Source organism: Symphalangus syndactylus, chromosome 13 (genome assembly GCF_028878055.3).
Source record: "Symphalangus syndactylus isolate Jambi chromosome 13, NHGRI_mSymSyn1-v2.1_pri, whole genome shotgun sequence".
Classification (NCBI taxonomy): domain Eukaryota; kingdom Metazoa; phylum Chordata; class Mammalia; order Primates; family Hylobatidae; genus Symphalangus; species Symphalangus syndactylus.
Genome location: NC_072435.2, coordinates 31685319 through 31827041, shown reverse-complemented (window position 1 = coordinate 31827041; position 141723 = coordinate 31685319). Strand labels below are relative to the sequence as shown.

The 141723-nt window shown below is 49.5% G+C and overlaps 5 protein-coding genes and 2 pseudogenes across 11 annotated transcripts in view; 3 read left to right on the top strand and 4 right to left on the bottom strand.

Annotated features, from left to right (window-relative positions):
• Window positions 1-11095: 11095 nt before the first annotated feature.
• Window positions 11096-15144, bottom strand: LOC129459504 (paraneoplastic antigen-like protein 8B). The gene has a single exon (XM_055236295.2). It carries the CDS (start codon window positions 14713-14715, stop codon window positions 12808-12810), a length of 1908 nt encoding a protein of 635 aa, XP_055092270.1. The 5' UTR covers window positions 14716-15144; the 3' UTR covers window positions 11096-12807.
• A 22881-nt stretch (window positions 15145-38025) lies between these two features.
• Window positions 38026-107327, bottom strand: LOC129460173 (uncharacterized). The gene is made up of 4 exons (XM_063614906.1): window positions 107107-107327; window positions 106771-107062; window positions 39450-39597; window positions 38026-38335 (listed from the first exon to the last, which is right to left on the bottom strand). The coding sequence occupies exons 1-4, from the start codon at window positions 107325-107327 to the stop codon at window positions 38139-38141; spliced, it is 858 nt and encodes a 285-aa protein (XP_063470976.1). The 3' UTR covers window positions 38026-38138.
• On the top strand, window positions 46132-46632 carry LOC134732082 (paraneoplastic antigen-like protein 8B; annotated as a pseudogene).
• Window positions 66584-67686, top strand: LOC134732273 (glyceraldehyde-3-phosphate dehydrogenase-like; annotated as a pseudogene).
• Window positions 107132-116690, top strand: CALM3 (calmodulin 3). The gene is made up of 6 exons (XM_055236300.2): window positions 107132-107328; window positions 111716-111746; window positions 114077-114220; window positions 114382-114488; window positions 114746-114881; window positions 115025-116690. The coding sequence occupies exons 1-6, from the start codon at window positions 107326-107328 to the stop codon at window positions 115051-115053; spliced, it is 450 nt and encodes a 149-aa protein (XP_055092275.1). The 5' UTR covers window positions 107132-107325; the 3' UTR covers window positions 115054-116690.
• Window positions 116691-127052: 10362 nt separating this feature from the next.
• PTGIR (prostaglandin I2 receptor) lies at window positions 127053-131712 on the bottom strand. Of its 2 annotated transcripts, XM_055236299.2 has the most exons (3): window positions 131567-131712; window positions 130038-130817; window positions 127053-128251 (listed from the first exon to the last, which is right to left on the bottom strand). In XM_055236299.2, exons 2-3 carry the CDS (start codon window positions 130803-130805, stop codon window positions 127859-127861), a joined length of 1161 nt encoding a protein of 386 aa, XP_055092274.1. In that variant the 5' UTR covers window positions 130806-130817; window positions 131567-131712; the 3' UTR covers window positions 127053-127858. The 2 variants fall into 2 exon arrangements, with proteins under 2 accessions (XP_055092274.1, XP_063471992.1); XM_063615922.1 differs by having other exon boundaries at window positions 130038-131668.
• An 8344-nt stretch (window positions 131713-140056) lies between these two features.
• The window catches only part of GNG8 (G protein subunit gamma 8), a 5008-nt gene continuing 3341 nt past the window's right edge, over window positions 140057-141723 (bottom strand). For 4 of the 6 annotated variants that reach the window (XM_063615971.1, XM_063615970.1, XM_055236311.2 and 1 more), the window contains exons 2-3: window positions 140567-140693; window positions 140057-140246 (exon numbers count right to left, since the gene is read on the bottom strand). In XM_063615971.1, coding sequence (XP_063472041.1) covers window positions 140118-140246; window positions 140567-140650 — 213 coding nt within the window. In that variant the 5' untranslated portion in view covers window positions 140651-140693 and the 3' untranslated portion in view covers window positions 140057-140117. Of the gene's footprint in view, window positions 140247-140566; window positions 140694-140991 lie in introns of all 6 variants that reach the window. The other 2 variants (XM_055236312.2, XM_055236310.2) reach the window with 2 other exon arrangements.

The following is a 141723-nucleotide window of genomic DNA, read 5'->3' as shown; positions in this document are numbered from 1 at the left end:
CAAATTATATGTTTGTGTTTAGGGCACGTTTCTGGAGGCATGTTACATATTCTACAATTGTAAAAAAAATTTTTTAAAAAAAAACACAGCTACACATTCAGGGTTATAGTGGTGAAATAAATGTTATCACTATTTTTTCTAGAATATTCTATGGCTGAAAACCTGAACGCAGTACAAGTACACGTTTTTAAAATGACTCATAAACCAAATGCACAAAACACAGTCAGGTGAAGTTTCTCTCATTTGTTATGGAGGTTGGTCGTATTTCTTCTGGTGCCTGGAAGATGTCAAATGGTCCGAACACAGTCTTGGCTGGTGATGATTCCTGATTTTTGTCTGAAATCTTTGGCCAAAGAAAAGAAAGAGAACAAATGTGTCTCTTATTTTTTTAAAGAAGGTTTGTATCATATTTCTCGAATTCTAAATGTATATTTATGTTTGACAAAAGTTATAAATATCTACTTAAAGAGGTAACACAGGACAAAAACAACTGGCAAGCCAAATTTAATAAACGTAATGAAGAGTTTACGTTGTGTTATGTGGGGAGAGATCATAGTCTCTTGTTACGGGAGGAATCATATTGTCTTGTGGGCTTGGAAGATGTCACACAAAGGAAATAAGAATCACATACATTTACAGACAGGCCTGGCCAACATGATGAAACCCCATCTCTACTGAAAATACAAAATTAGCCAGGCATGGTGGCGGGCGCTTGTAATCCCAGCTACTCGGGAGGCTGAGGCAGGAGAAACACTTGGACCCAGAAGGCGGAGCTTGCAGTGAGCCGAGATTGCACCACTGCACTCCAGCCTGAGTGACAGAGTGAGACTCTGTCTCAAAAAAAAACAAAAACAAAACAAAACAAAACAAAACAAAGATGACATAAATTTAAGCCCTAAATGCAAGGAAATAGGTTAGGTAGGACATTAGGACCGAGGGGTCACCCTAATTAGGAACAGAAATGTATGATCCAAGAGTAGAGAGATTTTTTTCCAACTGAAACAAGATTTCTGCAGGAATGAGGCCATCTTTCAGGGCCACCCACTCAGCCTGGGGAGAAGTTTTTATATTAGAGGTTGAAGAGAAAAATGAATCATTTGGACATCTTTCCTCTTTTTCCCTCCCCTTGGCTACAGCCAGTATTTCCATTAAAATGCTCCACGTCCATCCCACCCTACTTAGTCTACTTGCTTTTGTTTTGTTTTTTTTCCCCAGCACCATTTATATAGACTTTTTTTTTTTTTTTTTTTTGAGACAGAGCCTCGCTTTCTTGCCCAGGCTACAGTGCAATGGCATGATCTCGGGTCACTGCAACCTCCACCTCCCGGGTTCAAATGATTCTCCTGCCTCAGCCTCCTGAGTAGCTGGGATTACAGGCACATGCCACCACACCTGGCTAATTTTTGTATTTTTAATAGAGACTTGGTTTCATCATGTCAGCCAGGCTGGTCTCGAACTCCTGACCTCAGGTGATCCACCCTGCCTCAGCCTCCCAGAGTGTTGGGATTACAGGCGTGAGCCACCGAGCCCAGCCATAGACATTCTTTATCTGACCACAAAAGTGATGTATGATTACCGTAGAAAAACTTGATAAATGGGGGGGGAAATCACCCCTCATTTTGCTGCACATACATCATTACCATTTCACTGTAGAACGTTTTGCTTATTAAAGTTAGAATATTGGTTTTAAGGAGTTCGAGGCTGCAGTGAGCTGTGATTGCACCACTGCACTCCAGCCTACATGACAGAGCAAGACCCTGACTCACACACACACACACAAAAAGGAATGTCATATCAGCAGTCAGACTCCCTGGGTGTCAACACTTCCTGGTGGTGTGGCTTTGGACAAGTAATTAACTAACTTCTCTGTGCCTCAGTTTCCTCATCTATAAAATGGTAATTATTAGACTAGCACCAAACTCATAAAGAGGTGAGGATTAAAGGAGTTAATTCAAGTAAAGGTCTTAGAACGGTGCATCACAAGTATCCAATAAATGTGAGCTATAATTGTCATCCATGTGAGGATGCTGTTAAGGATGAAATGAGTTCATTCATACAAAGTGTTTGGAACAGCCCCCTATAAAATGGGACACCTTGTTGGCTCTATGTAAAGATTCACTATTAAAATTAAGGAAAATGTTTTAATTGGGGGATGCAAGAGTTTCATATCTTTATTTCACATAGTTACAAACTTAAACTAAGGCTAGATTCTAAAAATATGTCTGTTCATTCAAAGCACATAAAAAGATGCTCAATATCGTTCATCATCAGAGATATTATTAAAACCGTGATGAGCTGCCAGCCTCCTTGCTTTCTTTTATACACAGCAACTCAGGCCGGACGCAGTGGCTCATGCCTGTAATCCCAGCACTTTGGGAGGCTGAGGCAGGAGGATCACTTGAGGTCAGGAGTTCAAGACCAGCCTGGCCAACATGATGAAACACCATCTCTACTAAAAATACAAAACTTAGCTGGGCATGGTGGCACGCGCCTGTTAATTCCAGCTATTCAGGAGGCTGAGGCAGGAGAATTGCTAGAACCTAGGAGGCAGAGGTTGCAGTGAGATCACACCACTGCACTGTAACCTGGCAACACAGCAAGACTCCGTCTCAAAACAAAACAAAACAAAACAAAACAAAACAAAAAAAAAGAGAAAAGATGGAGAATAACCTGAATGTCCAATAATGGGACTGATTCCAAATATGGTTCATTCACACAGTGTAATACTACACAATTGTTAAAAAAAAAAAAAAAAAAGGCTGGGCGCGGTGGCTCACGCTTGTAATATCAGCACTTTGGGAGGCCGAGGCGGGCGGATCACGAGGTCAGGAGATCGAGACCATGGTGAAACCCCGTCTCTACTAAAAATACAAAAAAAATTAGCCGGGCGTGGTGGTGGGCGCCTGTAGTCCCAGCTACTCGGAGAGGCTGAGGCAGGAGAATGGCGTGAACCTGGGAGGCGGAGCTTGCAGTGAGCCGAGATCGCGCCACTGCACTCCAGCCTGGGCGACAGAGCGAGACTCTGTCTCAAAAAAAAAAAAAAAAAAAAAAAAAAAGCATGAGGAAGATCTCAATGTGCTGATAAAGATGTCCAAGCTACAACGTTAAATGAAAAAAGCAAAGTAAGGATCATTATGCATAGGGTGCTACTATATGTGTAGAAAGTAAGTAAAAAAGGCATCTATTCGTATATACTTTATATGCATTAAAAATACCTGGAAGTGGCTGGGTGCAGTGGCTCATGCCTGCAATCCCAGCACTCTGCAAAGGAGGTCGAGGCAGGCAGATCACTTGAGGTCAGGAGTTCAAGACCAGCCTGGCCAACATGGCGAAACCCCGTCTCTACTAAAAATACACACAAAAGGACCAGGCGCAGTGGCTCACGCCTATAATCCCAGCACTTTGGGAGGCTGAGGTGGGTGGATCACCTTAGGTCAGGCATTCAAGACCAGCCTGACCAACATGGTGAAACACTGTCTCTATTAAAAACACAAAAATTAGCCAGGCATGGTGGCGTGTGCCTGTAATCCCAGCTACGTGGGAGGCTGAGGCAGGAGAATCGTTAGAACCCAGGAGGCGGAGATTTCAGTGAGCCGAGATTACACCATTGCATTCCAGCCTGGGGGACAGGGCGAGACTCCATCTCAACAAAACAAAACAAAAACAAAAAAAATACACAAAAATCAGCCGGGTGTGGTGGTGGGTGATGGTAATCCTAGCTCTTTGGGAGGATGAGGCAGGAAAATCGCTTGGACCTGGGAGGCGGAGGTTGCAGTGAGCCAAGATCGCACCACTGCACTCCAGCCTGGATGACAGAGTGAGACTCCATCTCAAAAAAAAAAGAGAAAAGAAAGAACACCTACCTGGTAACAGCATCTCCACCAATCACGCCAACTCTGGTTTTGAGCCTCTAGAATCAATAAACTCTGCTTTCAAGCAGCTTATGTGAGCTTCTCTTTTTGGCCAAGAAAAGCCTCCCTTTGTCCCCCCTCCTCAGACACATCTGTGGCCTGCCATAGCCCTGCATCCTGGATTACAATCCTTTGTGCTTACTCCTGAATACATTCCTGCTATCAGAAGATATTTTTCTCTGATGTCTTTTTTTCAGGTTGACACAATAGATAGCTTGTTTCTTTACCCCGTTTATTGTCCGTGTCTTCTCAATAGACCATCAGCTCTGTGGGTGGGGACTTTCTATCTGTTCTGCTCCCTGGTGTGCCCCCAGCTTCTAGAACAGGGCTGTGCTGTGTTGAATTGTGTCTCTCCAAGTTCATGTCCACTCAGAACCTCAATGAAGATGAGATCATGCTGAATTGGGTTGGGCTGTTGATCCAATGACTGGGTCCTAGGAAAAGGAAAGGTACAACCAGGTGCGGTGGCTCACACTTGTGATCCCAGCACTTTGGGAGGCCAAGATGGGCGAATACCTGAGGTCAGGAGTTTGAGGCCAGCCTGGCCAACACGGTGAAACTCCATCTCTACTAAAAATACAAAAATTAGCTGGGTGTGGTGGTGGGAACACCTGTAATCCTAGCTACTTGTGGGGCAGAGGCAGGAGAATCGCTTGAACCCAGGAGGCGGAGGTTGCAGTGAGCCGAGATCGTGCCACTGCACTGCAGCCTGGGCAACAGAGTGAGACTCTGTCTCAAAATAATAATAATAATAATAAATCCTAATACAGACACCTCTGCAGATACTTACAGAGGTTGTTGGGGGTATTTTATTTTTTATCAGATAAAAAGGGGAAAGGGTCATAGTGTATGAACTTTTCTTGCATCTCACTGTGTTCACTCAAAAGGTCCCAGTGGAAACTCTCCAGTCCGTCCTTTCAAGACCACAGAAGAACCCATGTGCGGTTGGACCATGGTTCACTTGGCCATTCTCCTATCTGTGGGCATTTGCAGGGCCTGGGCTGCTTCACCAACACAGTGAAGCCACCCTGATGCTTAAAACTTGAGCCCGTGCCAGCCTGTGGTTGTGCTAGAAATCCTCACTCTTTATGAACCAAGTCATCTCGTGCACCGCGGTGGTTTGGTTGCTTTAAAGCCATCATTTGCTAAATGTCACTGATTAAATTATACCACCATTCAGTGGTATGACTGAAATGCTTTGACACACCTTCACTTTCTAATGAACCAGGAGACTTCTCTAAAAAGCAGACTGGGCCGGGCGCGGTGGCTCACGCCTGTAATCCCAGCACTTTGGGAGGCTAAGGCTGTCGGATGACGAGGTCAGGAGATCGAGACCATCCTGGCTAACACGGTGAAACCCCGTCTCTACTAAAAACACAAAAAATTAGCCGGGCGTGGTGGCGGGCGCCTGTAGTCCTAGATACTCGGGAGGCTGAGGCAGAAGAATGGTAAGAAACAGGGAGGCGGAGCTTGCAGTGAGCCGAGATTGTGCCACTGCACTCCAGCCTCGGCCACAGAGCGAGACTCCGTCTCAAAAATAAATAAATAAACAAACAAACAAAATTAAAAATAAACAATTAGCCAGGCGTGGTGGTGGGTACTTGTAATCCCAGCTACTCAGGAGGCTGAGGCAGGGGAATTGCTTGAACCTGGGAGGCGGAGTTTGCAGTGAGCTGAGATTGCACCATTGCACTCCAACCTGGGCGACAAGAGCAAAATTCTTTCTCACAAAAAAAGTGTTCACAAACTCCCAAACCCACAATTTTAAACACCACGCTCCAAGACTCATCAGTCTAGATACACACATGCATACAAGCCTATATACAAACACAGATCAATACAGACACCCACACTATGTGCAGACACATACACCTACTCATGCACACATTCGCACATTCACTCACATAGACACCGACACCCATACACACCCTAATGGCCGAGGGGTGAGCACACACCTGTATGCACCCTGGGACACTCAGACATTGATTCACATACACATCCCTAACTGTACACACACATACACTCAGAGACACACATGTCAATCACACACAAGGTTTTGATCCTCCCACCCCCTCTGAGTATCCCTGACACTTTGGGCAAATCTGTCTCCCACTAGTCTCTGTTTCCCCCTTGAGTGGACATAATATTTTCTGCACTCCATCCCCAGCATCTTCAGTGTGACATCCAGTGAGGCCCCAGGGGTGCAAGGAGCCCTTGGGTAACTTGAGATGAGATGCTAACACAGGCGTCAATATTTTCAAATCAAGGGGGTTTCAAATGGAGACTGCAGAGCCAGTTCCCTTGAGGTAGCCGGTTGATGCCTCTGGGGTATGGTTTCAAACGCCCCAGAAAACCAGATTTGACTCCAAATCAACCTTCATCTGGACCAGTCCAGCCACCCCTCACTGTCACTAAAGAGAAAAATGAGAGGCCACAGGTGATTCCACAACACAGACATGAAGGGGAGAGATGCTACCCTGAGATAGGGGTGGGGGAAGGGGGGCTTTCTGGGTCCCCCTCCCAGGCTCACTGGGTGTGACAAGAGAAGAGGAAATGGTTAGAGATGGGAGGAGGGGTTTGGAGCCCCGCTGCCTGACTCCCCCAGCACTGCCCCTTGCAAGCTGTGTGACCTTGGGCTGATTACTTGACCTCTCAGTGCCTCCACATCCTCATGGGAAATGGGGATCTTAGCGGAGCTTTCCTCCCAGCACTGCCCAGGGGACTGAAGAGGGTGTGATGTGTTTGTGAGGTCATCTCGTCTTATTTCTGCTACGTATCAGCGGCGGCCAGCTCTTCACTGCACACCTCAGCCCTGACAGGGACCCTAGGGCAGCGGTGCCCACCCTGGCTGCACCTGGCATGACCCAGAGCCCATGTCCAGCCTGCACATCTCGGGAGCTGCTCTCAGAATCTCTGAATGGTTCAGGGCACGGCTGGGGCAGCAACAGTCCCTAAAGCTCCCCGGTGATTCCAAGCAATGGGCAGCCGGGGCTCACAATCGCCACCCTAGGGGTCCTAGAGACCATCAGACCCCACAGCTGTGGTTCTCAAACTAGTCCCGCATCGCAGGCACCTGGGGGTCCTTTGAAAATGCAGCTTGCTGGGCCTCATCCCCAAAGGGGTTCTGTAGGTCTAGGGTGGGCCCGAGAATGTGTATCTAGTTCCCAGGAGACGTTGACACAGGTCCAGGACCTGACTTTGAGAACCGCTGTCCTGCAGGAAAGTCCGCTTTCCCCAGCCTGGCGTTCAAAGACCAGGGAGGGTTGTCCCTTTAAGGCGCTGGGGAAGCGCCTTGGCACACGATTTTAAACGGCGGAACTGGGGTGCCTCCTGGTGGAATCAGCGGGCACCGCAACTCGCGCGGATTCTTCCCCTGCTCTGGAGTCGTAGGTTGCTGGGGCAACGGGAAGGGTCGTCTGCGGCCCCTCTTTCCTCCTTGCAGTTCTAGGACGTGGCCACATTCCCAGAGTTTGGGGATCGCTCATCTCCCGCTTAAGCAGGCCGAGGGGCCAAGACAAGTTCAGCCTCTAGGGGAAAAGGTCTGGACCCCAAGATTCTTCGCGGTGGGGAGGTGGCGGGGGGAGGGGGGAGAGGGAAGAGGTGAGGGAGGGTCTGGGGTCTGGACCCCAGGATACCTTGGCCTCGTCCTCGGGGGAGGATCATTCCTTCCCTCCCCTGGGGCCGAGTGGGCCGATTATTCCAGGGAGCCGTAGAGTAAGACAAATGTGGGTTCTAGCTCCCTTCCTTTGCCTCTCTGAGCCTGGGTTTCTCTATCTGGGAAATGAGGGTGAACATCTGCCTTCATCCTCTTCCCTCCTTCATCCTGCCCTCCTCTCTACAGAGCCAAATAAAGACGCACAGACATATACATTCGAATGTGTCCACCCCCAGATCCACACAGAGACACAAACACACACACACACAACCTCAGCCCTCCAGTCACCTGGTCAGCTGAAATCAGGCTCCTGAAAACTCTTCACCCTCTTCCTGCCATCCCCACCACCTTGCGCCAGTCCAGCCTTAGGCCTGTCCCCTAGGTTCCCGCCCCAGCCTCCTCCTGCTCCAGCCTTGCACCCTGCACACGGCAGACCTAAAGCACAAGCCTCTCCCTCTCCTGCTCAAATCCCCCCCATGGCTCCCCAACTCTTAACGAGGCCCTAAGGCCCTGCCAGTCTGCACGCCCTACTCCAGCGACCTCTTCATGCTCATTTGCTGCCTCAGGTGAAAATCCAGCCAGACAGCGACCACCATGGAGGCAGGTGGCCTTCTTTGGCGTCACTGCCTTCACTCCACCAGCACTTAGCCTGGCATGGAAGGGACAGTAATTACACGCTAATAACCCCCTATAGTCATACCCTTGGCTTGGGGCTTTTGCCCTGGCTCTTCCTACACCCCGGTCATGGACTTCTCCCAGGCATCCGCCGGCCGCACCTCCTTCGGGTCTTTGCAACATTCAGAGACCCCGTCTCTATAAAAAATACAAAAAGTAGCTAGGCTTGGTGGCGCGTGCCTGTGGTCCCAGCTACTCTAGAGGGAGGCTGAAGTGGGAGGATCGCTTGAGCCCAGGAATTCGAGGCTGCAGTGAGCCGTGATCGCGCCACTACACTTGTCACCTTCTCAGTGAGGGCTTCCCAGGCCACCCCGTTTATGACGACTGCAAACCCTCTCCTGCCCCGGCCCTCCTCAGGCCCCTGCTTGCCAAACTTTTGTCCCCCAGCAGGTCTCACCCACTAATGCGTGGATTTCGTCCTTATCTAGGGATCGTAACCCCAGCCTCCCCACCGCATGCTCCCTGCGGGAGGGTCCTGTTTCCTGCACCTAGAACAAGGCCTGGGACGCGCCTGCCCCGGATAAATCTCATGGACTGCGCAGACGGCGCTGAGGGCTCCTCCCAGACCGTCGCCTTCTCTCCCAGGAGGGTGCAGCCGCGCTCCGCTCCACCCGTCGCCAGAGGCTCCACGCGCGGGACAGACCCGGCTGCTGCAGCCTGTGCTGGTCTCTGCACCGGGACCCTTCCCTGCAGGACCTCAAGGCCTTTACGCGGCTGCTCCTTCGACCCCAAACGCTCTTCCCCATCCCCTCGGGAGCACTCCCTCCAGGAATGAGGGAATGAAAACAATGTTTCTTTCCAGCACATTCCCCACCAGGCGTATCTGGGATCTGACTCACCCAGTCCGCGTGGTTCATTCCGACCGTCAGTCATTCAACAAATAACAGCAGCCGCCGCGTGCCAGGCACGGTGCTGGGGCTGGGGACACGAAGGGGAAAGGCCAAGCCACAATTTTCCCTACGGAGCTGGCCCTGAGCCGCCCTGCGGCGCCTCTCCCCGCCACGCCCACCTGCCCCCATGCCGCGTAGGTCCCCACAGCCATCTCTCAGGGTCCTCTGCAGGGGCTGCTGCTACTGCGAGCCCACGGGGCTCTGGGGGGAGTTTGAAAGCAGGAGGAAAGGGACGCCATTTGGGGGAATGCTCAGGCCGTGGTGGCAGCGGCAGCTGGCGGTCACTGAGGTGAACCAGGGGCTCCCGGGTCCCTCCTCAAGCAAGCCGGCCCCGTGCGTGGAACTTGGCGGTCCTACACCCGGGCTGTATCACCAGCATTTCCCAAGTGGCTCCTCCAGCCCTCGGGAGGGAGCAGCTCCCTGCACTGCTAATATTGGGACAAAAGGACCTCCTTGTTTTTGCACTTCCTGATTGCAATACCCCAGTCACCAATTTCCTCTATTAACCTCCCTGACAAGTACAGTTGGTGCGCTACTGAGAAACAAATGAGTGTGCCAGGGGGCAGTCATAGCTCTGAAAAATAAAGGGAGGAAGTGCAGAAAGGGTTACTTTTTTTTTTTTTTTTTTTTTGAGACTGAGTCTTGCTCTGTCACCCAGGCTGGAGTGCAGCGGCGCAATCTCAGCTCACTGCAACCTCTGCCTCCCAGGTTCAAGCGATTCTTCTGCCTCAGCCTCCAGAGTAGCTGGGATTACAGGTGTGCACCACCACACCAGACTAATTTTTATATTTTTAGTAGAGACGGGGTTTCACCATCTTGGCCAGGCTGGTCTTGAACTCCTGCCCTCGTGATCCACCTTCCTTGGCCTCCCAAAGTGCTGGGATTACAGGCATGAGCCACCGTGCCTGGCTGGCCACAAAGGGTTACATTTTTATAGGTGGTCAGGGAAGCCCTCCCTAGGAACGTGGCATTTGAAGAAAGGTCTGAATGACGTGAAGGTTGGAGCCACGTCTATAGCCCAAGGAAGGGCACTCCAGGCTGCAGGAAGAGCAGTGCAAAGGCCCTGAGGCAGGAATATGCCTGGTGTGCCTTGGAGACCTGGGTGGCTGAAGCCACAGGAGACAGAGAGAGGGCAGTGGGAAGCAAGGCGGAGGGTGAGATGGGGGTAGTGTGTGTAGACCTGAGCTGTGCGGGAGAGCTGCGTGCAATGGTGGCCACGTCCTGCACCAGCACTGTGCAATGCGGTAGCCACTGGCCACGTGTGGCTCTTGAGCACTTGTGACGTGGCTGGGAAGACTGAGGACATGGATGTGTATTTTTATTTAATCTTAATTACATTTAAATCCAATTTATCCGTGTGATTACCTAGTTGAACAAAGCGTGTCTAGACAGTCATAAGAACTGCAGATGTGACGGCACAGGAAGGAGCCCTTGGGGGATTTGGGGAGGCGAGGGATGCAATCAGACCCCAGGTGTGACTTCTGAGAGGACATCTCTGGCAGCCATGTATAGTGGGGGGACACAGGATGGAGGGAGGCAGAAAACTCAGGTAGGATGGAAGGCTGAGTCTGAGGTCCAGGCACAGGCGAGGGGTGGAGGCTGGGGGGAGGGTGCCTGCAGCTGTGGCCTGGCAGAGTGTATCTGGGTGGAAGCTAGGGTGGGGATTGGCTGGGCAGGGTCTCCATGGGTGTCCAGGGGCTTCGGAGCTGAGGCTGAGGACTGAAGCTGGAAGTGGGGAGGGCATCAAGGGTGGGAGTGGAAGCTGGCTCAGATCTGCAAGGGGCGAGATGATGCTGGGGGGTAGGGCTAGCCAGGCAGGGATCCCGAAGCAGCAAAGGACAGTGTATGTAAACCAGTGACAGGACAGTTCCCAGGTATTCTGGGCAAACCACAGTCAAGACCGTGGACATCTGTGGCCCACGCTCCCACACCCCCCTGCCCCATTGCCCAGAGCACAGAGAGAGCACAGTGCCGAATTTCACTTTACTGGAGGACCCAGGTGACACAGTGCACAGGGAGAGAAGCCTAGGACTGCTACGAGAGAAGCACACCTGGGGCCCTCCCCACCCACAGGCAACACCGCAGGCTACTGTGCCCAGTTCAAGGTGCACCCGGCCTGGTCCTCAGTGGGTGGGTCACTGTCCAGGGACAGCCTCCAAGCAGAGAGGAGCACGCACGCCCTGCAGCAGGTCTCAGTCAGCTTCTGCATCTGGGTGTCCCTGACATGGGACTGGGACAGTCTGGTCGAGCTGTGAGGTCACACCCAAGCCCCCCTATTCCTTCCCAGAGACAAGTGGGGCAGGGCCCCCTGGCACGATGGGCTCCTCACTGCCAGGGAATGGAAATTGGGATGAGGAAGCACACACATTGCCCCAGGGACAAGAAGGCATGAACGAAGGTGGGGTCCTGTGGAGACTGATATTTAGGGAAAAATCAAGCTCAGCAGGGGTTGCAGGAGCTGAAGCATACGGCACGGCACAGCACAGACTCACACACAACTCAAGCGTGCTTGGGACAGCAGGTGGTGAAGCCTCACAGCACCGGCCCGCCTACTCTGGAACCTCCAGGGCAGGGCTGGGGTTTCCTCCCCAGGTCATTTCATCTCCTGTAAGGAGGGACACGCGGCCAGCTTCTGCACTGCCCAGGCGAGCCTCTGTCCCTCACAGTGCCCTTCAGGGGCCCCTCTGGCCTTTAATTCACTCAGGGGGTGAACCCAGGGACTTTCAAGGCTTCTAGTAAGGGCTGCAAGGCCAGCGCTGAGCGGTGGGTCAGCTCCACTGGAGAGGGGGGACCCAGGGGAGCCACAACCTACGGGAGGGACCAGGGCCCACTCAACCCAGAAGAACCAAAACTGGATTTTACGTGAATTGCCCCAAATTGAACACCTCTGCAAATAATTAGAATGTTGGGAAGCACTGCAGTCTGAGTGACAAATTCAACTTGTGGTCAGGGGCAGGTGGCCTTGGCCTGGGGCTGGTTCCTCTGTATCAGGGGCGCCCCAGTGGGCAGGGCTGGCATGTGTCTTCCCTCTGCTCCCCCTCTCCCCCTCCTCCTCCTCTTGCCCCTCTCCCACCGTTCCTCTCCCCTTTCCTCTTCCTCCCCTTCCGAACCGCCTTCTATCTCTCAGACTTTCCTTTCTGGAATCATCTCTTCCCCTGGTTGGGAGCTGGGGTGTCCCCTGGCTGAGAGCTGCGCCCTGACACGCGCTGCACGGCTGGTGACTGAGCCTCCACCACAGACCCAGGGCCCAGTCAGACTGGGGTAGGGGCGACAGCGGCCGACAGCACCTGCCAGGCGCAGGCCCCGAGAGCGCCACGAAGAGCCCTGCTCGCCTCTGCAGGTGCCCGGCGTCCACACACACCCCCTCCGGGGGCGACCCGGCCCCCAATCCTGGTCCACTCGGCGCGTCCCCATCTCGGTCCTGAGCGGCTGCCTCGGGCGCCCACTTCTCTTTCCTCCTCCCATCCCGGCTTCCTCCGTCGGGATCGCTGGCGCCCCCGGCCTGCGAGGGCCAGAGGGGGGAACGTGACGCTGGCAAAACGCGGCCCGGGCGCGCTGTGAAGCGAGGAGATTGCGTCTGCGGAGGACAGAAAGAGGGGAGGGGAGGGCGGGGGCCACACGCGGGGGGGCTCCCTGCGGGGCCTGCTCGCAGCCTGGGCGGCTTCCTGGGGGGCCACTAGCGGCATTTAGGGGGCAGCCTCCGGCCCCGACGGGCCTTCTTCCCGCGCGCGGCCTTGGATCCAGTGGGCGCCTGGCCCTTGGCCTCGCCTGCCCTGGCATGGGCCGCGGCGCCCGCGCTCCCCTTCTTCTTCCTGCTTCCCGTGGCGTCGTCCTGGGCCGAGGCCCGGCTCCCAGCTTTCTTCTCGGGAGTGACGCCCCGGCCTCGGCCTCGGCCGCCCGCGCGGGTTTTGCGGGCCCCGGACGCGGTGGGGGGCGCGCCGGCTGGAGTCAGGCCCCGGGGGGCCGTGCGTGCCCTCTTGGCCCGGGGCTTCCTGGATGCCCTGTCCTCCGGCTCCGAAGCCTCGCTCTCGGTGTCCTCCGACTCCTCCTCTGACTGTTCGTCCGAAGCCTCCTCCGACCCCTCGTTGGACCCCATGTTCTCCCGGGCGGCCAGGAGCGCCAATACCTCCCCCAGTTTGCCTTTGGGGTATTTGTACTTCCCGCCTTCCCAGGCGTTTTCTTTTTCCTCCTTCATCACCTCCGCCATGTCCTGGGCAGCCAGGAGCGCCACCAGCTCCAGAAGGCCCCCTTCGTCCTCACCGTGCTCGCTCCAGCCCCGGAAGAGGCCACGCCCAGCCTTCTTCGCCTGGGGAGGGAGATCTGGCTGCGCCAAGGTGGAAATGCACTCCCGGAGGTCCCCGTCGTCCCCGGCCTTGCGCAGGACCACGGCGTCCACCTCGCGGCCCGCCTCCTCCACCTTCACGCGGGTCCCATTAGTGTCCTTGGACATGACGGACAAGACCTGTCGGAGGGCGTCTCGCTTGTCTTTCTCGTCGCTCCAGCCCAGCGACTCGATAACAGAAGCGATTTTCAACATCTCCTCCCGGGCCCAGGGGTCCGACGGGTCGGTATAGGCCACAATGGCCACGAACTCAGGATTATCCAACCCCTCTGTTTCTTGGTCCCCACTTTCTTGCGAGTCGCTCTCCGAAGCGTCGCTGTCCACCGGCTCCTCGTCCGGGGTGTCTCTCACAGCCAGCAGGGCCACTAAGTCGGGGATGCTGTTTTTGTCTTCTTTGGTGTTCAAGCGGATGGATTCGGCCCCAGCTGGCTCCTTCTCTGCCTCTTCTTTCTTCGCTTTGTCGGTGACAGTGACCAGAGCCAAGAACTCGCGGGGACCGTCTTCTTCCCCCTCGGAGTTGCAGGGCGCCCACTGCCTAACCAGCTCCCTGGCAGCCGCCTGGAGCGTGGCGTACAGCGCGCTCTGGTCCTCTTCTCCGCTCAGGTCGCCCTGGTCTATCTCCTCGATCACGATGCCCAGGCTGTCGTCGGAAGAGTCCTCGGCCTCACTCCTCGCGGGAGCAGACGGCCGCCCTCCTCGGCTTCTCTTCTTGCCCTTCTGGGTCAACCTGTTGCGTCTGGTTCTGTTTCTGCGACCCCGACGGCCCCTCCTTGTGTTCCTGGCTGCCCCAAGAAGCGAGCCAGCCTGCCCTGTCACCTCCCCAGAATCCTGGGCCTGGGTCTCCGAAGTGGGAGGGGTGGGCGCCTCCCCGGGGGTCCCAGACTCCACGGCCTGCGTGGGCCCATCATCCAGCAGCAGGCGTCTCATTTGCCTCAGGACCCTCGTGTCCTGCGCACGGTCCTTCCACAGAACCCTCCAGACCCCATCCTTGCCTGGGATCTCCCTGGGAATGGCAGCGTGATTGACGTCCTCCACAAACTCCACCAGGGCGGCCTGGGCCTTCTCGTTCATCAAGCCCTTCATGTGTCGCAACCTGAACGTGCCCAGGGGCAGGAGGGTCGGCTGCAGGACGGCTTCGACGTCCGCCTGCTCCAGGCCCTCCGGGATGCCGGTGACCAGCAGGGCCCTGTGCGCGTCCACGTCCAGGCTCCGGCACCAGTCCTGCAAAATGCTCATGGCCATGGTGCCGCCCCCTCGGCGCTGATCTTGGGGCAGCAGGGAGCCCGAGATAGGGGTGGGCTGCAGCGCACGGTGTCAGTGCAACCCTGGAAAGCCACCTGCAGGCTTAGAGTCCCGGTTCCGGTGAATGTGGCAAGGCTGGAGTGGGGCTCCGGAATCGGGGGCTGTAGCTGCCTGCTGGCCGGCTGGACGCAGTGACCTTCCCCCGGGACCCCTCTCCAGAGCTGTCTGAGGATCCGCAGGGGGCTTACGTGTCTGCTTTCCAGGGCAGCTCCCTCCCTCTCTCCCTGACACAGGCCTGAGTGACTCGGCACCGCGGCCAGGTGCAGGGGGGCGGCGCCGAGTGCACCTGGAGGGGCGTGGGAGGTAGCAGCCGCCGCTTGCCTGGCGCTCGCGCAGCTTCTGAGCGCGCACCCTGGGCCTGAATCTCAGCAGTTCCGCTGCGACGCGGCTGCTCGGGCGTGCGCCTGCGCAGACGGAGCCGCACACCCTCCCCTGCCCCCCGCCCAACCGTCTCCATGGCAACGGTGCAGCCTTGAGCTGGGGTCTGCGTCGCTGTGGCCTGAGACGCTTTTCTTAAAGGTCTAGATGAGAAGGACTTGGGGCCTGGAAGCACCACTTTCATTAACCAGCAAAAAACAATGCCGAAACCACAGAGAGCCAGAAATCACTTAAAGAGACCCGACCTCATTCAGGGGATAGAGGCCTCCTTCCAGACGGTACGGGCATCACTGGGGATTACAATTCCCCCTTCCAGTGGCCAGGTGGAATTCAGGAATATATAGGCCTAAATCAAAGGGCACTGGCCTTGCAGCGTAGGACCAGGACTTACTCGGGATACTGGCCTCGTTCACAGTAAACAGGTCTCAGTATCAAATAGGGGGGCCCAGGCCCCACCTGCAACCAAGACACCATTCAGGGTATATGGGCCTCACTTGCAGGGTACAGGCCCCACTCAATGGGACCGGCCCTCACTCCCATACACGTTCCTGTATTCTGAACTATGCATGCACAATAAATGCTGTGGTTTTGCACACGCTTTGAGCATATGTATGATTGTGAGACCAGGCATGAATTTTGCAAGAAAGCATTTGCCTTGACTGGGACAGCAGACTGGGGCGTGTGAACATCAGTCATAGCTACTGTAAACATGCATTTGCCTCTCTGTCCCTTGTTGGCCATGAGGCTGTCCCCTACTCTATATGAATCTGGCTCTGTAGCCCAGGTGGTAGGTTTATATCTCAATCATCATCCCTACCTCAAAGGGTTTTGTTTTTTTGTTGTTGTTTTGGAGATGGAGTCTTGCTCTATCAATGGCACAATCTTGGTTCACTGCGACTTCCGCCTCCCATGTTCAAGCGATTCTCCTGCCTCAGCCTCCTGAGTAGCAAGGATGACAGGCCTCCCAAGTAGCTGGGATTACAGGCATACACAATCATGTCTGGCAAGTTTTCGTATCTTTTGTAGAGAGAGGTTTTCACCATCTTACCCAGGCTGGTCTCGAACTCCTAACCTCAAGTGATCTGCCCACCTCAGCCTCTGAAAGTGCTGGGATTACAGGATTATATGGTGAGCCATCATGCCTGGCCTCAAACGGTTCTCATGAGGATTAAAGGGAATAATCCGGGAAAACATTTAGAAGAGCGGCTGGCTCACAGCTGGTGCTCCATGAAAGATGGCTAAGAGAAGTATTTATTGAGAACTTACCATTATAAAAGCATCTGTTTTGTTGGTTTGTTTTTGAGATGGAGTCTTGCTCTGTCACCCAGGCTGGAGTGCAATGGAGCAATCTCGGCTCACTGCAACCTCCACCACCTGGGTTAAAGCCATTCTCCTGCCTCAGCCTCCCGAGTAGCTGGGACTACAGGCAGGCACCACCATGCCCGGCTAGTTTTTTGTTTGTTTGTTTGTTTGTTTTTTTGAGACAGAGTCTCGCACTGTCACCCAGGCTGGAGTGCAGTGGCATGATCTTGGTTCACTGCAACCTCCGCCTCCCGGCTTCAAGCCATTCTCCAGCCTCAGCCTCCCAAGTAGCTGGGATTACAGATGCCCGCCACCACGTCCAGCTAATTTTTTGTATTTTTAGTAGAGACGGGGTTTCACTATGTTGGGCAAGCTGATCTCAAACTCCCGACCTCGTGATCCACTCGCCTCGGCCTGCCAAAGTGCTGGGATTACAGGTGTGAGCCACCGCACCTGGCCTAGTTTTATATTTTTAGTAGACGGGTTTTCACTATGTTGGCCAGGCTGGTCTGGAACTCCTGACCTCGGGTGATCTGCGGCGTCAGCCTCCCAAAGTGCTGGGATTACAGGCATGAGCCACGGTGCTCAGCCCAAAGCATCTGTTAATAAACAAATAAATAGGAAACCAAGCACCTCGAGTTTTTTGTTTTTGCCACCAGGCCCAACCCCCTACTTTTGTGTTTGGATTTTTTTATGTTTAAGGAGAGTTTAATTGCAAGGTTACCATGGCAACTGGGCAAACCACTTACTCACTCCTATTTTCCCCCACTTTTTCCTCCTCTGATCTTCCTGATCCACAGATGGATGTGATATGACTCTTTTCTCCAGAGCAGCGTTGTCCGGCAGGAATAGAATGCCAGCCCCAAATTCGAATCGCATGTGTAATGTTAAAATTTCTAGTTGCAGCCAGCCAACACTGACCTCAGATGATCCACCCACCTCAGCCTCCCAAAGTGCTGGGATTACAAAGTGTCATTTTTGACATTCGAATCTCCAATCTAGGCTGGGCATGGTAGCGCACGCCTGTAATCCCAGCTACTTGGAGGCTGAGGCAGGAGAATCGCATGAACCCGGGAGGCAGAGGTTGCATCAAGCCGAGATTGCGCCACTGCACTCCAGCCTGGGAGACAGAGCAAGACGCTGTCTCAAAAAGAAAGAAAGAAAAAAAAAAAAAACCGAGCTGCTTTTTCTGCACCTATTGATTTAAAAAAAGAAGAAGAAATATGGCGGCTCACCATGTAATCCTGTAATCCCAGCACTTTCAGAGGCTGAAGCGGGTGGATCACTTGAGGTTAGAAGTTCGAGACCAGCCTGGGCAACATGGTGAAAACCTATCTCTACAAAAAATGCAAAATTTTCTAGGGGGCCACCTTCAATAAATAAAAAAGAAGTAATAAAAGTGAATTTTAAGAATAGATTTTGGCAGGCGCAGCGGCTCACGCCTGTAATCCCAGCACTTTGGGAGGCCGAGGCTGGCGGATCACTTGAGCCCAGGAGTTTGAGACCAGCCTGGCCAACATGGCAAAACCTCGCCTCTACAAAAAATACAAAACTTAGCCAGGCTTAGTGACACACATCTGTAGTCCCCGACACTCAGGAAGCTGAGGTAAGAGGATCGCTTCAGCCCAGGAGATCAAGGCTGAAGTGAGAGATGATCATGCTACACTGCACTCCAGCTTGGGCCAGAGGGTGACCTTGCCTCAAAAAAAAAAAAAAAAAAGGAAAAAGAAAAAAAGAAAATAAAGAATATATATTATTTATCCTGAAACATACAAAGTGTTGTCATTTGCACATGTTGTCAATGTAAAACAATTATTAATGGGCTACCAGACACTCTCTTTTCATAATGAGTCCCTTTGGAGTAGCCGTATTTCAAGGGCTCGGCAGCCACACAGGGTCACTGGGAATTTGTTTGCAAGAATTAATTAGGGAGAGAGAGAGTGTGTCTGTGTGTGACTACACTCAGCACAACTGTTATTTATAACTGCAAGGTTGGAAAACACAACAAAAAGAGAAACAGGAAGCTTGCACTTTTCATGCGGGTGTGTGTGTCTCTGTGTGTGTGTATTTTAGAGTCAGTCTTGCTCTGTCTCCCAGGCTAGAGTGCAGTGGCATGGCGATGGCTCACTGCAGTCTTGAACTCCTGGCTCAAGCACCTCTCCCACCTCAGCCTCCAGAGTAGCTGGAACTACAGCACACCACCACGCCTGGCTAATTTTATTTTTTGTAGAGATCAGGTCTTGCTATGTTGCTCAGGCTGGTCTCAAACTCCTGGGTTCAAGTGGTCCTCCTTCCTTGGCCTCCCAAAGTGCAGGGATTGCAGGCGTGAGCCATCATGCACGACGAAGCTGACACTTTTCTAAGTTGTTGTGGATAACCACGGATGAAATTCTTGTAAAAATGAAGACTCATATACCATATAACCCACCCATTTAAAGCGCACAACTCAATGGCTGTTAGTTTATTCAGAGTTGCGTGACCAACAGCACGATTGATTTTAAAACATTTTCATCACCTCAAAAAGAAATCCCACACTGCTTAGCCATCACCCTCCAACCCTCTAATTTCCCCCAAGCCCCTGGCAACCACTCATCTGCTTTCTGTCTCTGTGGACTTCCCCGTTCTGGACATTTCGCGTCAATGGAGTCATACAATACGTTGTTCCTTTGTGTCTGGCTTCTTTCACTCAGCATCGTTTGTTCAGTGTTGTGTGGTAAGTGTCATCCAATGCTCTGTTCCATTTATTTAGAGTCAGAGTCTCGCTCTGTCACCCAGGCTGGAGTGCAGTGGCGCAATCTCAGCTCACTGCAACCTCCGCCTCCCGAGTTCAACAAGTTCTCCGAGTTCTCCTGCCTCAGCCTCCCGAGTAGCTGGGATTACAGGCACCCACAGCCACGCCCAGTTAATTTTGTATTTTTAGTAGAGACAGGGTTTCACCATGTTGGCCAGGCTGGTCTCAAACTCCTGACCTCAGATGATCTGCCCATCTCGGTCTCCTAAAGTGCTGGGATTTCAGGTGTGAGCCACCGCACCCAGCCTCCATTCTTTTTATGGCTGAGCAATGTTCCATGGAATGGATAAATCAATTTTTCTTTATCCATTCATCAGTTGATGGACATTTGGGTCGTTTGCACTTTTTGGCTATCATGAATATGCTATGAACATAGGAACGTGATGAATATGCTGTGTGCAAATTTCTATGTAGACATATGTTTTCATTTCTCTTGGGTAGACACTTTCAGGAGAGGAATCCCGGGGCATATGGTAACTCTATGTTGAGTCATTTGAGGGGCTGAAGGGATGCTTTTAGCAATGGTCAACTCAGAGCAAGAGTCTTTCCTACTTCCCACAAAGGCACTGTAAGTGCTAACATGGAGTTAGGTTCTGGACCCAGATCATTGTAGACTGATTTTTCAACAGTGTCACACAGGCTGGGTGGCTTAGATAACAGAAATCTATTTTCTCCCAGTTCCAGAGTCTGGAAGTCCAAGATCAAAGTGCCATCCAGGTTAGTTTTTTACACTTGCCCAATAACCAAGCAAGTCACTTTTTTTCTCCTCATGGCTCTGTGTCCCCAGTTTATCGTGAGGTTGTGAGCATTTAAGAGGTGTGTGTGTGTGTGTCGTGTGTGTGTGTGTGTGTGTGTTGGAACAGTGCCTGGCCCTGAGTGTTACTAGGACGAAGATTTCATTCTCACTGTGGGACAGGATGGGGTGGCACGCTGGAATGCAGAGGGGACTCCCCAGGAGAGCATCTGGTTTATAAGAGGACCCAAAGGTACAGAGGCTGAATTATGTCTCTTTAAAATTCATATGTTGGAGCCTGGGTGTGGTGGCTCACGTGTGTAATCCCATCATTCCGGGAGGCGGAGGCAGGTGGGTTGCTTGAGGTCAGGAGTTCGAGACCAGCCTGGTCAACATGGTGAAACCCCGTCTCTACTAAAAATACAAAAATTAGCCAGTTGTGATGGTGAGTGGCTGGAATCCCAGCTATTCAAGAGGCTGAGGCAGGAGAATCGCTTGAACCCGGAAGACAGAGGTTGCAGTGAGCTGAGATTGTGCCACTGAACTCCAGCCTGGGTGACAGAGCATGACTCTGTCTCTAAATAAAATAAAATAAAATAAATAAATAAAATAAAATATAAAATAAAAAAATAAAATTCATATGTTGGGCTGTGTGTGGTGGCTCACACCTGTAATCCCAGCACTTTGGGAGGCTAAGACAGGCAGATCACTTGAGGCCAGGAGTTCAAGACCAGCCTGCTCAACATGGTGAAACCCTATCTCTACCAAAAATACCAAAATTAGCTGGTCATGGCCAGGCGTGGTGGCTCACGCCTGTAATCCCAGCACTTTGGGAGGCTGAAGCAGGCGGATCACGAGGTCAGGAGATCGAGACCATCCGGGCTAACACAGTGAAATCCCGTCTCTACTAAAAATACAAAAAATTAGCTGGGCGTGGTGGCGGGCACCTGTAGTCTCAGCTACTTGGGAGGCTAAGGCAGGACAATGGCGTGAACCTGGGAGATGGAGCTTGCAGTGAGCCGAGATGGCACCACTGCACTCCAGCCTGAGTGACAGAGCGAGACTCTGTCTCAAAAAAAAAAAAAAAAAAAAAATTAGCTGGTCATGTTGGCGGGTGCCTGTAATCCCAGCTACTCAGGAGGCCGAGGTAGGAGGATTGATTGAGCCTGCCAGGTCGAGGCTGCAGTGAGCCATGACTGAGCCATGACTGAGCCACTGCACTCCAGCCTGGATGACAGAGTAAGACCCTGTCTCAAAAAAAAAAAAAAAGATAGACTATGAACCCCAAGCCCTGTGCACAGAAGATCTTACAGGGACCAGCCAGGCAGGGACATCAGGAGCCCCAACATGTCCTGCCCAGTCCCGCCCTGGGCATTTCCCCTGGAATCATGATCTCTTCTTAGGCAGAGATGAGCCTATGACTCACCAAGCCACTGCCTCTAAGGTTCCAATGGAAACAGCTGGAAGAAAGGGTGTAAAATGTTCAAGGCTGGGTGTGGTGGATCACGCCTGTAATCCCAGCACTTTGGGAGACCGAGGTGGGTGGATCACATGAGGTCAGGAGTTCAAGACCAGCCTGGACAACACGGTGAAACCCTGTCTCTACTAAAAATACAAAAATTAGCTGGGCCTGATGGCATGCACTTGGAGTCCCAGCAACTCGGGAGACTGAGGTGGGAAGATATCTTGAACCCAGGAGGCGGAGGTTGCAACGAACCGAGATCGCGCCACTGCACTCCAGCCTGGGTGACAGAGTGAGAGACTCTGTCTCAAAAAAAAAAAAAAAAAAAAAAAAAAGTTGTTCGAAATTCTTCTCCCCCTCATTTTGTGTTTGAGAAAAATACAAGTGAATCTGCTTAACTGGAATTGGCACTACTGGAGCAAGGGTTCTCTCTCTCTCTTTTTTTTTTGTTTTTGAGATGGAGTCTCGCTCTGTCGCCCAGGCTGGAGTGCAGTGGTGCAATCTCGGCTCACTGCAAGTTCTGCCTCCTGGGTTCACGCCATTCTCCCGCCTCAGCCTCTCAAGTAGCTGGGACTACAGGCGCCTGCCAACCACTCCCAGCTAATTTTTTGTATTTTTTTTTTTAGTAGAGATGGGGTTTCACTGTGTTAGCCAGGATGGTCTCCATCTCCTGACCTCGTGATCCGCCCGCCTCAGCCTCCCAAAGTGCTGGGATTACAGGCGTGAGCCACCGCGCCCGGCCAGAGCAAGGGTTCTCAAAGTGTGGTCTGGGGACCTCTAAGGGTTGCAAGGGCATTCCAGGGCATCCATGAGATAAAAACCATTTTCATACTACTAAACCATTATTTGTCTTTTCACTCTTACTCTCTTACCAGTGTTCAGTGGAATTTTCCAGAGGCCACATGCCGTGTCATATTGCAGCTGACTGAACCAGGAAGTAGGTCAAGGATTGTTGAGCCAGATATGAAAGTGAGTTGAAACACACCAAAATGCCACAGTGCCACTCTTCTCACTAACTTTGTTTTGTTTTGGGAAATATATCTATTTTTAGGGCCAGGCAAGGTGGCTCACACCTCTAATGCCAGTACTTTGGGAGGCCAAGGCAGGAGGATTGCCTGAGCCCAGGAGTTCGAGACCAGCCTGGACAACATAAGGAGACCCCATCTCTACAAAAAATACAAAAAATTAGTCAGTTGTGGTGGCCCATGCCTGTAATACCAGCTACTGGGGAGGCTGAGGTAGGGGGATTGCTTGAACCTGGGAGGTTCGAGGCTGCATCGAACCATGATTGTGCCACTGCACTCCAGCCTTGGAGACAGAGTGAGACCCTGTCTCAAAAAAAAAATCCTATTTAAATAATATATGTTATCTACATGAGTGTGTAACATGTTTGTCACTAGGCAGGACATTTTCGGGATCCAGATGTCCCTACTTGGCTGGTCACCATTAGATCTCATGTGCACAGGGCCTGGGGCTCAGGGTCTGTTCTTTTTGCTCTTTTTTTTGAGACAGGGTCTTACTCTGTCACCCAGGTGGAGTGCAGTGGCTCAATCATGGCTCACTATTTTTGAAAGGGTTAATAAATACCATATTCTTTTAATTTATCAGGAGAGATTCCTAATAGAGTAAATATCGACACATATAACCCACATAAACAAATGCTCTTTAGGGTCCTTGATAATTCTTAATAATTTGAGAGGTCCTGAGACCAAATGGTTGAAGAATATACATACTAGAGAATATAACACAATGTTCCCTAGGGCCCAAAATAGAAAAAAAATGTTTTTCAGCCAGGCGTGTGTGTGTGCGTGTGTGTGTGCGTGTGTGTGCGTGTGTGTGCGTGTGTGTGTTTCTCCAGCAAGTTACAATTGAATCATGGGAGTTAAGTGCACTGCAGACTCATCTCCCATCTCCCCTCCATTGTCTTTCTGCTCCTCTCTTTTCAGCCTCACCAGCAGTGTTGCCAGGGAAACCAGATCAGCACATCCTCAACGCAAAATCAATTTATCTCCTGTGTGTCTGGAGAGTGATGGCAGGTGTGCCTTTCAACACGTTTACATCCAAGGAGCTGTCAACTCCGCCTGCCTCCACGTCTTAAAAATGCCGTTTTATCTTCATCCCCCCTCTCCCATTCCTTTTCACTTTTCATTTTGTGATGGCTGTCCTTTTATTTTCATGTGTTCTTGCAAAATGTGCACTGCTGTTTGGAGGCATCTAGGCTAAATTTGCGTAACTTGTTTTCTATGATCTATCTCTTTTTGTTTCTCATGGTTTTTGTGTGTGTGGTTTTCGTTTTTTTTTTTTTTTTTAGCACTCAGCAGTAACGTGCCTAAGATTGATCCCAGTTCCCTATCTTGCTGGTAATTTCACCTGCTGAGTGGGGCTGCACCGTTGTTAAACATTGTTGCAAGTTCTTTAACTCCACTGAGAGGTGGGATCTACATCCTCTTTCCTTGAAGCTGAATCTGGGTGAGTTTGTGACTAACTCAACTGCTAGCATACATCCACTTGCTCTGTGTCTTTCAAGGGTAGCTGGATGCTAGGTGACTTCCAAGATTAGTTATAAAAGGCTTTTGCCTGGTTCTTTTGGAATAATTACTGCTTGGAACTTAGCTGCCATGCTGTGAGGAAGCCCAAATCACATGGAGAACTCTGCTCCTTGTGATTTGGGCTTTGTGATTTGCACATGTGGGTGCTCAAGTCAACAGCTCCAACTAAGCCCAGTCTTCAAATAATCTCAAACCAGGCACCAGACATATGAGTGATGAAGCTTCCAGATGATTCCAGACCCTAGCCATCGGGGTCATCCCAGCTGTGGCCCTACACATTATGGGGCCAAAAGAAGCCAGCCCCTTTCATAACTACCAACCCATGGAATCTATGGGCATAATGAGATGTTGCTGCTTTATGACACTAAGGGTTGGTTTGTTACACAGCAAAAGTAACCAGTGCACACCCAGATCCATCTCCTGCTCCCACATACACACAGCACAAAGACTCTACCATAAATGTTCTTGTACACGTTTTCTTACAACGTTGAATGAGAACGAGACACTGAGACTGCCCTTGGCATAGGTCCCAGGAGCATAATTGCTTGGGTCTGCATATTCCTCTTTTTTTTGTCACTCAGTGACAGTAGCCATCATGGCTCACAACAGCCTCAACTTCCTGCACTCAGGTGATCCTCTTGCCTTAGCCTCCTGGGTAGCTGAGACTACAGGTGTGCACCACCACATCTTGCTTATTTTTAAAAATTTTTTGTAGAGATAGGGCCTCACTATGTTGCCTGGGCTGGTCTCAAGCTCCTGGGCTCAAGCAATTCTCCTTCCTAAGCCTCTCAAAGTGCTGGGTTACAGCATGGGCCACTATGCCTGACTAGGGTCTGCATATTCCTAACTCTACCAAGTCCTTCAAGTCACTCGGTGCAATGAATGTCCCTAGTTACTCACATATGAGGATTCCTGTGCCCCCAGTGCCCACTGCCACCTCTGGAGATTGTCCAGGCTTCTAGGATTTGCCCATCTCATGGGCGTAACGTGGTGGCTCATTGTTCTCCAACTACAAATGAGTTTGCACATCTCTTTTTTAGTTTATTTGGAAATCCCCTTCTTTAAATAGCCTGTTCATAGTGTTTTGCCCATTTTCTCATTGCTGTTTGTGCTTTTACCACCACAACTGCTGACTTTTTTTTTTTTTTTGAGACAGAGTCTTGCTCTGTCCCCCAGGCTGGAGTGCAGTGGTGCGATCTCGGCTCACTACAAGCTCCACCTCCCAGGTTTATGATTCTCCTGCCTCAGCCTCCCCAGTAGCTGGGACCACAGGTGCACGCTGCCATGCCCGGCTAATTTTTTGTATTTTTAGTAGAGATGGAGTTTCACTGTGTTAGCCAGGATGGTCTCAATCTCCTGACCTCGTGATCCGCCCGCCTCGGCCTCCCAAAGTGCTGCGATTACAGGCATGAGCCACCGCTCCCGGCCAATTCTTGACTTTTTTAACAGAGCCCAGTGCAATTCCTAAAGGTATTTTAGCTCTCTGTTGCTCCAATAATACATTGTTAAATGTGAATAAAACTTCTATACTATAAAGAGGATAGTATAGCATGGTGCTCAGTAAATCCTGTATTGAACAGATGGAGGAAGAAAGGAAAGGAGGAATTACAACATCACACACACCATGTCAAGGGATCATCTTATGCCAGACATTGCCTAGAACAGCCTTTAATATATTGCTTCATTTAATCTTCACCACAGTCATGTAAAGCCAGCCCCATTATTGTCTCTATTTGCCAGATGAGAAATCTGAGGCTGTGTGTGTGCACACACATGCAGGATGGAAGGTCTTTTACAACTGGGAAGTGGTGAGACATCAATTTGACCTCAGGTATCTGTGCTTCCAAACCTCTGATTCTTTTTTTTTTTTTTTTTTTGAGATGGAGTCTTGCTCTGTCGCCAGGCTGCAGCGCAGTCACGCAATCTCAGCTTACTGCAACCTCCGCCTCCTGGATTCAAGTGATTCTCCTGCCTCAGCCTCCCAAGTAGCTGGGATTACAGGCACCTGCCACGTCCGGCTAACTTTTGTATTTTTAGTAGAGACGGGGTTTCACCGTGTCGGCCAGGATGGTCTCGATCTCTTGACCTCATAATCTGCCCGCTTTAGCTTCCCAAAGTGCTGGGATTACAGGCGTGAACCATCGTGCCTGGCTCCAAACCTCTGATTCTAACAGTGATACTAGGCAGACTTTCAGCAGCACCATCCCTCCTCAGCACTCATTCATTCATTTGTTCATTTAATCATTTAGCAAACACAAAGAACCTACATGTGTGGGGTATGACTGTGACCACATCAGACCAGGGCCTGGCTGACATCATAGGGAGATCAGATATGAACCACTAATAACTACTGTCTAATTCATAATGATGAAAAGAGTGAATAAATTACTTCACAGCCTTTCTGTGGATTTTCATGTGATGATGAAAAACAGTGAGCTGGGTCCCAATGTATTTCCTGGCAAGTGGCCACATTCTATTGTTGCAGAGAAGAAAGCAAGATACAGGATGAAGTGTATCAGTGATTCCATTCACACTAGAGCAGACCATGAAATATTGAATTCAACCTTAGTCAAGCCTCATCATGAAACTCTGTCTCAAAACACACACACACACACACACACACACACACACACACACACACATAAATGAAAAACAGTAAAAACAGGCATTCAGTAAGATGTGACATGCACCAAGGAGGAGCCATATGAGGTGCCGTAGGAGGAGTAATGGCTCTGGGGGGCCGGAGGGGTCGTGAGAAACAAAAGTCAGTGTCCCAAGAGATAAAACCCGCTCCTGGGGCGGGGCACGGCAGCTCACGCCTGTAATCCCGCACTTTGGGAGGCTGAAGAGGGTGGATCACTTGAGGTCATGAGTTTGAGACCAGCCTGGCAAACATGGTAAAACCCCGTTTCTAGTAAAAATACAAAAATTAGCTGGGCATGGCGTGGGCACCTGTAATCCCAGCTACTCAGGAGGCTGAGGCAGGAGAATCACTCGAACCCAGAAGGCGGAGATTGTAGTGAGCCAAGATCGTGCCACTGCTGTACTCCAGCCTGGATGACAAGAGGGAAGCTCCATCAAAAAAAAAAGAAAAAAAAGAACCCACTCCTGGGAGGAAACAGCTAGTGACCCAAGTTGACCAGGGTCTGCTTTAAGACAAGGAATGAAGAGGTCTCCAAAGACCAGAGTATCCCAGGGGACCACATAAAAATGTCTTTAGTTTTTAAAATAGTTTGTGTAACTGGACCCTTGGGACACTGGCCTGAGAAGGAAGGAATTAATCAAGAGATGGCCGATGCCAGAAAAAGCTTTTCCTTGGAAAAAGACCCTGGTTTAAGTTCAAGTTGGCTTCACGAGTGAAGAAGCAAGACACAAAAGCGTGTATCTTTTTTTTTTTTTTTTTTTTTTGAGATGGAGTTTCGCTCTTGTTGGCCCAGGCGGGAGTGCAATGGCACAATCTCAGCTCACCGTGACCTCTGCCTCCTGGGTTCAAGTAATTCTCCTGCCTCAGCCTCCCGAGTAGCTGGGATTACAAGCATGCACCTCCACGCCTGGCTGATTTTGTATTTTTAGTAGAGGCGGGGTTTGTCCATGTTGGTCAGGCTGGTCTTGAACTCCCAACCTCAGGTGATCCACCCGCCTTGGCCTCCCAAAGCACTGAGATTACAGGTGTGAGCCACCACGCTCAGCTAAAAGCGTACATCTTTTTATGATTCCATTTATATGACGTTCTAGGACAGGCAAAACTATAACCTATGGTGGAAAAAAATCAGAGCAGTGCTTGCCTCTGGAGTTCAGGGACTGGCTGGAAAGGAACATGCAGGAACTTTTTGGGATGATGGGGTGTTCTGCATTTTTTTTTTTTTTTTTTGAGATGGAGTCTCACTCTGTCGCCCAGGCTGGAGTGCAGTGGTGCGATCTCAGCTCACTGCAAGCTCTGCCTCCCGGGTTCACGCCATTCTCCTGCCTCAGCCTCCCGAGTAGCTGGGACTACAGGCGCCCGCCACCACGCCTGGCTAACTTTTTTTTTTTTGTAGAGATGGGGTTTCACCGTGTTAACCAGGATGGTCTCGAGCTCCTGACCTCGTGATCCGCCCGCCTTGGCTTCCCAAAGTGCTGGGATTACAGGCGTGAGCCACCGTGCCGGCCTGTTTGTTTGTTTTTTCTTTTCTGGGACAGAGTCTCACTCTGTCGCCCAGGCTGGAGTGCAGTGGCGCGATCTCAGCTCACATTGCAACCTCAGCCTCCCGGGCTCAAGCAATTCTCCCACCTCAGCCTCCCCAGTAGCTGGGATGACAGGCACACCATCACGCCCAGCTAATTGTTGTATGTTTTTGTAGAGACAGGCTTCTGCCATGTTGCCCAAGCTAGTCTCAAACTTGTGGACTCAAGCAGTCCTCCCGCCTCGGCCTCCCAAAGTACTGGGATTACAGGCATGCGCCCCTGCGCCCGGCCTGAGTTCTGTATTTTAACAGGCATTTGGTTTTTCAGGGGTATGTATTTGTTAAAACTCAGTGAAATTATACCTGAGATCTGTGCATTTTATTGTGTGTATTTTACATTCTTCTATCAAAAGAACAAACAAATATTAAACCTTAGTTAATGATATGAAGCATTAAGAGGGCAGTGGACAGATAATCTATAATTTATTTTGAAATGCATAAGAAAAGATGGTTTGATGGATATGGGATACAGCCACACCTGTGATACAGCAGGCATGATAAAATGTCAATGGTAGAATCTAGGAGGTGGGGATAGGGGTGCTTGTTGTGAAATCTTTCAACTTTGCTCTGTTTGAAAGTTTTTGTAATAAAGTGTTGGAAGGACTCTAGTAAAATTGTTTTTTGTTTGTTTGTTTGTTTGTTTTGAGATGGAGTCTTGCTCTGTCACCCAGGCTGGAGTGCAGTGGCATGATCTCTGCTCACTGCAAGCTCCGCCTCCCGGGTTCACGCCATTCTCCTGCCTCAGCCTCCCAAGTAGCTGGGACTACAGGCACCCACCACCACGCCCAGCTAATTTTTTGTATTTTTAGTAGAGACGGGGTTTCACCGTGTTAGCCAGGATGGTCTTGATCTCCTGACCTCGTGATCCGTCCGCCTCAGCCTCCCAAAGTGCTGGGATTACAGGCATGAGCCACCATGCCCAGCCTGTACTAAAAATGTTTAAAAAGATGATACTGGGCCGGGTGTGGTGGCTCACGCCTGTAATCCCAGCACTTTGGGAGGCCAAGGCAGTTGGATCATCTGAGGTCAGGAGTTCGAGACCAACTTGGCCAACATAGTGAAACCCCATCTCTACTAAAAATACGAAAATTAGCTGGGCGTGGTGGTGGGAGCCTGTAATCCCAGCAACTCGGGAGGCTGAGGCAGGAGAATTGCTTGAACCTGGGAGGCAGAGGTTGCAGTGAACTGAGATCGTGCCACTGCACTCCACCCTGGCCATGGAGCAAGACTCCATCTCAAAAAAAAAAAAAAAAATGATACTGTGTACCGAGAGGGTGGGGGCTGGCACCATGGGGGTCTGAGTATTAGGGAGAGGAGACCAAGTTTAGTTACTGCAGGGACAAACGCTTATTGAGCACCTACTGTGTGCCAAACCATGTTCTAGGTACTGGGGACACAGCATCAAACAAAACACAAAAATCCCTGCCCTCACGGAAGTGATGTCACAGGTGACACGGATAAGTGATAAAATATATATACATATATATACACACACACACACACACACATATATACATATATATACACATATATATACATATATACATATATATGTGTATATATATATACGTATATATATATATACGTATATATATATATAGTGGCTGGGCACAGTGACTCATGCCTGTAATCACAGCACTTTGCGAGCCCAAGGTGGGCAGATCACTTTAGCCCAGGAGTTCGAAACAGCCTAGGTGACATGGTGAAACCCCATCTCTACTAAAAAATACAAAAATTAGCTGGGCCTGGTGGCACACACCTGTAGCCCCATCTACTCAGGAGGCTGAGGTGGGAGAATAGCTTGAGCCGAGGAGGTCAAGGCTGCAGTGAGCCAAGATTGCACCACTGCACTCCAGCCCTGGGGACAGAGCGGGGCTCTGTCTCTCTCTCTCTCTCTCTCTCTCTATATATATATATATATATATATATATATATATATATAAAATTTAAAGACATAAAATACATAGCATGTCAAGTGTAAGTACCAAGGTAATATTAAAACAGTGTAAGTGGGGAGTGGGTGCAGGGGTGCTCAAAGAGGATCTCAGTGAGAAGGTGACACAGGAGCAGAGAGCAGAAGGAACTGAGGGGCAAGACATGGGGAGACAAGGTACAGTGTGCAATAAGTACCAAGGCCCTTAGGGGAGCTTGGCCCATTGGAGAGTCAAAAGAACAATGCAGGAATGGGAGGCATTCAGGGCCCTACTGCTCTGATAAAAACGTTGGGTTTTGCTGTGGGTGAGATGGGAGCCACGGGAGGGTTTTGAGTTTTCGAGTGGATGTTATCTATTGCAATAAAACATGCCATCCCCAAAACTTTGTGGGTTAAAGCAGTGGCAGTATATATTTTCTCTTGATTTTGCAATCAGGACTGGGTTCAGCTGGCTGATTCTTCTGCTTTACGGACTTCCATTAGGGTAGGGATGTCCAAGATGGTTCCTTCACTTAGATGTCTGGCACCTCAGATGGGATGATTCTAATGGCTGGGGACTGTCTGGCATCTCTTTCTTCACACAGCCTGTCCACATGGCTGGCTTGGGCTTCCTCATACCATGGCAGGATCACAGGGGTCAGGCTTCTTACATGGTGTTAAAGCAAACTAAATATGGCCTGAGAAGGATTCTATACTCCTATTTTTGAGTCCTTGTGGACAAGCTATAACCTAGCTTAATAGGCAGACAAGATCGAAACCCTAATTCATACTGTGTTCAAATAAGGCAAACACCAACATGTAACCAGTCCTGCTGTTTCTGTACCTCACTGCTGATTTTTGTATGCCATTTCCCGTTTTTCGTGTGTGTGTGTGGTTTTTTTTTTTTGGCAATGGAGTCTCGCGCTGTCACCAGGCTGTAGAGCAGTGGCGCGATCTCACCTCACTGCAACAACCTCCGCCTCCTGGGTTCAAGGATTCTCCTGCCTCAGCCTCCTGAGTAGCTGGGTCTACAGGCATGCACCACCAGGCCCAGCTAATTTTTGTATTTTTAGTAGAGATGGAGTTTCACCACGTTGGCCAGGAAGGTCTCCATCTCTTGACCTCGTGATTCGCCCGCCTCGGCCTTCCAAAATGCTGTGATTACAGGCGCGAGCCACTGAGCCCAGCCACTTCCCTTTTTTATCTATTTGTTCTGACCAGGAGGCATCACTGGAGTCTCTCTGAATCTGCTGTGACTCTGGGGGCTGCCCGATTCACAAATTGTTCATTGTTCAATTAAACTTTAAATTTAATTCAGCTGAAGTTTTTAACAATGGTGGCTGGCTTCTAAGAGGGAGGCAGTGAATCCTGCCATGTCTCTTAAGGGCTACACCTGGAACTTGTATCACATCATTTGTGCTGAATTCTATTGGTCCAACCAAGTCGGTAAGGCTAGCCCAGATTCAAGCTGAGGAGAAACAGACCCCATCTCTTGATGGGAAAGGTAGTGGGCTCATAGGGGAGGAGAACTGATAGCAATCGTCTTGGATACCATGCCCCACAGTGTGCCCTGTGGCAACAGCTGGCAGAGAAAAGACCCGAAGAGTCTAAATCTGTGTTTCTCTGGAATGGACACAACCATCTCTGCCCCCGGGACGCCACGAGAGCATCAGCCAAGGGCTCAGCTATGAGATGGGCACTTTTGTAATCCAGAGATGGCAGCAACAATGTTCATTATTTTTAACTCAAGGAGGATTAAATTCAGTTCCCAAATTCATGGTTATGGCTTCAGAAAATAGGATTTTCTTTTCTTTTATTTATTTATTTATTTTGAGGTGGAGTCTCACTCTGTCACCCAGGCTGGAGGGCAGTGGTGTGATCTTGGCTTACTGCAACCTCCGCCTCTCGGGTTCAAGCAATTCTCCTGACTCGGCCTCCTAAGTAGCTGGGATTACAGGCGTGCACCACCACGCCTGAACTTGCTCAATGCACCAGCCATCATTTTTCCATAGCACCCCCAAATAAATACCGAACTGTTCAACTCCTCATCGGGTGAGATCTAAACAACCCAAGTATTTCTGTCCTAAGAACATAGTAGCCGTGGCCAGGTGCAGTGGCTTGGCCTGTAATCCCAGCTCTTTGGGAGGCAAGGCAGGCAGATCACTTTAGGTCAGGAGTTTGAGACCAGCCTGGCCAACATGGTGAAACCCGGGTGTGGTGGCAGGCGCCTGTAATCCCAGCTACTCAGAAGGCTGAGGCAGGAGAATTGTTTGAACCTGGGAGGCGGAGGTTGCAGTGAGCCAAGACTGCGCCACTGCACTCTAGCCTGAGTGACAGAGCAAGACTCTATCTCAAAAATAATAATAATAATAAACTTTTTTCAATTTATGTGATGAAAATATTTGATATGAGGAGGAGACAGTTTTCAAAAACACTTTCGGTGGCACCAAAACAAAGTTTGAAGTCCTCTATCCTGGGGCCTTGTATTTTCTTTTCTTTTTTTTTTGAGATGGAGTCTCGCCCTGTTGCCCAGGCTGGAGTGCAATGGCACAATCTCGGCTCACTGCAACCTCTGCCTCCCGGGTTCAAGCAATTCTCCTGCCCCAGCCTCCCCAGTAGCTGGGATTACAGGCGCACACGACCACGCCCAGCTAATTTTTTGTGTGTCTTTAGTAGAGATGGGGTTTCATCATGTTGGCCAGGCTGGTCTTGAACTCCTGACCTCGTCATCTGCCCGCCTCGGCCTCCCAAAGTGCTGGGATTACAGGCGTGAGCCACCGCGCCTGGCCGGGCCTTGCATTTTCTATAAATGTTCTTACTTAGTTTAAAGCGAGACGGGAGCACAGGACCCAGTCCTGGGAGGAAATGAAGTCTCAGAGGGAACTGGCAGGCAAAGCTTATAAAGACCACAGTGATTAAGCCAAGGTCAAGAAAAGAGTTGGGGAGGGCGGGGCAGGCTCCACCTTTTGAGCAGGGCAGCAGGGAACTCCCCCAGCCATCTCTGCGCCCCACAGGGATAGTCACACATGAACATGCATGTGTACAATGAGACCGTCTGCCATACAAACGGCATCGTATTCTACGTGCTGAGGACTGCTGTAACAAACTATCACAGAATGGGTGGCTTCAATGACAGAAATTAACTTTTTCACAATTCTGGGGGCCAGAAGTCCAAAATCAAGGTGTTGGCTAGGTTGGTGTCTGCTGAGGCCTCTCTCCTTGGCTGTGCAGATGGGTCTTCTCCCTGTGTCCTCACATGGTCTTCCCTCTGCATGGGGCTGTGTCCTGGTCTCCTTTTCTCATAAGGACACCAGTCAGGTTGGATTAAGGGCCCACCCACGGGACCTCATTTTACTTTTTTTTTTTTTTTTTTTTTTGAGCCGAAGTTTCGCTCTTGTTGCCCAGGCTGGAGTGCAATGGCATGATCTCGGCTCACTGCAACCTCCGCCTCCCAAGTTCAAGCAATTCTCCTGCCTCAGCCTCCCGAGGAGCTGGGATCACAGGCATGCGCCGCCATGCCAGGCAAATTTTGTATTTTTAGTAGAGATAGGGTTTCACCATGTTGGGCAGGCTGGTCTCGAACTCCTGACCTCAGGTATCTGCCCGCCTCGGCTTCCCAAAGTGCTGGGATTACAGCTGTGAGTCACCAATGCACCCGGCCTCATTTTACCTTAATTACTCTTTAAAGACCCCCATCTCCAAATACAGTCACATTCAGAGGTGCTGGGGGTTAAGACTTCAACATACAAATTTGGGGATGGCGATAGCATAGTATATCGTAACTCTATGTTAAACTTCCAGAGGAACTGTGGCCACAGGTAACTCTTTAACAGAAACTTGCCTATGTTTTCTTTGCACTCATTCTGCCTTCTAGAGAATTCCTAGGAACCAGGACAAAGGTAGCTGGGCACAGTGGCACATGGCTGTAGTCAAAGCTACTCAAGAGGCTGAGATGAAGAATGCCTTGAGCCCTGTAGCTTGAGTCCAGCCTGGGCTACACAGCAAGACCCCCACCTCTAAAAAAACAAAGACAAAGCTAACCTACAAATTGTTCTCAAATGTAAAGACATGGAGGCTGGGCATGGTGGCTCACGCCTGTAATCCCCAGGCCAAGGTGGGAGGATTGCTTGAGGCCAAGAGTTTGAAATCAGCCTGGGCAACATTGGGAGACCCATCTCTATAAAAATAAAAAAATTAACCGGGTGTGGTGGTGCATGCCTTCGGTCACAGCTATTTGGGATGCTGAGGTGGGAGGATCACCTGGGCCCAGGAGGTTGAGGCTGCAGTGAGCTGTGATTGCACCACTGCACTCCAGCATGGGTGATAGAGCAAGACCTTGACTCAAAAAAAAAAAAAAAAAAAAAAAAGACATGACAGAAATATTCAACAATTACTTGACTTGATTTACTATGAAATACTTAATGATGCATTAGTTAACTGTGATTTTGCCAGTTTCTTCTGTATTTTGAAACCGATACTTTTTTCTGGCTCAAAAAAGTTTGGAAGGTGCTTAAGAAATAACTGTTCCTCCCCACTGGGCCTGTGGAGACTTGTAGACAAAGTACTAAAGTAACTCAGCACAAATGTGCAAAGTTTGTAAATTTGGGTCTTTGATTTTCATAGCTATGAAGAGCTCAGCACGACTCTTGATAGTTAAGAGGCAAATTTTGCTATTATTTCCTCTTCCTGCTGCAGCTGTACTATTAATAAAATCATTCTGAACAGCTTTCCTGAAATGTAAAAATAAGCCAAGATGTCTATTTTGTGGATTTTTTTTTATTATATGTATAAGCACAGGAAAAAACAAATCTGGTAGGACCTGCATCAAAAGGTTAGCAGGGTTCCTCTCTGGGCTGGGGGCTTAAGGGAGGGGTGTCTGCTTCAGCCATATATTGCTGTTCACAACCCGCTAAAGTTTAGTGGCTTCAAACAATCACTTACTAGGATTCAGAGGGTTGACTGCATGGTTCTGCTGCTGGTCTCTCCCTCGGTCACTTGTGTGGCTAATGTCAGCTGGTAATGGGCTGATTCTCCCCCACATGGCCTCTCTGCATTCACCTGGGCTTTCACTATTTCGTAACCTAGCTTTAGCTTCCTTGCAAGATGGCGGCTGGCATGCAAGTGAGCAAGTATGGGTGTCGCCCGGCCTCTTAAGGCCTAGGCTTGAAATTGACACATCACTCTCCTACATTCTATTGGTCAAAACAAGTCACGAGGCCTGCCCAGAATGAAGGGGAGGGGAAATAGACCCCCCTGGTGATGGGAGGAGTGATGCCTGTATACAGGGAAGGGAGGAATTGTTGGAAGCCATCTTTGAAGGCTGCTGACCTCCGTGTCTTTCTTTCTGTGTTTAATAGTATGCCTAGAATAATAATACCACCTAGAATATTATATAATAGCGCCTAGAATATTATAGAAAAATAATACCAGACATGTATTATTTTTATGATGATAAAGATTTTTTTTTAATAATGTAATAAATTGTGGGAAACTTGTTGGTTAGACCAAGAATCTACAGAAGTGAAACCCGGCTGGGCACGGTGGCTCATGTCTGTAATCCCAACACTTTGGGAGGCTGAGGTGGGCAGATCACTTGAGATCAGGGGTTCAGGACCAGCCTTGGCCAACATGGTGAAAACCGTCTCTACCAAAAATACAAAAATTAGCCAGGCATGGTGGCAGGTACTTGTAATTCCAGCTACTTGGGACGCAGAGGTGGGAGAATCGCTTAAACCCGGGAGGCGGAGGTTGCAGTGAGCCGAGATCGTGCCAGCCACTGCACTCCAGCCTGGACGATGGAGCGAGACTCTGTCCCTGTCCCACCCCCTCCAAAAAAAGACATAGCAAAAGAAAAGACACAGAGAAGAAGAGAAGGCCAGAGACTGGAGCCAAGAGACATCAAGAGCCCCTAGAAGCTGGAGGAGGCAAGAAAGGATTCTCCCCTAGAACCTTCAGAGCCAACAAGGCCATGCTGGCATCTTTGTTTTGAACATCTGGCCTCCAGAACTGTGAGAAAATAAGCGTGTGTTATTTTTAGCCACCAAGTTTGTGAGAATTTATGACAGCAGCTCTAGAAAATGAACACAGACATAGACAGAGAGAGGGAGACTGATCTGAATGTAGATGGAGATGTGGATATAGCTGCAGATAGAGGATAAGCTACCAATAAAGATATAGCTGACCCTATGGTGTAGGTATAGATTAGGATAGAGCTGTGGGTGTAGACATGGATATAGACATTAACATCAATGTAGACATAGATATTACTGTGGATATAGACATAGAAGAGATAAAATAGACTTTGAAGGGCCGGGCACGGTGGCTCACGCAAGTAATCCCAGCACTTTGGGAGGCTGAGGTGGGCGGATCACCTGAAGTTAGGAGTTCGAGACCACCCTGGCCAACATGGTGAAACCCCATCTCTACTAAAAATACAAAAATTAGCCAGACGTGGTGGCCCACATCTGTACTCCCAGCTACTTGGGAGGCTGAGGCAAGAGAATTGCTTGAACCCATGTGCAGCTTCAATCTCCTGTGCTCAGGTGATCCTGTTGCCTCAGCCTCCCAAGTAGCTGGGACCACAGGCATGCACCACTTTGTGCAGCTAATTTTTTTTTTTACTTTTGTAGAGATGGAGTCTTGCCATGTTGCCCAGGCTGGTCTCAAACTCCTGGGCTCAAGGATCCTCCCAATTTGGCCTCCCAAAGTGTTGAGATTACAGGTGTGAGCCACTGTGCCTGGCACCCCCGATTTTATTCTAACAACTTTCCCCTTTTGATATAGCAAGCTGAGGGGGTAATGAAATCGTATAGCATTACTTTCGGGGAGCACTATTGGCTGGGACAGATGGGTATATAGTCATTTTTGATAGTTGCATAGTCATCTTAGACATGTGTGATAGAGTCCTTAGGTTCTCCAAGTTGTCTAATGCAGATGGGCATCATTGGTTGCATGAGTGGCTGTTGAGAGGCATTGGAAACCCTTGAGAGGATGCAACTCCCCGGGAGGTTAATATCATGACTAGGAGGAGAATCATATAGCCAAGGATTGGAAAATTCGTGAGAGGAGAGATTCCCAGGAGCTAAGATGTAACCAACTAAATAAATAAATGGAAAAAGTATCACCTATCTGATAAGATTTACATCTGTTCTTTAAAATCCTCTGAAGTGTGGGCAAAAATTCTTGATATATTAACACAGAAACGACAGCTTCATTCATTACACCTCCTTGTTGGGCATTTAGAGTAGCTCAGACTCATTCATTTTGTGAAATTATTGAAGCAAGGCTATAAACCTCAGTTTGTAAGACTCAGAGGAAATTAACAGTGTCACTGAAGTTTTTTTCTAAAGTTTTAGAGCATTTATAATAGCCCCTTCCTTCCTTCCTTCCTTCCTTCCTTCCTTCCTTCCTTCCTTCCTTCCTTCTTTTTCTGTTTTTGTTTTTGTTTTTATTTTTTGATGTGGAGTCTTGCTGTCTTGCCCAGGCTGGAGTGCAGGAGTGCAGTGGCATGATCTTGGACCACTGCAACCTCCCCTTCCTGGGTTCAAGTAATTCTGCCTCAGCCTCCTGAGTAGCTAGGACTACAGGTATGCACCACCATACCTGGCTAATTTTAGTATTTTTAGTAGAGATGAAGTTTCACCATGTTGGCCAGGCTGGCCTTGAACTCCTTACCTCAAGTGATCCACCCACCTCGGCCTCCCAAAGTGCTGGGATTACAGGTGTCAGCCACTGTGCCTGGCCCATAATAGCCTTTTCTAAGTCAGAGACACCAATTGGAATTGGAGCTCTGTCCATCAAAGGAAATCAGTGTCATGTGTAGTGAGAGGGTTGGTGCTTCTTGGATTTCTCTAACAGGGTGCTATCTTCTGAACAAATGAGCCAAGATTGGTGGCTTTACTGTAGAGATAGTCTATTGTATCTGAATATTGGGAGGGATTACTGCCAATCCATAATGACCACGACTCTTGTTTGGTGTTGGCTGTGGTGGCTGCCCTTCTCCTGTCATTTTGCTCAGTGCCCGCGGCTGGCAGTGCTGTGAGGCCATCCCAGGGTTCCCGGGTGCCCGGTACCTGACAGGTGCATTACCTGGTAGGTGCATTTCCGGTGCAGTTTCTTCTGGTCCTTGTACCACTGCATGAGCCCCTTCATGAAGGTGACTGTCACTTTGTCATCCTCAAGCTTGGGTCCTCTGTACTCATCCTCGATGGCTGGGGTGTGAACAGGGGAGATATGAGAGTCAGCGACCCCAGCCACTGTGAAGGGGAAGGGGGTCTCGCTCCCAGGGATGAGGTGGACCTTGCTCTGGACACACAGGTTGAGAGAGGGACGGAGCGAGTGAAGAGTCCCCTCTCTGGTCAGGTCTGGCCCAGAGGCCTCTTCCTGACCTCCCCCTCTTCCTTCACCGCCCCCCACCCCACTTTACCCTATTCAGTTTTATGGTACTTAGCACTATTCATTTCATGACTTGTTCATCATCTTATCTGCCTCCCAGAATATCAGCTCCATGGGGACAGGAAGGGCTTTGTTCATAGCTGTACCCCCAGTGCCTAGGACAGTGCCTGGCACATAGGAGATGCTCAGTAATCATCTGTGGGATGAATGGCTGGACCTTCTCAGCATCTAGAGGTGAACTAGACACAGCCTGTGGGGACAGGGCTACTGCCGGGAGGGAGGGAGGAGAGGATGATAGAGTGGCCAAGAAGCCAGCATGGAGAAGGGCCCGGGCAGGGGTGATGCTGGTGGGTAGGGAAGGTGTATTAGTCCATTTTCACACTGCTGATAAAGACATACCTGGGTAATTTATAGAAGAATAAGAGGTTTAATGGACTCACAGTTCCATGTGGCTGGGGAGGCCTCACAATCAAGGCAGAAGATGAAAGGCACGTCTCACATGGCAGCAGTCAAGAGAGAATGAGAACCAAGCGAAAGGGGAAACCCCTTATAAAACCATCAGATCTCGTGAGACTTGCTCACTACCATGAGAACAGTACGGGGGAAACTGCCTCCACGATTCAATTATCTCCCTCCAGGTCTCTCCCACAACATGTAGGAATTATGGGAGTTACAGTTCAAGATGAGATCTGGGTGGGGACACAGCCAAGCCATATCAGGGGGGTGTTGCAGCTCCTGACCTCGCCCATTGGGAATCATGAGATGGAGCTTTGGGTTGTGGATGGAGCGCCCTGGAACGCAGGCAGAGGAGCGACAGACAGCAGCCTGGGGGCAGAACAAGGGGCTGAGCCCACCCCAACCCCCAGGGAATGGAGAAGGCCCGTGTGGAATGTTCTGGGCTGGAGTGTGGAGCATCCAGGCCTGACTCACTCATGCTCTGGATGTCCAGCGAGTCCACCACGGAGCGCTTGTGCTCGTCACCCGCGATGGCCCGCTCAAAGGCCTTCTGCTTCACGATCTTGTTGCACTCGTGGTATTTCATTATGGTGTCCTTGTTGTGGGGCTTCACCTTGACCACCTGGGTGGGAAGGAAGGGGCGTGCACACTGAGGCTGAGGTGGGGGCCCAGCGGCTGCCCCCAGGCTGCCCAGCCCTGGGTTCCATGAACACGGAAGTCAGGCCGCCTGGGCACCGGTGCTGACGGTGCAACCCTGGACATGTTGAACCTCCAAGTCTTGGTTTCTGCACCCCCAAACCGTCCATAGCTAAGCTGCTCACACCGGCGCACTTCATCAACCTTAGCTGTAACTACATTAAAATCAAACACCTTGCCCGTCTGAGGACCGTGGGCTCAGCTCCTGGTCCCCCGTGGGAACCAGTGCAGGCAGTGACAACTCCAGGCTTCCCGGCCTTGGACTCCAGGACTTATGCCAGCTGCCCCTCAAATTCTCAGGCCTTTGGCTTCGGACTGAGAATTACACCATTGCCTTCCCCAGTTCTGAGGCCTTTGGACTTGTTCGGAGCCATGCTCCCTGCATCCCAGGGTCTCCAGCCTACACACAGCCTCAGGACTTCTCAGCCTCCATAATTGAATGAGCCAGTTGCCCAGTAAACCCCTTCTCCTATCTCTCTCTACACATATCCTGTTGATTCTGTCTCTTTGGAGAACTCTGATTAATATACTTCCTCTATGAAACAAACAGGGCCGTTCCTAGCCATCTCCCAGCCCCTAGGGAGATGAAACCCCACGGCATACCTGGCCACCGCAGGACTCAATTAAGATGAGCTGTAATTATTATTATTATTGTTACTTTGAGATGGAGTCTCGCTCTGTCACTCAGGCTGGAGTGTAGTGGCGCAATCTTGGCTCACTGCAATCTCCATATTCCGGGTTTAAGCAATCCTCCTGCCTCAGCCTCCTGAGTGGCTGGGATTACAGGTGCCTGCCACCACACCCAGCTAATTTTTGTATTTTTGTAGAGATGGGGGTTTCACCATGTTGGCCAGGCTGATGTGGAACTCCTGACCTCCTGCCCACCTCAGCCTCCCAAAGTGCTGGGATTATAGGCGTTCACCACCGTACCTGGCCAAGGTGAGCTGTCATTATTCTTTTTATTGTTATTCCCACAGCCCTGGAGCCTGGGGCTCTGTGCCTGCTACTGCCTGCCAGACAGCGAGGGGCCTGAGCCAGCAGGGCCATTCTCCTCCCTGCCAGCTCAGTGCCAGGCCCCTCTGGCTGCCTGCCCAGCCCCAGGACTCCTGAGAGCCTGGATCCGGGGTCCTGGGGGGTAAGGGGCTCCTCCCAAAGGCTGCTGTTGCCCAGAACTCTGACGCGGCCTCAGCAGCAACCCCCATGCAGGCTGCTTCCATCCCAGGGAAGTCCACCTTCCACCCCATCACCCAGCTGAGATAGCCTCATCCTGGACTCCTCCCGACCCCTCGGCCCCCACAGCCCGGTAGTCACTTCACTTCTGCCAAGTCGGCCTCCTGAACATCTCTCAGATCCAGCCACTCCCTTCTCACCCTCCAGCCCTACCCAGCCCTGGCCTGGCCTCTCCTGCCCAGGTTCCTGGCTCAGCCTCCACCTGGCCTCACAGCCTCTTGTACTGCCCCTCCGGAGGGGTGTTCCTAAGGCACAAACCTGACCCTGTCCTTTCCCTACTCAGAAACTCCCAAGGCTTCCCAGAGCCTCCCGCAGAAAGCCCTGGCTTTCCCCACGGCCCTGCGTGATCTACTCCCTGCAGCTTCATCATAACCCCCCACACACACTGCAGCCCCACTCACTGCCTCCATGCCAGGCTCCGCTCACCTCTGGAACTTTGCCACCGGGTTCTTTCTGCCTGAAGGCCAAAACCATCGACCCCCTAGGGAGACCCCCAGGCATGTGTCCAGAGACCCAGCATCCCCCATCCCTCGTCCACTATCTCACCCCACTGTGAGAGCTGAAATGTTGTTTCTGCCCATTCAGGGACAGAGCCCACCCCAGGAGGCCCACTAGATTCTTCCTCAGGCCCACCAGGGCCGACGAGTGGCAGGACCCACCCTGCGGGACTGGGAGCCATGACCCTCCAGGAGCTCTGCCTGGGGACACAGGGCCCCAGGCCTGGGCCAGGTCAAGAGATGAGTGGCTGGCAGCTCCCAGCAGATCACCAGGCTGGAGACGAACGCCGAGGGTGAGAGAGACTCCTCTCCCAAACCAGGAGTGGGCTAGGGTCCTGGACTTCGCCCCAACATCCCCCTCCCACGCCCTGAATGCCTCCAGCCCACCCCATTCCACGCCTTCAGCCCACCCCTTCTGCAGCCTCCTGGTGAGGTCCAGCCTCAGCCTCACCCGTCCCATTCACACACATGACATCGAAAACTTGACCCTCCCCCTCCCCTATTCCAAATTTTCTGTAGCTCCCCAGTGCCCCGGCAACAAGTCGGGTTCCTATGAAGCCCTGTATCCCGCAGTCCCACCCTCTCCCCAGTGTTAAGCTCTACTCAGGTGGGGTTCCTCTGTCTCCCCCTACCGGGCTGTAAACCCCCCGGGAAGGTAGGGCCTGGGCTGTTTCAGTCCCCATCTAGGCAGGATCAGACCCTGGTGAATGCATGTGGAGGGAAGAAAGGGAAAGAAAGGGAGGAAGAGACAGAATAAGAAGGGAAGGGAGGGTGGTGTACTTTAAAATCAAAACCTCTGGTTTCATCTTTCTTCCCGGAACTGGCTCCCCATGCCCACCAGAGGGCGCTCTGACCCAGCAAATCCCTCATACAGCAACAGCCAGTTCTACACACAAAAGGGAATTATGAAAATGAGGATTGACACCAATAATCGATACTTAAAGCCCTGCTGTGACCAGTACCTGTGCTAAATCATCCACGTGCCTAACTCAACACAGCAATTCTGAGAATATCTTATAAATGAGGAAAGAGAGGCTCAGAGAGGTCATTTAACTTTCCCAGTGTCACACAGCACATAAGCTGCAGAGAAGCTTCCAGCTCTGGCCTTGGTGACCCCACAACCTTCCGTTCCTTGGTCATACCCTGACGTGACCAACCCACAAGGCCCTCTGTGCCTGGCCCTGCCACCTCCTCCCCAACCCCCATCCCTCTGCTCAGCCACACCCTTCCACCCCCAGCTCCTTAGACATCCTGTTCTCCATTTAGTCACTGGAATCTTAGCCCATTGGCTGCCTCGAAAGCACTTCTTCCCTTTCCCTACCCCCACCTCCCACAAATGGTCACCTCCTCCTTTCAGCTCAATGTCACCTCCTCTGAGTAAGCCTGTCCTGATCCAGGGTTAGCTCCAGCTCTTCAGACCCACCTCCCCTAAGAATCCAGGCTTTCCCTGCGCTCCAGGAGGCAGGGCTTCAGTCATCATCGCGTCCCCAGAGCCCTGCACAGGCACTACAGAAAGACTGAATGAATGAATGGATGAATGAATGAATGAAGTCTACGGGGTTAAATAAATGAGCACTCAGTGAGTGACACCCTCTCCCTCTCCCCCAGCCAGAAACTGAGACATTCTCCAACAAACACCCACAGCCAAGAAGAGGAGATCCTGGACCCACTAGCCAAGAGTGCACGCTTCAGGCTCCCAGGACCCCCAGAATTCATCCTGCCGAGGCTGTCGGAGGATGCTGCCAGGAGTCTGTTGGAAGCCACGGCCCTAGGGCTCCTGGAGAGGGTCCCATACTCCCTGCAGCCCCTCTCCAATCCAGGTACAGTGAGTCTCACTAATGCCATCATGCCTTTAGGGCAGAGTCTCCTGCTTTCCAGCCCAGAGTCCACTTCCCTCTCCTGAATGATTCACCTCCATTTCTCTCCTGAGAACCCCCCTCCCCACTCTCCCTCCAAGTGACTCCTACAGGGCTCACCCAATCCCCTGCCCACCCAAGCCTGGCCAGTCAGTGCACTCCCTCCCTCCCTGGTCACTGTGATTGGGGCAGGGGCAAGCACATGATCCAGTTCATCCAATAGGAGTCAGCCCTGGGTCCTGGGCTAAATTAATGAATGAAGAAGCCCTAGAACCAGCCATGTCTGAAGCCAGTGAAACCCTGGACTTTTTTTTTTTTTTTTGAGACAGAGTCTCTCTCCATTGCCCAGGCTGGAGTGCTGTGGCACGATCTCAGCTCACTGCAAGCTCTGCCTCCCGGTTTCAAGCCATTCTCCTGCCACAGCCTCCCAAGTAGCTAGGACTACAGGCACCCGCCACCACGCCCGGCTAATTTTTTGTATTTTTTTTTTTTTTTAGTAGAGACAGGGTTTCACCATGTTAGCCAGGATGGTCTCAATCTCCTGACCTCGTGATCCGCTCACCTCGGCCTCCCAAAGTGTTGGGATTACAGGCGTGAGCCACTGCACCCGGCCAACCCTAGACTTTATAGTAACATGAGCCAGTGAATTCGTTTTTCACTAACCTGCTTAAACATGGCTAACTTGGGTTTCTGTACTTGGGACCTAAACAGTCTTGTGTATCCCACTCCTCAAAGCATTCTCCGAGCCCCCAAGGGAAGGAGGGTGGGGGGTGGCTTCTCAGTGCCCTGCCAGTCAGTACATCTGGCTCCAAATGCTGGACCAGGAGTTAGGGGGAGAGGGAAAGGCTCTTCTGGGGTTTTTAGACCTGGCACCATCATTTGCCATATTCCTGAGTCTTTTCACCTTGTTCCTGGGGCTCTGGGTCTCTTGTCAACAGGGAACAAGATGACAGCTGCCTGGTAGAGATGGTATCACCATCCCTGGAGCAGATCTGTCTGGCAGGCATATTCTCAATCCCTGCATTTGCAGGACAGACCCAAGCTTGCACAGAGGTCAGACCAGCAGCTTAGTCATGGGGTGGGCTGAAGATACGAAACAGCTGATTTTTCTCTCCATTATGTTGCCCAGGTGGAAGAAGGAATGAATGAATGAACCCTGGGGTTCATCCTAGGGCCTGGGGCTTGGCTCACCATGACAGTGTTCCCAGACACGGGGTGCAGCCCAGGAAAGTAGTGAGGCCACCCTGGGGGTGCTGGTGGGACAGTTAGCAAGACATGAAAGGGACCTCTTGGGTGTCATGACATGATCATTTTCAGGTGTCCCAGGGGTTCTTCCTGAAGCCCAAAGATTCCCCCTTCCCTCCACCAGCAAGTCCTCACCTGAGCACCCCGCCTACTTCCCACGCACAGCAGGCCCCAGCAGGGTCATGGTAGCAGTGGCTGCCCAGAGGTCGTGGTTTTTCATTTTTTGCTCTGTTGCCCAGGCTGGAGTGCAGTGGTGCGATCTCGGCTCACTGCAACCTCCGCCTCCCGGGTTCAAGTGATTCTCCTGCCTCGGTCTCCTGAGTAGCTAGGATCACAGGTGCACACCACCATGTCTAGCTAATTTTTGTATTTTCTTTTCTTTTTTTTTTTTTAATTTTTGTATTTTCAGTAGAGACAGGGTTTCACCATGTTGGCCAGGCTGGTCCCAAACTCCTGACCTCAAGTGATCCGCCTGCCTCGGCCTCCCAAAGTGCTGGGATTATAGGCATGAGTCACTGCACTCAGCCGGTTGTGATTTTTTACTTTATTTTTCTTTTTTTTTTTTTTTTTTTGAGACAGAGTTTCGCTTTTGTCATCCAAGCTGGAGTGCAATGGCGCAATCTCGGCTCGTTGCAACCTCCGCCTCCCAGGTTCAAGTGATGCTCCTGCCTCAGCCTCCTGCGTAGCAGGGATTACAGGCTCCCACCACCACGCCCAGCTAATTTTGTATTTTTAGTAGAGATGGGGTTTCATCATGTTGGTCAGGCTGATCTTGAACTCCTGAGCTTGGATTTGCCTGCCTTGGCCTCCCAAAGTGCTGGGAATACAGGCGTGAGCCACCGTGCCCGGCTGGTGGTGGTTTTTTTACCTGGATAGAATCTGTGCCCCTGCATCAGGCCCAGCCCACCGCACAACCTTCACTCAGTCTCTGTTTCACCTGGCCCGCCCTGGGTCCTAAACATCAAACTCACCCTAGATCTGGAGCCTGGTGCCCCAGAGGGAGGCCTGGTCCCACTGACTAAGCCTAGCTCTCTGTGTGAGGCCTGTCTCCCAGAGTCACGAAGGGCCCCAGTAAACAAACCAGATGCATAGTCTCGTTTTCAGTGGGCTTCTTAAAACAAAAAATGCTCGGTCCCTGCAACAGCCAGAAAACAGTTGTCATGGAAACAGCAGTAGCCAATGGAGGAGGGAGAGACAGGCCCCCCCCAGAGCCCAGGCCTCCTGCAGTGGCTGATGGGGCACAGAAGAACCATCAAGATTAAGGGGCAACAGGGAGGGGGGTGTCCCCATGTGGCTGGAGCGGGAGGAGTTTCCTCATCTGGTAGCTCTGAGAGGGAGCTGCTGCTCTCAAAGGGACGCCCGAGCATCCCTGGAGAACAGATCCGTAGTCTCCTGCGGATCCTCAGACAGCTCTGGGGAGGGGTCCTGGGGAAAGGTCACTGTGTCCAGCTGGCCAGCAGGCAGCCAGGACCCCCGAGCCCTCATCCCCACTCCAGCCTTGCCACATTCACTGAAACCGGGACTCTAAGCCATGCGGGTGGCTTGCCAGGGTTGCACTGACACCGTGCACTGCAGCCCACCCCTATCTCAGGCTCCCGCCTGCCCCAAGATCAGTGCCCAGTGGGCGGCACCATGGCCGTGAGCCTTTTGCAGGACTGGTGCCAGGGGCCGGGACATGGACGCGCACAGGGCCCTGCTGGTCACCGGGATCCCGGAGGGCCTGGAGCAGGCGGATGTCGAAGCTGTCCTGCAGCCGACCCTCCTGCCCCTGGGCACGTTCGGGCTGCAACACATGAAGGCCCTGACAAATGAGAAGGCCCAGGTCGCCCTGGTGGAGTTTATGGAGGACGTCAATCACGCTGCCATCCCCACAGAGATCCTGGGCAAGGATGGGGTCTGGAGGGTTCTGTGGAAGGACCGTGCGCAGGACACGAGGTTCCTGAGGCAGATGAGACGCCTGCTGCTGCATGACGGGCCCATGCAGGCCGCGGTGGCTGGGACCCCCGGGGAGGCGCCCACCTCTCCCGCTTCAGAGACCCAGGCCCAGGGGTTGGGACAGTCATCAGGAAGGCCGGTCCCCCTCCTGGGGCTACAAGCAATAGTAGCAAGAAGAGTAGGGGTCACAGAAATTGAGCCAGAAGCTAAAAGAGGGCCTGAGGTACGTGTCCATTTTCCTTGGCAAAGAAGGAATCGGAGAAAGTTCCCCAGGAGAGCTTGGACATCAAGATCAAGGAAGCAGATAAGGGGGCTTGAGCAGAGATGACAGTGACGGCAGGCTGTACACAGCGCTCCAGGCAGCAGCCAGGGAGCAAGTCCACAAGAAATGGACCCTCTGAAGCCACAAAGACGAGGCAGGTGGTCCCATGGAGTTCTTGCCCCGATGACCAGGACAGACAAAGCCAAACAGGAGATGATGGAAGAAAGCCCTCTGATTTGATGCACTTGACCATCAAAGAAGGCAGGAGCAGTGACTCCCACATGGTGGCTCTTCTGGACACCAGAGACATACCTGAATGAGATGCTGAAGGGCTGTAAGGCTTCAGAAAGTGGGCGGGTGCAACCACCGGGTCACAGAGCGGGGCTGGAGGACCCTGAGTTCCTGACCACTGTGGCCTGTACCAGCCCTTCAGACACCAAAAGCTGCCAGAAGGTGTTGAAAATCGCTTCTGAGGCGGGGCACAGTGGCTCATGCCTATAATCCCAATACTTTGGGAGGCCAAGGTGAGCAGATCACCCGAGGTCAGGAGTTTAAGACCAGCCTGGCCAACATGGTGAAGCCCTGTTTCTCCTAAAAATACAAAAATTAGCTGGGCATGGTGGTGTGCACCTGTAATCACAGCTACTCAGGAGGCTGAGGCAGGAGAATTGCTGGAGCCTGGGAGGCAGAGTTTGCAGTGAGCTGAGATCGCGCCACTGTACTCCAGCCTGGGCGACAGAGCAAGACTCCATCAGAAAAAGAAAGAAAAGAAAGAAGAAAGGAAGGAAAGAAAGAAAGCAAGGAAGGAAGGAAGGAAAGAAGGAAGGAAGGAAGGAAGGAAGGAAGGAAGGAAGGAAGGAAGGAAGGAAGGAAGGAAAGAAAGGGAAGGGAAGAAAAGAAAAGAAAAGAAAAGAAAGAAAATTGCTTCTGTGATTGACTCTCTGGGCTGGAGGAATGAGGAAGAAAAAAAGACGCCCTCTTGCAGGTCTTGTCTGTCCTGTCTGAGGACACTGAGGTCCTGCAGAAAGCCTGAGACGACAGGAACCTTCTGGAGTGCATTTTCACCTTGGCGCAGCCAGATCCCCCTCCCGGGAGGAGGAAGGCTGAGCCTGGCCTCCTCGGGGTCTGGGGCGAGGATTAAAAGAGACAAAAAGGACAAAAAGAGCGAAGTGGCTCCTGGAGCTGGTGGTGCGCACCTGGCAGCTCAGGCATTGCTGCAGCCGGGAGCACCACCTGGGGAAGAGAGAAAGAGGAAAAGGGTGGGGAAGTGGGAAATTCAAATACACCAAAGGCAACCAAGGGACTACGCAGCTTTCCAGGCTGCCAGTGAGGACGTAAAGTTGGGAAAGGAGGCTACAGGGGCAGCAGACGCAGAGTTCGAGGACACAGAGACCAAGGCATGGAAGCCCGAGGGCAAGGAGTCCAGGAAGCCCCTGGCCAAGAGGGCGCGCACGGCCCCCCGGGGCCTGGTCTTGAACTACAGACTCAAGTGATCCTCCCGCCTCAGCCTCCCGAAGTGCTGAGATGATAGACGCAAGCCACCATGACCAGCCTGGTGTCCACTTCTTACTTGTCCCATTCCTTGGTCTGAGCACTTAGGTTCCACCCATGGTTTCGTGTTTGGCTCATCTGGGCCTGCTCAGCATATGTGAACTTCAACCTGGGGGTCCGTGGCAACTGAAAAAAACTCACCATTTTATTCCACGAAGTTGAACCGGATTAGGCTGGTTCTGAGGTTACATGAACAACAAGTTACCTGCTGTGACTCTGGTCCCAACTCACTCCCTACCTTGGAGGGCTGTCACGTGTTTCTCTCAGTAACAAAGACGCCCTGAAGTCCCAGTGCCTTGCAACAATTAAGGTTTCTTTTTTCTTTTCTCTTTTTTCTTTTCTTTCCTGAGACAGAGTCTCACTCTGTCACCCAGGCTGGAATGCAGTGGCGCCATCTTGGCTCACTGCAACCTCTGCCTCCCGGATTCAAGCGATCCTCCTGTCTCAGCCTCCCACGTAGCTGGGACTACAGGCCCACGCCACTACGCCCAGCTAATTTTTTTTTTTTTTCAGTAGAGATGAGGTTTCACCACATTGGCCAAGCTGGTCTCAAACTCCTGACCTCAAGCGATCTGACCGCTCAGCCTCCCAAAGTGTTGGGATCACAGTGTGAGCCACCACGCCAAGCCTAAAGGTTTATTTTCACATACATATTGGCAGTAGTGGCTGTGGGTCAGGCAGAAGGGAGAGCCCCTGTTTGGATCTGCTCTGCAGGGGCTCACAGCATGGCCACTCATACAACACAGACCGATGCAAGTCACAAGTTGCCTCTTTGGGGTAAGAATGCATCCCCTCCCACAGGGGTACCCCAGGCCACATGGCGACAGTCAGGGACCTATATCCTCCTAGAGGGAGGCAGTGAATGGAACAACAAAATAATCTAACACATCACCCGCCCCCCATCAGAGGCAACACCTCTTCCCATGCGGCTGATAAGATCTTGTCTCCCCCACCAGACTGTGACCACCGTGGGGACAGATTTTGTTCACTGTTGTGTCCTCAGTGCTTGGCACATTGTAAGAACTCAATGAATATGTGTTGAATCCATGAAAAAATAAACAAGTAAGTCTTGCTTTCCTGTCTCATATCTGACTCTCCCCAACTGCTCTCCCCAAATCAGTCTTCCTAGACTCAAATCCTGAATCCACCGCTTACCACCTGTGTGACCTTGGATAGATATTTAACTTCTCTGAGTCTCAATTTGTTTATTTGTAAAGTGGGAAGGATATAGGGTTGTTATTGTAACTTATCTCACACACACACACACACACACACACACACACACACACACACCCTGTGCCTGGTATGTAGAGAGTCTTCTATACCAATTAGCTGTTGTTGTTGTTGTTGTTGTTTTGCAGAGGGGGGTACCACTCTGTCACTCAGGCTGGAGTACGGTAGTGCAATCTCAGCTCACTGAAACCTCTGCCTCCCAGGCTAACGCGATCCTCCCACCTCAGCCTCCCAAGCAGCTGAGACCACAGGCTCATGCCACCATGCCTGGCTAATTTTTTGTATAGACATGGGTCTCACTATGTTACCCAGGCTGGTCCCAAACTCCTGGACTCAAGCAATCTGCCTGCCTCAGCCTCCCAAAGTGCTGGATTACAGGCATGAGCCACGCAGTTGTTGCTGCTGTTGTCCCTGTGGGGAAGTGGCCAAGGGCACAGGTTTGGAGCCAGACGGTCCTGGTCTGAGTCTCACTCTGCCATGTGTTATGTTTGGCCTCAACTCCCTGAGCCTTAACGTCCTCACCTGTAAAACTCAACCTCAGGACATTCTTGTGAAGTTCAGGCGTGATTTTTTACGCAAAGCATTTAGCACGCCCCTGGTGCGATGTAAACACAAGCCATAGCTATGAGGATGTAGGAACACGGTGGGAATCCTGCATGTGTTGATGACTGCGTGTGGAGCGCCCCTGCTGGACAATCACAGAACAGCAGGACTGCCCTGACGGAGACCTCTCTATCTCAGCATCCTCAACTGTAAAATTATGGTAACAGTAATGCCAATATGAGATTGAGGATTCGCTAATACGTGTAAAGTTTCTCAAGTAGCATGATGGGTTAAAGATGAATACAAATTCCTTATCCTTCTCCACCACCCAGAGGTGGAGTTTATAGAATGAGATGGAAGTAACATTGTTACTGATGTGAGAGGTAGACTTCAAGAAGACTGGCAGCTTCTGCTTACTGACTCTTAGAACACTTGCTCTTGGGACACGTCTCTGAGAACCCAGCCACTATGCTGCGGAATCTCAAGCCACATGCAGAGGCTATGGGTAGTTGCTACAGTTGACAGCCCCAGTTGAAATCTCAGCCAATAGTCAACATCAACTGGCAGGCATGTGAGTGCACCATCTTGGGTGTTCCAGCTCATTCAAGCCCCCACGTGACTGCAGCCCATCCAACATTGCAGGAAGCAAGGAAACCGTCCTGTTAAGCCCTGTTAACCCACAGAATCATAAGAGACAATAAAATAATTATTGGGGTTTTTTTTTTAGACAAGGTCTCACTCTGTCACCAAGGCTGGAGTGCAGTGGTGCGATCATGGCTCACTGCAGCCTCGACCGCCTGGACTCAAGCCATCCTCCCACATCAATCTCCCAGGTAGCTAGGACTACAGGTGTGCACCACCACACCTGGCTAATTTTTCTGTACTTTTTTGTAGAGACGGGGTTTCACCATGTTGCCCAAGCTGGTCTTGAACTCCTGGGCTCAAGCGATCCACCTGCCTCAGCCTCCCAAATTACTAAGATTACAGGTGTGAGCCACTGCACCTGGCCAATAATTATTGTTTAAACCACAACATTCTGGGGTAGTTTGTTATGCAGCAATAAAGAGTTGAAACAAATAATATCTAGAACATAGTAACCATAACCTGTTATTATTATGTCATTTAATCTTCACAACAACTCCGTAAGGCTGACATCAATAGTACCTGTATTAGTCCGTTTTCACACTGGTGATAAAGATATACCCGAGACTGGTCAATTTACAAAAGAAAGAGTTTTAATGGACTCACAGTTCCATGTGGCTGGGGAGGCCTCACAATGATGGCAGAAGGGAAAAGTCACGTCTCACATGACAGCAGACAAAACAGTGAGAGCCAGGGAAAAGGGGTTTTCCCTTATAAAACCATTTGATCTCGTGAGACTTATTCACCACCACGAGAACAGCATGGGGGAAACCGCCCCCATGATTCAACTGTCTCCCACTGGGCCCCTCCCACAACACGAGGGAATTATGGGAGTTACAATTCGAGCTGAGATTTGGGTGGGGACACGGCCAAATCATGTCAGTACCCAGTTCCACAGGTGTGGAAACTAAGACTGCACCCTTAACCACACTGTAGCATTTGATGGAAGTTGAGGGACCTAAAATGGATTTCTTGTGTCAGAAGATTTAGCTGAGGGAATCAAATATATATAGATCTGTGATTTGGGCAGGAAACAGAAACCCAGAAACCTTTTGGGAAGCACTTCCCAGGAGTATAAGATACATGCACGGCCGGGCGCGGTGGCTCACGCCTGTAATCCCAGCACTTGGGGAGGCCGAGGTGGGTGGATCACGAGGTCAGGAGATCGAGACCATCCTGGCGAACACGGTGAAACCCCGTCTCTACTAAAAATACAAAAAAAAATTAGCCGGGCGTGGTGGTGGGTGCCTGTAGTCCCAGCTACTCGGGAGGCTGAGGCAGGAGAATGGCATGAACCCGGCGGGTGGAGCTTGCAGTGAGCCGAGATTGCCACTTCACTCCAGCCTGGGAGACAGCGAGACTCCGTCTCAAAAAAAAAAAAAAAAAGTTACATGCACTTCCCATCTGTGGAAAAGTTAACAGAAAACTGTGTGTATGCCTGGGGATAAGTTACTTATCTACTGGTGGAAATTTTCTTTATTATTTTATTTACTTATTATTGTTATTATTTGAGAAAGCTGGAGTGCAGTGGCATGATCTCGGCTCACTGCAACCTCTGCCTCCCAGATTCAAGCAATTCTCCTGTCTCAGCCTTCTGAGTAGCTGGTATTACAGGTGCACGCCACTACGCTTGGCTAATTTTTGTATTTTTTAGTAGAGACAGGGTTTTGTCATGTTGGCCAGGCTGGTCTCGAACTCCTGACCTCAGGTGATCTGCCTGCCTTGGCCTCCCAAAGTGCTAGGATTACAGGCATGACCCACAGCACCTGGCCAGAAAATTTTTTAAAACAAGTTTCAAATACTTAGATTCTGGCTTGGTTAAAACTATGGTTTAAGGCTGGGCACGGTGGGTCACATCTATAATCCCAGCACTAGTTTGCGTGGCCAAGGCAGGTGGATCACTTGAGGCCAGGAGTTTGAGAACAGCCAGGGAAACATGGTGAAACCCCATCTCTACAAAAAAAAAAAAAAAAAAAAAAAAAAGCACACATGTAGTCTTAGCTACTTGAGAGGCTGAGGTGGGAGGATCACCTGAGCTCAGGAGGTTGAGGCTGCAGTGAGCCGTGATCACGCCACTGCACTCCAGCCTGGGCAACAGAGTAAGACCCTGTCTCAAAAAACAAAACAAAGCAAAACAAAACGAAACAAAAACTATAGTTGAAGCTGTTGGCAGCTAGTTCCAAAGATATTGGTGGATGTATTAGTTTGCTAGGGCACATATACTGGGTGGCTTAAACAACAGAAATCTATTTACTCACAATTCTGGAAGCTAGAAATCTGAGATCACAGTGTTGGCAGGATTAGTTTTTCTGCAGCCTCTCTCCTTGGCTTGCAGATGGCCGCCTTCTCCCTGCGTCTTCACGTGGTCTTCCCTCTGTACCATCTGTGTCTAAATTTCCTCTTCTCTCTCTCTTTTTTTTTTTTTTTTTTTTTGAAACAGAGTCTCACTCTGTCCCCCAGGCTGGAGTGCAGTGGTGCGATCTCGGCTCACTGCGGCCTCCACCTCCTGGGTTCAAGCGATTCTCCTGCCTCATCCTCCCAAGTAGCTGGGACTACAGGCGCCCACCACCACGCCCGGCTAATTTTTGTATTTTTAGTAGAGACGGGGTTTTGCCATGGTGGCCAGGCTGGTCTCGAACTCCTGGGCTCAGGTGATCCACCTGCCTCAGTCTCCCAAAGTGCTGGGATTACAGGCGTGAGCCACTGTGCCCGGCCTAAATTTCCTCTTCTTATAAGGACATCCGCCATGTTGGGTTGGTGCCCACTCTAAAGACCTCATTTTAACTTAATTGCCTCTCTAAACACCCTTTCTCCAGGTATAGTTATATTCTGAAGTACTGGAGGTTAGGACTATCAACACAGGAATTTGGAGGGAACACAATTAAACCCGTAATAATGGGAAACTCGGGACTGGAGCGACTGTGGGCACAGGTGTTTCCCACGCAGGCGAGGGAAGGTTCTAATTAGGTTACAAGATTGTAAAGCCCATATGAGCAGAAACCTATGTTCGAGTTGTTCACGTCTATGTTCCTGAATTACACTGGCACAGAAGAGATGCTCAGTAAATGGAAATTGAATGAACGAAAAAAGGAGGCCGGGCCCAGTGCCTCACGCCTGTAATCCCAGCACTTTGGGAGGCTGAGGCGGGCGGATCACCTGAGGTCAGGAGTCCGAGACCAGCCTGGCCAACATGGTGAAACCCCATCTCTACTAAAAATATGAAATTTAGCCAGGCGTGGTGGCCTGAGCCTGTAATCCCAGCTACTCCGGAGGCTGAGGCAGGAGAATCTCTTGAATCCGGGAGGCGGAGGTTGCAGGGAGCTGAGATCTCATCATTGCACTCCAGCCTGGGTGACAAGAGCGAGACTCAGTCTCAAAAAAAAAAAAAAAAAAAATGGACATTGGATCTATACACATATTTTACTTTATGTTTATTTCCTGAGTGAATTGTAAGCAAAAAGCTTGCCTGTAAGACAGAACGTTAAGCCCAATGGTCTTGTGTTGGTTCCTTCTGGAATGTAACTCTTCATCTTGAGACTGTGGTTCCTATAAAGTTTGTTTCAAGTGTTTATTATATTTAATTATTGCATTTTTTTGAGACAGGGTCTCGCTCCATCATCCAGGCTGGAGTGTAGTGGTGCAAACATAGCTCACTGCAGCCTTGGGCTCCTGGGTTCAAGTGATCCTCCCACCTCAGATTCCCAGTGTTGGGATTACAGGCATGAGCCACCATGCTTAGCAAATTCAGTGCTTTTAAACATAAAAAAAAGAGCCCATTCTCTCCTGCAGCTATATAGGAAGGGGTTCTATTTTGCACCAAGAAATTGCTCTAAAGAATTAGTTTTTTCACTTTAGGAGGCCGAGGAGGGCAGATCACTTGAGGTCAGGAGTTTGAGACCTGCCTGGCCAACATGGTGAAACTCCATCCCTACTAAAAATACAAAAAAATTAGCCCGGGCAATGGTGGCAGGCACCTATAATCCCTGCTACTCGGGAGACTGAGGCAGGAGAATCGCTTGAACCTGGGAGGTGAAGTTTGCATTGAACCGAGATCATGCCACTGCACTCCAGCCTGGGTGACAGAGCATGACTGTGTCTCAAAAAAAAAAAAAAAAAAAAAAATCAATTTTAATAGAGTGGCACATTGAGAACATTCCCTAAACATTCATTCTGTTCTCTCATGCAGCCAGGAGCTCCAGTTAATTTTCCTGTTACCAACCTCATTTGTTAACTCTGTTCATTTGTGTCTTTTCTTGAGAGGATAATTTGAACAAAAGAGTCTAAGATTTTTTTAGAAATTGTTGCAATATCTGAAAAAAAAAAAAAAAGAACCTCCCAAAGAAACCTACATTCTGATTGGTTGTCTTCCTTGATTATTTGTTGCTATGGTGACCAGGAGGTTAAATAGCATCTCTGTATTTCCTAAAGAATAAATACTGGTTGGTTTTCTCTGGCAAATCAGAAAAGGATCATTTCTCTCCTTCCATGAACATGATGTAATAAAAGCCTAGGGCTCTTCTAGATTTATACTTTATCAAAGAAAGTGAGAGTCTTGTCTTATCCAAATTAACAGAAGCACTTAGTCCAGTGTCCAGTCGCTTGAGTGGCGGTGGCCACTCTCGGAACGGCAATTAGAAACTGTACTAATAGTAAGTCCAGCGCGCCATCTGGTGGTCAATTAGAGAATAGCATGACCGTATCTAACTAAAAGGCGACTCACCTCCCTTCCTGTCTGTTAAGGCTGCCCTAGCAAATTAATACAATAAGCTTGTTCCTGTTGGTCTTAGTCTGATTGAGAGAGAACCCTTGACTGCTTTGACCCATAGAATATGACAGATGTGACACACTGTGCTGAGCATGGTGGCTCACGCCTGTAATCCCAACAAGAAGCAGAGGTGGGCGGATTGCTTGATCCCAAGACTGCAAGACCAACCTGGGCAACACAGAAAGACCCCAACTCTACTAAAAATAACTTTTTTGTTTTGTGGTGAGACGGAGTTTCGCTCTTGTCTCCCAGGCTGGAGTGCAATGGCATGATCTCGGCTCACCACAAACTCCGCCTCCTGGGTTCAAGCAATTCTCCTGCCTCAGCCTCCCGAGTAGCTGGGATTACAGGCGTCTGCCACCACACCTGGCTAATTTTGTATTTTTAGTAGAGACAGGGTTTCTCCATGTTGGTCAGGCTGGTCTCGAACTCCCGACCTCAGGTGATCCGCCCACCTCTGCCTCCCAAAATGTTGGGATTACAGGCGTGAGCCACCACTCCCGGCCAAAAAAATAACTTTTAATAATAGGCTAGCGTGGTGGCCCACACCTGTAGTCCCAGCTACTCAGGAGGCTGAGGCAAGAGGACCCCTTGAGCAGATTCCGTCTTGATCTCTTTGGCTCCCAGGCTGCTATGTAAGAATTGTAACTCCCTGGCTGGGCGCGGTGGCTCACGCCTGTAATCCCAGCACTTTGGGAGGCCGAGGCAGGCGGATCACAAGGTCAGGAGATCGAGACCATCCTGGCTAACACAGTGAAACCCCGTCTCTACTAAAAATACAAAATTAGCCGGGCGTGGTGGCGGGCACCTGTAGTCACAGCTACTCGGGAGGCTGAGGCAGGAGAATGGCATGAACCTGGGAGGTGGAGCTTGCAGTGAGCTGAGATTGCACCACTGCACTCCAGCCTGGGCGACAGAGCGAGACTCCGTCTCAAAAAAAAAAAAAAGAATTGCAACTCCCCTAAGAGCACGGAGCTGTGAGAAGGCCCAGGAGAATTGAAGCTTCCAGACATGGGAGTAAAGAAGCCATCTTGGAGGTGGGTCCTCCAGCCCTCATCACATGATGCCACGTGGAACAGAAATGAACATCCAGTCAAACCCTTTTCACATTCCTGACCCACAAAATCCTGAGCAAGCTTGGGAATTAAGCTATTACTGTGCCATTTGTTGTTGTTGTTGTTGTTGTTTGTTTTGTTTTGTTTTGGGGGGGGTTGGGTTTTTTTTGAGACAGAGTTCTGCTCTTGTCACCCAGGCTGGAGTGCAATGGCACTATCTCGGCTCACTGCAACCTCTACCTCCCGGGTTCAAGTGATTCTTCTGCCTCAGCCTCCTGAATAGCTGAGATTACAGGTGCCCACCACCATGCCCGGCTAATTTTTGTATTTTTAGTAGAGACGGTGTGGTTCGCCACGCTGGCCAGGCTGGTCTCAAACTCCTGACCTCAAGTGATCTGCCCACCTCGGCCTCCCAAAATGCTGGGATTACAGGCATGAGCCACCGCGCCCGGCCATTGTGCCACTTTTATAGAGGAGGAGATTCAGGTTCAGAGGCCCAGTTGATGGTCCAAGATCACACACTGGGAAGTACTGGAACCAGGGTTATGAAATCCTGTCTGCTTGGCTGCAAAGACTCTACTCTTCCACACTGCATTATTTAGGAAGACAGACAGGCTTTGGGCACGAGCATGGGCCTCACTGAGGGAAGAGGGGCCTTCTGGCCTCAGTAATATCCCTGTTCCCTTCTCTGACTGTCACTTCCCCCTTAGAGATAGAGTTTCTGCAGAGTGGAGTCTCTTCTCACGCCTGGGAGAGTTTGTGCAGGAGACATGAGAGCTGAAGATCTGGCACCACCTTTGCCTTAAAGACAAAAGGTGACATTTGGGAAAAGGATGCCACTCTTCGAATGGTACTTAAGGATCCATGGGCTGAAACTGCCTCTTTTTTTCCCCCAAGTGATTTGGCAAGGACCTTCAAATAAATCCAGTGGAGCTTCTTGGGGCAGCATGGCCCACTGTCAAGATTTTAGCCTTTGAGCCAGGTGTGGTGGCTCACGCCTATAATCCCAGCACTTTGGGAGGCCGAGGCAGGCTCACTTGAGGTCAGGAGTTCGAGACCAACCTGGCCAACATGGTGAAACCCCATCTCTGCTAAAAATACAAAAATTAGCCGGGCGTGGTGGCGGGCACCTGTAATCCTTACCGAGATTGCACCACTGCACTCCAGCAAATGGCCTCTAGTTCCATCCATGCTGCTGCAAAATACATTATTTCATTCCTTTTTATGGCTGAGTAGTATTCCACTGTGTTGTGTGTGCACGCATATACACCACACACACACACACACACACACATATATATAATTTTCTTTATCCAATCATCCATTGCTGGACACTTAGGTTGATTTCATATCTTTGCTATTGTGGACAGTGCTGCTGTAAACATACAAGTGCAGTTTTTTTTTTTTTTTTTTTGAGATGCACTCTTGCTCTGTTGCCCAGGCTGGAGTGCAGTAGTGTGATCTCTGCTCACTGCAACCTCTGCCTCCTGTGTTCAAGTAACTCTTGTGCCACAGCCTCCCGAGTAGCTGGGATTACAGGCACATGCAACCATGCCCAGCTAATCTTTTTGTATTTTTAGTAGAGACAGGATTTCTCCATGTTGGCCAGGCTGGTCTTGAACCCCTGACCTCAGGCGATCAAGTGTTGGGGCCTCCCAAAGTGTTGGGATTACAGGCATCAGGCCACCGTGCCCAGCTATCTTTGCCTCTTTGATGTAATGATTTATTTTCCTTTGGGTATATACCCCATAGTGGAATTGCAGGGTCGAATGGTAGTTCTATTTTTAGTTTTTTGAGAAATCTCCATACTGTTTTCTGTTTTCTATAGAGATTGTACTAATTTACACTCCCACCAACAGTATATAAGTGTTCCACTTACCGAATTCTTAATTTCAGTTATGGTACTTTTCTACTCTAGAATTGTCCTTTCTCTGGTAAAATTACCCATCCTTTCATATAATCCCTGCATTTTTTTTCTTTTGTCTTGAGCATATTAATTCTAGCTATTTAAGATCCTTGTCTGGTAACTCCAATATTAAGATTATCCATGGGTCTATTTATACTATCTGTTTTTTCTTTTGCATTTCAGTCATTTGGTCTTGCCTCTAGCATGTCTAGCTATTGAATGTCAGGCATTGTACGTGAAGAAGTGTACATACTGCTCCAGAGAGGAAATTATCTTTATGCAGATAGAGTGGTGCTCATCACTTTAATTCAGTCAAAAACTGGGCTGAATCTAGACTGCGTTGCCATTTTGGAAAGGCACTATGCATATCTAGTTTGCACTTGCTCATGGATTTTCAACTTGGAGCCTGGGTTATAACCTGAGGGTCCATGGCCCTGGCAGCTCTTGAACTCTTCTTGTCTCTTCAGCATTACAAGTCTGCTGAAACTCTATTCTGCTTTTCAGAGCCTTTCTTCCTGGCTTCTTAGACTGTACCCCACGTAGCTTCAGAGTTCTGCAATGCCCTAAAACAAGAACCAGAAAATCATTAGGCTCTTTTTAACTTCTCCTTTCCCCAGGTCCTAGTCCTTCAAGTCTAATTTTGTCCTTCCTGCTCTGTGGGTGTCTGAGAAGAATTCTTCTGCCCAACTCTTTTGCCCAGATCTTCAGTCTCCTTCCCCATGCCCAGAAGCATCAAATGCCCTGGAGACAGAAACTGCAAAATGTTGGCTCAGCTCATCTCTCTATACTGTTACCCCGTATTTGGGATTTTGTTCTCTTGACTCCTAGTTGCCTTGGCAGCTCACCAATGCTTTGAAATAATCATTGCTGCTTTTTACATTTTTAATTGGCATTTCAAATTACTCCTAGCAGCACTATTGGTCTTTCATAAACAATTTCATCATATCCAGAATCATGGGTCGTTGTATTTTGAGGTTTTTTGGTATTCATAGCTTAGCCCGTACCCTGACTAACACATAACTTGGCACCTGGTAGTGGCGCTGCAGTAACAAAACCCTAAAATATGTGACATTGGCTTAACAATCAGGCAACAGGTAATTTAAAATACAGATTATTGGCTGGTCATGGTGACTCACACCTATAATCCCAGCACTTTGGGAGGCTGAGGTGGGCAGATCACCTGAGGTCAGGAGTTCAAGACCAGCCTGGGCAACATGGTGAAACTCCATCTCTACAAAAATACAAAAATTAGCCAGGCATGATGACAAGTGTCTGTAATCCCAGCTACTCGGTTGACTGAGGTGGGAGAATTGCTTGAACCCGGCAGGCAGAGGTTGCAGTGAGCCCAGATGGCACCACTGCACTGCAGCCTGGACGACAGAGTGAGACTCCATCTCAAAAAAAAAAAACCAAACAAACAAAAAAACAAACAGATTTTGCAAACTTCATGGCCAATGACCCCTATGGGGCTGTGTAAAATCATTTGGTAGAAAAATCATCTGCAATAACATGGAAGAGAGTCCACATACTTATGAAGTCTATAGTTTAGGGAGCTGTTAAAAAATAGGGTTTTTTATTGTAGTAAAATATATGTAACATAGAAGTTGCTATTTTAACCACCGTTAAGTGTGCAATTAAGTGGTATTAATTGCATTCACAATGTTGTGAAACCATCACCACTATCTATTTCTAGAACTTTTAATCACCCCAAACAGAACTCTGTAATCGTTATTTAGGGACTAATTTGTTGTTATAATGTTTACATTGAGATATCATTCATCTACTACAAAATTCACCTCTTTTAAAGTATACAATTTAGTGTATTTTATATATTCACAAAGTTGTGCAACCATTACCACAATCTAATGCTTGACCTTTTTCATTGCCCTAAAAAGAAACCCCATACCCATTAGTAATCACTCTCCATTCTCTTCTACCCCCAGCCCTTGGCAACCTCTAACCTACTTTCTGTCTATGTAGATTCGCCTATTCTGGATATTTTATAAAGATAGAATCATACAGTATGTGGCCTTTTGTGTCTGGCTTCTTTCACTGCGCATAATGTTTTCTGGGTTCATCCATGTTGTATCATGCATTCAAATTTCAGTCTTTTTTTATGGCCGGATAACATTCCATTGTATGGATATCCTAAAATTTACTTATCTATTCATCAGTTGAGAGACATTTAGGTTATTTCTATTTTGGGAATCTTATAAATAATACTGCCCTAAACATTCATGTATGAGTTTTTGTGTGAACATATGTTCTTGGGTATATATCTAGGAGTGGAATTGCTGGGCCATATGGTAACTCTATGTTTAACTTTTGAAGAGCTGCCAAGTTGGTTTCCAAAGTTGCTACACCATTTTACATTCCCCACCAGCAATGCAAGAGAATTATAATTTTTTCCACATCTTTTCCAAGACTTGTTATTGTCTGTCATTTTTATTAAAGCCATCATAATGGGTATAAAGTATCTCATTGTGATTTTGATTTGCATTTTCCTAATGACTAATGATATTGCCTTCTTTTCATGCACTTCTTGGTCATTTGTGTATCTTCTTTGAAGTAATGTCTATTCAAATTATTTTCCCATTTTAAATTGGGATTGTTTATATTTTGGTGTTGTTGAGTTGCAAGAGTTACATAATATATATACATATATATACATATTTCTTGGATGCTAGACTCTTACTATACATATAATTTACAAATATTTTATCCTATTCTGTTTGTTGTCTTTTTACTTTCTTGATGGCACCCTTCAAAGTGTGAAAGTTTTACAATTTGATGATGTCCCATTTATCTATTTTTTTCTGTAGTTGTTTATGCCTTTCATGACATATTTAAGAAACCATTGCCTAGTTTAAGATCATCAAGACCTACTCTATGTTTTCTTCTAAGATTGTATACTTTTAGCTGTTACAATTAGGTCTTTGATTTGTTTTGAGTTAATTTTTGTATATGGTGTGAGGTAGGGTTCCAGCTTTATTCTTTTGCTTGTGGATATCCAATTATCCCAGCACCATTAGTTAAAAAGACTATTCCTTCCCCCATTAAATGATCTTGGCACTCTTGTTGAAAATCAATTGACCATGAATGTGAGAGTTTATTTCTGGAATCTCAATTCTATTCCATTGATCTATATGTCTGTGGGTGAATGGCTTTTAAAAGGCAGGATATTGATGTATTCTGGCTACTTCCTGCTGATTTTAAAAAATCATAAGTCAGAAATGCTCCTAGGCAAGAACTGACCAGTTCACAAACAAAAATGGACAGAAGTAAAATTCAGCAAAGGAAAGAGGTATTTTCTTTCTTTAGCCTAACATCTAAATGTATTGTGAGTCTAGAGGCTTGGAATCTTACCGATTGACAAGGTTACTAAACAACAAGAGAGAGCCTCCAAGCCTTTTTGAGAATTGACATTAAAATTTCATGGCCGGAAAAGGAGAATCAGACCAGTAGCAAAAATCTGATTTCATATATTATTGTTCCATTCAAGATTGTTGTTTCCAATGGTCTCAAATAGCTGCTATAAATATGGAGTGATCACAGGAACTATCAATGGCTTGCAGACACCTTATGGAAGCTCACTGCACCATCTGTAAAGTTGTCTTGCCAAAGAGTGAGATTTAAATTTGATTGAGCTTCTAGTTCTAAATACTAGTTTACAGGATAAACAGGGAACAGAGGAATACATTAAGAAACCCCACATGGATGCAGTCAGCAGAATTCAGAATATGGAAAAGCTATAGGAGAAAATGACCTGGTTTCTCCAAAAAATAACTGCAAGAAATTAAATAATGATCCATGCTACAATATGGATGAACCTTTAAAACATTATGCTAAGTGAAAGAAGCCAGACACAGAAGCCCACATATTGTATGATTTCATTTATATGAAATAGCCATAATAGGCAAATCTGTAGAAAAAGAAGAAACTGAGTGGTTGCTGGGGCTGCCAACCGGCATGGGGTTTCTTTTTTGGGATGATGAAATGTTCTAGAATTAGATAATGGCGATAGTTGGACAACTCTGTGAATATACTAAAAGCCATCGAATTGTAACCTTTAAATGGATGGATTATATGATACATGGATTTTCTCTAAATAAAGCTATTTAAAAATCACAAAGGAAAAAAGAAGGGGAGATGTATTAGTTGAATGAAATATATGGGCTTTGTTTTTATCCTAATTGAAAATGTTTTAAAATTATGAGACAATTGGACAAATTTGAACACTGACTAAATACTTGGTTATATTAAGAAAGTATTGGCCAGGTGCAGTGGCTCATGCCTGTAATCCCAACACTTTGGGAGGCCAAGGTGGGAAGATTGCTTGAACCCAGGAATTCGTGACCAGCCTAAGCAACATAGCAAGACCCCATGTCTACAAAAAATAATAATAATAATAATAATAATAAATTAGCCAGGCATGGCGGCATATGCCTGTAATTCCAGCTACTTGGGAAGCTGAAGTGGGAGAATCACTTGAATCAAGGAGGTGGAGGCTGCAGCGAGCTGTGATCATGCCACAACACCCCAGCCTGGGCAATGGAGCAAGACCCTGTCTCAAAAAAACTTAAGAGAAAATATTTTTAGTATTGGGAGGGTATTGTAATGATATTGTAATTATGTTTTTAATAGTAGTTACCTCTTGGAGATACATACTGAAGTGTTTACAAGTTAAATACTATGTCTGAAATTTGCTTTAAAATAATCCAGTCATAAGGGAAAGTAGGAGTATATAGATGAAATGAGACTGACATATATCGACAATCATTGAACATAAGAAGGTTCATTATACATTCTCTGTGCTTTTGGACAGTTTGAAATTTCCCATAACAAAAAAAAAAGAAAAAAATCTAAATGCTTAAGAATTATATCTGGAAGAGATCTTTAGGGGTGGGACTCATCAGTGGAATTGATTGGAAGCAAATAGACCAAAAACTTACCAAGCATTTGAGGAAATTTTCTTACTAAGGAACCATAAGCCTAATCTATAAAAGACTAATTCCTCAATATCTCAGAGAGGTGAGTTGACTTCTGCAGAGTCCCTGAAGACATACAGAGAGGAAATGATGCAGAAGTAATATTGAAAGACATAACATCTGCAAATGTTTCAGAACTGATGAAAGACACCAATCCACAAATTCAAGAAGTCTTTCAAACTCAAAATAAACACAAACGAAATCAAACATGGACACATTATAGTAAAACTCCTAAAAGACAAAGGCAAAGAGAAAAGTCTTAAATGCAGTCATATAAAAAAAGGGTACATTACCTTCAAAGGAGGAACATTACTAAAGCTGACAGCTGACTTCTCCATCAGAAGACAATGAATCATATTTTTAAAGTGCTGAGAAAAAGTAAATGCCAACCTAGAACATATACTCAGTGAAAATAAGATTATGACATAATGTAGTGCCAGCTTAAACATACTATATAAGATTCTTTTTAACTTTATGGACTCAAACTAATATTGAGCTACTTAATGAATAATCTTTGAACACCTGGATAATGTATAAGTATGGGTTAATATATAAGATTTTTTTTTTTTGAGACGGAGTCTCGCTCTGTCGCCCAGGCTGGAGTGCAGTGGCACGATCTCAGCTCACCGCAAGCTCTGCCTCCCAGGTTCACACCATTCTCCTGCCTCAGCCTCCCGAGTAGCTGGGACTATAGGCGCCCGCCACCACACCTGGCTAAGTTTTTGTATTTTTAGTAGAGATGGGGTTTCACCATGTTAGCCAGGATGGTCTCGATCTCCTGACCTCGTGATCCGCCCGCCTCGGCCTCCCAAAGTGCTGGGATTACAGGCGTGAGCCACCACGCCTGGCCAATATATAAGATTTTAAAAAGAAAATGAGAAAGAAAAACAGACTGTCTCATGCCATCTGGATGATGGGCAAAAACAGTAAAACTAGAATTTGATTTTTTGTTCTGGCTTTAAAATGACAAAGGGACCTTAAAGTATTCAGTCTACTCTCAGCAAGACATAGTAAAAAGTTATTCTTTACTTTCTGTGAAATTTGTCCGGGTAGCAGAGGTTCTTGCCTTACTAAATATTCTTGTTTGAGAAGATTTAACTTTTTCTTCCTTTTTGCTGACCTTTGTCATATTGTTGAATTGCTTATTTTTTAAAACGTGCAGTAAAAGATTTTCACTTACAAAAAGCTAAATTCCCTTGTAAGTTACCTTCTACTTTATTTATTTATTTATTTATTTATTTATTTATTTATTTTTGAGACAGAGTTTCACTCTGTCACCCAGGCTGGAGTCCAGTGGCATGATCTTGGCTCACTGCAACCTCCGCCTCTCAGGTTCAAGTGATTCTTCTGCCTCAGTGTCCCGAGTAGCTGGGACTACAGGCGTGCGCCACCACGCCTGGCTAATTTTTCGTATTTTTAGTAGAGACAGGGTTTTGCCTTGTTGGCCAGGCTGGTCTCAAACTCCTGACCTCAGATGATCCACCCACTTCAGTTTACCAAAGTGCTGGGATTACAGGCTTGAGCCACCGTGCCTGGCCTGTATTTCCTTTTTTTTTTTTTTTTTTTTTGAGACAGGGTCTCACCCTGTCACCCAAGCTGCAGTGCAGAGGTGCAGTCACGGCTCTCTGCAGCCTTGAACTCCCAGAGCCAAGTGATAATCCCACCTCAGCTGGGACCACAGGCATGCACCACCAATGGCCAGGTAATTAAAAAAAAAAAATTGTAGAGACAGAGTCTCCCTATGTTGCCCAGGCTGATCTCAAACTCCTGAACTCAAATGATCCTCCTGCCTCAGCCTCCCAAAGGGTTGGGATTACGGGCATGAGCCACTCACTGTGCCTGGCTTATTTTTGAATATCTTGATTGTCATTATGGTTAGTAGGGTAGCCAAGCTATAATTACTCCTTTCTCTTAGGCAATTATGCACCTATTTTAGTCAAGTTATCAGTATTCTGGACAATTCTTTTTGATGTTTCCTTTCAAAAAATCAGACTATAAATTCAGAAAAGTTAAAAATCATCAAGATGTTTGTACATTCAAAATAACCTTTGGCCCTTCCTGGGTGGCCAAAGCACCAAAGATCTGTTCCCTTGCCTTGTAACCCACCATAGGAAATACACACACAGAGCGGGATGCTAGAAATCTTAAGTATATTTGACATGCTTTTTTTTTTTTTTTCGAGACAGAGTCTCACTCTGTTGCCCAAGCTGGAGTACTGTGGCGTGATCTTGGCTCACTACAACCTCTGCCTCCTGGGTTCAAGCGATTCTCCTGCCTCAGCTGGAGAATGTTGCCCAGGCTGCTCTCGAACTCCTGAGCTCAAGCAATCCACCTGCCTCGGCCTCTCAAAGTGCTGGGATTACAGGCGTGAGGCACCATGCCCAACCTATATTTGATATGCTTCTGTTTTTAAAATGATTCAACAATAGTGTAAAAACCTCCCTGATTTTTGAACACACAATGTGAAAAATGCTTTCAAATTAAAAAGATGAGCTCAGCCTTCCTTAGATTAATTTTGTGCATTAGATGTCACTATTATAAATATATCTCAGAGACTGTCTACTTTTACAGGGTGGTGATGTGTCAATATCTTCAGTGTCCGTAATCTGTTCTTGTCCCCAGGAGAAACACTGATCTAATTCTCTTGGAATAATTATATAGTATGCCCTAATAGAGCATTCCATTTTCTTCTTATTGGATAGTATTAGTCACTGTAGTAAACTCCCCATCATTGTTTAGTCCTACAATCAATAAGTGACTTCTGCTTTCCTTTCATGCTTTCCTGAAGGTTAGCTGGAAACTACAGGCCAGAAATTGGGTCTTGGACAAAGGAGAGTCAAAGTGCCTCGATGAATAGACAATACCTGATACCCTGAGCTATTGACACTTCAAGAAATAGACTCACTGGGTTCAGGCTTTCCCATGTATATGAGTCTGTTTTCATGCTGCTGATAAAGACATACCTGAGACAGGGTGATTTATAAAGAAAAAGAGGTTTAATGGACTTACAGTTCCACGTGGGGCTGGGGAGGCCTTCCAATTATGGCAGAAGGCGAAAGGCACATCTTACATGGCAGCAGGCAAGAGAGAGAACTTGTGCGAGGAAACTTCCCCTTATAAAACCATCAGATTGGCTCTCTACTCCTCCCGTTCAACAGACAGCCTCATCTTCTTGTGCTTTGCCAGCCACGTACATCCCTGAGACACCATGGTGAAGTTGAAGTCCAGAGACCATGGACTTGTTGGAACTGGGAGCCTGGTTACCAGGGCTGCTTTTAACTCTAGTAAAGTAGATATTGTTGCCATCAATGACCCCTTCATTGACCTCAACTACATGGTCTACATGTTCCAGTATGATTCCACCCATGGCAAATTCCATGGTACCATCAAGGCTGAGAACAGGAAGCTTGTCATCAACGGAAATCCCATCACCATCTTCCAGGTGCGAGACCCCTCCAAAATCAAATGGGGCAATGCTGGCACTGAATCCATCATGGAGTCAACCGGCATCTTCACCACCATGAAGAAGGCTGGGGTTTGCTTGCAGGGAAGAGCCAAAAGGGTTATCATCTCTGCCCCCTCTTCTGACGCACCCATGTTCGTGATGGGCATGAACCATGAGAAGTATGACAACAGCCTCAAGATCATCAGCAAGGCCTCTTGCACCACCAACTGCTTAGTGCCCCTGGCCAAGGTCATCCGTGACAACTTTGGTATTGTGGAAGGACTCATGACCACAGTCCACGCCATTACTGCCACCCAAAAGACTGTGGATGGCCCCTCTGGGAAACTGTAGCATGATGGCCTTGGGGCTCTCCAGAATATCATCCGTGCCTCTACTGGCACTGCCAAGGCTGTAGGCAAGGTCATCCTTGAGCTGAGTGGGAAGCTCACAGGCATGGCCTTCCATATCCCCACCGCCAACGTGTTGGTCATGGACCTGACCTGCCGTCTGGGAAAACCCTGCCAAATATGATGATGTCAAGAAAATGATGAAGCAGGCATTGGAGGGCCCCCTCAAGGGCATCCTGGGCTACTCTGAGCACCAGGTCGTCTCCTCTGACTTCGACAGCGACACCCACTCTTCCACCTTCAATGCTGGGGCTGGCATTGCCCTCAACAACCACTTCGTCAAGCTCATTTCCTGGTATGATGATGAATTTGGCTACAGCAACAGTATGGTGGACCTCATGGCCCACATGGCCTCCAAGGAGTAAGACCCCCAGACCACCAGCCCTAGAGAGAACATGAGAGGAAGAGAGAGGTCCTCACTGCTGGGGAGTCCCTGCCACACTCAGTCCCCCACCACACTGCGAATCTCCCCTCCTCATAGTTTCCATGCAGATCCCCTGAAGAAGGAGGGGCCTAGGGAGTCCCACCTTGTCGTGTACCATCAATAAAGTCCCCTGTGCTCAGCCAAAACAAAAGAACAAAAAAACCATCAGATCTCGTGAGACTTATTCACTATCACGAGAACAGCACGAGAAAGACCTGCCCCCATGATTCAATTACCTCCCACCGAGTCCCTCCCACAACACGTGGGAATTGTGGGAGCTACTGAATCCAAGACGAGATTTCGGTGAGGACACAGCCAAACCGTATCACCGTGTAAACCGGCATTGTCATCCCAAGCAGACACCTGTGATATTTTGTACCAGAAGCAGAACCAGGATTTCCAGAGTTCTTTCTAGTCCATAAGTAGATTATTTCATGACGACTAACCCTGTATCTGATAAAAATAAATAAACAGGCCGGGCGCAGTGGCCCACGCCTGTAATCCCAGCACTTTGGGAGGCTGAGGCGGGCGGATCACGAGGTCAGGAGATCGAGACCATCCTGGCTAACACGGTGAAACCCCGTCTCTACTAAAAATACAAAAAATTGGCTGGGTGTGGTGTCGGGCGCCTGTAGTCCCAGCTACTCGGGAGGCTGAGGCAGGAGAATGGTGTGAAACCGGGAGGCGGAGTTTGCAGTGAGCCGAGATCGTGCCACTGCACTCCAGCCTGGGTGACAGAGCAAGACTCCATCTCAAAAAAAATAATAAATAAAAATAAATAAACAAATAATTTTTAAAAAACAGACTTCTATTTACATAGAACAAAATGAAACTGATGAAGGAAATCTGCTTGTGGTTATTTATTTTTAATATTATTGAGAATTGCTTTACAAATCTTCTTTCTTTTTATGGGCATAGGAAGAAGCTCTTTTCCTTTCTTCGTGACCCACTGCCAACTCTCAATTTAACATTTATACTTGTGGAAATTGGAATGAAAGCCTCTCAGTAGTATTTTTCCATCTGACTCTTCCAAATTCTGGAAAACATATCCTGTGTCAAATCTCAATATAAATTATAAACTGTCCGGGTGCAGTGGCTCACGCCTGTAATGTTAACACTTTGGAAGGTAGGGGTAGGATGATGTCTTGAGCCCAAGAGTTTGGGACCAGCCTGGGCAATACAGCGAGACCCCATCTCTACAAAAGTTAATTTTTTAAAAATATTAGCCAGACGAGGTGGCACACGCCTGTAGTCCCAGCTCAGGAGGCTGAGGTGGGAAAAGTGCCTGAGCCCAGGAAATCGAAGCTTCAGTGAGCCATGATTGCACCACTGAACTCCAGCCTGGGTAACAGACCAAGACTGTCTCAAAAAAAAAAAAAAATTATAAGCTAACAAATCATCAGAGACTGAAATATTATAATAATTCTAATCAGAATGCAGATGAATGCGTTTATGATGGGTAAGGCTTAGAAAAATTATAACTGCTCCTTAACAAAGAACATTGGCTGTGCTTGAATTTTATGGTTATAATGTATCAATAAATAACTGAACCATATTTACATATATTATGTCTGGAAAGATCCATAATGATTCTGATAAAAATATGAAAAACATCAATTGACTAAGTAGTCGGTGCAACTACTTAGAATAATGGGTAGATATTATTACAAATAACTTCGTCCTTTCTGACAATGCAGAATAACTTCAACCGTTCTGACAATGTAGCATTCTCATGAGTTTAATACACGTTGGCTGCCATTGTTGCAAGGATATAGACAAATCAAATGTACTACCAAGGCTATACTGACAATATCGTATGTGAGAATAAAGCCAGTTAATCTAGTATGAAAAGCCCACCATTATGGAACAAAGGCTGATGTGTAGAACTTCATTTGTAGAACCAGATCCTACAAGCCCTCCCAGGAAATTAAACCAGTACATATGCTGTGGTTTACAGGATCTCAGTCCAGACTTAAAGGATCTTGAAGGAGGGAGAATTCACCCATAAAAGTAGGCAGCAGGGCGCGGTGGCTCACGCCTATAATCTCAGCACTTTCGAAGGCGATCACCTGTGGTCAGGAGTTTGAGACTAGCCTGGCCATATGGTGCAACCCCATCTCTACCAAAAAATACAAAAATTACCTGGGCGTGGTAGCACGTGCCTGTGATCCCAGCTCCTTGAGACCCCAAGGTGTGAGAATCGCTTGAACCCGGGAGGCAGAGGTTGCAGTGAACCAAGATCGCGCCACTGCGCTCCACCTCTAGGTGACAGAAGGAGGCTCCGTCTCAAAAAAAAAAAAAAAGTACACAGTAAAAGGAAGTTCTATTAGTTCCAGACTAATAGAGTCCAGTCCAAATATACAACTCTAGATTCCTTACATAATCTCCAGACAGAAGCTAATTCTCTGGTTTTAGCAGTGCTCACCACCACATAATTCTAGATTTACTAACCATACAACAAGGAGGCCTCTGTGTGCAATTAGCACCTCTTGTTTTATCTATGTAAGTTTACCAAGCCAAATAGGACACAGCCTACGCTACATAAAGGCACAATTCAGAGACCACATGAAATAGCCACCACTGAGTCTGTGTACTAATATAAATGATATACAAACGTTATTGATCATTGGGATTGGGAATATATGCCACAAATTAAGCTCCAATTTGTTTTCTATTTCCCATAACAATTGTGGGTTCTCCGATATTTTAATTAAGGATAGTACAGACCAGAATGAGACCAGCCCTTTATTTTATCAATAGTTACCTTTAGAGATAACATGATTCAGGAGCTCTGTGCAGGAAACTTATTCAACACTTGGAAAATAAGATTGAAAAATGATTTTCGGCTGGCGCAGTGGCTCACACCTGTAATCCCAGCACTTTGGGAGGCGAGGCAGGTGGATCACCTGAGGTCAGGAGTTTGAGACCAGCCTGGCCAACATCGCGAAACCCTGTCTCTACTAAAAATATAAAAATTAGCCAGGCGTGGTGGCGGGAGCATGTAACCCCAGCTACTCAGGAGGCTGAAGCAGGAGAATTGCTTGAGCCTAGGAGGCAGAGGTTGCAGTGACCAGAGACTGCACCACTCCACTACAGCCTGGGCGACAGAGCAAGACCCTGTCTCAAATAAAATAAAATAAAATAAATAAAATAAGATAAAATAAAATAAATAAAATAGATAAAAAGACTAGAACACCTGTTAGCCAATGAGGATAAGTGACGATGAGGGAAGCTGCATTTCCGGCATGCTTGGTCTCAGAGCAACACTGGCAGGATAAGTTATAGCACAAGTGTCAAAGCTAAAATGCAGGTTGGGAGCAGGTGGGTCAGGTACTGCAAAAACACGGCCAGGCGTGGTGGCTCACACCTGTAATCCCAGCACTTTGGGAGGCCGAGGCGGGCGGATCATGAGGTCAGGAGATCAAGACCATCCTGGCTAACACGGTGAAATCCCATCTCTACTAAAAATACAAAAAATTAGCCGGGCGTGGTGGTGGGCGCCTGTAGTCCCAGCTACTCGGGAGGCTGAGACAGGAGAATGGCGTGAACCCCAGGGTGTGGAGCTTGCAGTGAGCCGAGATCGCGCCACTGCACTCCAGCCTGGGTGACACAGTGAGACTCTGTCTCAAAAAAAAAAAAAAAAAACACAAATAGAAAACACAGCTGGGGCTGGGGTTGTGGGGCCCACCCCGTGTACGCTCCATGTGGCCCAGCCGAGAGCTCCTCAGGTTGACACAGAGCACAGGCAGACAACAGGTATCCTAATTTGCTTCCAACACCAAGGCCCTAGCATATTTCAGACAACCTCGGAAACAAACCCTAAATGCTCAGCATTTGGAGGCACTAAAAACACGCACAAAACACACAAGCATTGAGTGATTTATTTGCCGTGATCTCTTGCTGCTGTTCAGATCCAAGAGACCTCAGGGAGAAGGGCTGAGCAGGCAGGGGTGTCCATCCCGCCACCGCCTCTCCCTTTCCTCTCGAGGGCTCTGGGGGTGTTGGACTTACATGAATAATCCCAGATCTGAGGACACTGACACTGTCATGATGGGACAGAGAGCAGTCACCAGACCAAGCCTGAGCTCTCCTGGGGCTTCCGGTCTACAAGGATAAGTGGAAACTAAATAAATAACTAGAAATAGAATCATTTCGTGGAGCAAAGACACACGCTACCAGGAAAGTCCAGCTAGGTGATGTGGTGGAAAATGACTGCAGGAGGACTCTGCTTTAGGTAGCAGGGCTGGGGAGGGTCACTCTGAGTTGGTGACACCTGGCAGGGAGGAACACAAAGGAGGTAGCCATGGTGGGCAAGGGCAGTGACAAGAGAGGCCCAGGCATGGAGAAGAGAAGAGAAAGTGAAAGTGCAGAGATTTTTTTGTTTTTGTTTTTGTTTTTTGTTTTTTTGAGACGGAGTCTTGCTCTGTCTCCCAGGCTGGAGTACAGTGGTGCAGTCTCAGCTCACTGCAACCTCTGCCTCCCAGGTTCAAGAAATTCTCCAGCCCCAACCTCCCGAGTAGCTGGGATTACAGGTGCATGCCACCACGACTGGCTAATTTTCGTATTTTTGTAGAGACGGGGTTTCACCATGTTGGCCAGGCTGGTCTCCAACTCCTGACCTCAGGTGATCCACCTGTCTCAGCCTCCCAAAGTGCTGGGATTACAGGTGTGAGCCACCATGCCCGGCCAGTACAGCGCTCTTTAGTGAAGAACTTGGAGGACTTGAGGATCTGAGAGAGGCCAGAGGACAGCCCCCAGTGAGCAAGACTCAGTGAGTTCTCAACTTGAGGCAGGAAGAGATCAAGATACAGAGGCTCCTATTTTATTTCATGCATAAGACAGAGCCTTGGAGAGTCTTCAACAGGGGTGACAAGACCTGGATTGTGCTTTTTTTTTTTTTTTTTTTTTGCAGAGTCTCACTCTGTCACCCAGGCTGGAGTTTAGTGGTGCAATCTCGGCTCACTGCAACCTCTGCTTCCCGGGTTCAAGCAATTATCCTGCCTAAGCCTCCCAAGTAGCTGGAATTACAGGTGTGCACCACCACGCCCAGCTAATTTTTTTGTATTTTTTGTAGAGAAAGGATCTCACTATGTTGCCCAGGCTGGTCTGAAACTCGTGGACTGAAGCGATCCACCTGCCCCTGACTCCCAAAGTGCTGAGATTACAGGCATGAGCCATCATGCCCAGCTGGATTGTGCCTTATAAAAGTCCCTTTGGCTGAGTGTAGAGAGAAAATTTGAGGAAAGCAGGAGTGGAAATGGGTGTCCAGGTTAGAAGGCTGTTTGCTCAAGCAGGAGAGAGACCACTGTGGCTTTGGTGAGGGTAGAGGGAGAGGGAAGTAGATTCAGATTTGAGATTGATTTTGCAGGCATGACCAACCTGTGTCCTCACGAAAATGGATTTGTCCTCAGAGCAATTACAAGTCTACGTGACACCAAGGTTCATAAGACAGGAGAATCATCAAAGGGAAAATAGGGCCCCAACCAATAAGACAAAAGGAATAGATGTAAGGAGAATTGGAACAGGGCCCTAAGATCGAGAAGTGCTGGTGTTGGAGGTCAACAGAGTGTCATTCACTTTGTCAGCCAGCATTTCCACCCCTCTGGTTTGGTGTCAGTGTTTATCTGCTGGCTTTCTGCTTCATTCTCAGCCATCAGCACCCTCCTTTGTACCACCAAGCTAGAAGCCTGCAAACTACATTGCCCAGCCTCCCTGGTGAGATGGCTTCCCAATAGTTTCTGCTTGCAGGAAGCACCATTTCTCAATTCTTTCTGCTTCTAGGAGGGCCTCTGGCCACAGCCAAAGAGGTGACCAAGGTCCCAGTTCCCACTGGTCATGAATTTGTAACGTGTCAATTTCATTAAGCTGGAGGAGGTTTCCCACAAGCCCTTCCCTATGTAACTGAAAGTTAGCATAGGCCCCAGGAGACAATGTGCGTGAACGTGGAAGGCAGAAGGGAAGCAGAAGCCTTATGCTTTTGTGTTGGGCAGGTGGGTGCAGGCCCAGGCACCGTGGCTGTCATGCACGTTGTTTGCACCTTGAGGCTCTCCCTGGGGATGTGAGGCAGCAGCCAGGCCCCTACCTCTCCCAGCTCCACAGGATCTTCCTGGAGGAGCACATTTAACTCCAAATCAAAGAGCAGTGACTTCTCCTGGAAGACATCCGCTCGTGAAAATTGGGGTCCTGGAGACTGCAAGGGTCCCGTCTGTCTACATGGCTTCCCACTGATGCTCTCAGTTCGTCTGCCCTGGCTTCCCCACTTCGTGTCCCATCTTCCCTTCCCAATACCTGCCCTGCTGACTTCAGGCTGTACCAGCAGATGCAGAGAGATCACCCTTACAGCGATGGCTCAACCAGCTTATGCAATGCATATGGTCAAATCCCTATCACCCATCCCTTACGAATTGTGATATTCAGCTTCCTATGTCCATTTACCTAGATGATATGGTTTGGCTGTGTCCCCACCCAAATCTCGTCTCTGAATTGTAGCTCCCATAATTCCCACGTGTTGTGGAGGGACCTGGTGGGAGGTAATTGAATCATGAAGATGGTTCCCCCATACTGTTCTGTAGTAGTGAAAATGTCTCATGAGATCTGACGATTTTATAAGGGGTTTCCCCTTTCACTTGATTCTCATTCTCTCTTGCCTGCCACCATGTAAGACGTGACTTTTGCCTTCTGCCATGATTGTGAGGCCTCCCCAGCCATGTGGAACTGTAAGTCCATTAAAAATCTTTTCCTTTATAAATTACCCAGTCTTGGGTATGTCTTTACCAGCAATTTGATCAAACACTAGTACCCAGTTATTTGATCAAACAGTAGCCTAGGTGTTGCTGTGAAAGTATCCTGTACATGTGACTGACATCTACTATCAGTTGACTGTAAGTAAATTATCCTAGATAATCTGGATGAGCCTGATCCAATTAGTTGAAAGGCCTTTGGGGGAGCAGAACGGAGGTTTCCCTGAGGAAGAAGGAATTTTGCTTTTGAATGACATCAACTCCTGCCTGAGAGTTTCCAGCCTGCCCTGTGGATCTTGGACTTACCTAGCCAGCCCCAAAAATGGCAGAAGCCCATTCATTTGCAATAAGTAAATACATAAATACATAAATAAATACATGTACACATATATGCATGCATATATACATGTATGTATATATATGTGTATGTGCATATATCTTAGTCTGTTTTGCTTTGCTATCAAAAAAATACCTGGGCTGGGTGCAGTGGCTCACACCTGTAATCCCAGCACTTTGGGAGGCCAAGGTGGGTGGATCACAAGGTCAAGAGATTGAGACCATCCTGGCCAACACAGTGAAACCATGTGTCTACTAAAAATACAAAAAAAAAAAATTAGCTGGGCGTGGTGGCGTGTGCCTGTAGTCCCAGCTACTCGGGAGGCTCAGGCAGGGGAATGACTTGAACCTGGGAGGCAGAGGTTGCAGTGAGCCGAGATTGCACCACTGCACTCCAGCCTGGCGACACAGCGAGATTCCATCTCAAAAAAAAAAAAAAAAGAAACAACCTGAGCCTGGGTACTAGGTAATTCATAAAGAAAAGAGGTTTATTTGACTCACCAGTCTGCAGTGGTGAGGGCCACAGGCTTCTTCCACTCATGGCAGAAGTGGAAGGGTACCTGGCATGTCCAAATCACATGGCAAGATAATGAGCAAGAGAACAGGAAGATGCCAGTCTCTTTTTAATAACCAGCTCCCAGGGGAACTCTTGCAGGTGCTAATAGAGAGATAACTCACTCACTACCAAGAGGCTGGCACCAAACCACTCATGAGGAATTCACCTTCATGACCCAGACACCTCCCATTAGGCCCCACCCCTGACATTGAGGATCAAAATGCAACATGAGGTTTGGAGAGTCAAATATCCAAACTTCAGCAGCATATATGTGTATGTATATGCATATGTGTATATATCATATCTATATCTCCTACTGGTTCTGTTCTTCTGGAGAACCAGGACTGATACCTGGATACATATATGCATATCCATATCTCACTCCTCATCATTCTCTTTCTCTGACTGACCCCTGGCTGGTACTCTGCTCTCCCAGAGCAAACCCAGAGAAGATATTTTATTTTGCCGGTATTTCACTATCCTACTTGCTCTTGAGCATCTGTCTTTTAAAAACTTATGTGAGAACTAACAACTTTTGTTCATGCATTCCTTCATTTATTCCACAAACCTTTTTTTTTTTTTTTTTTTTCTTTTGAGATGGGGTCTCACTGTGTCACCCAGGCTGGAGTGCAGTGGTGTGATCTTGGCTCACTGCAACTTCCACCTCCCAGGTTGAAGTGATTCTTCTGCCTCAGCCTCCCAAGTAGCTGGGATCACAGGCCTGCGCCACCAACCCCAGCTAGTTTTGTATTTTTAGTAGAGACAGAGTTTCGCCATGTTGGCCAGGCTGGTCTCCAACTCCTGGCCTCAAGTGATCCGCCCACCTCAGCCTCCCAGTGTGCTGGGATTACAGGTGTGAGCCACCACTCCCAGCCTTAGTTTGAACAGTTCTGACTTCATAGTTGTGTTGCCAGATAAAGCAAGGTCACTCACATTTATCATGACCCCGCGAGATTTATCCCAGGGATGCAAGGATGGTTCAACCTATGCAAATCAGTCAATGTGATACATCATATCAATAAAATGAGGGAAAAAAACCATATGATCATTTCAACTGATGCTGACAAAGCCTGTAATAAAATTCAACATCCCTTCATGATAAAAACCCTTGAAAAATTGGGTATAGAAGGAACATACCTCAACACAATAAAAGTCATGTATGACAGACATACAGCTAGTATCATACTGAATGGAGAAAAACTGAAAGCCTTTCCTCTAAGATCTGGAGCAAGACAAGGATGCCCATTTCCCCCACTGTTCTTCAACGTAGTAGTGGAAGTCCTAGCTACAGCAATCGGACAAGAGAAAGAAATAAAGGGCATCCAGATTGGAAAGGAAGATGTCAAATTATCCTTATTCTCAGATAATATGATCTTACATTTGGAAAAGCCTGAGGGCAAAAGATCAGAATAGACATTTTTCAGAAGACACACAAATGGCAAACAGGTATATGAAAAGGTACTCAACATCAACATCATTGGCCATCAGAAAAATCTGAATCAAAACTACAACGAGATATCACCTCACCCCAGTTACAATGGCTTTTATCCAAAATATGTAATAATGAATGCTGGCGAGGATGTGGAGAAAAGGGAACCCTCGTACACTGTTGGTGGGAATGTAAATTAGTACAGCCACTCTGGAGAACAGTATGGAGGTTCTTCAAAAAACTATAAAGAGAACTACCATATGATTTAGCAATCCTATCCTATGTATCTACCCAAAAGGAAGGAAGTTAGTGTATCCAAGAGATACCTGCACCCCCATGTTTGTTGTGGCACAGTTCACCACAGCCAAGATTTGGAAGCAAGCTGAGTGTCCACCAACAGACATATGGATAAAGAAAATGTGGTACCTATGCACAATGGGGTACTGTTTTGTTGTTGTTGTTTTTGAGATAGAATCTCACCCTGTTGCCCAGGCTGGAGTGCAATGGCACGACCTTGGCTCACTGCAACCTCCGCCTCCTGGGTTCAAGTGATTCTCCTGCCTCAGCCTCTGGAGTAGCTGGGATTACAGGTGCGCACCACCAAGCCCAGCTAATTTTTTCTTATATCTTTAGCAGAGATGGGGTTTCGCCATGTTGGGACAGGCTGGTCTCAAACTCCTGACCTCAGGTGATCCTCCCACCTCAGCCTCCCAAAGTGCTGGGATTACAGGTGTGAACCACCATGCCCAGCCACAATGGGATACTTTTCAACCATAACAAAGATTGAGATCCTGTCATTTGCAACAACATGGAGGGAATGAGAGATCATTATGTTAAGTGAAATCAGCCAGGCACGGAAAAATAAATGTCCCATGTTCTCACTCATTTGTGGGAGCTAAACATTAAGACAATTGAGTTCATGGAGATGGAGAGTAGAAGAATGGTTACCAGGGGCTGGGAAGGGTAGTGGAGCAGGGGGAAGTGGGGATGGCTCGTAGTTATAACAATATAGTTAAATAGAATGAATAAGTTCTAGTATTTGATAGCACAACAGGGTGACTACAGTCAACAATACATTTTAGGGCCAGGCGCAGTGGCTCACACCTGTAATCACAGCACTTTGGGAGGCCGAGGCAGTGGATCACCTGAGGTCAGGAGTTCGAGACCATCCTGGCCAACATAGCGAAACCCCGTCTCTAATAAAAAATACGAAAACTAGCCAGGTGTGGTGGTGCACACCTGTAATCCCACCTACTCAGGAGGCTGAAGCAGGAGGATCGCTTGAACCCAGGAGGCGGAGGTTGCAGTGAGCCGAGATTGCACCACTGCACTCCAGCCTGGGTGACAGAGCAAGACTCTGTCTAAAAAAAAAAAAGAAAAAAATAAACACATACTTTACCTTTTAAATAACTAAAAGAGTATATTTGGGGTGTATGTAATACAAAGAAATTGTACATGCTTGAGAGGATAGATACCCCATTTACCCTGATGTGATAATTACACATTGCATGCCTGTATCAAAATATCTCATGTATCCCATAAATGTATACACTTACTCTGTACCCATAAAAACATTTCAGGCTGGGCACGGTGGCTCATTCCTGTAATCCTAGCACTTTGGGAGGCCGAGGCGGGTGGATCACGAGGTCAGGAAATCGAGACCATCCTGGCTAACATGGTGAAACCCGTCTCTACTAAAAATACAAAAAATTAGCCGGGCATGGTGGCAGGTGCCTGTGGTCCCAGCTACTTGGGAGGCTGAGGAGGAGAATGGCATGAACCCAGGGTGCGGAGCTTGCAGTGAGCCGAGATGGCACCACTGCACTCCAGCCTGGGCAATGGAGTGAGACTACATCTCAAAAAAAAAAAAATTTTTTTTTCAAAAAGAATTTTTTATAAAAACATGTCACCCAGTTAAATTTGAATTTCAGATAAACAACAAATACTTTTTTAGTATGAGTATATCCCATGCAACATTTGGGATATACTTATAGTTTTTAAAAAAACACCTCATTGTTTATCTGAACTTTAAATTTAACTTGGCTTTCTATCTTTTTAGTTGCTAAATGTGGCCACCTTCCTCCAAGGCAGCACAGGGCTCAGGAGTGGAGGAGCCAAGCTAGGGCCTGTGGTACCAAAACCAGCCAGCAGGTTAGAGGTGAGGACACAATGATGACAAACTCCTGGCAAGGGAGACACGGAGGCAGGATCAGCAAAACGTCAGGGAAGAGGACTGAGCTTTTTTTTTTTTTTTTCTTTTGAGACAGAGTCTCCCTCTGTCGCCCAGGCTGGAATGCAGTGGCACCATCTCGGCTCACTGCAAACTCCACTTCCCGTGTTCAAGTGATTCTTCTGCCTCAGCCTTCCGAGTAGCTGGGACTATGGGTAAGCACCACCACACCTGGCTAATTTTTGTTTTTTTGTTTTTTTTTTTTTTGAGACGGAGTCTTGCTCTGTCGCCCAGGCTGGAGTGCAGTGGCACAGTCTCGGCTCACTGCAAGCTCCGCCTACCGGGTTCACGCCATTCTCCTGCCTCAGCCTCCCAAGTAGCTGGGACTACAAGCACCCGCCACCATGCCCGGCTAATTTTTTTTGTATTTTTAGTAGAGACGGGGTTTCACCGTGTTAGCCAGGATGGTCTCGATCTCCTGACCTCGTGATCCACCCGTCTTGGCCTCCCAAAGTGCTGGGATTACAGGCTTGAGCCACTGCGCCCGGCCAGATCTAATGGTTTTGTAAGTGTTTGACAGTTCCTTCTTCACATGCTCTCTCATTTCCTGCCATATAAGACACGCCTACTTCCCCTTCCGCCATTATTGTAAGTTTCCTGAGGCCTCCTTAGCCGTGCAGAACTGTGAATCAATTAAACCTCTTTTCTTTATAAATTACCCAGTCTTAGGCAGTTATTTATAGCAGTGTGAAAACGGACAAATACACTGGTATAAAACAACAATGAGCCAGGCGTGGTGGCTCATGCTTGTAATCCCAGCACTTTGGGAGGCTGGGGCAGGCAGATCACTTGAGGTCAGGAGTTTGAGACCAGCCTGGCCAACATGATGAAACCCCGTCTCTACTAAAAATACAAAAATTAGCTGGGCTTGGTGGTGCACCCCTGGAATCCCAGCTACTTGGGAGGCTGAGGTGGGAGAATCGCTTAAACCCAAGAGGCGGAGATTGCAGTGAGCCAGGATCGTGCCACTGCACTCCAGCCTGGGTGACAGGCTGAGACTCTATCTCAAAAATCATCATCATCATCATTATCATCATCATTTGTTATCTCTTGCAGTGCCTCGGAGTCAGGAATTCAGGAGCAGCCCAGCTAGGGAGTGGCAGCTCTAGGTCTCTAATAATTATGTTTGCAGTCAGACAGTGGCTGGGTGTGGGATCATTTTAAAGCTTTCCTAAATTACATGTCTGTACCAACGCTCCTTGGCTCCCTTCTCTCTCCATAGGGTCTCTCCACCATGGTGACTCAGAGCTCCCAAGGCACAAGTCCCAAGACAGAGAGACCCAGGGAGTGGCTGTGCCACCTTTTCTAATCTAGCCTCGGAAATCACTTATCATCTGTTCATGAGAAGCAACTCAGTAGGGGTGCCCATATTCTAGAGGACAAGAACTGGAATCCACCTTTTTATTTTTTCAATTGTTAAATATATTTTTTTAGGCAGGGCGTGGTGGCTTACGCCTGTAATCCCAGCACTTTGGGAGTCCAAGGCGGGCGGATCATGAGGTCAGGAGATCGAAACCATCCTGGCTAACACGGTGAAACCCTGTCTCTACTAAAAATACAAAAAATTAGCTGGGCGTGGTGCCAGGCACCTGTAGTCCCAGCTACTCAGGAGGCTGAGCCAGGAGAATGGCGTGAACCCAGGAGGTGGAGCTTGCAGTGAGCTGAGATGGCACCACTGCACTCCAGCCTGGGCAACAGAGTGAGACTCCACCTCAAAAAATATATATTATATATAATTTTTTTATATATATTTATTTAATATATATATATATATATTTTAATAGAGACAGGGTCTTGCTCTGTTGCCCAGGCTGGTCTCTTAGGCTCAAACAATGCTTCCACCTCAGCCTCCCAAAGTGCTGGGATTACAGGTGTGAACCACCATGCCTGGCCAGAATCTATCTTTGTATAAGAGGAATGTAAAGAATTTGTAGACACTTATTAAAACTACCACAGTAGGTACTATTTTATGCCCATTTTACAGACAAGAAAACTGAGGCACAGGGAAGCTAAGTAACTTGCCTAATGTCACACAACTTGGGCTTCTCGCACGGTGGCTCACACCTGTAACCCAATACTTTGAGAGGCAGAGGCAGGAGGATTGCGTCACCAAGCCCAGCTAAGGAGGCAGGAGGATTACTTGATCCTAAAAGTTCGAGACCCACCTCAGCAATATAGTGAGACCTTGTCTCTACAAAAAAATGTTTTTAAAAATTAGCCAGGCATGCTGGTGCAGGCCTTTGGTCCCAGCTACTCGGTAGGTTGAGGCAGGAGGATAGCTTGAGACCAGGAGGTCAAGGCTGCAGTGAGCCATGTATGTGCCACTGCACTTCGGCCTAGGTGACAGAGGAAAACCCTATCTTAAAAACATAAGTAAATTCATTTAAAAATTAAATAAAATGCAAGTCTCCAACCATTAACAAAGGGAGTGTCAAAAAGTAATGGAAAAAAGGGTTTTTTTTAAAAACAATTTAAGGAACATAATGTTTAAAATGTAAAATAGAAGTGAATATATTTTTTCCCTGCAACTACATGGAAAGAGATACTGTTTTGCATAATAAAACTGTCTAAAGAATCTGTCCTGATAACGTAATTGAAAATATTCCCAAGAATGTCTATCTTGTTTTGCTGTGCAGTCAGGAGCCCTGAGTTCCTGTCACCACCTGGTCTGTTCATTTAAGACTGTCCTTGGAAAGATAATTGGAACAAAAGAGGCTTGTGAGAGTCTCCTAGAAATTGTTGCCAATCTTGAGAAAAATAATCTCCAGAGAAGCAATTCTGATTGGTTTTCTTCCTGATCATCTGTTGCCATGGTGACAGCCATCATCTCTCTATTATTAAAAGGAAGAAATGACTGTAGGTTTTCTCCCTCTAAACCAGAAGAGGATCGTTGGCACTTTTCTCCCACAAACATAATGGAAATAAAAGCCTGTGACTCTGCTAGATTTTTTAAAAAAACAAAGACATTGAGAGTCCTGTCTCATTTAAATGAATCAAAGCACTCATCCCCACGCACAGATAGACATAAATGGTGGTAGCTGTGGGCATCGCGGTTGTGGTCGGCCGTCATCTTCACTTCATCAGAGCGCCCACTGGTGGGGAATGAGAGAACAGCAGGGCTATCCTCGCTAGGTGACCCCCTTCCCTCCCTTCCTCTCTGGAGGGTTCACCACCCCAACTAGCCAGGCTTGCAGTGGAGGGCAGAACTAGGGACAGAAATCCCTGGATATTCTGCCAAGGGTGGGAGGATAGCCCCTCCTGCTCTCAGCCCCCATCATGGTCTCCTATTGTGTACCAGACATTGTTCTATCCCCTCTACATTCTCCATGCTCACTGCAACCCCTTAAGTGGGGAATTATGATTGCTCTACCTACAGATGAGGATTCCAAAACCAGAGAGGTTTAGTCTCCTGCCCAAGGTCACACAGCCATAAACTGGAGGAGCTATGAGTTATTCAAACCCAGGTCTCTCTGACAGTAGGCAGAGAACTTCAATGTAGAGGGAATGTGGCAGGACTCAAAAGGCTCCCAATCCACCCTCAAGAGAGACTTTTCAGGACTGATTGGGTTTATCAGCAAGAGGCATCCAACACCCAGCTATCTAATAATCAGGGTAATTCATGGCAAACAGTTATTGAGCTCTCATTACGTGCTATGTTCTGGGCTAAGTACTTTAGATGTATAATCCCACTAAATCCTCCTGACAAATTTTGGGAGAAAAATTACAATTGTGCCCATTTCACAGAAGAGAAGACTGAGGTTCAGAGAGGCCCATTAAAATGCCCCAGGTCACACAGCTGGGAAGTATTGGAGCCAGGTTTGTAAACTCGTGTTTGCCTGGCTCCAAAGCTTCTGCTCTTCTCCAGTACACTATTTAGAAAGACCAGCTTTGGATATGGGTGTGGGCCTGACTCAATGCAGTAAGTGCTTTCTGGGCCCAAGTAAAGGCCCTGCCATTTTCTGATTTGCTGTTTCGTTTTTTGTATTAGTTATTTATGGCTGTATAACAAATCACCCCAAGATCCAGCAATCCCACTACTCAATATACATACAGAGGAAATGAAATCAGTATGTCAAAGAGATCTCTGCACTCCCTTGTTCATGACAGCACTACTCATAATAGCCAAGATATAGAATGAATCTAAGTGGCCATCAACAGATGAATGGAGAAAGAAAATGTGGTACATAGACACAATGGAGTACTATTCTGCCTTAAAAAGAAGGAAATTTTGTCCCTGGCAACAACATAGACAAATCTGGAGGATATTGTAAGTGAAATAAGCCAGAAATAAGCCACAAATAAGCCAAAGAAAAACAAATACCACATGATCTCACTCGTATGGGGATTGTAAAAAAGTTAAATAGACAGTAGAAACGTAATGGTTATGGGGGGTGGGGGGTTGGGGAGATGTTGGTCTAAGGGTACAGATTTTTAATTAGATAGGAGGAATAAGTTCAAGAGATCTATCTTATAATATGGCCACTATGGTTAATTACAACTATAATTATTCTATAATTATCTAATTATACTATAATATTCAAGAATGAATTTTACTCTTGAAAATTGCTAAGAGAATAAAAAATCACCCCCAAACCTGGCAACTTAAAAGAACAACAATTATTTATTTTACTCACAAATCTGCAGTTTGGAGAAGGTTTGTCAGGGACAGCTCTCTGCTCTACAAGGTGTTAGCTGAATAACATCAGAATCTGCTTTCAAGAAGACAACTACTTTCCTAGCTATTTTCTGGGAAGTGTGAGCTTGGGACCTCATTCCTCTTCATATGAGCCTTTCGTCTGGCTCCTTGAACTTCCTCACAACATGGCGACTGGATTCCAAGAGCGAGCATTCTAAGAGAACAAGGCATGTCTTTTTTTTATTTTTTATTTTTTTTTAAGACAGGGTCTCGCTTTGTAGCCCAGACTAGTCTTGAACTCCTGGGCTCATGCAGTCTGCCCACCTCAGCCTCCCAAAGTGTTGGAATTACAGACATGAGCCAAATGCCTGGCCTATGCATGGCATTTGTATGATCCAGCTTTGGAAGCCATATCGTCACTTCCACTTTATTAGTCAAGGCAGTCACCAAGGACTGCTCAAGCTCAAGGGAAGAGATGTAGACTCCACCTCTTGATTCTAGAAGCATGTGGAATAGGAGATATTATTGTTTCTATCTGTAGAAAGTAAAATCTGACATACTCTCAAAGGCAGTGTAGGGTAGAGCGGAATATCCCACTTGGTCTCTTGTTGCCCACTCTCTGGGAAAAGGGGGAAGTTTTACTGCAGAGGATGGTAGGGTGAAGACCCAGCAAAGTCTTGGCCTTGGAGCTCTAAGAATCCAAGAATCTAAGAATAGTTTTAGGGACAAGAGTGTCATTTGGAGAGAAGGTGTCTCTCTGGGGGATATTTAAGGATCCATGGGCTGGACCTGCCTTTTGTTAAACAACTACTAAAGACCTCTAGATAACTTACGGCTAGCTCTGGAAGAAGAATAGCACCAAGGTCAAGATCCTAGACATTGGGGCCTGGTAGGCCACTGTCGCAGTTCCAGCTATCTGTGTATTCCTTGGTCACTATCTATGTATTCCTTGTCCGTTGAAGCATCAGTTTCCTCATTTGTAAAATTGGTATAAAAATAATATGTAGTACAGGGCCAGGTGCGGTGGCTCACGCCTGTAATCCCAGCACTTTGAGAGGCTGAGGCGGGCGGATCACGACATCAGGAGATCAAGACCATCCTGGCGAACACTATGAAAACCCGTCTCTACTAAAAATACAAAAAAATTAGCCGGGCGTGGTGGCGGGCACCTATAGTCCCAGCTACTCTGGAGGCTGAGGCAGAAGAATGGCATAAACCAGGGAGGCGGAGCTTGCAGTGAGCGGAGATGGCACCACGGCACTCCAGCCTGGGCAACAGAGCGAGACTCCATCTCAAAAATAATAATAATAATATGTAGTAGAGGTTAGGTGAAGCCTGAGACCTGGTGGTGTATGAGCCAGAGCAGAATCCAGAGTAAAACCCAGTATTGGTGTTGCCTCAGGCCCTCTGTGGCCAGCATCTGTCTCCATCTGTGCCATCAGTGCCTGCCCCTGTAGGGGCACTAGCTGTTCCAACTGGGTCACCCTGGCTGAATTCAAGATCACTTACAAAAAGCCACATCTTGGCTGGGTGCGGTGGCTCACGCCTGTAATCCCAACACTTTGGGAAGCTGAGGCAGGTGGATCACCTGAGGTCAGGAGTTCAAGATGAGCCTGGGCAACATGGTGAAACCCCGTCTCTACTAAAAATACAAAAATTAGCTGGGCATGGTGGCACATGCCTGTAATCCCCACGTACTTGGGAGGCTGAGGCAGGGGAATTGCTTGAACTCAGGAGGTGGAAGTTGCAGCGAGCCAAGGTCACGCCACTGCACTCCAGCCTGGGCAACAGAGTAAGACTCAATCTAAAAAACAAAACAAAACAAAAAAAGAGCCACAACTTTAAAGTTGTGGAAATTGGATGCCATTCACATTGTCAACAAAAGTTTTTGAAATACCAGCCGGGCACAGTGGCTCATGCCTGTAATCCCAGCATTTTGAGAGGCTGAGGAAGGCGGATCATCTGAGGTCAGGAGTTTGACACCAGCCTGGCCAACATGGCAAAACCCCATCCCTACAAAAAATACAAAAATTAGCTGGGCATGGTGGCATGAACCTGTAGTCCCGGCTACTCAGGAGGCTGAGGCAGGAGAATCACTCGAACCCAGGAGGCAGAGGTTGCAGTGAGCTGATACCATTGTACTCCAGTCCGGGCAACAGAGCAAGACTCTGTCAAAAAAAAAAAATTGAAATATCTAAGAATAAGGCCAGGTGCAGTAGCTCATGCCTATAATCCCAGCACTATGGGAGACCAAGATAGGAGGATTGCTTGAGGCCAGGATTTCGAGGCTGCAGTGAGCTGCGATTGCACCATTGCACTCCAGCCTGGATAACAGAACAAGATCCTGTCTCTAAAAAAATTTTTAAAAAGTTTAAAAAAAAAAGTTTTTTAAGTGAAAGACAAATCAGATCAATGAAAATGAACACATGATACACAAAAACATATGGGATACACTAAAGTAGTGCTTGGAGGAAAATGTACAGCTGCAGATTGCCTATATTGAAAGAGAAAAAGGATCTCAAATCAATAACCTAATCTTCCATCTTAAGAAACTAGAAAAAGAAGTGCAAACTAAACCCAAAGCAAGCAGAAGGCAGGAAATAATAAAGATTAGAAAGGAAGTAAATGAAATAGAGAAAAGAAAAACAAGAGAAAATTGACAAAACCAAGTTTGGTTCTTTGAAAAGATCTACAAAATTGACAAATCTTTAACTAGACCAACCAAAGGAAAAAAGAAAAGACTAAAATTATTAAAGTCAAGAATGAAGGAGGAGACATCACTACTGACGTTACACAAATACAAAGGCTTATAAGGGAATACTGTGAATAAGTGCATGCCAACATATTAGATAGTCTAGGTAAGATGGTCAAATTCCTAGAAAGACACAAACTATCAAAACTGACTGAAAAATATAGAAAATCTGAATGCACCTACAATAAGAGATTGAACTGGTAATTTTCAAAGTTTTCACAAAGAAAAGTCCACAATCAGATGGTTTCACTGGTGAATTCTACCAAATATTCAAAGAATTAACACAAATCCCTCACGAATGTTTTTGAAACATAGAACAAGAGAGAACACTTCCTACCTCATTCCACGAGGTCAATATTACCCTGATACCAAAATCAAACACATCGTAAAAAAAGAAAACCAAAAAGAGACCAATATCCTTTATAAATATAGATAAAAAACATTCTCCACCAGGTGCAGAGAATCACACCTGTAATCCCAGCACTTTGGGAGGCCAAGGTGGACGGATCACCTGAGGTCAGGAGTTCGAGACCAGCCTGGCCAACATGGCAAAACCCCATCTCTACTAAAAATACAAAAATTAGCCAGGCGTGGTGGCACACGCCTGTAGTCCCAGGTATTTGGGAGGCTGAGGCAAGAGAATTGCTTGAACCCAGGAGCTGGAGGTTGCATGAGCCCAGATCATGCCACTGCACTCCAGCCTGGGCAACAGAGGGAGAATCCGTCTCAAAAAAAAAAAAAAAATTCTCAACAAAATACTATCAAACTGAATTCAGAAACATATAAAAAAGATTATATGCCATGACCAAATGAGATTTATTTTAGGAATGCAAGACATGAAAATTCATCAGTGTAATAAACCATATTAACAAACTGAAGAACAAGAAGTACATGATCATCTCTGTAGATGAAAAAAAAAGCATTTTACAAAAAATCCAACACTCTTTCATGATAAAAAATTAAAACTCAATAAACTAGGAATAGAATGAAACTTCCTCAACCTAATAAAGGGCATTCATGAAAAACCTACAGCTGACATTATACTTAATTATGAAAGACTGAAACCTTTCCCCTAAGATCAGGCACATGATCAGATGTCTACTCTTATTGTGTCTATTTAACATTGCACTGGGAGTTCTAGCCAGGACAGTCAAGCAAGGAAAAAAAAAAGCACATCCAGGTCAGATGTGGTGGCTCACACCTGTAATCCCAACACAATGGGAGGCCAAAGCAGCCGGATCACTTGAGGTCATGAGTTTGAGACCAGCCTGGCCAAGATGGCAAAACCCTGTCTCTACTAAAAATACAAAAATTAGCTGGGCATGGTGGTGCATGCTTGTAGTCCCAGCTACTTGGGAGGCTGAGGCAGCAGAATTGCTTGAAGTGGGAGATGGAGGTTGCAGTGAGCTGAGATCATTCCACGACATGCACTCCAGCCTGGGCAACAGAGCAAGACTCTGTCTCAAAAAAAAAAAAAAAATTCAGACTAGAAAGGAAGAAGGAAAATTCTATTTGCAGGTGACATAATCTTATACATAGGAAAGTCTTAGGGAATCTACATACACACACAAACACACACACACAACTACTAGAGCTAATTAACAATTTTAGCAATTTTTCAGAATACAAGATCAATATCTAAAAATCAGTTGTATTTCTGTATACATCGGCAATTAACAATCTGAAAATAAAATTAAGGAAACAATTCCATTCGTAATAGCATCAAAAAGAATAAAAGGCTTAGGAATAAACTTAAGAAGACTTTGTAAGAATTTTACACTATAATGCACAAAATCAACATCAAAATAAATGTCAACAGACACAAATAAGTGGAAAGACACTCTGTGTTTATGAATTGGAAGATTTAATATTGTTTAAATGGCAATATTCCCCAAACAGAACTGCAGATACAACACAATCCACATCAAAATTACAGCTGCCTTTTTTGTAGAAATTGACAAGCTGATTTTAAAATTTATATGAAAATGCAAGGAATCCAGAATAGCCAAAATAATCTTGAAAAGTTACAGTTAGAGGAACGAAGTTAGAGGACCTATACGTCCCAATTTTAAAACTTACTACTAAGCTGAGTAATCAAGATTTTTGGTACTTACATAAACACAGAGGAATGAGAGTCTGTTTCAAAAACTCATATGTCTATAGTCAATTGATTTTCAGCAAGGGTGCCAAAAAAATCAATGAAGAAATTCAACGCCTTTTCAACAAATGGTGCTGGCACAATTATATATCCACAGGTAAAAATAGGAAGTTGGACCCCTATCTCACACCACATATACAAGTTAACTTGAAATGGATCGGAGGCCTAAATGTTAAGAGCTAAAACTGGAAAACTCTCAGAAAACACAGATGTACAGTCATGTGTTGCTTAACAATGGGGATACATTCTGAAATATGCATCGTTAGGTGATTCCATCATTGTGCAAACATCATGGAGTGTACTTATCCAAACCTAAATGGTAGAGCCTACTGAATACCTGGGCTAGAGGATAAAACCTATTGCTACTAGGCTACAAACCTGTACAGCATGTTACTGTACTGAATACTGTAAGCAATGGAGACACAATGGGTATTTGCATACCTAGACATAGAAAAGGTGTAGTAAAAATACAGTATTATAATCTTATAGACCACCATCATGTATGTGGTCCATCACTGACCAAAATGTTATTATATGGTGCATGACTGTATATCTTTGTGACCTTAGATATGACATCATGGCTTCTTAGATATTACATCACAAGTACAGGCAATAAAAAAATACATATAAATTGACCTCATCAAATTTTAAATTTTGTGCTTCAAAAGACACTATTAATGAAGTGAAAAGAAAACCTACAGGATGAGAGATTTGCAAATCATCTGATACAATCTAATAAGTAGTGTCTAGATTCCAGAATATATAAAGAGCACTTACAGTTCAACAGCAAGAAGACAAATAACTCAATTTAAAAATGGGCAAAAGATCTAAGTAGACATTTCTCCAAAGAAGATATACAAATGGCCAAGGAGCACATAAACATATACCCAACATCATTAGCCATTAAAGAAACTAAATGGGTGAGCCAGGCACGGTGGCTCATGCCTGTAATCCCAGCAGTTTGGGAGGCCAAGGCGGGCAGATCACCTGAGGTCAGGAGTTCAAGACCAGCCTGACCAACATGGAGAAACCCTGTCTCTACTAAAAATACAAAATTAGCCAGGCGTGGTGGCAGGCACCTGTAGTCCCAACTACTCGGGAGGCTGAGGCAGTAGAAACGCTTGAACCCGGGAGGTGGAGGTTGCGGTGAGCCAAGATCGCGCCATTGCACTCCAGCCTGGGCAACAAGAGTAAAACTCCGTCTCAAAAAAAAAAAGAAATTAAATGGATGGACTAAAATGGCCACTACCCACGTCAAATGAAATCTTCCCCCTCCATGGTCCCTGGGCAAGGGAACGTTACTCTTACAAATCTCCTGTTGACAATACATTTTTATTTTGGGGGTTATTTGTTTGTTTATTGACAAATAATTGCATAGATTCATGGGAAACATGGTGATATTTCAATAAAGAAAATGTATAATGATCAGAGCAGGGTAATTTCATGTCCTTTGTGAAAGGAAAATAAATCTCCTCCAGAAATCACTAAGCCAAAGGGAAAAGTCAAGATGGTAACTCCATCAGGCAAACGTGCCTCCCGTTTTATTCCTAAATAACTACAAAGATTTAAAAAGCTACACAGTTCCCTCAAAATATGTCAGAAAGGAAATTTCTTGTGAGCCTCAAGATCTTTACCCTGAAACAGTTCTGCTGAATTTCACCCTGGCAATGTAAATTTATAACTGATACCTTATCTTCACAGATGGGGGACAAAGGACAGACAGAACCCAATGCCATCCCTCTTCTCACCTGGGACAAATGCATATCTGATGGCTTCCTCTGCCCTGTTGTTTATGTAAAAATGCAGATTCACTAAGCGAGACTCAGGCATAAGTAACTACTCCTCTATGGCATCTCACATGTAAATTGTGTATTCAGTGAAAGGCTTATCAGAGACTCAAAAGAATGCAACTGTTGGCCTCTTATCTATCTGTGACCTGGAAGCACCCCACCCCCCAACCCTGGTAGGTGCATCAAGTTGTCCCATCTTTCCCGACAGAACCAATATACATCTTACATATATTGATTGGTGTCTATGTCTCCTTAAAATGTATAAGGTGAAGCTGTGCCCCAACTGCCTTGAACATATGTCATCAGGACCTCCTAAGGCTGTGTCACAGGCATGTCCTTAACCTTGGCAAAATAAACTTTCTAAATTGATTGCAACTTGCCTCAGATACTTTTGGATCACACCTTTAACAAGTCTCTCCCTATCCCTTCCCACCCTGTAGTATCCTACATGTTTGAGTGGTAGAAGTTCAAAGCTAGAAGGAATTGGTCTTAAAGATAGTCTAACAACATTCTCAAATTTTAGGATGTTTCCAAGTCATCTGGAGGGCTTGTCAAAACACATATTTCTGGAGCCCAATCCCAGAGTTTCTGATTTAGTAAGTCTGGGGTGGGGCCCAGAAATTGGATTTTCTCAAAAGTTTACAGTTGATGCTGATGCAGCTGGTGTAACCCTTTCCTTCCACACATGTGAAAGCTGGTGCCGACAGAGATGGTGTGAATGGTACAGCTAGTTGTACAAAGTGCTGTTCAGTAAGAACCTTCTGTGATGATGTACATGCTCTTCTGTCCTCTCCAACACAGTAGGCACATGTGGGTACTGAGCACTTAAAATGTGGCTAGTGCAACTGAGACTTCAAATTTTTAATGCAATTAATCTTAATGAGTTTTAATTCATATGATTGCATATCATACTTACTAGAGTAAGTACCATGTTGGACACCACATTTCTACAAGTGAGGTCTCCTAACTCCCAAGCCAATAAACTTTATAATACACAGCACTGCCTTCTGTTTTCAAGCCCCTAAGGATGTATACAAGAGGAGAATCACTAGGTGTTAGCAAACCTACATGCTCAACTTGCCAATAGACATTGTCAAATGGTTGTCTGTGGCTGAGACCACGGTATACACTCACCAAATTCTGTTTCCAGTTCCTTCTTCAAAGGCACATGAGAAAATATATTTCTCCATCTGCTTGCAGGGAGATGAGACCACATGACTGGTTCTGGACAAGGAAATATAAGCTGAAGTGACATATGTCACTTCTAGACAGAGGCAATGAAAACCTCCTGACAGATTTTCTTTCTTTTTTTTTTTTTTTTTTTTTGAGACAGAGTCTTGCTCTGTCCCCCAGGTTGGAGTGCGGTGGCACAATCTCGGCTTATTGCAAGCTCCGCCTCCCGGGTTCAGGCCATTCTCCTGCCTCAGCCTCCCGAGTAGCTGAGACCACAGGTGCCCGCCACCACGCCCAGCTGATTTTTTTTCTTTTTTGTATTTTTAGTAGAGACGGGCTTTCACCATGTTAGTCAGGATGGTCTTGATCTCCTGACCTCGTGATCCGCCCACCTCGGCCTCCCAGAGTGCTAAGATTATAGGTGTGAGCCACCACGCCCGGCCTGAGAGATTTTCTCATCTCTCTCTCCCCAGCTCTGTCAACATAGAGGCCTTTAGGAGAGATGAGGGACCCTAGGTTACAGGGTTAACACATGGAGTAGAGCTGGCCTGAAGAGTAGCTGGGATTCACAGTGGACTTTGTGTGAATGAGAGATAAACTTTAATTGTGCTAACTGAGATTTTCGGAGTTATTTGTTACTGCACTGTGACCTAGTCTATCCTAAATTATACACTCACTGGCATGATTGTATCAATACTCCCATCAGCATTGTATGAGAATTTCCATCTCCCCATACTTACTTATTTATTCAAAAAATAGTTATTGGCCAGGTGTGGTGGCTCACACCTGTAATCCCAGCACTTTGGGAAGCCAAGGCGGCTGGATCACCTGAGGTCAGGAGTTCGAGACCAACCTGGCCAACATGATGAAAACCCATCTCTACTAAAAATACAAAAATTAGCCAGGCATGGTTGCGGATGCCTGTAATCGCAGTTACTCAGGAGGCTGAGGCAGGAGAATCCCTTGAACCCGGGAGGCGGAGGTTGCAGTGGGCAGAGATCACGCCATTACACTCCAGCCTGGGAGAGAGAGCGAGACTCCATCTCAAAAAAAAAAAAAGTTATTGATAGCTGGGCCTGGTGGTATGCACCTGTAGTCCCAGCTACTTGGGAGGCTGAAGTGGGAGGATTGCTTGGGCCTGGGAGGCAGAGGTTGCAATGAGCCAAGATTGCACCAACTGCATTCCAGCCTGGGCAACATAGCAAGACATTGCCTCAGAAAAACATAGTTATTGAGCACTTACTATGTTCCTGGGCCTATTTTAGGCACTGGAGATACAACAGCAAACAAAATAGACAGAAAATTGTGACCTCATGGAGCTTATATTCCAGCAAAAGGATCTTGTATTTTAGCAGGTGGTCACTGCTATGAAAAACATTTAAGCCAGGTAAAGGGAATTGGGAGCACTGGGTTGTAATTTTTTTTCTTTTTTAGATTTTATTTCTTTATAGATACATAACAGATGTACATATTTTCAGGGAACATGTGGTAACTTAATACATTTATATAATTTGTAAAGATCAAATAAGGGGGCCAGGTGTGGTGGCTCATGCCTATAATCCCAACACTTTGGGAAGCTGAGGCGGGTGGATCACAAGGTCAGGAGCTCAAGACCAGCCTAGCCAAGTTGATGAAACCCTGTCTCTGCTAAACATACAAAAATTAGCCTGGTATGGTGGCGGGCACCTGTAATCCCAGCTACTCGGGAGGCTGAGGTAGAAAATTGCTTGAACCCGGGAGGCAGGGGTTGCAGTGAGCTGAGATTGCACCACTGTACTCCAGCCTGGGCAACAGAGCAAGACTCAGTTTAAAAAAAAAAAAATCAAATCAGGGTAATTAGGATATTCATCACCTTAAATATTCATCTTTATGTTAAAACATGAATTCTTCTTCTATTATTCTACCTATTTTGAAACGTACAACAGATTATTGTAAACTATACTCACCCTACTGATCTATCAAACACCAGATCTTATTTCTTTCATCTTACATTCTTCCAAATGTAGCTATACATTTGTACCCATTAGTCAATTTCTCTTCATTTCCCCCCTCCACCCTACCCTTCCTGGCTTCTGGTAGGAATCACCTATCTGCTCTCTATCTTCATGAGATGCACTTTTTCAGCACCCACACATGAATGAAAACATACGATATTTGTCTTTCTGTGCTTGGCTTATTTCACTTAACATGATGCTGCAAAGGTCAGAATTTCATTCTTTTTATGGCTGAATAATATTCCATTGTATACATATAGCACATTTTTTCTTTTTTTTTTTTTTTTTTTTTGAGACAGAGTCTCTCTTCGTCACCCAGGCTGGAGTGCAGTAGCATGATCTCAGCTCCCTGTAACCTCTGCCTCCAGGGTTCAAGCAATTCTCATGCCTCAGCCTCCCTAGTAGTTGGAATTATAGGCATAAGCCACCACCGGTTAATTTTTGTATTTTTAGTACAGCTGGGGTTTCACCATGTTGTCCAGGCTGGTCTTGAATTGACCTCAAGTGATCCACCTGTCTTGGCCTCCCAAAGTGCTGAGATTACAGGCATGAGCCACCTCACCGGGCCATATACTAGATTTTCTTTATGCATTCACTCATTGATGGGCACTTAGATTGACTCCGTATCTTGGTTAGTGCAAATAGTGCTGCAATAAACATGTGAGTGCAAAGAGCATTTCCCCAGTGTTTTCCTCTGGTAGTTTCATAGTTTCAGATCTTAGATTTGAGTCTTTAATAGATTTTTGTTTAATTCTTGGATACACTGACTTCCTTCCTTTTGGGTATATTCATAGCATGGGATTGCTGGATCATATGGTAGTTCTATTTATAATTTTTTGAGGAACCTCCATACTGTTCTCCAGAGTGGCTGTACTAATTTACATTCCCACCAACAGTGTACGAGGGTTCCCCTTTCTCTACGTCTTCATCAGCATCCACCTTTTTATAAAGGCCGTTTTAACTGGGATGAGGTGATAGCTCACTGTAGTTTTGATTTGCATTTCTCTGACAATTAGCGATGTCGAGCATTTTTGTATATACCCCTTAGCCATTTGAATGTCTTCTTTTAAGAAACGTCTATTCATATCCTTTGCCCACTGTATTAGTCAGGGTTCTCTCGAGGGACAGAACTAATAGGATAGATGTATATATGAAGGGGAGTGTATTAAGGAGTATTGAGTCACATGATCACAAGGTAAAGTCCTACAATAGGCTGTCTGCAAGCTGAGGAGCAAGAAGCCAGTCCGAGTCCCAAAGCCTCAAAAGTAGGGAAGCCGGCCGAGCGCGGTGGCTCACGCCTGTAATCCCAGCACTTTGGGAGGCCAAGGCAGGTGGATCACCTGAGGTCAGGAGTTCAAGACCAGCCTGGCCAACGTGGTGAAACCCCATCTCTACTAAAAACACAAAAAACAGTCGGGTGTGGTGGTGCACGCCTGTAATCGCACCTACTCAGGAGGCTGAGGCAGGAGAATTGCTTGAACCCAGGAGGCAGAGGTTGCAGTGAGCCGAGATGGTGCCGTTGCACTCCAGCCTGGGTGACAGAGTGAGACTCCGTCTCAAAAAAAAAAACAAAAAAAACAGTGCAGCCTTCAGTGTGTGGCCAAAGGCCCGAGAGCCCCTGGCAAATCACTGGTGTAAGTCCACAAGTCCAAAAGCTGAAGAACTTGGAGTCTGATGTTCAAGGGCAGGAAGCAACCAGCACGGAAGAAAGATGAAGGCCGGAAGTCTCAGTGAGTCTGTTCATTCCATTTTCTTCTTCCTGCTTTATCCTAGCAGGGCTGGCAGCTGGTGGGTGCCTACCCAGATTGAGGGTGGGTCTGCCTCTCCCAGTCCACTGACTCAAATGTTAATCTCCTTTGGCAACACACTCACAGACACACCCAGGAACAATACTTGCATCCTGCAATCCAATCAAGTTGACACTCAGTATTAACCGTCACACCTGTTTTTGGTTTTTTTTCTGAGACGGTGTCCCATTCTGTCGCCCAGGCTCGTGTGTGGTGGTGTGATCTCGGCTCACTGCAACCTCTGCCTTCCGGGTTCAAGCAGTTCTCCCTCCTCAGCCTACTGCATAGCTGGGGTTACAGGCATGCGCCACCACACTCAGCTAATTTTTGTAGTTTTAGTAGAGATGAGGTTTCACCACGTTGGTCAGGCTGGTCTCGAACCCCTGACCTCAAGTGAACCGCACGCCTTGGCCTCCCAAAGTGCTGGGATTACAGGCGTGAGCCACTGAGCCTGGCCCACACCCACTTTCTAATTAGATTTTTTTTTTCCTGTTGAGTTGTTTGAGCTCCTTATATATTCTGGTTATTAATCCTCTGTCAGATTGATAGTTTGCAAATATTTTCTTCCATTCTGTGGAGTGCCTCTTCACTTTGTTTATTGTTCCCTTTGCTTTGCAGAAGCTTTTTGGATTGATAGAATCCCATTTGTCTATTTTCACTTCGTTGCCTGTGCTTTTGAAGCCTTACACAAAAAATCTGTGCCCAGACTAATGTCTCACAGTTTCAGGTCTTGGATTTAAGTCTTTAATAGATTTTTGTTTGTTTATTTATTTATTTATTTATTTTTATTTTATTTATTTATTTATTTATTTATTTATTTTGAGTTGGATTCTCCCTCTGTTGCCTAGGCTGGAGTGCAGTGGCACAATCTCGGCTCACCGCAATCTCCACCTCCCCGGTTTGAGCGGTCCTCCAGCCTCAGCCTCCCCAGTAGCTGGGACTACAGGCCCACGCTACCACACGCAGCTAATGTTTGTATTTAGAGCATCCCAACTGGAAAGGAAGAAGTCATATTAGCCTTGTTCATAGATGACATGATTTTTTTTACAATAGCTTTATTTATTATTTTATTTTTTGGAGATAGGGTCTCACTCTATCGTCCAGGCTGGAGTGCAGTAGCACCATTATAGCTCACTGCAGCCTTGATCTCCTGGGCTCAAGTGACCTCCCTGTCTTAGTCTCCTGAGTAGCTAGGACTACAGGTGCACCCCACTATGCCTGGCTAATTTTTTAATTTTGTTGTAGAGGTTGGGTCTTGCTCTGTTGTCCAGTGTGGTCTTGAACTCCTTGCTTCAAGTGATCCTCCTGCTGTGGCCTCCTAAAATGCTGGGATTACAGGCATGAGCCACCTGGGCAACACGGCAAAACCTCATGCCTGGCCTGATATGATCTTATACTCGACTCCACCAAAAAACTGTTAAAACTGATAAACAAATTCAGTAAAGTTGCAGGATACAAAATCAACATACAAAAATCAGTAGCGTTTGGCCAGGCGCAGTGGCTCACGCCTGCAATCCCAGCAGTTTGGGAGGCCGAGGCAAGTGGATCACCTGAGGTCAGGAGTTTGAGACCAGCCTTGCCAACATGGTGAAACCCTGTCTCTACTAAAAATACAAAATATTGGCTGGGTGTGGTGGTGGGCGCCTGTAATCCCAGCTACCTGGGAGCCTGAGGCAGGAGAATGGCTTGAACCCGGGAGACAGAGGTTGCAGTGAGCCCCGAGATCACACCATTGCACTCCAGCCTGGGCAACAAGAGCAAAACTCTGTCTCAAAAAAAAAAAAAATCCAAACCAAAAAAAACCCCAAATCAGTAGCATTTATATATGCCAGCAGCAAACAATCTGAAAAAGAAATCAAGAGAGCAGTCCCATTTACAATAGCCACAAAGAATATAAAATACCTAGGAATCAATTTAACCAAAGAAGTAAAAGATCTGTACAAGGGGCCGGGCGCGGTGGGAGGCCGAGGTGGGCAGATCGTGAGGTCAGGAGATCGAGAGCACGGTGAAACCCCGTCTCTACTAAAAATACAAAAAAATTAGCCGGGCGTGATGGCGGGCGCCTGTAGTCCCAGCTACTCAGAGAGGCTGAGGCAGGAGAACGGCGTGAACCCGGGAGGCGGAGCTTGCAGTGAGCCGAGATCGTGCCACTGCACTCCAGCCTGGGTGACAGAGCGAGACTCCGTCTCAAAAAAAAAAAAAAAAAAAGATCTGTACAAGGAAAGTTATAAAAACACTAATGAAAGAAGCTGAAGAGGACACACACACAAAATTGAAATATATTTCATGCTCATGGTTTAGAAGAATTAATTTTGCTAAAATGACAATACTGCCCAAAGGAATTTGCAGATCCAATGCAATCCCTATCAAAATACCGGCGACATTCTTCACAGAAATAGAAAAAACAATGCTAAAATTTACAGAGAACCACGAAAGACCCCAAAATAGCCAAAGCAATCCTGAACAAAAAGAACAAAGCTAAAGGCATCACACTACGTGACTTCAAAATAGACGACAAAGCTATGGTAACCAAATCAGCATGATACTGGCATAAAGACAGACATGCAGACCACTGGAGCAGAATAGAAAACCCAGATATAAATCCACACATTTACAGCCAACTCATTGTCAGCAAAGGCACCAACAACATACAATGGGGGGAGAACAATCTCTTCAATAAATGGTGCTGAGAAAATCGGATAACTATATGTAGAAGAATGAAACTAGAGCCGTAGCTGTCACCATATACAAAAATTAAACAGGCCGGGCACAATGGCTCATGCCTGTAATTCCAGCACTTTGAGAGGCTGAGGTGGGCAGATCACTTGGGGTCAGGAGTTCAAGACCAGCCTGGTCAACATGGTGAAACCCCGTCTCTACTAAAAATATAAAAATAGCCAGGCATGGTGGCAGGCACCCATAGTCCCAGCTACTCAGGAGGCTGAGGCAGGAGAATCGCTTGAACCAGGCTGCAGGGAGCCAAGATTGCACCACTGCACTCCAGCCTGGGCAACAGAGCGAGACTCTATCTCAAAAAAAAAAAAAACCAACTGTGTTATCCTCTCACTGAATATACCGCTTTATCATTGTATAGTGACCTGCTTTGTTTCTTTTCACAAGCTTGGAATTGTCTCTTTTATCTGATACCATATATAGATACCAAGTATAGCTACCCCTGCTTTTTTTTTTTTTTTCGTTTCCAGTTGCATGGAATATCTTTCTCTAACTCTTCACTTTCAGTCTAAGTGTGTCTTTGTAGGTGAACTGGGTTTCTTGTAGACAGCACAGAGTTGGGCCTTTTTTCTTTTTTTTTTCGAGACAAGGTCTGTGGCCCAGGCTGGACTGCAATGGCAAAATCTCGGCTCACTGCTATCTCCGCCTCCCGGGCTCAAGTGACCCTCCCACAGCAGCCTCCTGAGTAGTCAGGAACACAAGTGCACGCCAGCCACCACACCCAGCAAATTTTTTTTTTTTTTTTGGTAGAGACGAAGTTCACTATGTTGCCCAGGTTGGTCTCCAACTCCTGAGCTCAAGCAATCTTCCTGCCTTGGCCTCCCAAAGTGCTTGGGTTACAGGCATGAGCCACCATGCCTGGCCTTGGTCTTATTCTTTATCCATTCAGCCACTTTATGCCTTTTAATTGGATAATTTATTTCATTAACATTCAGTGTTATTATTGATAATTAAGGACGTACTACTGCCATTTTGTTGCTTATTTTCTGGTTGTTTTCTTCCTTCTTTTTTTTTTTTTTTTTTTTTTTGAGACAGAGTCTTGCTGTGTCGCCCAGGCATGACTGCAGTGGCATAATCTCAATCACTATAACCTCTGCCTCCCGGGTTCAAGTGATTCTCCTGCCTCAGCCTCCCGAGTAGCTGGGACTACAGGCACCCGCCACCACACTCAGCTAATTTTTGTATTTTTAGTAGAGAGGGGGTTTTGCCATGTTGGCCAAATGGATCTCGAACTCTTGACCTCAAGTGATCCGCCTCCCTTGGCCTCCCATAGTTCTGGGATTACAGGCATGAGCCACCATGCCTGGCCCCCTTTTCTCCTTTCTTACTGTCTTCCTTTGTGATTAAGTGATTTTCTCTGGTAGTATGTTTTAACTTGATACTTTTTATTTTTATTGAATCTATTATAGGTTTTTGCATTGTGGTTACCTTGAGGCTTCTAAAAAAATCTTATAACAAGTTATTTTAAAGCAATAACATCTTAGATCACAAAGAAAAAAAGAGAAACAATGAATAAAAACTCCACACTTTATCTCCTTCCCTCCCACATTTTGACTTTTTTTTTTTTTTTTTTTTTTTTTTTTTTTCTGAGACGGAGTCTCGCTCTGTCGCCCAGGCTGGAGTGCAGTGGCGCAATCTCGGCTCACTGCAAGCTCCGCCTCCCGGGTTCACGCCATTCTCCTGCCTCAGCCTCTCCGAGTAGCTGGGACTACAGACGCCCTCCACCGCGCCCGGCTAATTTTTTGTATTTTTAGTAGAGACGGGGTTTCATCGTGGTCTCGATCTCTTGACCTCGTGATCCGCCCGCCTCGGCCTCCCAAAGTGCTGGGATTACAAGCGTGAGCCACCGCGCCCGGCCACACATTTTGACTTTTTGTTTCCTCAATTTACGTATTTTTATTTTGCCTGTCTCTTAACAAGCTGCTATAGCTATTATTGTTTTAAGTATGGAGTCTTACTATGTTGCTCAGACTGGCCTCAAACTCCTAGGTTCAAGTGATCCTCCTGCCTCAGCCTCCCAAGTAGCTGAGACTACACCTAGCTCAATATTATTGTTTTTGATAGATTTGTCTTTGGGGCTTTATGGTAGAGTTAAGAATGAATTGCACACCACAATTACAGTATTGGAGTATCCTGGGTTTCTCTGTGTACCTAATTTTACCAATGGGTTTTATACCTTCAAATATTTTCTTTGGCCAGGAATGATGGCTCACACCTGTGATCCCAACACTTTAGGAGGCCAAGGGGGGATGATTGCTTGAGCTCAGGAATTCGAGACAAGCCTGGGCAACATGGCAAAACCCCGTCTCTACCAGAAAGAAAATACAAAAATTAGCCAGGCATGATGGTGTGCACCTGTAGTCCCAGCTACTCAGGAGGCTGAGGTGGGAGGATCACCGGAGCCTGGCAGTTTGAGGCTGCAGTAAGCTATGATTGGGCCACTGCACTCCATCCTGGGTGATAGAGCAAGACCCTGTCTCAAAAAAAAATTTTTTTCTTTTTGCATGTTTTTTTTTTTTTTTCTGGATTGAGGAACTCTCTGGAACTCTCTTTCTTCAAGAGAGCATTTCTTATAATACAGATCTGGTAGTGGTGAATTATCTCTGCTTTTATTTGGGAAAAACTTTATCTCTTCTTCATATTTGAATAATAGCTTTGCTTGATACAGTATTCTTGGATGGCCTTCATGGTTTCCATTGAGAAGTCTGTGGCCAGGTAAATTAGAGCTCCTTTAAGTGTCATTTCCTTCTTTTCTCTTACTGTTTCTAGGAGCCTCTCTTTGTTCTTGACCTTTGAGAGTTTGATTATTATATGCCTTGGGGTAATCAAATCTATTTGTTGTTCTCTGGACTTTCTGTACCTGGATATTTGGAATTTTTGAATGTCTTCCATTGTTTCTTTGAATATCCTTTCTATCCCCTTGCTCCTCCTCAGCTGCCTCTTGAACACCAATAATTCTTAGATTTTGTCTTCTATATTTCATAGGTGATTTCCATTCCTTTCATTCTTTTTTTTTCTTCTGTATGTATTTTCAAACAGCCCATCTCCAAGTTCACTGATTGTTTCCTCTGCTCGATCCACTCTGCTGTTGAGAACCTCTAAAGAACTTTTCAGTTCAGCAAACGTATTTCTCAGTTCTAAGATTTGTTTGGGTTTTTTTTTTTATTATTATTTCAATCTCTGTTAAATTTCACTGATAAATTTCTGAGATGCTTTTCTATGTCATTGTGGAATTCACTGAATTTCCTTAAAAATGTCATTTTGAATTCTTAGAAAGCTCACATATTACTGTCTTGTTAGGTTTAGTCACTGGTCCCTTACTTTGTCCATTTGGGGAGCTCATGGTTCCCTGTTTGCTTTTGTTTGTTGTTAATGTACATCTATGCCTTTGCACTGAAGGATTAGTCACTTATTCCAGTCTTCTCCATCTGGCTTGTTTTGGCTTTTACTGGCTCCATTTGCTTATAGATTCTTCATAATTGACCTATTGGTTTATTTTTTTCTGCTAGGTTGCTGCCTCCTTTTTAGCACTCAGTGGCACCTTAAAACCAGGTTTGCCTTGGCTGTATTAAAGATCAGAGTGTCTCCCATCCCGAATGGGGGAGGTCCCAAAGGGGATATCCTAGTAGCACAGGGAAGCTGGCTAGGGGTTCATTTCCAGGGGAGCTATGGAAGACACCTCCCACAGCATGGTGCTAATGAACAGCCACTCTGATTTGGCATCTCCTTTGGCCAAGTGACAGAGTAGAGAGAGTTTCCAAGGCTGGGGATGGTAGTCCCACCTCCCCACTTTGTCTGTGGCTATTCTCAGAGGATATTTCTCCCTTGAGACATTCCTGATGCTTCCTGTAGGTTGAGGCAGGGACAGATTGCCTGCCAGGGAACCCAAGATGGTGGGGAAGCTGGTTATTCACCTCGATCTCACTTTTTCCCACGTAGAAATCATGAGTGGAGGGGGAATTTCCTGCCCACTTGGTGCCATGCAGATTGGAGAGAGGGATGTCATGGATATGGAAGAATTATTCTCTTACTGTCTGCTCAGAAGATTTTTTCCTTTCTCTGTGGTCCCAGGAACTGTTTCACCCTCATATTTGGGTTCTGGGATATTGGGATGTTGCTGACGATAATTTTGGCACTGTATATTTGTTTTTGGTTTTCTGAGGGAGTGTGGGGAGTAAAGTCAGTGTTTTAATCTGTTTGCATTACTATAAAGGAATACTTGATACTGGGTAATTTATAAAGAAAAGAGGTTTATTGTGGCTCATATTTCTGCAGGCTTTATAGGAAGCATGGTGCCAACATCTGCTTCTGGTGAGGGCCTCAGGAAGCTTCCAATCATGGCGGAAGGTGAAGGGGGACCAGGCACATTCTACGGACAGAGAGAGAAAGAGAGGGAGCGAGAGAGACAGGGAGGAAGTGCCAGGCTCTCTTAAACAACCAGGTTTGCCCAGGTGTAGTGGCTTACACCTGATTACAGCACTTTGGGAGGCCAAGGCAGGTGGATCATTTGAGCTCAAGAGTTCCAGACCAGCCTGGCCAACGTGGTGAAACCCTATTTTTACTAAAAATACAAAAATTAGCCAAGTGTAGTGGTGGGTGCCTGTAGTCCCAACTACTTGGGAGGCTGAGGCAGGAGAATTGCTTAAACCCGGGAGGCAGGGGTTGCGGTGAGCCGAGATCATGCCACTGCACTCCAGCCTATGTGACAGAGCAAGACTCCGTCTCAAAAAAAATACAGATCTTGTGTGAACTAATAGAATAAGAACTCGCTCGTTACCGTGAGGACAGCACCAAGTCATTCACGAGGGATCCACCCCTGTGACCCAAACACCTCCCACCAGGCCCCACCTCCAACATTGGTGATCATATTTTAACATGAGATTTGAGACTGAGTAACATAGTGAGAACTCCATCTGTACAAAAATTTTAAAAGTTAGCCTGGCATGATGCAGCAAGCTACTCTAGCTACTCAGGAGGCTGAGGTGGGAGGATTGCTGGAGCCTTGGAGATGGAGGCTGCAGTGAGCCAAGATAGTGCCACTGCACTCCAATCTGGGTGACACAGACCCTATCTCAAAAGAAAAAAAAAACGAGATTTTAGGAGGACAAATATTCAAAACATATCAGCCAGCTTGCTTGTACCACCATTTTGGAAGTGGGAGTCCTCCTGGGTTGAAATTTTTAATAGCATCATTATGGTAAGTCACAATTGAGAATGTGCCATTTGAACAAAGACTTGACGTTAAGGAGGGGATAAGCCACATAGGGATTATGGGGAGAGCGTTTGATGAAGAGGAAATAATAGAAACCAGCCAGAAGTGTTCAAGTGCCAATGGCACTCAACAGAGTGAGTAGTGGTGGAGCATGCTTAGGGAGGTAGAGTTAAAAAAAATAATGGGGTTGGGCCGGGAGTGGTGGCTCATGCCTGTAATCCCAGCACTTTGGGAGGCCGAGGCAGGCAGATCACGAGGTCAGGAGTTTGAGAACAGCCTGACCAACATGGTGAAATCCTATCTCTACTAAAAATACAAAAAAAATACAAAAATTAACCGGGCGTGGTGACAGGTGCCTGTAATCTCAGCTACTCAGGAGGTTGAGGCAGGAGAATCACTTGAACCCAGGAGGCGGAGGTTGCAGTGAGCCGAGATGGTGCCACTGCACTCCAGCCTGAGCAATAAAGCGAGACTCCATCTCAAAAATAAAAATAAAAAATAAAAAATAATGGAGTCATCAGATTGTGGTGTGGGTACAACAGCAAATAATATTGCTGGGCTTAGTGTTTGTCCAGCTGATGGATACAAACTGGTGTGTTATTGGGATTTTAGTTTACATTTCCCTGATTACAGTGGAGTAGAGCCTTAGTTTATCAGTCTTTCCTAAAGCTCAGAAGGTATTGGGACTCTTGGCTAACTGTAGAGGACAATTTTGAAGACTGGAAGCCCAGGAACCCCTGGGAGGTCCAAAACATCATTTCCCAACCCTGGAAAAGAGTGGCTTTGAGACTGGGGTTACCAGATTTAGCAAATAGGAATATAGAATGCTCAATTGAATTTGAATTTCAGATAAATAACAAAAGAAAAGTTTGTACATAAGTATACCCCCATGCAATTTTTGCTTAAAAATATATTGAGCAAAAGAAGCTGGCACAAAAAAAAAAAAAAACATGTTATTTGATTTCCTTTCTATAAAATTCTTGAAGAGGCAAACTAATCAAAAATGACAGAAGTCAGAACAGTGGTTGCTTGAAGAGGGCAAGAATTGACTTTTAAAGGGTCACAGGAGAACTGATTTCTGGGGTGATGGAAATGTTCTATAGCAATAATATTGTCTAGGATGGTGGTTACATGGGTGTATGCAATTATCAAAGCTTATTGAAGTGAATATTTAAAATCTGTGGCTTTTTTCTTTTCTTTTTTTTTTTTTTTTTTTTTTTTGAGACAGAGTCTTGCTCTATCGCCCAGGCTGGAGTGCAGTGGCATGATCTCTGCTCACTGCAACCTCCGCCTCCCGGGTTCAAGTAATTCTCCTGCCTCAGCCTCCCCAGTGGCTGAGATTACAGGCATGTGCCACTACGCCCAGCTAATTTTTGTATTCTTAGTAGAGATGGGGTTTCACCATGTTGGCCAGGCTGGTCTCAAACTGTTACCTCGTGATCCGCCCGCCTCAGCCTCCCAAAGTGCTGGGATTACAGGCGTGAGCCACCACCACGCCCGGCCCAATCTGTGGCCTTTTGTTTTGGTTTTTTGCTTGTTTTTTTCTTTTTTGAGACAGAGTCTTTCTCTGTCACCCAGGCTGGAGTGCGGTGGTGACACAATCTCGGCTCACTGCAACCTCCACCTCCTGGGTTCAAGCGACTCTCGCGCTTCAGCCTCCTGAGTAGTTGGGATTACAGGTGTGTGCCACCACGCCTGGATAATTTTTGTATTTTTAGTAGAGAAGGGGTTTCACCATGTTGGCCAGGCTGGTCTCGAACTCTTGACCTCGTGGTCCTCCTGCTTCGGCCTCCCAAAGTGCTGGGATTACAGATGTGAGCCACCGTGCCCTATGGGCCTTTTTGTAACATAAATTATGCCACACAAGCAAAAAAAAAAAAGGGGGGTCACATGGCTAATTGAACCAATCAGAGGCAAGAAAGCAGAGCTATGCTGATTGGCTTATGCCTGAGCCACAGACCCCTCGCCAAACTAGGCGCAAGAAGGGACGGTCATGGTGGATCAGCCTGTAATCCCAGCACTTTGGGAGGCCAAGACAGGAGGATCACTGGAGTTCAGGAGTTTGAGACCAGCCTGGGCAACAGAGTGAGACTTAGTCTCCATAAAAAGAAAAAGTGGCCGGGTGTGGTGGTTCACGCCTGTAATCCCAACACTTTGGGAGGCCAAGGCAGGCGGATCACCTGAGGCCAGGAGTTCGAGACCAGCCTGGCCAACATGGTGAGACCCCCATCTCTACTAAAAGTACAAAAATTAGCCGGGCGTGGTGGCGGGCACCTGTAGTCACAGCTACTCAGGAGGCTGAGGCAGGAGAATCGCTTGAACCCGGGAGGTGGAGGTTGCAGTGAGCCGAGATGGGATCACTGCACTCCAGCTTGGGTCTCAAAAAAATTTTTGTGTTTTTAGTAGAGATGGGGTTTCACCATGTTGGCCAGACTGATCTTGAACTCCTGACCCAAGGTGATCCACTCACCTCGGCCTCACAAAGTGCTGGGATTTACAGGCGTGAGCCGCTGCGCCCTGTCCTAATTTTTGTATTTTTATTAGAGACAGGGTTTCGCCATGTTGGCCAGGCTGGTCTCGAACTCCTGCGCTCAGACAATCCACCCGCCTCAGCCTCCCAAAGTGTTAGGATTACAGGCATGAGCCACCGCGTCCGGCCATCTTCTTTACCTCTCCACTGTGTCAGTTTTATAATTCTCTTCTTCTCTAGACACTTTCTTCCGCAAGATAGGGGGCAGAGTGGGAAAATGACCATAGTCAGAACCTATGGGAAGGACCCACCCAAAAGGAAAAGGCTTCTTGTGCCCAGGCTGCAGATCCCAAACCCCAGGGAAGGACTCTCATTGGTTTAGTCTCCACTTTGTTCCAGGAGGAGCGTAATGATTGGTCCAGCCTGACTCGTTTACCCATCTCTCAACCATCACCATGGTGGGGAGGGGACACGCAGGAGACTGTCAGTTCCTACCCTAAACGGGGGAGGGGGCAGGGGTGATCATTTTCTGAGCTCCTATAAACAAAGTTTCAGTTCTTTTTCCTCCTATTGCTGAAACACTGGAATAAGGAAAGAGGTCGTCTGTCTAGAGAGACTGGTTGGGGAGTATGGTCTCCCCAGCCCAGCCAAGCTCAGGTCCCTGCATACAGCAGGTGCCTAATTGATGCTTATAGCACGAATGACTGAATGAATAACCCGTTCCCACAGGCTGTCCTGGGATGGTCCTAATTTCACAGACCCTGAGCGGATCAAGGATGAAGCGGGCCCAGGGGTCCCGCCCACCGGCTGAGAGAGTCTTAGGACGCAGAGACAAGACCAGGGAGGGCGGAACCTCTGAGCGTTAGGTGGCACCTTGGAGACCCCGCCACCTCGAAGGGCCCAGTTAGGGGCGGAGCTTCTAAACCCCAGCATTTTGGAATGAACCATCTTCCAGCGGTTAAAGGGGAGAGCCGAGAAAGACCTTCTGCATTTGTCACCAGCCTTTTTACCACCTCCTGGCCACAGAAACGATGTATTTGCTTCTCTAACGGCCACGCCGTTTTCCCCTTCGCCTCGTTACTCCTCAAAGACCCACGCGGCCACAGAATCCAGACTTACCCACCACCACCTTGCAGTGGCTCGCCCTAGTTTGACGCATTGCAGGGAAGGTCGGACCAATGGGCGCCACGCTCTCATTTCCTCCATGGGCCAGGCCCAATAGTGACGCGGCTCACAGAGGGACGCGTCACGCACCGCCGAGCGGTGCTCCTCCGCCGAGGAAAGTGAAGTGGGCCTGGGAGGCGGGGCGCGCGGCGAGGGAAAGTAGTCCGGCGGCGGGAGCGAGCGCGCGCGCGCCCGGCGGCAAATCCAGTTCCTGTGCAGGGTGGGGACGAGAGATTCGCGGGCACGTCTGTGTGGAGCGGGGCGCGGAGGGATCCGTGGGAGCCGCAGTGCGGCGGCGCGCGGGCCGGGTGGGGCGGGGCCGAGCGAGGCGGGGCGCGCGCGGCGGCCGTTGAGGGACCGTTGGGGCGGGCGGCGGCGGCGGCGGCGGCGGCGCGCGCTGCGGGCAGTGAGTGTGGAGGCGCGGACGCGCGGCGGAGCTGGAACTGCTGCAGCTGCTGCCGCCGCCGGAGGAACCTTGATCCCCGTGCTCCGGACACCCCGGGCCTCGCCATGGTGAGTGAGGCTGGGGGGTCGCCGAGGCTGCGGGCTCTGAGGCGGGCTTAACGGGGCAGGACCCCTGAGGGGGCGACAGAGCCCAGAGTGGGGGGCGTCCGGGCCCGGCGAGAGCCTCGGGACCCTTTTCTGCCCGCGTTGTTGGGGGCCGTTGAACCCAGAGCGGGACGTCTGGATCCCCAAAGGTTTCCAGAAGCGACTTTAGCACCAGATGGGATGTTTAAGTCCACAAATGGGTATCTGAGCCCCGAAAGAGAACATTTGAACCCCGGATGGAGGATCGGGACCCTCAGTGGGACCCCTCAAAAGGATTTTGGACCCAGGATGGGGCGTTGGGTTTCAGGATGGAGGTGTTTGGACCCCAGGGGACGAAATAAGAAAGATGGGCTGGGGAGGGGAGCTATTCAGGCCCTGATGAAGGCGTTTGGTCCTGAGAGGATGCAGGGAACGGGGGAAGAAGGGAGGCTGGGCTGCTCCTGGATGGGGTGGTGGAGGGTAGCTGGGCCCGGGCGGGGAGGGGCGATCCCTGGGCTCCGGTGGAGCAGAGGAGAGGGTCAGGGGTGGGCAGTCACTTCTACAGATGAGACTCCCGAGGGTGGGGGAGGGTGGTCTCCAAAGCCCCAGCACTGCAGAGGAGGAGGAGAGTGAGGTGCAAGCTTATGGGAGGAAGAGCCTGGGGTGGGTGGCAGCGGAGATTAGAAGATGCTCTTGAAGGCTTCCGGGACATAGAAGGATCAGGGTCGTGGAGGTGGTGAAAAGGGATGGTGAGAGTGGGGCTCGCCAGTAGTCGGGGGACAGGAACCCTTGGGGTTAATTTGGAAGTAGCTAGAAAAGGTTCCGAGGTTACTAGTGGGTTAAGACTGTTGCTCTAGAAAGACAGAATTTTTTTAATGGGGTAGGAGTGTCGTGTTTGGGTCCGAGAGAAGATGGATTTCCAAGGTGAGGGGTTGGGGAGGACTTGGGCTTGGGTGGTTGGGAGGTGAGGTGGAAGGAGAAAATGAATGGCAGTCAGGGTGGGCCTAGGTTTGGGGGTGGATGTGGGTAGCACCCTGCCAGTCTCCAGGGACAGGCCAGGACAAAGACGGCTCAGTGTGGATTGGGAGTGGGCTGCAGGGGCCGGAGGAAGCTTTTCTACCGTCCTCTTTCCCCAGGAAGAACGCGGCTGGGTGGAAGGCATGGGGCAGTGGGAGCAGTTGGGCGGAGCTGTTCAGGCCCCTATTGCGCACTGAAGCCTCATGAAATGGGGATGGGAGATCAAAGTTTGGGGTGCCTCGAATGAGCCAGCTTTTTCAAGCCTAGAAGCGTCACTCCGTCGCTGCCCTTTTCAGGCCAAGAGCACTGCCTTTTCCCAATAGGAGCGCCGGTTTTCTCATGATCCCCAGCCCCACGCACCATGCTGCACCTCCTCACTTGTGCCAAATGACAGTGCAGTACAGTGTGGCGTCAGTGACAATCAGATGCCTATTCCCGTGCCCTCGGGTGGGGGCTGCAGAGCTTGATCAGAGAGTGCCTCTGGGGAGACCCCTTGATCGGCCTGAGGGCCACTTGTTCCATTCAGGACCCTCACTGAGCGTGTCTGTTAATTCACAGTTAGGGCTTTGAGAGAAAACCAGCAGACTAGTTCTTTCCTACTCCCTGCCACCCACAACACCCACAGCCCCCCCAGGCTGAGCCTGGGAACCGTGTGCAGCCATCCTCCCTGGCAAGGCTGGGGAGAACAGGCAGCCGCTGCTGTGTATCAGATCTCATACTTGCTGACACAGACCTGATGGCTCCTCTTGCCGCTACCCCATTTTCCCCCAGCAGAACCTGGCTCAAGGGTCCCTGAAGCACTAGCAGGCCCCCTACCTCCAGAATAGGACCCGAGCTTTGGCCACAACTAGTTTCTCTTTCCGTTTGTAATCAGCAAGGTAGAGGTGGGACAAGTCACTGTTAACTGGCCTTGGACTTTGGCCTGAGCTCTGTGGCTCCTCCTTGGCCCGGGTGAGGGGCCCTGGCCTTGGTTTCTGATCTCATCTAACACTGCTCTCTGGCATTGGCTGGGGGCTGGGGCAAGGCAGAGAAATCATACCCTCTTCCCTCCCCCACCTCATGGTTTTTTTTCTTGTCCAGCCCCTTGCTGGAGCCTAAGATGAGTGATAAGGAAGCAGGAGACCAGCTGAGTTATTTTGGAAACAGTTTTTGTTGAAAGTTTAGTCTTCAGGTCTAGAAAGGGAAGAAACCTTGAGCGAGGATCAATGATCTCTTCTTAGGCGGTCGGTTTTCTGGGCAGCAACCTTGCTTGAGATATGTACCTTTCCTTGACCAAGCAGGGAAGTGGGTCTCCAACATGGGAGGGAGAGCGTCTGACAGGCCCTCCATGCAGAGCCACGCCTATTTGCAGCAACCCTGTGACAGAACTGAACATGACAGTGCCTTATCTGCATCTTCCAGTCTTTTGGTGGAGACTGGCAAACGGTGGCCTTCAGAGCCACTCGGGGCAGTCTGCAGCCTGTCACAGCCTCTTCGCCCCCACCCCCAGCCCCTTACAGTGCTGGCCAAAGGTCCGGGGAGCTGGACTTCTTGCAGGGCGGAGCAGTGGGCTGGGAAGGCCCTGACCTGGCTCGCTTTTTCCATTCTAGGCCAGGGGAAAGAATGAAAAGCAGATGGGATGGCAGCCGCCTCCCCACATTGCTGCCCTCCTCTCTGTTCTTTCCCTGACCCTCCCCGGGCATTGCCTGGTCTCGGTAACCAGAAGCCCATCCTCCCTTCTCACTTTCCCTAAGCCTCTTCCTCAGGTGTCAGGACCTAAGGAATGGCTCCAGGCTTTTTTGCCCATGGTGGGAGGTGGGGGGGCAGGTGGAGCGAGGGGCTCATGGGTCTGGGGCTGCCAGGTTGGCATTTAGAAGACCAACCATCCTGTCTTTTTTGAAGGCAATGCAGAAGAATCTTCATTTGACCTCCCCACCTCCCCTTTACACTTTGGACTTTTCCAGAATATGCATGTGTGCTGTTTTCCTTCTCTACCTTCCTCTTTCCCCCTCCCTCAGTGCTCTCCCCTCTGCGATCATCACTTTGATTACCCCTCCCATTCTGCCTATTTGGGGCTTGCAAATTCTTCTTCCCTTAGGTTTTTTTTTTTTTTCTAACTTTTTTAGATCAGTGATTGTTAATATTTGGGACGGGGATGGGGGTAGGGGAGGCAGGCGGTGGTTTGTTCCTAGCCTCTGGAACCTCTCCGTAGAATACTGCAAATTCACATAATAGTCTGCCTCTATTTCTGAGGCTCTCAGACTCAAGACTAGAACATGCTATAGGCTTACAGCCCCTTTCCCTGATTGTGAAAGGAAGGGGAACAGACCCACTGTGGTCCCGGGATGGTGGTGCCTTCTTAACAGCATCAACAAAAACCAGGGAAAATTTGTCTTTTGGCTGCTAAAGCTAAATATCGGGATTCAGCCTCCCCGACCCCCCAGCCCCGCTCCTGCCCCATAGGGTCACTATGCCTGGCTGATACCCAGCACACCAGTGCAGGAGAAGCCAGTCCCCGCATCTCCTCCCCACCCCCAAACCCCGCATGCAGCAAGGGCTGCCTGCCACCCATTGGCCAGTCCCCAGAGTGCCCAAGCTGGAAAGGGTTAAAAACTGCAGTGCAAGCCGACTTCAGTCCTCTGCTGCTGCCCACTGCAGCCCTCTCCCTGACGTTTGTCCCTCCTGCCCAAAAGAAACAAAACAGAATGGCCCTGTGCCCTCACTGTGCTCAGGGGGTGGAGCGCCTGCCTCCAGCCTGACCAGAGTTCTTTAGGTGCTTGAGCAACTCGGGCCGCAAGTTAGGAGAATGTTTGCCACTCGTGTCGACTCTGCCTGAGCCAACCGCCTTCAAATAGGTGACACAGAAACTAGCAGAGATAGCCCCAGACATCGTCCCTCTGCCCTACCCAAGGACTGGCCTGCTTCAGTTTGGAGCCTTCTAGAGCTTCTTGATGAGGCCTCCAGGGCAATCGTTCCCTTCAGTTGGCCTCTGGGGCTCCCACTGATGAGATGCAAACCTGTGCCTGGCCTTGCCAGCGCTGCTAGTTTGGGGCTGGGGCAGGCTTTTCTCCCGCCCCTGTGGCTCCCACATGCTGGGGTGAGATTGGAAGCCCGTGGGTCTGGGCAGCTTCATCGGGCCCTGCATCCAGCAGGCCTGAGTGTCCAGCCCACCCTGGTAACCAGCTTTCTGAATCACCAGACTTTATCATCAGGAGCTGGCTCTGCCTCAGACCCTGCCTCTGGCATGCTCCTCCCTGGCCCAGCGGGAATGCCACGTGGAGCCGGCCTCACTGGGGCCGGGGGCCTGGGCTGAGTGAAGAAGATGCGTCCGTGCTGTCCCGCCTGGTGACTGACTTTCCCCTTCATGCTTTTGCAGGCTGACCAGCTGACTGAGGAGCAGATCGCAGGTGAGTCTGCTGTCCCCTCATCTTAGCTCAGGAAAGCCTCCACATCCCCACCCAAATCTTAGTCACTGAGGAGTGACATCTGATGGGTGAACCTATGTATCCCTTGTGTCACCTAACACTATGCCTTGTGCCTAGAATGCTGATAAATGTGTGTAAGAGCACACTAGTGCCCCAATGACACCAAGCCCCATGGCCCTGAGACAGGCCTTTACCACACACCAAAGGCTGTGTTCCTCTCCTGGGCCTGGGTCATCTAGGGGCTTGATATCAGTGGCTGCAGGATGAACCCAACTCGCTCCCAGCTTCAGCCAGGTTGGCTTAGAAGGTGAGCTCCCTGCCTCCCTATGGGGCCTGCAGAGCTCCTGTCCCACTTTAGGAGCCGCCCAGGAGCTGGCTCGTCACTCCCACCTCTGCACTTGCCTGCGCTTTGCACTTCTTTTTGCATGTGCCTGCGCCTGCCTGTTCTGCTGGCAGAAGTGCCTCCCCAGCGCTTTGCATGGGCAGCTCCTTCCCATCCCTTAGCTCAGATGTCCCCTTGGGGAGGCCTTCCCTGACCCCCATCTCAAGTATACAGCCTTCCTTTACTCTCCTTCACATCACTTTATTTTCTTCATAACCTTTCTCACTGTCTGAAATTATTTTCTTATGTCTTCACCTGTTGTATCTCCTGTTACTAGATGTGAGTTCCATTGAGTTTGGGACTTGGTTTTGTTGGTCCCTGCTATAGCCTTAATGCCTGCCTAGAACATAGTAGGTCCTCCGCAAACTTGCTGGCTAAACAAACAATCATCTCTCTCTCAGCAAGCTAGAAGAAATCCCTGGATCCCATCTAATTCATTTTTCTAACCCGTCCAAAACCCCAGAAGGGTCAGCTACAGGAACTATTGTGTAATTATGGGTCCTTGCCTGCCTACCCACCCATACTGAGCTGCCTGAGGACAGAGAGCAACTCTTGGTTTATCTCCATAGCCAGGGGCCAGCACGCAATAGACCAGAGGAGCGATCCAGAGAATGGGCCTCTGCTCCCCACCAGCTACCCAGCCCCCAGCTCTGCTGTCAGGTTCAACCCGCTGTGTAACAAGTACTAAAGGCCCAGCGTCTGCAGTGGGAGGAGGCAGGAACAGACTTGCCTTCTCTCCTTTCTCCCCACAACCCCCCTCACAGAGTCACCTTTGCAGCTTCAAAATTTTGGCCCTGGGTGGCTATGGAGACCCCTGAGGAAAGCCAGAGGATGGCCTGGTTTAGTGATATGAGCTCGGGGTGCCTCCATGACCCACTCCCTGCCCACCCCAAGAACAACAAGGCCTCAGCACAGGGAGGTACCAGCCTCCCTGGAGACTCTTGCCGTGTCCCCAGGGCCCAGAGGCTCGGGGCCACAGCTGCCCAGCTGTGCATGTCCCTCCCAACGCACCTGCCACCCATCTCCCAACTCTGGCCTTGTGCAACATAAACGGTCTGCTTTTCACCCTGTCCCCATTAGCAAACTGTCCACCGCCTCACCCCAGCCCACACCCTCTGGGAATAGGCTGCCAGACATCTGTTTTTCGAGGGCTTGGGGGTAGAGGAGCACCAGGTGCCAAAATGGGCCCAGTGGGAGGGCAAGAGCCATGTGCTTCTCTCCCTGCCCCTGATGCAGCCCCAGCTGTGGCCTTCCCACTCAGCACTGCTAGCTCCTCATCCTCCTGGCTTGGCAGCCGTCCCCTCGCTTTCCATCCCCCCACCCACCCCACGCACCGTCCGTCAGCCATGTTCTGCTGCCGACCACCCCCACGCTCACCACACGCAGTGGCTCAGCTCCTTTGGAAGCTGGTAGCACCCACGGCAGGGAACAGGGCTGCCAGTCAGAAGGGAGTGGATGCCTGCATTTCCTCTTCAGGCCGGCCAGAGGCATTCTGCAGCCTCCCCTCCTCGTCCCAGCCAACCAACCCTGGCTAACACACTCAGATGAAGAATCCTTTCGGCTTTCATTCACTCCATGACTTTGGTCCATTTCATCATTTGAGGGAGAAGCCAAAGTCAGGGACCAAACAAATGGAGAATCATCTAAGGACAGCTGTCAGACCATTTTTCCCCACTGTCTTCACTAGCTGGCCAGAAAAATAGCTTTACCTGGCACAGTATTGATGTTCAATAACTTGAATGAAGGTTGGAAGGGCTTTGCCCTGACACTGAGGAGAGAGAGCTGGTTGCATGGGACTTGAAGTCTGTCTCAGTTTCTTTAGGTGGGACTGACGCCCTTGGCCTTCCTCCAGGGAAGGCGTCCAGCATCCAGAGCTAAGGATTCTCCTGTGGGCCTTGTGACCTCTGACTCCTTCCCCTTCTTCCCTCAGAGTTTAAGGAGGCCTTCTCCCTCTTTGACAAGGATGGAGATGGCACTATCACCACCAAGGAGTTGGGGACAGTGATGAGATCCCTGGGACAGAACCCCACTGAAGCAGAGCTGCAGGATATGATCAATGAGGTGGATGCAGATGGTGAGCCCCACAGAGCGCGTGGGCAGCCCTGCTTCTGGTCACCCCGAGTGACTGCAGGGAGCCTCCCTCAGGGTGATGGATGAGCCCGTGTCTCTCAGGGCCCAGGATCATCTTCCAGGGCCCAGGCCAAGAGCATTCTCCATCCTTTCCCCACCTTCCAGGGAACGGGACCATTGACTTCCCGGAGTTCCTGACCATGATGGCCAGAAAGATGAAGGACACAGACAGTGAGGAGGAGATCCGAGAGGCGTTCCGTGTCTTTGACAAGGTAAGCAGCCCTCTCCAGGGGCGGCCGTGAGACTGACGCCAGCCTTCAGGCAGACAGGCGGAACTGGAGCCACGGAGCTACCACTTCCAGGAGGCCCGGGTCCCGGTGCCAGCCTCACTGCCAACCTGCTCTGCCACCTCAGGCAGCCTCCCTCACTGTGCTCACTGCCAAGGGATGGTGATGACAGCCACCCCTCTCACTGCCTCTCTCCCCGCCGGGGGAAGTGCCCAGTGAAAGGCTTTATCCCCAACCCCCAGGATGGGAACGGCTACATCAGCGCCGCAGAGCTGCGTCACGTAATGACGAACCTGGGAGAGAAGCTGACCGATGAGGAGGTGGATGAGATGATCAGAGAGGCTGACATCGATGGAGATGGCCAGGTCAATTATGAAGGTGAGTCAAGGCCAGGCTTGATCTCTGGAACAAGAAGAGGATCGCAGCTTCAGGAACAAGCCCCCAGATCCCTCTTGTTGGGGAGGGCTGCTCGCCACTCAGCCTGCCCGCCTGACCTCCTCTCTCTCTGCTTCACTCCACAGAGTTTGTACAGATGATGACTGCAAAGTGAAGGCCCCCCGGGCAGCTGGCGATGCCCGTTCTCTTGATCTCTCTCTTCTCGCGCGCGCACTCTCTCTTCAACACTCCCCTGCGTACCCCGGTTCTAGCAAACACCAATTGATTGACTGAGAATCTGATAAAGCAACAAAAGATTTGTCCCAAGCTGCATGATTGCTCTTTCTCCTTCTTCCCTGAGTCTCTCTCCATGCCCCTCATCTCTTCCTTTTGCCCTCACCTCTTCCATCCATGTCTTCCAAGGCCTGATGCATTCATAAGATGAAGCCCTCCCCAGATCCCCTTGGGGAGCCTCTGCCCACCTCCAGCCCGGGTGGCTCTCCTCCATTTTGGTTTGTTTCCTCTTGTTTGTCATCTTATTTTGGGTGCTGGGGTGGCTGCCAGCCCTGTCCTGGGACCTGCTGGGAGGGAGAAGAGGCCCTCCCCCAGGCAGAAGAGCATGCCCTTTGCCGTTGCATGCAACCAGCCCTGTGATTCCGTGTGCAGATCCCAGCAGCCTGTTGGGGCAGGGGTGCCAAGAGAGGCATTCCAGAAGGACTGAGGGGGCGTTGAGGAATTGTGGCGTTGACTGGATGTGGCCCAGGAGGGGGTCGAGGGGGCCGACTCACAGAAGGGGACTGACAGTGGGCAACACTCACATCCCACTGGCTGCTGTTCTGAAACCAACTAATTGGCTTTCTGAGGTTTGGCTGGGTGGGGACTGCTCGTTCGGCCACTCTGCAAATTGGACTTGCCCGCGTTCCTGAAGCGCTCTCGAGCTGTTCTGTAAATACCTGGTGCTAACATCCCATGCCGCTCCCTCCTCACGATGCACCCACCGCCCTGAGGGCCCGTCCTAGGAATGGATGTGGGGATGGTCGCTTTGTAATGTGCTGGTTCTTTTTTTTTCTTTCCCCTCTATGGCCCTTAAGACTTTCATTTTGTTCAGAACCATGCTGGGCTAGCTAAAGGGTGGGGAGAGAGAAAATGGGCCCCACCACGCTCTCAAGAGAACGCACCTGCAATAAATATTGTCGGCCAGCTGCCCAGGGGACAGCAGCTACAGCAGCCTCTGCGTCCTGGTCTGCCAGCACCTCCCGCTTCTCCGTGGTGACTTGGCGCCGCTTCCTCACATCTGTGCTCTGTGCCCTCTTCCCTGCCTCTCCCCTTGCCCACCTGCCTGTCCCCATACTCCCCCAGCGGAGAGCATGATCCGTGCCCTTGCTTCTGACTTTCGCCTCTGGGACAAGTAAGTCAATGTGGGCAGTTCAGTCGTCTGGGTTTTTTTCCCTTTTCTGTTCATTTCATCTGGCTCCCCCCACCACCTCCCCACCGCACCCCCGCCCCGCCCCCCCCCACCCCCTGCTTCCCCTCACTGCCCAGGTCGATCAAGTGGCTTTTCCTGGGACCTGCCCAGCTTTGAGAATCTCTTCTCATCCACCCTCTGGCACCCAGCCACTGAGGGAAGGAGGGACAGGGCATAGTGGGAGACCCAGCCAAGAGCTGAGGGTAAGGGCAGGTAGGCGTGAGGCTGTGGACATTTTCGGAATGTTTTGGTTTTGTTTTTTTTAAACCGGGCAATATTGTGTTCAGTTCAAGCTGTGAAGAAAAATATATATCAATGTTTTCCAATAAAATACAGTGACTACCTGACTTGGCTCCTCCCCTCCTGTCTCAGTTTCTGGCCTGCCCCCTCCAACACACACACACACACACACACACCAACCCCCACACTGACTCCTTTGACCCAGAGGTGGAAGAGCCTCTCCTCCAAGCTGGCTCTGAAGCTGTGTCCGGTCAGTGCAGCCCAGTGGACGCCTCTGAACCACAGTTCTGATCCCAGCTAGATTGCAGGATCGTCAAGGGCAGGGTCCTGTCCTAGAGATAGTCGTGCAAATGGACTGAAAGGCGGGGACTGAGAAGCTCCATTTGAGGCAGGCCCATCACGCCACAGGAGCACACAGAGAAGAGGTCAGCCCAGTCAGGTGGCAGGACTGAGCTGAGACCTACCTGAAAGATGGGGCAGTCCCCTAGCTGGGTAGGGGAAGGAAGGGCGTTCCAGTTGCGGGGGACAACGTGTGTGGAAGCCCTGAGGCAAGAGAAGCCCGGACACCAAGGAACTGAAGGAAATCCAGTGAGGCTGGGTGAGAGCCCTGAGCAGCTTGGAGCCCAGCCGGGTGAAGAGAGGAAGGCAGGGGCAGGCCCTGCAGCGGGTGAGCCTCTTGATGGTTTGGTGAGAGGGGTGGCATTCACTGCTTTAGTCTCACAGGCAGCCAGAACATTCCAAGTTTGGATCTACAGTGGTGAGAAAGGCATGGTCCTGAGCTCACAGGGAGGGCATGGGACTCAGTGTTGGTTTGAAGATCTGAAACAAAAAGCCCAAAACAACTGCAAGCCACACAAGGCAGAGTACAAACCACTATGCGGTCACTATGCGGCAGAGAGACGAGGCCAAATTACAAACCACAGAAAGCTCAACTTCCTCGTGGCAAGTGGGGATGTGAGGAAGAAGCTGCCTCAACAGTGCCCAGTGGCACATGCCTGTAATCCTCCTACTTTGGGAGGCTGAGGCAGGAGGATTACTTGATGCCAAGAGTTTAAGACCAGCCTGGGCAACAAAGCAAGACCCTCCCATTCCAGTGGGGCTATAGTGGAGGGATGGGTCAGAATCCTCAGGGGCTTTTCTCATTCTCCCTCGGGGGAATGGGGAATGAGAGGTTAATAAGCATTGTCTTTAACTTCTGAGCTTCTCACACAACCACAGGAGCTGGGCAAGGGTGGAGCAGAGACAGAAGTCAGTGGAATAAAAAGACGTCCTTCCACTCATCTGCACTTGGCCTCAGAGGGCAGGGGAAGCCTGGCCCAACCCCAGGGCCTTCCCTGTGGCGGAGAGATGAGGCCTCGGCTGGGTTTTCCTGGTGCATCCCAGTCACTGGAGCCAGCGGCGAGGGTGGAGACATGGGGAGTGACAGGCCATTTTCCAGAGTCCCAGCTTCTGGGCCCTGTTTTCCTGCCACCTGGTTGTGGCTTGGCATTTGGTGGTGCAGTAAAGATGGTAGAGTGTAGTGGATAACTTGGGGTCTGAGCACAAGCACCTGCCTTAGCATTCCAGTTCTAGCACTTACCTGCCTTGTAGCCTTGGGCAGATGCCTTAGAGTTTCTGGACCTCAATGACCCTGTCCACAAAATGGGGGTATAATGGTACCTGCCTCCTGAGCTGAGCTGAGGATTGGATGAGCCTACAGGAAGGAGGGGGGTGTGCAGTGCTCAGGAAGTGTTTGGCCATTGGCTGGGTGCTTCCTGCTTCACGGGCTGCCTTTGAAGCTCTGCATCCATGAGCTCATCGGAGCCTTAAAGCAGCCACTTGGGCTGGATGCTATTAGTTCCCATTTTGCTGACCAGGAAACTGAGGCCCAGAGAAGTGAAGTCACTACTGCAAGGTTATGAAGTAGGAAGTGACACAGCCGGAATCTGAACCAGACCTGACCCTGAGGAGTCCAAGCACCCAGCAGCTGGGCTTTAGGATAAATGGTAGTTTAAAAACAGACTTCAGGCAGGCCAGAGCCAGAGCCAGAGCCAGTAGGGAGGCCAGGCTGAGGCTGGTGTCCCAGTGGTGGGGTCTGAAATGGGAGCTGCCCCCTTAGCAGTCAGGGTACCTGGGGAAAATTCTGGTCTAGTGGTTGAGTCAAAGATGGGCTGTGGTTTCCCACAGGACTGGGCTCAAATCCCAGGTTGAGACTCACTCAGAAGAGTGAGTCTTTGTGCTCACTAAGTCCCAAGGGGCCACCTCTGCCACCTCAATAACCTTGGAGCAGTGATTTAATTTCCCTTGGCCTCCATTTACAAGTCTGCAAAATGGCAAAAGTAAAGGAAGAGGATACAAATATCCACCAACTTGGGTTGTGCCAAACTTTTTTTTTTGAGATGGAGTCTCACTCTTGTCTCCCAGGCTGGAGTGCTGTAGCATGATCTCGATTCACTGCAACCTCCGCCTCCCAGGTTCAAGTGATTCACCTGCCTCAGCCTCCCAAATAGCTGGGATTACAGGTGTCTGCCACCACACCTGGCTAATTTTTTTATTTTTGTAGAGACAGGTTTTCACCACGTTGGCCAGGCTGGTCTCGAACTCCTGGCCTCAGGTGATCCACCCGCCTTTGCCTCCCAAAGCTCTGGGATTACAGGTGTGAGCCAACACGCCTGGCTTCTTTCTTTTTTCTTTTTTTTTTTTGAAATGGAGTCTCACTGTGTCGCCCAGGCTGGAGTGCTGTGCTGTGATCTCAGCTCAGGGCAACCTCCACCTCCTGGGTTCAAGTGATTCTCCTGCCTCAGACTACCCAGTAGCTGGGATTACAGGTACCTGCCACCATGCCTGGCTAATTTTTGTATTTTTATTTTTTGTATTTTTAATTTTTTAAAATTATTTATTTATTTATTTTGAGACAGAGTCTCACACTGTTGCCCGGGCTGGAGTGCAATGGCGAGATCTTGGCTCACTGCAACCTCCGCCTCCCAGGTTCAACTGATTCTCCTGCCTCAGCCTCCTGAGCAGCTGGGATTACAGGCACCCGCCACCACACCCAGCTAATTTTTTGTATTTTTATTACAGACGGGGTTTCACTATGTTGGCCAGGCTGGTCTCAAACTCCTGATCTCGTGATCTGCCCGCCTCAGCCTCCCAAAGTGCTGAGATTATAGGCGTGAGCCACCGTGCCCAGCCTGTATTTTTATTTTTTATTTTATTTTATTTTTTGAAATGGAGTTTGGCTCTTGTTGCCCAGGCTGTAGTGCAATGGCACAATCTCAGCTCACTGCAACCTCCCCCTCCCAGGTTCAAGCGATTCTCCTGCCTCAGCCTCCCAAGTAGCTGGGATTACAGGCGCCTACCACCACACCCGGCTAATTTTTGCATTTTGGTAGAGAAGGGGTTTCACCATGTTGGCCAGGCTGGTCTCTAATTCCTGACCTCAAATGACCTTCGCCTGCCGCAACCTCCCAAAGTGCTGGGAAGCCAAACTCTCCCTTTCTGCCTCCCCCCGCCCCCGCCACCCCGTCCCCCGCCTAGGCTGGAGCGCAGTGGCGCCATCTCGGCTCACTGCAACCTCCGCCTCCCAGGTTCAAGCAATTCTCCTGCCTCAGCCTCCTGAATAGCTGGGATCACAGGCGCGTGCCGCCACGCCCCACTAATTTCTTTTGTATTTTAGTAGAGACGGGGTTTCATCGTGTTGCCCAGGCTGGTCTCAAACTCCTGGGCTCAAGCAATCCGCCCGCCTCGACCTCCCAAAGTACTAGGATTACAGGCGTGAGCCACCGCGCCCGGCCATGCCAGACTTTATAGACATCATTTCACTTAGTTGAAATCCATCCATACCCAGGCTGGATGGACTCATACTAAAACGCAGCACCCGCTCAAGGTGTGCGGACCCTGCCCAGGCATGCCGGCAGGAGTCACTAGAGAAATCTGGCAGTGGAGGAGTGGAGGCCGGGCAGGTGAAGCCTCTTGCATCACACCACACTTCCTGGAAGCAGCTGAGCCGGGTCTCAAAGCCCAGCGCACTCGGATCCCAACGCCCACGCCTTCTCCCACCGCATCCCGGTACCCATGCTTCTCAGCTGCCTATCAGTAGTTTCCCCCTTGGGCCCTATGTTTTGAAAGACTTTTACTCCCAGACAGGCTACATTATTAAATAATCATGACTTCCCTTCCAATTTTTTATTATTCAAAGACCAATAGACCGCACTCAGCTTCTAATGGCCCCTGGGCAAGCGCTGAGGGGAGCCGGCTCCAGCCCAAAGAAGAGAAATGCCTGGACCGGGAGTCATTTCCAGTTCAGCCTCCCAGGTCTACTAGACCAGCTCATAAACCTGTCCTGAGAAAGTGACTAGAGAAGGGGACATACCAGGGATGCCCAACCAGGGCCGCCTGAGGGCTCCCAAGGATCCCCTCACTTCCCAGAGAGTGGCTCTGGGGCCACTCCTGAGTGTCACTCCCAGTGTGACCAGCAGGTGGGGCAATGACCACGGAAGACCCTGAAGAGCTGCAACTCCAGGCCCAGCCCACGGCATAAGTGTGTGTGCGCCGGTGTTTAAGTCCCATTTGTGGGTCAGGCCGGGTGCTAGGGAGATGGGAATGAATAAAAAGAAAGAAATCGTAAAATGAATCAAGTCCCCTTGACTCCCCCGTTCCCAGCACATCACTTCCTGAGCCCCACTCCAGACTAGGGCAGGCGCCTAGGGCAGTCACCCTCTGTGTCTGCTGGTTTGAGCCAACTGCAGATCAAAAATATTCAAAACACACAGGGTGCGGTGGCTCAAGCCTATAATCCCAGCACTTTGGGAGGCTGAGGTAGGTGGATCACCTGAGGTCAGGAGTTTGAGACCAGCCTGGCCAACATGATGAAACCCCATCTCTACTAAAAATACAAAAATTAGCCAGGTAAGCTGGGAGTGGTGGCTCACGCTTCTAATCCCAGCACTTTGGGAGGCCAAGGCAGGTAGATTATTTGAGGTCAGGAGTTCGAGACCAGCCTGGCCAACATACTGAAACCCCGTCTCTACTAAAAATACAAAAATTAGCCGGGCAGTAGTGGTGCGCATCTGTAGTCCCAGCTACTCAGGAGGCTGAGGCAGGAGAATCGCTTGAACCCAGGGGGCAGAGGTTGGAGCGACCTGAGATCGAGCCACTGCACTCCAGTCTGGACAACAGTGAGACCTTGTCTGCCCCACCCCACCCCCCAAAAAATTAGCCAGGTGTGGTGGTGGGCTCCTGTAATCCCAGCCAGTCGAGAGGCTGAGGCTCAAGAATTGCTTGAACCAGAGAGGTGGAGGTTGCAGTGAGCCGAGATTGTGCCACTGCACACTTGCGTGACATAGCAAGACTCTGTCTCAAAAAACAAAACAAAAAAAAGACACAATAAAATATACAAATTTTAAAACAATACAGTATAATTATTTACATAGCATTTGCATTGAATCAGGTGTTATAGGTAATCTAGAGATGAGTCAAGGTATAAAGGAGGACGTATGTAACTTATATGCAAATATGACACCACTGTGTATAAGGAACTTGAGCATCCACAGATTTTGGTATCCCAGGAGGGTCCTGAAACCAATCCCCCTAGGATACCGAGGGATGACTCTCTATATTGTCACAGATCCTTGCACTGTGCCCTCTTAGTACAGCTTGTGATTTTGTATCTTAGCTGCTTATTATAAAACTTTTTTTTTTTTTGAGATGGAATCTCACTCTGTCACCCAGGCTGGAGTGCAGTGGCGTGATCTTGGCTCACTGCAAGCTCCACCTCCCCGGTTCACGCCATTCTCCTGCCTCAGCCTCCCAAGTAGCTGGGACTACAGGTGCCCACCACCACGCCCGGCTAATTTTTTTGTATTTTTAGTAGAGACAGGGTTTCACCGTGTTAGCCAGGATAGTCTCAATCTCCTGACCTCGTGATCCGCCCACCTCGGCCTCCCAAAGTGCTGGGATTACAGGAGTGAGCCACCGCGCCCAGCCAAAACATTTTTTTTTAGACAGAGTCTTGCTCTGTCGCCCAGGCTGGAGTGCAGTGGCATGATCTCGGCTCACTGTAGCATCAACCTCCTGGACCCAAGCAAGCCTGCCAACTCCACCTCCCAAGTTGCTGGGACTATAGGCACAGACCACCACGCCCAGCAATTTTTGTATTTTCTGTAGCGAAGAGGTTTCACCATATCACCCAGGCTGCTCTTGAACTCCTGGGCTCAAGAGATCCACCTGCCTCAGCCTCCCAAAATTCTGGGATTACAGGTGTGAGCCACTGCGCCCAACCTTTGTAACACATTTTTATGTGATTATTCAATCACCCAAGTGGATTGTGAACGAGGTAAGGCCAAGGCTATGTCAGTCACCACTATATTCCCAGTAGGCATGAGGCAGCCTCGGGTCCAGACCAGAGCAACTCAAGGGAATGTATGTTGAGATAATGAATATACAGGAGGCTGAAGAAGGGAGACATTAGATGCCCCAAGTTGGAGGTGTAAGCACGACAGAAACGCTTTTTTTTTAGACGAAGTCTCACTCTGTCTCCCAGGCTGGAGTGCAGTGGCGTGATCTCGGCTCACTGCAACCTCTGCCTCCCGGGTTCAAGCGATTCTCCTGCCTCAGCCTCCCAAGTAGCTGGGAATGCAGGTGCCTGCCACCACGCCCAGCTAATTTTTGTATTTTTAGTAGAGATGGGATTTCACCGTATTGGCCAGGTTGGTCTCAAACTCCTGACCTTGTGATCTGCCTGCATCAGCCTCCTAATGTGCTGGGATTACAGGCGTGAGCCACCCCACCTGGCCAGAAACCCTTCTCTTAACTTGGTTCACTTTCTTCTTTTTTTTTTTTTTTTGAGACGGAGTCTCGCTCAGTAGCCCAGGCTGGAGTGCAGTGGCGCAATCTCGGCTCACTGCAAGCTCTGCCTCCCGGGTTCACACCATTCTCCTGCCTCAGCCTCCCGAGTAGCTGGGACTACAGGTGTCCACCACTACGCCAGGCTAATTTTTTTGTATTTTTAGTAGAGACGGGGTTTCACTGTGTTAGCCAGGATGGTCTCGATCCCCTGACCTCGTGATCTGCCCTTCTCAGCCTCCCAAAGTGCTGGGATTACAGGCGTGAGCCACCGCGCCCGGCTTGGTTCACTTACTTCTAAACCTCAGGTCCCCGCTCAGCCATCCCCTCCTCCCAGAAGCCCTCTTGCCTAGACACCCTTCCACCCTGCTTCATGCCCATTCTGAGGACAGGGCTGTCTCCCCCACCAAACTGAGCTACGAGAGGGCAGGGCCAGGTCTATTTCTATCACTGCCATGTCACCAGCATCACAGGGACAAGCCCGGACATACAGTAGTCCCTCAACAAGACCCTGCAGAGCGGGTGAGCAGACACACGTCCTTGCCATGGCAGGCTGCGGCCAGTGCCATCGTGCAGCCGAAAAAGTGCTGAGGGTCCGTCGAGGGAGGAGTGTTTGCATCTTCGAGGAGGGAAAATGTAAGAAAGAATTTGACGGGCAAGGGTGTTCTTGACGGATGGAAAAGGGAAAAAACAGTTCCAGGAAGAGTGAGCTCAATAAGCAAAGATGCGGGGGCCCAAAATGTCACGGCCTCTTTGGGGAAACCACAGCCATCTGATGCGGCCTCAGCCAAGGCCTGCAGGGGATTGGGAGCGCCGGGGCTGGTCAGGAGCCTCCAGGTGGCGTCTGAGCCCTGGGAGCTTTCCAAGGCTGGCAGTGACTGCCAGATAGAGCTCTCTGGACAGGACCCGGGCAGCTGGCAGAGAGGATGAACTTGCGCAGTCAGAGGCCAGGATCCCAGCTAGGAGGAGTTTCCAAATCACCCCCGAGGGGCAAAGGGTGGATAGGGGGCATTGTCTGAAAACCTCTGGCCTGTTAGACAGTGTAGACACCCAGGTCAGAGGTGGGGTGAGGGGAGTGGCTCTGCAGTAAACAGTGAGATGTCAGGCCCTGGGAGGGTAAGAGCCCGTAGAACTCCAGCTTCTACGTTGCATCCTCACTTCCTCTTAATCCTCATCTGAAAAACGGGAATGAGAGCAGCACCCACCGCAGGCAAGGATGCTGTGATTCCAATGCTCAGCTCAGCCTGGTACATAGTGAGCCCTCAGAGGTCAGATGGGCAGAACTGACCCACCTTCGGGGGTGACACAGAGAGAGGAGGTGAGCACCCTTCAATGCCCTTCTCCAGAACCCCCCATCCCTTCCTCACCATCCTATGTTGGGGGTAGGAGGGTTGGCCAAGGTTTGGCCAGGCTTGGTGACAAAAGCAGGTTCCAATCTGATGTTTGTCAACCTGTTGTGTTTTTGCTTTTAACAAGTGGCTTTTTTTTTTTTTTCTTTGAGGCAGAGTCTTGCTCTGTCACCCAGACTGGAGTAAACATCTCGGCTCACTGCAACCTCCGCCTCCCAGGTTCAAGCAATTCTCGTGCCTCAGCCTCCCGAGTAGCTGGGACTACATGTGTGCACCACCACACCTGGCTAATTTTTGTATTTTTAGTAGAGATGGGGTTTCACCGTGTTGGCCAGGCTGGTCTCAAACTCCTGACCTCAGGTGATCCTCCTGCCTTGGCCTCCCAGAGTGTTGGGATTACAGGTGTGAGCCACCACGACAGGCCAGCACCCAGCTAATTTTTTTTATTATTATTTGTAGAAACGGGGTCTTGATATGTTGCCCAGGCTGGTCTTGAACTCCTGGGCTCAGGGGATCCTCCCGCCTCAGCCTCCCAAAATGCATGGATTACAGATGGGAATCACCTTGCCCTACCTACTTACTTTATTTTTTTAATCGCAGTAAGATACACATAACATAAAAGTTGCTATTTTAACCATTCAAAGTTACAATTCAGTGGCATTTAGTGCATTCACACTGTTGAGCAACCCTCACTACTATCCAATTCCGGAATATTTTCATCACCCCAAAGGGGAACCCCAAGCTCATTCATGGGTGATGTTGACCTGTTTTTAACTCTCCCAGACACCCCTTGTTCTGCTTTATTGTGATTTGAAACATGGTTACCTGGGGGGTGGGGGCGGGGTGGGGGGGATGTCAAAACACCCGAGCCAGAGCCGGGAGGTGCTTTGCTTTTAAAATGTATCTGTCCAAATAATAATAGCAACAGCTACAGCAATGGCAATCATAGTGACATTTCTTATGGGCTTTATTCCAAGCCCTGAGCTAACTTGCTTTTCAGAGGGAATTGCTTAATCCCCAAAGCCGCCCTGTAAGCTAAGTGCTAGATTATAATCAAAAGGAAACAGAGGTGTCCCGGAGTGGATAGACAGGCCTGCTCTACACCCACGCCCACTCGCTGTGTGAGCCGGGACAGGTGGATTATCATCTCTGGACCTGGACTCCAACCTCTGTAGAGAGGATTTACTGCCGGGCTCAGAGGCTCCCGCCTGTAACCCAAGCATTTTGGGAGGCTGAGGTGGGAGGATCACTTGAGGTCAGGAGTTCGAGACCAGCCTGGCCAACGTGACGAAACCCCGTCTCTACTAAAAATACAAAAAAATTAGCCAGAGGTGGTGGCGCAGGCCTGTAATCCCAGCTACTCGGGAGGCTGAAGCAGGGGAATCACTTGAACCCGGGAGGCGGAGTTTGCAGTGAGCCAAGATGGTGCCATTGCACTCCAGCCTGGGCGACAGAGCGAGATTCCGTCTCAAAAAAGAAAGAAAGAAAGAAAGGATTTATAATAGGTTGCCCTGTGGATGGAGTGGGAGGAAGCGCTGCCTACCCCTTGAGGAGTTGGCTGCTGTTGTCCTCATGGGGGGCTAAGGCCTCACGTACCGCACCTCTCCCCAAGTGTGGATTTTTTGTTTTAACACAGAGGGAGAGTAGGAAAGGGGAACTGGGACTGGCAGTGCAGTGGGGCTGGGTGGGGGGAGTTCCCACTCACCCTCCCCCACCCTAAACGCCTACTCACTTCCTTCCATGCTCATCAGCTCACTCCTGAGCACCCTCCATCCTGGGCCTCTCTGAGGGCAGGGAGTGGTCATGAGAAGCCCGTGGGGATGGCAGGCTGGAAATCACCCCGGCAGAGCCCAGGGTGGAGCAGAGGCTTGTCTGTGTCTTAACACCAGGCAATCAGCACTGCTGAATTTCGGGGAAAGGTTGAGGGTTTTTTGGGTTTTGTTTTCGAGACAGAGTGTCACTCCGCCACCCAGTGGCACGATCTCAGCTCACTGCAGCCTCAACCTCCCGTGCTCAGGTGATCTTCTGGTCTCAACCTTCCTAGGAGCTGGGACTACAGGTGTGCACCACCACGCCCAGCTAATTTTTAAAATTTTTTTTGTAGAGACAAGTTCTTGATATATTGCTGGGCTGGTCTCAAACTCCTGGGCTCAAGTGATCCTCCCACCTGAACCTCCCAAAGTGCTGGGATTACAGGCATGTGCTATGGTGCCCAGCCAAGCATCTGTTGAATGAATGAATGAATGAATGAATGAAATCTTGGTGAGGGCTCTAAGGACACATAACATGAAGTCAGGCTCTGTAAGAAGGCTTTTATTTATTCAGGACCCTGGGGACAGGCACAGGACTTAGGTTCTTGTTCTGGGGCAGTCCCTGGGATCCGCAGCCCCCACCCTTCATCTGCCAGCTTCTCCATCTGTCTCCCGACCACCTGCACCCCCCCAGGGTCTCATCTCGCAGCCCGTCAAGCTAGATGGAATGTCTCAGGCCCTTTTTGTACCAAGCACATGTCCTGCGTTGTTACCCACGATGCAGCAGCCTCCCCTTCCTCCCATTGCCCCTTTGGGATGCCAGGGCTCCCAAGCCTGATGGGGGACCAGCGGCAAGGGAAGGCAGGCAGCTTTTCCAATAACTCTGGTTTTTATGGAGCAGAGAGGGGCTGGCTCTTGGAGTGGCTTGGTAGAGGGGAGGGCCATTCCCTGGGGACTTGGGGTGGGCAGCTGGGCCCCCTAAGTGGATGCAGATTGGAGCCAGCACCCAGACCAGAGCAGACCTGAGTGTACAGAAGCCGCTGGGAACTTCTCCGCCTTCTAAATATTTAGACAGTGAGCTGGATGGGGAATCCAGGGCCAGAGCAGGTCGGCCAGGCCACTGGTTATTTTGAGAGAACCATTCTTTCTGCGCTCCAGGATAAACGTTTCCTCTGTCCCTCACTCTCTTTCCAGAGCCAGCAGCGACCACCCTGCCTCAGGCCAAACAGCAGCCGATCGGCCCCAGAGTTTGGGGGCCAAAGTGCTAGCATCCGCAGCCATCAGCCATGTCCCTGATTTTCTGGCTCCTGTCACCCGAAGACAGGGCAGAGATCACAGGGTCAGCTCGAAATGTCAGCAGAGGGAGCAGGCGACGCTGGCTTCTGCTTTGGACGACGTTCCCACGGCGCTGCCGCTGGACTGCTGTGTGAGAGGCAAGGGCGCCACCTGCCCCTCGCCCCAAGCTGACAAAGGCACCCAGCTCCCCTCCTTTCCCACAGGGGCAGAGGGGGCCCTTGGGTCCCTCCTCCCTGAGGCGAGCTGGGAAAGGGGTGTCTGCGAGTCGCCGTGGGCAGGCCCGAGGCACAGGCAGCAGACCCAGAGCTTGAGTCGCTGGAAGACAGCCTTGCGGAAAAGGATGAAGACCCAGGGGTCCAGGATGGGATTGAAGGCGTAGAAGCGGAAGGCAAGGAGGTCCCCCATCTCACTGCTGCTGTCAGGGGCGACGGCCTGGGTGAAGCAGCGGATCTGAGGGCAGGGTGAGGGTGTCAAGGAGCACCCAGGAGTCCTCAGCCTCCCCACCTTGGCTCCCTCCTCCCACTTGCTTACCAGGGATGAGGTAGGGGTGACATGTCAGAGGGGAAGGAGATAAGATAAAAACTAAGTAACAAATGTATCTGGGGAACACAGGGAGAGAAAGCCCCAGGAAATTGCCAGAGACGCCTAAGGGGAGAGGGATGAGGGCCAGGTATGTGGGTCCCCCCACCCTTAGAAGCTGGGAGGACCCTCGGGTTCCACAGATTTTTGAGTATAACGTCCCTGCAAGAAGGTGGCGCCGCCCAGCTGGGCCCCTGAAACTGCCGCAGAGCTGTGGTTGTGCCTGTGTGTATCTGTCCACAGCATCTGAGTCTCTGAGTCAGAGTAACCCCCAAAAAAGATTTAAGACCCCCCAATCCAGCCTGGCCTCTTGCATTTTACAGAAACAGAAACTGAGGCTCAGAAGAAAGGTCGCAGGACCAGGTGTCACAGACACTGAGTGGGTACCAGGGTACCAGGGTCTGTGCCACTCCCATTGGGGAGGGGCAGGATGGGAGTCCCCACAGGAAACCGAGGTGCGGAGGCAAGAGTGGGGCCTTCTCTGAGGCAGAGGGGAGTCAGGTAGGTGGGAGATCAGTCTCTACAATCAAAGGACCCAGATGAGGACCTGGTTCTATGTGACTGTGGGCGAGAGACACTGCCCCTCATCTGTAAAAACGGGGACAGGAGAGAATGTTCTCTTGGTTTCCTGCCAAATGCTGTGGAATGGGTGGCTATGATCATTTTGAAAGTTATCTTAGGAAGTATTTGTAAGGCACTAAGCACGGGGCGGGCATAGAGAAGCGCTCAATGAGTGGTGGTCTTGTCATTACAGGGGTAGGGGAAGGATGGGGGATGCATTTCATTATGGGGGGCTCAGGATGCCTAAGCTGGGAGACAAGGTATCAGAAGTCAGATGCAGAAAGACTTCTGCAGAAAGCCAGGAGCTGTCTGACTGAGGACCAAGCCTCTGTCTGATTTGTTTTTGTTTTCTTTGTTTTTGTTTTGAGACAAGGTCTTGCTCTGTCAGCTAGGCTGGGATGCAGTGATGTAATCACAGCTCACTGCAGCCTCGACCTCCCAGGCCGCAGCAATCTTCCCACCTCAGCCTCACAAGTAGCTGAGGCCACAGGCACAGGCCATCATGCCGGGCTAATTTTTAAATGTTTCATAGAGATGGGGTTTCACCATGTTGCCCAGGCTGGTTTCAAATCTCTGGGCTCAAGTGATCCTCCTGCCTCGCCTTTCTTTTTCTTTTTTTCTTATTTATTTATTTTTTTGAGATGGGGTCTCACTCTGTCACCCAGGCTGTAGTGCAGTGGCACGATCTCAGCTCACTGCAACCTCCGCCTCCCGGGTTCAAGCGATTCTCCTGCCTCAGCCTCCCAAGTAGCTGGGACTTCAGGCATGTGCCACTACATCCGGCTACTTTTTATTTATTTATTTGTTGTATTTTTAGTAGAGACAGGGTTTCATCATGTTGGCCAGGCTGGTCTCGAACTCCTGACCTGAAGTGATCTGCCCGCCTCGGCCTCCCAAAGTGCTGGGATTACAGGTGTGAGCCACCGCATCCGGTTCTGCCTTGGCCTTTCTACATGCTGGGATTACAGGCGTTAGCCACCATGCCCACGATGTCTGACCTCTTTTGAGCCTCAGTCTCCCCATCTGTGACATGGGTACAACCCACAGAGCTGCCCTCCTCCTCTCCCCACTCCTCCCAGCTCCAGAGGGGACTCACCGTGAGAGGCAGGGAACACACGGCCATGACTCCCGTCATGAGGGCCAGCAGGATCAGGTGGTCCACCTCGTCCTCTCCGGTGCGCGGCCGTGGACCCAGAGAGCCCTGGTGGCGCTTCTGCTGGCGGTACATGCGGCAGAGGCTGAGGGTGACCGAGCCGTTGCAGAGGAAGATGGCAGCCACCAGCAGGGCCACCAGGCCGGCGTAGGCCAGCGAGAAGGCGGCGCCGCCCGGCTGGGCCCAGCGCATGCGGAGGAAGCACCAGCTGCCGGGGCAGTACTGCTGGTGTTGGCCCAGTCCCAGCAGGGGCAGCGCGCAGAAGAGGACGCAGAAGGCGTAGATGGCCGGCAGCGCCAGGCGGGCGCAGCGGGGCCCGTCCAGCTGCGCGTAGAGGTAGGGGTGGCTCAGCGCCAGGCAGCGCTCCACGGCCATGGCGAAGAGGATGAGCATGGACGCCAGGCCGAAGAAGGTCATGGCGAAGGCGAAGGCATCGCACAGCGCGGGGCCGCCTCGGGCCAGGCCCAGCAGGGAGCTGTTGCGCGCATAGGCCACGAACACGGCCGGGCTCAGGAAGCTGGTGCCCAGCAGGTCGGTGGCCGCCAGCCCGGTGACCAGCACCGTGAAGGCCGAGGGGCGTGCCGGTCGCCGCGCGCTCAGGATGCCCAGGGCCAGCCCGTTGCCCACCACGCCGGCCACGAACATCAGGGTGCTGGTGGCCGGCCCCACCGAGCCCCGCACGTAGGTGAGGTTCCTGCACGAATCCGCCATCCCAGGTATGGGCTGGAGGGTTCCCAAGGTGGGAGGTAGGGGGTCAGAGGGAGCCAGGGCTACCCCCACCACCCAGCCCACTCAGATGTCCCTGCTGGCCAGTCCTTGTGGCAGCTGGGGCCTCCCAGCCAACCCCCAGTTCTCCTGTATGTGCGAGTATGTAGTCCTCTCCCCTCTGGCTTCTCCAGTATCTCTCTCTCTCTGTCTCTCCCCACTTTCCTATTTCTCTTTCTCTCTTTTCTTTTGAGACGGAGTCTCACTCTGTTGTCCAGGATGGAGTGCAATGGCCTGATCTCGGCTCACTGCAACCTCTGCCTCCTGGGTTCAGGCGATTCTCCTGCCCCAGCCTCTGGAGTAGATGAGATTACAGGCGTCCACTACCACACCCAGCTCATTTTTGTATTTTTAGTAGAGACGGGTTCCACCATGTTAGTGAGGCTGGTCTCGAACTCCTGACCTCAGGTGATCCATCCACCTTGGCTTCCCAAAGTGCTGAGATTACAGGCGTGAGCCACCATGCCTGACACCCCCCCCACACCCTCCTATTTCTTTCCTTCTCTAGCTCTGTTTCTGCCATTAAAGAGACAGAGAACATCCGGGCATCGCCAGCTCTTTCCCTCTCTGTCTCTCGGTCTCTTGCTGTTATCTCCCTGTCTCTGTCCCCCCCCCGTCCTTGTCCTCCCCGTACCTTTCTCCCTCTAACCCCACACCCTCTACCTGCTCCTGCTCTGTGTTGCTGCTTCCCCAGCCCCTCACCGCACCTCTCCAGTCTCGCCCAGGCTCTCCTGTCCCGCGCGTCTGTGCCTTCACTTGCTTTGCTCCGCGTGTCTCTCGCTGCCTGTGTCGGTCTGTGTGTCAGCTTCTCCTTCCCTCCTCCCTCCGTCCTTCCCTCCCTCCCACCCTCCTCAGCTTGCCTGCTCACCCCAGCTTTTTCATTTCCTCTCTCTGCCCCGCCCTCCCTCACTGTTCTCCAGAGGCCCCCCTGGCACACTCTCCACTCCCCGTCCACCCGCCCAATCCAGGACATCCATCTCCCATCGCTGCCTCCACTCTCCTCCCCACATCCTCTCTTGGTTCCCATCACTGAGCCACCTGCCACCTCCCTACACATAGGTCTCCTCCCTCCCCCAGTGTCTCCCTCTCTGGCCTGGGTGGGGAATTCCTGAGTCACCATCACTTAGGCTTGGAGCCTCCTGGGGTAGTAGGGGGCCTCTAGGAGGGACCTGAAGGGCACAGTTGACCAGGCTTCAATGGGGTGGTCTTGGCCTGGGCTGTCTCAGGGTGGCCTCTGGGATCTATTCTGGGCTGCGGGCCCCGGGGCTGAGGACATTGCCCAGGGATTGAGAAATGACCAGGAAATTCCTCTCTGATGTAGTGTTTTCCAGACACCACTGAGAGTTCTGGTCCCTGGACACAATTCACTTCTTCCAGAAAGCTGAGGAAGGAGGCTTGGCCAGAGAAAGACATGCCAGTCCCTCGAGCCTGTCCCTGGGCACCCAGCTCACCCTGCAGAGACCCGAGAAGGAAGCATGAAGGGGCGTATTTGGTGTCCAGTTGTCAGGGACAGGCTTGGGAGACTTCCACGGCCCATCATGGAAGGGTAGCACTGGGCCACCGTCCGACTTCTCGCACAGCACCCCTAGGCCCCAGGCCAAGCTCTGGTGACCCTGACCTTCAGGAATCATATTTTGATCACAGGAAGCTGTCCACAGCTCCAACATTGCTGCCATGTGTCCCCCACCCTCCCCAAACACAGCCAAGCCACCGCCGCTGCAGCCTTGGGCCAGCGTGACAGACCCACATGTTCCCGCTGCCCACACAGCGTTCACGGGTCTCCCTTCCCACGGAGTCCGTGGCTTCCCAGGCAGCCTCCCAGCCCAAAAGGGCCAGATAAAACCTCAGAGACCCTCTCTGAGCCCCGCTGTTTCTCAGGGGGACGGTCTCAAATTCATTCGACTTGGCTTCCTGTTTCCATCTGACCACCTTTTTTTCTCGCTGCGAGATGGTCTCAGGCGAGGAGAGGGAGCTGGTAGACTTCAGCCTCCTCCTCTGTTCGTGGGGTAACAGGGGCCTCACGGGCCTGGTGGCCGGCCTCAGCCTGCAGCGCATCCCAGATTGGTCTTTGTAACAAGGAGAGAGGCTGTGCGGATGTCTCTTGTCCAAGGCCAGGAGGGATGTGTCCAACCCAAGGACTGGACTGTGGGCAGCTGCCGTCTTGCCCTCTCTGTACCCTGGCGTGTGACCACAACCCCTTTGCCCCTTCCCCCCATCTCCCTATCACCCTTGCCCAGCTGGCACCCGCAGCTTCCAGCAGGATGGGCGCCCAAGTTCCAGCCCCACCGTGGCTCCCTGAGGGACCCCACAGCCCTGCTCTGGGGGCACCTGTACATGTGGGCTCCAGGTCCTGCCACGTTGTCCTGCGTCATGCTGTGTGGTCCCCAGACAGACCAAAGGGAACTCAGGAAGTTATATCACATTAATGAAGGATGATGTCTGGCAGGCGTGCGTCTTGTTTTGGCATCGGGGGGGCCTCTGGTTCCCGGAGCCTCTCTCTCTCTCGCTTCCTGCTACAAGGACGGTTAACATTCAGGAAGTCCCCTCTGCTCCCATGCCCAGTGGGACCGTAGTCAAACCCTCGTCCCTTCCAGGCCTCCGTTTCTTTTTTGTTGTTGTTTTTCTTTTTGCTTGTTTTTGTTTTGAGATGGAGTCTTGCTCTGTCACCCAGGCTGGAGTACAGTGACATGATCTCAGCTCACTGCAACCTCCGCCTCCCGGGTTCAAGCGATTCTCGTGCCTCAGCCTCCCGAGTAGCTGGGATTACAGGCATGTGCCACTGCACCCGATTTTTGTATTTTTAGTAGAGACGGGGTTTCACCATGTTGGCCAGGCTGGTCTTGAACTCCTGACCTCAGGTGATCCATCTGCCTCGGCCTCCCATAGTGCTGGGATTACAGGCGTGAACCACCACGCCTGGCTGTTTGTTTGTTTTTGTGACAGGGTCTTGCTCTGTCACCCAGGCTGGAGTGTAGTGCTGCAATCTCGGTTCACTGCAACCTCCACCTCTAGGGTTCAAGCGATCCTCCCACCTCAGCCTCCTGAGTAGCTGGGACTACAGGCACCCACTGCCACGCTAGCTGATTTTTGTATTTTTGTAAAGACAGGGTTCCACTATGTCATCCAGGCTGGTCTCAAACTCCTGAACTCAAGTGATCTGCCCACCTCGGCTTCCCAAATTGCTGGGATTATAGGCCACCATGCCTGGCCTCAGGCCTCAGTTTCCCCGTGGATGCCACTAGGAGCCACAAGCCCTGGCAACCCCAGCATCAGTTCTGTGTTCTTGCATCAGGAGCAGGTAGGGGTGGCAGTGACTGTGACTCTCTCCTAATGAGGGGACTGAGTTCCCCGGAGTCCATACTGGCGCCAGACATGCCTCAATCACCTTGCCCTGAAACCCAGCCTCCTGCTTGGCCATGGCCCCAGCTAGCTGGGCCAAGCCCACAGCAGGGTCCATACGGGGGTTCCGCTCCCCAGCCAGGTGCCTTGGGGTGAGGAATTACCCACAGTGCGGTGCGTTGTGCCAGAGGCAGCTTCCAGGGTGGGCGGAGCTGTGGAAGGAACTGCTCTGCAGGCAGTTCCCAAATAGCTGGGAACACAAGTGCTCACCACCATGCCCAGCTAATATTTTTATTGTTTCGTCGGGATAGGATCCCACTATGTTGTCCAGGCTGGTCTCAAACTCATGGGCTCAAGTGATCCTCCCACCTTGGCCTCCCAACGTACTGGAATTACTGGCATGAGCCATGGCACCTGGCCGAGAAAGGTTTTTGTTTTTTTTTTGTTTGTTTGAGATGGAGTCTCGCTCTGTTGCCCAGGCTACAGTGCAGTGGTGCCATCTCGGCTCACTGTAACCTCTGCCTCCCAGGTTCAAGCGATTCTCTTGCCTCAGTCTCCCAAGTTGCTGGGACTACAGGCGCGAGCCACCACGCTCGGCTAATTTTTGTATTTTTAGTAGAGACGGAATTTCGCCATGTTGGCCAAGCAGGTCTTGAACTCCTGACCTCAAGTGATCTGCCTGCCTTGGCCTCCCAAAGTGCTGAGATTACAGGCGTGAGCCACCGCGCCTGGCTGAGGATGGGTTTTTTGTTTTTTTTTTTTGTTTTTTTTTTTTTGAGACGGAGTCTTGCTCTTTCGCCCAGGCTGGAGTGCAGTGGCGCGATCTCGGCTCACTGCAAGCTCCGCCTCCCGGGTTCACGCCATTCTCCTGCCTCAGCCTCTCCGAGTAGCTGGGACTACAGGCGCCCGCCACCACGCCCGGCTAATTTTTTGTATTTTTAGTAGAGACGGGGTTTCACCATGGTCTCGATCTCCTGACCTCGTGATCCGCCCGCCTCGGCCTCCCAAAGTGCTGGGATTACAAGCGTGAGCCACCGCGCCCGGCCTGAGGATGGGTTTTGAAGTTCATCTCCACCACTCACCAGTCAGTCACCGTGTGACCTGAGAAAATGACTTCCCCTAGCAAAGCTTTGATGTTCTTCATCAAATGGCTGCCTTGACCTTGTTGGGGTGTTAGTGAAGAGAAGAGAAAATTCACCCTGCCTGCCTCTCAGGAAGCCCTCAAATAGCTGTCGATATTATTCATTCAACAAACCGTAACCAGCAGTTTACTGTGTGCTAAGAGCTGGGGACACAGAGGGGCTCAGAGGGCGCAACCCAGGAAGAGTGTTCTCAAACAGGTTCGTCCACTCAGTGTGGGGAGCCTGAGCAGGGGTATCTGCAGCTGTTTTTTGTTTGTTTATTTGTTTGTGTTTTGTTGTTGTTGTTGCTGTTTTGAGATGGAATCTTGCTCTGTCGCCCAGGCTGGAGTGCAGTGGCGAGATCTCAGCTCACTGCAACCTCCACCTCCTGAGCTCAAGCGATGCTCCTGCCTCAGCCTCCTGAGTAGCTGGGACTTCAGGTGCCCGCCACCATGCCCAACTAATTTTTGTATTTTTAATAGAGGCGGGATTTCGCCATGTTGGCCAGGCTGGTCTCGAACTCATGACCTCAAGTGATCCACCCACCTCGGCCTCACAAAGTTCTGGGATTACAGGCCCGACCCATCACACCCAGCCCAGGCCTGCATCTGGAAGTGCCTCAGACCTAAGATCCTGGCTTGCCCTGGGCCTGACCCTCTCCGGACTCCCTGGTTTCCGTCCTCCTGGCGCTGGCCATGGGAGGAAGCGGGCCTTATCTCATGCTCTGCACACACACACCACCAGCTGCTCGTGCCTGCCAGCCCTGCTGTCTGCCTGCTGTGCCCTCTCACTGCTTTGAGAAATTGCTATGTGTCCCAGACCTGTCTCGCCTTGGCTGGTTCCAACATCCAGAGCCAGAGGCCTCCTTTCTCTATCCACTCACTGCCCTGCACCGCAAATGGGCCCAGGCCTACCTTCTGGTGGCTGCACCTCACCTTGCTCCAGGGGGCATAACCCAGTCTCCTGCCTACCCTGCCTCTGAATGGGCCATGCCGCTCACCTGGGGATCCCCTCATTTTCTAGCCTTCAAGGCCTCTAGGTCACCCCCTGAGCCTCTCCTGAGCAGTCGTCCATCAGATCCTCCCATTCCAGTCTCAAACCCCAGCTGGTTACCTCTCCATGCCTGCTTTTCTCTCTCTTTTTTTTTTTTTTTTTTTGAGACAGTCTTGCTCTGTCCTCAGGCTGGAGTGCAGTGGCACGATCTCTGCTCGCTGCAACCTCTGCCTCCTGGGTTCAAGCAATTCTCGTGCCTCAGCCTCCCGAGTAGCTGGGATTACAGGTACACGCCACCATGCCCAGCCAATTTTTGTATTTTTATTAGAGACGGGGTTTCACCATGTTGGCCAGGCTGGTCTTGAATTCCTGACCTTAAATGACCTGCCTGCCTTGGCCTTCCAAAGTGCTGGGATTACAGGCATGAGCCACTGCACCCGGCCCCATGCCTGTTTTCCTTGTCTGTAAAGTGGGGATAAACAGAGTCACCTTGAGGGCTATCGTGAGCATTGAGCAAGATGGGACTGTTGAACCATTCCCCTAGGAAGCGATGGCCAAGATTGCAGCTCCTGCTGGCTCTAGGCTTTCCCTCCCCTGCTGTACCCCTTCAGCCAAGCCAAGCGCTGCTTTGAGCGCCTGGGTTGGGGTGTAGTGTGCGATGTGGGTGCAGAGGGAAGACAGCCTGAAATAGGGCAGCTGAGAGCCCTTGGGGTCTGGAGGAACAAGCACCTCGCCCTGCAGCCACCTCTACCTCTTGGCCTGTCTCTGACCCCAGACTGGGCCTGGCCCCAGAGCTGACTTCACCCCTGGGGGTGGCAGGAAGCAGCAGCTGGTGACCAGAAGCTAGTGCCGCTACAAGGCGGTAAATCTAATAAGATTATTCGGATCTGTTCTCATGGAGGCTGGACATGCAGGGACCTGCCCTGTCCCTCCTGGACTGTGACTCCTGGCTTCTTTCCCCTAGCGTCAGTTCCCCATCCTCCACCTCCTCCTCCAGAAAGATACCTCCTTCTGGTCCCCTCTGTGCCCCCACTCCCCCAACCCAGGTCCCATTCAGCCGCTTACATCTCCATAGTTTCTGTCCCCCAAGACCAGGGATGTGAAGGAGGAAGGGTTTGCACTACGCAGCTCCGAGATTCCAGGGCTGGAAGGATCTAGCTCCCAAGAGCCTGGGCCCAGGAACTCTTTCCACTTCTTCTGAGATGCCGAGCTCTGGAATCGTAGGGTGCGGGACCCCAGGAGCTTGACCCCACAGGATTGAAAGATGCTGGAATTCCAGCCCTCAGAGGTCCTGGGATCCTAGATTCCTTTGCATTTCAGGTTCTGAGCTGTAAGGATACAGGATCTGTGAATTCTGGAATCCTTCTAGCTCCTTCCTGCCCAGCTTCTCTCCCCGCTCCTCCTCCACACCCTAGCTCATCTCTGGCTCACTCCCTGTCCCCCGTCTCCCCTGGGGCTCCCACAGACATGATGCAACCAGGCCGCCGGAGCCAAGCCGGCTCAGAGGTGGGAAGCAGAAGGGAGATGTAATTACAGACGCTCCTGCCTGGATCCTACAGGAAACTCAGAGTAGGGGCCCGGGGGACCCTAATCCAATGTGAATAATGGAGCAGACTTGTGCACGTTCCCCCTGTGGAGGGCAGGCCCGGCAGTCCACCTCCAGCGAGACCCAGGGTCCAGCCTCCACCAGCCCCAAGCCGGGGAGCCTGAGTATTCGATGAGATAAGAGGAGATGAGGGAGAGGAGAGGGAGTGATCCTCAGGCCCTTGGGCCAACCAGGTAAAATAATTGGCCAAACCCACAGCTTCCCTGGCCTGCATTCTCCCCATTTTCAATGGAGACACAGAACATTTCCTTTTTCTTTTCTTTTTTTTTTTCTTTTGAAATTGAGTCTCGCTCTGTTGCCCAGGCTGGAGTGCAGTGGCGTGATCTTGGCTCACTGCAACCTCCACCTCTCAGGTTCAAGCGATTCTCCTGCCTCAGCCTCCTGAGTAGCTGGGATTACACATTGGTGCCACCATGCCCAGCTAATTTTTGTCTTCTTAGTAGAGGCGGGGTTTTACCATGCTGGCCAGGCTAATCTTGAACTCCTGACCTCAAGTGATTTGCCCACCTCGGCCTCTCAAAGTGCTGGGATTACAGGCGTGACCCACCGCGCCCAGCCATTTTATTTCTCATTCCTCCGTAAGAAGCCTCCAACACAGGCCTCAGGTTAAATGGCAACTGGTCCCCAGCTCCCTTGACCAGGAGACAGTAGGGCATGGTGGGGACTTTGGTGACCTGGAAAGCCCAGGCCCTGTCTTACAGCCTGTGAGTCACTAGACCTTACAATTTCAGAGAAGACTTTGCAATTCCAGAGAAATATGGACTTTGATGTGAAATATCTGTGTTTTTCAATTGGCAGCCAAGTCAAGAACATCTTTAAACATCATGTAAAGCCATAAAAATATAACCACGGCCAGGCAGGTGGCTCACGCTTGTAATCCCAGCACTTCGGAGGCCAAGGTGGGCAAATCACTTGAGGTCAGGAGTTCAAGACCAGCCTGGCCAACATGGTGAAACCCCGCCTCTACTAAAAATACAAAAATTAGCTGGGCTTGATGGTGCATGCCTGTAATCCCAGCTACTTGGGAGGCTGAGGCAGAATTGCTTGAACCTGGGAGGCGGAGGTTGCAGTGAGACAAGATCGCGCCGCTGCACTCCAGCCTGGGTGACAGAGCGACACTCCATCAATCTCTCTCTCTCTATGTTTGTGTGTGTGTGTGTGTGTGTATCTGCAAGCTATGTATGTCCTGCAGGCCAGCAGTATGTGAATTGGAAAACAGAGGGCAGGAACCAGAGCTATCACAGTCATCCCTTTGTCTCCAGAACAGTGACAAAATAAAAGAAGAATGAAGGAATGTACTCATTATTTTCTTTCCTCTCCTTCCCTCTAGCCATGTTTCTGTCTTCTCTGGGTCCCCAAATTTTATTACCACCATGTTCCAGCTCAGATGTCACCTCCTCCAGGAAGCCCTTCCTTACCTCCAAGCTGAGTCAGGAGTTCCCTCTGCGCTCCCCCACCCAGCACTGCACACTCTGGGTTTTTACTATCTGGGGACAGTTCCTTCTCTCCCATTTGACTCTGAGCCCCAAGAGGGCAGGGCACAGCCAGGGCTGTCTTGGTCACAGCCATGTCCCCAGCATTGCCCAGCGCTTATCAGAGAGTGGGTACTCAGGGAGTGTTTGGAAGAATGAATGAATGAATGAACAAGTGAGTAGAGAAAAAGTGCAGGGCTTTAGGACAGAAGCGGGCCTGCGGTAGAGGGGAACCAGGTGTGAAAACAGGAGTCGTTCGGGGGGGGTGAGAAGTGTGGGATGGGGACTGGGGACCAACCCAGTGGGGAGAGGAGAGAGGCTGGCGGAGGGGTTCAGGGAGCACTGGAGTACCCCCGTCAGCACCCTGTTACCTCCTAGCTTTGTGACTCTGAATAAAGGACTTCCTTTGGCTCAGTTTCCTCATAGGTATCACACAAGTAGTCAGCTGCCTTCTGGGGCTGTCGGGACCATTAAGTTCAGGATCCACCGTGGAGGAGAGAGCACCGAATACTCATCTCCTCTGAGGCTTTGGTGGAGTCGTACTCCCTTCACGTCCACCCCTACCCCCAACACACACACTCAGAAGGAATGAGAACGGACACAGCTTCCCTTCGGTGGCCCCAAGCTCTGTGCGTGCCTCAGTCTCCCTGAAAGCACAGGCACCACCACAGTTACCAAGTTTATTGGATCCATACTTTGGCAGGGGAGGGTAAAATGTCCGGAGGGCTCAGAGCAGAACACAAAAGAGGCGCTTGTCGCGGAAGGGGTTCTCCGCGGCGGGTACTGGCGTCACCAGCGGGTCATCTTTGGCATGCGTCTCGCAGAAAGCCAGGAGTTCCGCTGCTGCCTGCGACACCTGCGAGCACCCGGGTGGAGATGTCATCGCCCTGCCCGGCTCCTCGGAGCCGCCCACTTAGGCCCCGCCTCTTGCCCTGTCCCCTCCCCCACCCTGCCCCGCCCCATACAGGCCCCTCCCCTTGTCCTACTCCGCCCCCTCGTCCTGGCCCCTCCTCTGTCCTACCCCTCCCCTCGTCCTGGCCCCTCCTCCTGCCCTGCCCCGCCCCTTGCCCAGCCCTGTTCCCAGGGGCACCCTTGTACTATGGCTCCGGGCCGACACAGCCCCGGACAGACCGCAGGCCCAGAACCCCCGCCCTATTCGCCACCCCGACCCAGCACCTTCATGCGGTCGATGTTCACCTCCAGCTTCAGCTGTTCCACCGTCTTGCGGGCCTCGGCAATCTTGGCCATGTTGTTGGACATGGTTGCGGCGGGGAAGGGGTTAAAAGACGCGCGGGAGTGGGGGCTGTGGGGATAGGTTAGGATACGTCTGGGTCCCGAGGTGGGGGCGAGGGGGCGGGCCCCGGTAACAGGTGCGAGGGTGGAAGGGCGCATGAATGGGGTGGCCAGGGGCTGGTGGAGGGAGGGACAGATGAGGGGGACAGGAACAAGAGGAGCGGTGGAGGGGTGTACGGATGGAGGTACCTAAGGCAGGTGGGGAGGGAGCAGGGAGGGGCGAGGGAGGGAAGGAGGGGCGCACAGATGGGAGGCTGAGACAGAAGGACAGGGCCACAGGTGCTGGATCAGAATCCAGGTGTCCTTACCCCCCGGGGGCACAGTGAGAGCCAGGAGGGGGGCCCCTCCCCAGGCCAATTAGCTGTGGCTCCAGGGAGAACTGGGAATTAAGATCGCGGCGGGAGGGGCACAGAGGGGGCCTCATTAGGGCCTTGGCAGCAGCTGCCCCCTCCGCCACCCTCAGGGAGCCCCCCCACCCTAGCCCTGGCCACCTCAAAGGCTCCTCTGCTCATTAGCAGCCAGGGGAGAGGGTTGGGGGAGCCTAACTCGGGCACCCGAGGAGAGGCCTATCGGATGGACAGAGGGACAACGGGACGCGCAGAGGCAGAGACAGAGTAATGGAGGGAGAGACTGAGGCACGGGAGAAATGAAGAGACGGGGAGGAATAGAGAGAGGGAGAGATTGGGGAGGAGTGAAGTGATGGAGGAGAAAATAGAGGGACAAATGAAGGGGGGAGCAAGGAACAGGGTGATACAAGGCGACAGGCACCGAGGGGACAAAGGGACAGAGGGGACAGAGCAGGGGAGATGGAGGGAGGGGGTGTGGGGTGGGAGAGGATGGGGAGATGGGGGGGTGTGGGGTGGGAGAGGATGGAGGAGATGGGCGGATGGGGTGGGAGAGGATAGGGGTGATGGAGCGAGGGAAGGAGGAAGGAGAGAGAAGGGGAAATGGAGGAAGGGGGGATGGAGGAAGGAGCAGAGACACCAAGGGGATAAAGGGACAGAGACGGGGAGATAGAGGGACAGAGGAAAGAAGAGAAG

What these genes read in the sequence shown, in the direction of transcription:
- LOC129460173 (XM_063614906.1), bottom strand. Translation starts at nt 107,327, where the DNA reads ATGGCGAGGCCCGGGGTGTCCGGAGCACGGGGATCAAGGTTCCTCCGG. An exon ending in CACCCGGCCCGCGCGCCGCC is followed by an intron (nt 107,063 to 107,106) that starts GCACTGCGGCTC and finishes CGCTCCACACAG; the next exon opens with ACGTGCCCGCGAATCTCTCG. An exon ending in GCTGGACATCCAGAGCATGA is followed by an intron (nt 38,336 to 39,449) that starts GTGAGTCAGGCC and finishes TTCACACCCCAG; the next exon opens with CCATCGAGGATGAGTACAGA.
- CALM3 (XM_055236300.2), top strand. An exon ending in CAATGAGGTGGATGCAGATG is followed by an intron (nt 114,221 to 114,381) that starts GTGAGCCCCACA and finishes CCCACCTTCCAG; the next exon opens with GGAACGGGACCATTGACTTC. An exon ending in TGGCCAGGTCAATTATGAAG is followed by an intron (nt 114,882 to 115,024) that starts GTGAGTCAAGGC and finishes TTCACTCCACAG; the next exon opens with AGTTTGTACAGATGATGACT.
- LOC129459504 (XM_055236295.2), bottom strand. Translation starts at nt 14,715, where the DNA reads ATGGCCATGAGCATTTTGCAGGACTGGTGCCGGAGCCTGGACGTGGAC.
- PTGIR (XM_055236299.2), bottom strand. Translation starts at nt 130,805, where the DNA reads ATGGCGGATTCGTGCAGGAACCTCACCTACGTGCGGGGCTCGGTGGGG. An exon ending in TGTGTTCCCTGCCTCTCACG is followed by an intron (nt 128,252 to 130,037) that starts GTGAGTCCCCTC and finishes CCCTGCCCTCAG; the next exon opens with ATCCGCTGCTTCACCCAGGC.